Raw genomic sequence first — 141,062 nt, 5'->3', positions numbered from 1 at the left:
TGCTGGGCTTTTGGCCAAGATTTGTCCTTGAAACTGATAAGCTGCAAGGCCTGTATTAACTGCTTTCTAATTAACACATAACTGCTTCTAACTTTTCTCTCTTTTCTCTCTTTTCTAACCCACTCTGGGGAAAAGGGGAGAGAGGGGGAAGCAGAGGTGGGGAACCCCCTCAGCAGAGGGGGGAACTCTCATTTCTGTGCTACTTTGTTGTATATTTCTGTATATACTGTAAATATTGTAAATTTGTATATATTTCCCCTGCATTTCCCTGCTTTGTAAATATACAGCACCCATTGCTTTGCTAATTCAGCTGTGAGTTTTTTTCCCTTTCCCTTCAATTTTCTTTCCCTTTACTTTACAGGGGGGAGGGAGGAGGCTTCTTGGCCTTACCCTTCCAACCCTACGACAGTTAGGAAAGCCATATTCCCTGACTACTTTCAAATCGCTGTGTGTCACAAATGATGCCCAGCTTTCCTTCTCTACATGACTTTGGCTCTCTCTCATGTGTTTCTCAGTATGATCTGATATTAATCTGACATCTGAAACATATTGGCTGCCCTTTAATAGAAAGTTTCAAGGCAAACAAAACTGCTGTCTGATCCATTTGCATCCAAAGCTGGTCTACTAATGAAATAATTTTATGTACTTTGTGCAGTTTCCAATGAATGCACTGAAACCGCCAAACAGATTGGCTGATGTTTTCAGAGCTGGAGAGAAAAATCTGTGGCTAAATCAACAAATTAACTTTGCAAATGACAATCCTGTTCAGAAACTAAATACAGATAAAAATACATCACAAATTATGTAGCATCGTGTACTCAAAGCAAAACCCTGTAGTCTGTACAGGGTATGTTTCTGATCAGTGCAAAACTCATGCAAGGTTTTTCCAGCATTCCCAGGCTTGACATCCCAAATGTTTTTTTCATTTGTTATGGTGTTTTTTTTCTCTTCAGCATTCACAAGATAATTAAAATAGGACCTTGGATAACGACAAAAGAGGAATAAGTACAATTTTATACTGCCGCAGAGCACCCCAGGGAGGAAGCCTGTGCTTCAGAATGGTAATTTCCCTTCATGTCTCCACGCTGACCAGAGTAGGGTAGCAAGCAGTCGTTCTACTCCTGCCCCAGCAGCTCAGGAGGAGAGGTGGAGACAAGGCTGTCCTTTCCCACCCCCTCGTACTTTCCTACTGCAACGTCAGGTGCTTGCAGCAATGCGGAGCCTGTTTTCACACCTGTGCTGCAGGGAATGCTGGAGATAGTTAGCACAGAGAAATAAAGAGCAGCCTGTATTTACTATCTTTTTTTCTTGTCTCCTTTGCTACCAGAATTACTGGGAGACATTTTGGTACTGGAAAGATTTCCCCAGGTATTGTTCTGATTAAAAAAAAATCCCATTTTCCTGTTAGGTTAGTGGTAGTAATCACAGCTAAACCTCTGGTGGTAATCTGAAGTCCACAGTTATCAATTACTAGGACACATTTCATGACACATCCAGTTAAATCCCAGCCTCAGGAAGATGTAACAAGCTGCATCTGTCGAGTGGAGGTAAAAATACAGGGTGATATAAGAACATTCCGAACAGAAGATGGCTTTTCTATATCCATTTTTAATGAAAAAAATACTGTATGAATAGAAATGGAATTATAACAAAGAATTTTCATTTGACCTAGGAAAATACAGGGATAAATAGAGCAAGTAAAACTAACCTTTTACTTCAGGGTGATTTGTATATCACAGAACTCCTGTCCCTCCTTACAGCTACTTGTTGCTTCAAAATAAGGTTTGAAAATAAGAACAAAATATCGTCACAGTACTTTTACTGACATATTCTCAGGTGAATATTTGACAGCACTATTCATATATTAATTTTTTCCTTTCTTGCATGACAAAAAGCACAATAAAATACTCTCATCTATCTTTACACTCGAGGAAGGAAAGTTTGATCTTACCTGTGTCCTTTTGATTTCATAACTTGCCAGATATTTCTGGCAGTACCCTCATTTGATAAAAAATAATCATGGTACTTCAATTTTTAATGTGCAATTCCTCAGATTTTATACAACTATGTAAAGCTGACATGGGATAATGAAGCATAGTTTTTACCAGTGAGGAGATCTGTTTTAAGATAACTTCCAAACACTTTAGGCATGAGCAAAATAATTTAAAGAGATCTTCACCAAACTAAAATTAACATACATGTATTCCATATATTAACACTGTCCCTGCTGTATGCCTTAGTATGGTCCAAATTCCCAACACAGAGACTATTTATATCATTTTCTAGTGTGTCCATATCTTCTTAAATTGGAAGAAATATGTTTAGAAAAGAAACCTGATCTACTAGAACATATAATGGGGATAAATTAACTTCAATTATGTTACTTGAAATAAAATATCCATTATATAATGGATGAAATATCCATTATATTAAGCTACTGGCTGGCAAGCATTAAATCAAATATAGACTTCTACATACTCTGTATCTGTAGTAAAGTTTTATAACATATTAAACAGACCTTTATTTTAAAATCTCTTTCCAGCACAGGACCAATCCTGTATTAACTGCCTCACATAAGCTAGCTGAGAGTTATGAGGACCCCTGTCTTTTTTGGTACTGTATTCTGAGCTTTTCCAGTTGCTCTACACACTGTGTCTGGGCCAGCTTCAGTGTTCGGTTCTCCTCTGTCAGTTCCGCATACTCCTTAGCCAGCTGAGCAGCGTCCATGCTTTCTTTTTCCACTTCTTCCAGCCTGGCAATCAGCTCCTTTCTGACAATTATGAAGAAAACCAAAAACAAACCCAAAGATTAAAAATGGCAGTATGCAAAAATTTGTCATCATAGGTTAGGTTAAAGCTGGACTATAGGTTGTTAACATGGTGCTGCCTGAATCCTTGTGGAAAAAAAAGAAAGAACATTAATTTGTGAGAGTTCTCTTTTCTCCCCTTAAAACATGAAGCTGCCAAAATCTCTGATAGGTTTGTTTTTCAGCAGCCCAACATGCAAAATGCTGAGGACCTTCAAGTGTCTCCCATTTCAGTAAAACTTGAACACACAGTTCACGGAGGAGAATCAAGTTCCTGGAAACCACATGCTAATATTTTGCCTAGAGAATAACAATTTGTTTTTTCTTTCAGTATCAAACAAATTTGAAAGACAGTGAGGGATTTTTTTATTCAGCTGGTTAGCTTTATCAGTAGGTTCTGTGAAGCACACATGGTCTCCTTTTCAGTGCTATGAAGAAAAATTATGCTATTAAAAAAATAGGCACACAAATCTGAACTATATATATATGTTGTTTCTATGTGTTTATGCTCATACCTTAGTCCTACTGCTGAGGAGGAGTGATAGAGCTGAAAACCTACCCCTCCTGGTCTGGTCTTTTTAAGAGCAGACACAGGAGGATTCAAGCTGGTGCTTATTTCTGGATGGAGTCACACAGTGCCCTGTATTCCCAGAGCTGGCCAGGAGCTGGAGTCTCCTGTATAGTATCAGCTGGAATTACCTCATCACAAGTTGAGATAAAAGAGGTATTAAAACAAAACACACAGAAGGCTTGAGTAATTCACAGGCTGTGTAATTGCTCTCCACTTAGTTACCCAGCAGGCCTAACCTGGCCTCTGCTTTTTTTTTCCCTTTAAATCAAGTAATTTATTCAGCCCTCCTACAGGAATTCTCTTTAAAAGTTTCATTCTGTCTTGGAGATCAGTTAATCTTTAACTGTTCATACCCCTGTGACTTTATTTCTCAGTCATGTTAAAACAATGCTTGTAGACCATCAGTGGGAAAATGTAATGCCTTCAAAGTGCATAGCTCCAATCTTTAAAGGAGCCCTCTTGTCAAACTAGCCCAGTGCTTTGTCATAGGTTGAGTTGTAGTCTGATGCTATTCATACCATCTTGCTTCATGCCAGCTTAATTCTAAGCCACCACAGCTTTCAGGAAATTCCTCCAGATCAGTAATTCTATTGCCACAGCCAAAATATTCATGAAATGACAGCAGTTCAGTATTTGCTGATCACTTAGATTGCTTATGGCTTCAAAACTACCACTTACAGAAGCAAAACTGTAAGCACCTGGGTTTTGAAAAACACTTCTGTCTGGCTTTCTTTTAGGATTGTGTCACAGTATCACAGTATCACTTAGGTTGGAAAGGACCTCGAGGATCATCGAGTCCAACCTGACACCGCAGACCCCATGACTAGACCATGGCACCAAGTGCCACGTCCAATCTCCCCTTGTCCTTACTAAAGCTTTCAGTGACAGCATGGTTTGCCCACTCTTTAGCTGGCTCTTTGCAGCCACAATTACTGGAGCTCAAGGAGTCACAAATAAGAAGAGACTCCTCTGGCACACTGCTGTGTTTCCCATATTAATAAATTAATTAATAATAATTTTAAAAAGAGTTAGCAGCCATTACAGCATTTTTAAATCATTCAAAAAGTTGCAGTATATAGAAACTCTCCAATTATGCTGCAGGAAAGCCTCTTCTCTTTCCTTTCACCAGGTAAAACGTATACTCAATCAGGTCTTCGAGAGAAGATATCAAGGTTGTGGTTTTGTTCAAGCAGAATTCTGTTAACATTTGGCACAATACAGCTGTTAAAACCAGCAAGGCATTAATTACAGATTCATTTCTCTTTCCTAGATCAAGCAATGTTCAAATTGGCCAGGAGTAACTGGTCTTGCTAGACAGTTCAATATTACATCTCCTATTAATGTGACTACCAGCCACAAAGCACTAATTGCATGCGTGCTTTAGAGAGTGAGAAATGCATTTAGGGACAATGAGATTTTACAAGTCCAGCAGCTTTAATCACTTCAGTCTCTTAGGGCAGCCTCTAGAAGACTTTTGTCTCTTGGGACCAAAAGAGAGCTTCAGCAATATTTCTTTGCAATTATTCTACTGGTGCAATCTAGACTGAAGGATTAAATGAAGATCTTTCAAATTACAGACTGTTGAGTCAGTAGTGTTCCCAACAAATTAATTCAAAATCATTCATCCTTATGTTTCCTACACTTCAGAGGTTCTTAAAAGCAATGCAGTGAACACACTGATAAGTAATCAGAATCTTAAGAGCAGCTAAAACTTTTCTATGAGGACTTTTAGTACGTGTGAGAGAAAGGTACTAACTACTCTATTTGAACTTGAGCCAGGAGTGGCAGAGACAGACAGTGTGCAAACCCAGACAGCTCTATTAATGAATGTCTGATAAGATGAGGTTATGTTCAGGCAAAGCTTTCATGCTGTTCTCCAGTAATACTCAAGTAGCTCAGATAACTTTTTTTTTTCTCCCCTGGGATTCAGCTTTTCTATTAAACAAGATATAAATGCATTAAAACAAAAATATACTCATTGCTGCAGACCACACCCTGGGACCTCCCCTGCGGAAAGCAATTTCCTTGCACTGAGGTAGTAAAATTGCCCACTTCTGAGTCAGCAGAACCTACTTATTCCCTTCCCATCAGGATCAACACCTGTTTACAGGGTAGGGTGATGTTTCAGGCAAATACTGCCAGCCCTCCACGGAGATCTAAAATTAGAGTACCAGGGAATTGCTAAATGTTATGAATGGTGTAGTTTACGAAGCTCACAAAAGGATGAGGACAGTAACTAACATTTGCTTCTGATCTAATCCAGGATTTGAACTTAGCTTCCAGAAGCTAAAGAACCCCATACTAAGCTCTTGCACCATCTAGCTTTTGCTGTGGATGCTTAATAAATAGTTCTGGCACTGTGTAATCTGTGTTTTCGGTTAATGGCTACCCTGAGTTCAAATATTAACAGCATTGATAAAGTATTTTTCAAATGTTTCTGAGGTGCTTGAACATTTGAGGCAATCTGTAACATACACTTCAAGTCTTCCTTTTGGGGGAGTGATTTGGGTGGGAAGAGAAGACAAGGGTGATCTGCATCAGAAACCAATAAACCACAAGCCATTATGGAGCAGAATCAAAACCCAGCATGGTCTTAGGGAAATTACTTTCCTATGTCCTGGCCTTAATGACCGACCATGCAGAGAACAGCATTCCTTCACAGTAATAGTCAACAAAGGTTGGACTTGATGGTCTTAGATCTAAATAATTCTAAGATTCTACAAATAAATACCAAGAAAAATTACATATGAAGCAGATAAATCTGTCTGGAGGTAAGTGTGTTTGGAGATGGACTGGACTCAAGAAAAAGAGCTCCCACAGTGCAAAGGGGCAGACTTGTCTTCCTCCAATTACGAACAATATGTTCAGGATCATGCATCTGTGGCACTAGACATATCTTCACAGCTACCCTGTGTCTGTGCCTTCTGGTGGTCACTTACTCCTCCCATATTTGACATGGCTTTCACATCAGAAGAAATCACGAGACTCTGTAAGGTAACTGCTGTCTGAGGAGACTGCTCTGCTCTGGTAGAGTCTGCTAACTAATTTTTTTAGAACAATGAGACAGCCTGCTCAAATGTAAAGGAAAGTGTGTCTCAGATGCCAGCACATACAAGTATTCATCACTGTAATTGGGCAAGCTGAAGTTTCAATTTTGTACTAGAAAAGCAGTAATTTCCACTCTTTGGCAAGTAACACATATTTTAGATACATGCAAGATAATGACAACCCAAGTCTATAATGGCCAAATTATTAAGACAAAAGGTTGCATTTGTGGTTTACACCAGGCTATTTCTGCAGTGTCTTAAAGTCTGAAGACTGTTTGTCTCAACAGTTTTGGGAAACACACTCAAAAAATAGTGTACCTACCAGAGAAACTGTCTGGACTTGAGACCACAGTAACAGTCCTATGGTTATGAAAGGATGCTAAAGCATGCAGAAGAATCCCACAAAATTAAGCAGACATCTCCAGTGCATTTTTTTACTGTAAGATGTGCCAAGGAAGGAACATAAATCACATCCATGACAAAGAAAAGGATTGATCCTAAATCAGGTGGTGATCGAATGATATTTTCTGGAGAGTTATATTAGAATTGTCTGGGGGAGGAAAAAAAAACCAGCCAGTGCTAAGAATACAAGATATAGCTAGCAACCATGGCAACTCTAATATTTAACTACATAATCCAAGGTCATTATCTAGTAATAGCAATATAACGAGTGCTCAAAATAACCAGCCATCCCATCCCTTTCACCCAAACTTAGATAGCCAAAAACATCTGTTATGGAAATACATGTGTGTTTCTGGAACATAAATTAAATTACATTCTGTGACCTAAATGTGGTGTGCTCTAGCTTCCACACCCTTTTCTTTCTTTTCAATCGTATCTCCCCTTCCAGAGTGATTTTGTCCCTTGTATTGCCGGCATACACGGGAAGAGTTTGAGTGAAGACAGCAAACAAAGCTCTGATTATTTAGATTTAAAAAATTCTACCTAATATTCTTCTAAATTATTTCCATTTGTTACTTCCTTTTGTTTGTCTTTTTCCTGAGTAATTTATTTTCTCATTCTGTCTTTATCCTTTAATTTTCCATTTCTTTGAGCCTGCAGTTTCCCTTTCTCTCTCATATTTTCCATTTTCCTGTGAAATAGTGGTGGTCTTCTCTCCCACTTCCACCCCAGTATCTTCTCTTGCCATCTACATTGTATACAAGCAAAAGCTGCAAAGAAGCTCTTATCTTGCCTTGATGAAAAGCAATCCTTTTCATTTCACACTCTATCAAAGTAATATTTAAAAGAAATAGACAATAGATATTGGATGTATTAGGCAGTTGTGATTCTTTATCTCCATGCATTCAAATTCAAATGTAAAAGAAGGTAAAGGCACCTTCAACAGAGGCAAATCTCAGAAAGCTGCAAACTCCATCTTTTCAATTTGATTATAACTTCTTCTGAGGCTAAATACCTGTACACCTCATCAGACTTCTTAGAAAAGCACAAGCATCCTTCCCTTCTGAGAATGGGAAGTTCAATACACATGCCACTCCAGCTAACTGTTCATTCAGCATATGCTACCCCATAAACTTCCTTTAACTTTCAAACTATAACTGTTGAGAATATTTTTAGATGTAAATCAGTGATCACTAGACCAAACTCTCTTTTATTTCTTTCTTACTCATTCAACTCCACATATCTAGTTTTATATAAAAACCAAGACTAACATGTTCAGGTTACATAAGCTGGCATGTGTACCTATATATGTACATTTGTGCACATGGATGTGTCTCCTAAGAGCTATTTAATCCATTTTCCAATTTCAACCAAACTTCATGAAGTAAAGAAGTCCTAGTTAATTTCTGGAAGGTTTTATAGGAATGGGTTGTTGTTTCCAAATTGGGAAAGCAATATTGTGAGACCTACTCCAAAATACTACAAAATGCAGAATCTACATTGAGGGAGAAGTCATAAATAGTTTCCATTCGGGGTGTGGGGGGCAAAGCTTAAGTTGGCATTTGCAGCTTTTTTAACCTCAAAATCAAATATCCAGAGTGGACCAACCTGTAGGACATAAAGCATCTTCAATTCTAGTGCTTGTAAAGCTAATCTCCCTTGCGGTGCTACAGGCTGGGGTCAGAGTGGCTGGAGAGCGGCCAGGCAGAGAGGGACCTGGGAGTGCCGGTTGATGGTAGGCTGAACATGAGCCTACAGTGTGCCCAGGCAGCCAAGAGGGCCAATGGCATCCTGGCCTGCATCAGGAACAGTGTGGCCAGCAGGAGCAGGGAGGTCATTCCGCCCCTGAACACTGCACTGGTTAGGCCACATCTTGAGTACTGTGTCCAGTTTTGGGCCCCTCAGTTTAGGAAGGAGGTTGACTTGCTGGATCGTGTCCAGAGAAGGGCAACGAAGTTGGTGAGGGGTTTGGAACACAAGCCCTATGAGGAGAAGCTGAGGGAGCTGGGGTTGCTTAGCCTGGAGAAGAGGAGACTCAGGGGTGACTTTATTGCTCTCTACAACTACCTGAAGGGAGGTTGTAGACAGGTGGATGTTGGTCTCTTCTCCCAGGCAGCCAGCACCAGAACAAGAGGACACAGTCTCAAGCTGCACCAGGGGAGGTTTAGGCTGAATGTTAGGAAGAAGTTCTATACAGAGAGAGTGATTGCCCATTGGAATGGGCTGGCCAATGATGGTGGCGGAGTCACCATCATTGGAGGTGTTCAGGAGGAGACTTGATGGGGTGCTTAGTGCCATGGGTTAGCTGTTTAGGTGGGTTGGATTGGTTGATAGGTTGGACGCGATGGTCTTGAAGGTCTCTTCTAACCTGGTCTATGCTATGCTATGCTATGCTATGCTATGCTATGCTATTCTATTAAGAGATTTGGAAGGTTGTGAAAGGTGCTGCACTGACATTTGTCATGTTTAGGCATTTCACAGATAGGCAGTGTGTGACTATGTAGGCCACAAGTATGTAATTAGAAGGCATGTAAGAATCACAGTAATATAATTATATTTGTTGTCTTATTCAGCCACTCTTGTTTGAACTATGTTTACTGGGGCATGAAATCTTCCATCCACAGAACAGGTTCAGCAAAGATAGCAGTGACTGAGGCTTTCTCACATTGTTTCCCTGTTGACATGCACTGGTGGAATGAAAAAAAAATGCCAGGGTAAATGCTCTTAATTTATCCAGGATAGCCACTGTTGAGAGGCTGACTTCTGTGCTCATAATTATGAGCTCAGGTAATAGAAAAATTGTGTGTGTGTATCTGCCATTCCCATGGAGCGAAATATTTCTAATCCAGCTAGTACCACAGACTCCACAAATAAGCAAACATGCACTCAAACAGCATTTTTAATCATGCTAGTAGATGCAAAAATATGTATGCAAATCCAGTTTTCACTTCATAATGGGCAAACTGATTTAGGGATGTGTCAATAATAATCATAATGCATTTATATAAGTAGACTTAAAACCCAAACGATCTAAGGGTACGTTTTGAAGAGATATGTCTAAAGTTAGGCCCTGAAACAAACCTTTAATATTTTAGACTCTTTTTGGATTTTGTGGGAAGACAAACACATGCTTTCTGCTGAATTCACTCAGTTGCTAAACACACAGGCAAGCAGCTTACATTAGGCAACCAGATTTGGCAAATCTTTGCAGAAGTTTTTGAATTAATTTTCTCCCCTACTCCTTCCGTAAAAACACAGATTACTTTTGGTTGGGCAAGCGTGATTAACAATGAATCAAATACAAACACTGGGATTATGAAGTGTTAATCTCTGCTGGTTGTTTTTAGTTCTTTTTTCTTTTTCTTTTTCTTTCTTTTTTTTTTTTTGTATTTTAAAGTTTTGTGCCAATCTGTCAGCAATTGAGTGCCATGCAGGTCCTACAGTGGAAGGGGGTTTGTAGTGGAAAACCTTAACTAGTTCCATCACTTTAGGCAACAACTAGTTGCATTGTGCCTGTAGCCATCAATCTCAGTAAAGGCAAGTCTCCCTTTCTTACCCTGTCTAGTCAGGATTCAAGGATATGTTTGGTTATTTTACTTGTAAGACTACTGGAGGTTCCTGGAGGTGTTCAAGAGGGGATTGGATGTGACACTTGGTGCCATGGTCTAGTCGTGAGGTCTGTGGTGACGGGTTGGACTCAATGATCTTTGAGGTCTCTTCCAACCTTAGTCATACTGTGATACTGTGGATTTCACCAGTTTCCTTCTCATCAGCTTGCTTATGCAGCTAATGAGTCCCATGGATGCAAACTTATCTGAATTCTATGATCAGCTGTGCAAATTTTGCTATGAAACAGATACAGTGGAACACCTTCTATTCAAACCCCACTCTTCAACCTCTGCTGCTATATTATAAATGTTTCTGTTCAATCAGCATTTGGAAGAATGATGGTGTGGTCTTCATGTTCACAAGAAGCCTTAAAGATTGACATTAAGGTAACTTTTCCTGAGGAAGGCAAACCTGCTTCAAGTCACCTTCAATGAGAATGTAAAATTTAAAAAGACTTACAAAATCAAGATATTTGAAAGTGAAAGCTTGCTCAGCAGTAACTATTATTCCTTGAGGTTGCTGTCCATTAGAAACTTTCATTACTCACCCTCTTTTCTCTCTCTGAATTCCTTTTTCAGGTTTCTTATGGCAAGGGACCATGAGTTACAGAGCACACTTTGCCATTTAATAGTCATGCAAAGATTACAGAGGCATGAGTATAGGTCATAGACAAGAAAAAAAGGCCTGCAGTTTATGCACTTTGGATATGAACACTTAAAATATCACTGTACCTAGAGACAATACACCTCACAGAAAAATATTTACTAATATTGTCATGTACTCTAAACCCAACTGAGGATCTACTATGTTCTTCATTAAAACACGTAAAGTCAAACTGAAGAAAAGTCTGTAAAACTACAAGGGGACTCACACCACCTGAACTAGACTGTTACATGACCTGGAGGCTGTCAATGAAGGTTTTAAGGGACACCTGTATAACTGACAGCCAGAACTACAAGAGTTTTGTGTCCTTAGTGGCCCCAGCTGATCCTACAGAACAACCTAATTGTACTGCACTGTGAATGTCAGGCAGAGGTACAAGGTCAGAGAATACCATGTGAAACTCCCATGTTTAAAACAGGATTTTACAAAGAGAATATACAATAGTAAATACTTTAGAAAAAGTACTCACTTTCTTTCTTCCAGTAGAGCAATTTCTTTCTTGACTTCATGGTATTCTTCTGCTATTTTGCAGTGCTGTTTGTATACCTGCATAGATTCCTTAGAGTCATGACAAGGAGGCAGTGGCTTTAAGAAAAGAAGAAGAAGAAAAAAAAATACTGCTTTTGATATTAGGAAAAATACACATATTTTGAAAGATGTAGTGTTTATCTTAATTCTTGTGAGAATACATAAGGATTTTTTTTCCCTAGTGTCTTAGTTTGAGGAGCAAGACAGATGCTCAGTAACCCTTCTCAAAGGAGTTAAAGAAAACCATTCCACACTGGACTGGAAAGAATTAGAAGTTTAAGTGGAAGTACAAAGCACAGTAAAATACACAAACCCATAATATATACTACATACTAAGAAAAACCTTCTCCTATGCAGAATTGCACAGGAAAAAATTAGCCAGGCTGCTCGAGGCTGCAGATAGGCCTGAAATCCTCCCCAGATACGAGCATGTGCCTTCCCAGGAGAAGAGAGAAGGGAGGAAAGAGAAAGGGCTGGCTGTACAGCCAGCTCATAAAGAGATAGTAAAATTATGGGATAGAATAACAATTTATGATTTCCTGGGTCCTGTCTGGCCCTCTGGAGGTCTGTACTCTATGGTTTAAGACATCCCAGTGCCTTAAAACCACAACACCTAGTAACTGAAGGATACTGCCAAATATTCCTAATGGTGGCATTTCAAGGAAGGGAAAAAAAACACAAGCCAAACCAAACTAAAGCATTTCCCTGAATAAGAATATTCATAAACTTTCAAACCTTGTAAGAACTTTCAGAACTTTCCATGCCAACTTTGCAAAGTATCTCTAAAGATTGTTCCAAGAAAGATTTCATCCTTACCTCCCTCTTTTTTTTTCAGCTACAGTGATATAACAATGTAGTGGTCAGACCCATAAAAGATATGGCCATCTTTTCACTGCAGAAACTGCAGCACTGGGCAGAAGGCTAAACAAGCAAACAAGCTCTACTGACTACACGGGGTTTTTTTTTGGTCACAAATGCATTGCTTATTCCATTTTCTTACTAAATGGGACAGGACCATGAATTGGGACACTAAAGCTGATTCTGCTGGACTCAACATTAGATATACTGCTGACTACGGTGTAGTCAAGATTTTTCTATCCTTCACCTTCTATGCTCCAAGGTGCAAATACTTTGCTCAAGATCACACTTAGTTTCTCTGCATCTTTATTCCCTGTAGTAGAAGGATACATATACCTTGTTAGAAGAAATGTTATGAGTTAAATCAGCTATATTTGCAGAGTGTGTGAAATTTCCATGAGAAGTGCAGGTGAGATTAAGGATAGCAACTAAAACCAAAAGATCAGGTAAAAAAAGACACAGTGAAGGAAAAAACTCTGTACCTCCTACCCTAGATACTGACATTGCTGCAAGATACTATTTTTTTTCAGTGCACACTGGAGGTATTAAATATAGCAAATAAACCTACTCTATCCTAGGAACTCCTCGTATAAATTTCAGTTAAGGTCTTGAATTTACAGTTTGGTTTAACATCAGTGGTTTTTGTTCTTTAATGTAACTTAATTCAGGCTTCTGGATTGACTGTCACATTTTGTCTGTAACACTTTCAGGAAGTGTAGAATTTTTAAGTTGTTAACCATGAATCAATTGACTGTAAATGAACTCCAAATAGCCTGCTTGAGCCACCTGTTTGAAGCAAAAGGAAGCACTTTAAATAGTTCCTTTACTATCCCGTTAAAGAACACCCAATTGTCTTTCACAATGTAAGTACATTGTTTTATTTTTTCTTGCCCTACTTTGACTCTTCTCTGTAATAGAATATTCATTCAATGACATTGTTAGGAAAACAAAAGCACAAGTCTTCAGAGTTTCTCTACGATCTTGAAACTTAAGTTTTTACTAAATATACTCAGAGGCAAAGACTAGAAATATTTTTATCCAGGAAGGATGGCAAATTTGCTTCAGATGTATGCCAATGCACAAATGTAACTTATGTATGGACCTTGCAAACACTTGTAGATGGTATGCAGTATTCTAAATGTATGCCTCTAAGTGTAAAGATGCTGTGGCAGCATTGTTTCACAGGACATTGTTTCATGCTTTCTGAACATGGAGAACGTGGGAACCCAGGGAAAGAGCAGTCCATTCCCAGATGAATATGGTCCCTAGGAAAGGACTTTTAATTGCTTTTCAGTGTAGATAAACAATAGCACCATTCATATAACCACCCAAAGAATAAGCATAAATTTAACAAGACAGAATATAGAAGTCTCAGTGCTCTAATCCAAGAATGCAAGGGTGAGCCAAAGTAGCATCTCTGGTATCCACCAGGCAGCAGCAAACAACAAATGCGTCACAATAAAACAATTTTGAATGGTACTCAGGGAAAGTCCCCAAATGGTGACACATCAAAAGAAAGAAAACCCTTGCTTTTGCTTCCAACTCAGTTTCTGCTAATCTAGCTGATTTAAACCAGTTTAAAAACTAAAGCAGCATTCAGTTTCTATATTCCAGCTTCCCACTCAAAAGATATATATAGAGAGCTAAAAATTATCTAGTCATGTTGAGACTTAGTATCTAATTCCTGCTTAGAACCAGTTGCTGACTTTCAAACTCCTTCCTATCATTGTTTCCTCTTATATTGATGTTTTACCACTCAAAAGAAACTAACAATAAAAGATATAGCCAGTTTACTAATATTCTGCTTGTGCAGTTCTTTGCAGTTCTGTCTGATGGTATTAAACATTCTATCAAGAACTTTTATAATCCTGAGTATACATTTACTTCAAAATGTAAATGTATTATGTTTAGTTTTGGTGGTGTGTTTTGTTTGGTTTGGTTGGTTTGGTTTGTTTTAATGTGACTGACTAGATGGTTAGGCAACTTGGTTCACTCTTTTGCAATTTTGGCATTTCAAAGATAAGTTTTGGAGTTAGTACCTAGAGAGTTCATGAGTAATTTCTGGCCAGGAGGACATGAAACAGTCTCATGCATTCATTATTTAACAAACACCTCTGCTGCAATCACAAGAGAAAATGGAGAGATACAGGTCTAGTCAGTTCTTTGCTTGCCCATCAGAGAATGCAAGACAACACAAAAGCACAAAGCAATTATTTTATCTGTGTCTAATAGCCTACTTTTTGACATAAAAAGAGTGTGAAAAATTAAGGATAGATCTGTTCCCACCAACAGAAGCATTTTTGTAAGGTGGCAGAGCAAACTCCTGACAAACAAACACAGAAACAGAAGCAAAACTTATGTGTTACAATTAGCCAGCAAATATTTACAATATTAACATATTCCCATGGAAAACATGATAGTCAAAATTACCTGACCAGGCCATATTCAACTAAATTGGAATGGGAGGAATCCTGCAATTCACAGGCTTGCCCAGTTCTGTCTTAGAATAACTGAAGTCCCTGTCTCTGCTGTAAGACTGACTCAGAGAAGCATGAAGGATTAGAAACATTTCTGTCATTTCCACTTTGTTTTTGTTGAAGCCAGTTTTGTATAGTCTTTGAACGCGCCAGCGCTGTCTTCCAAATGGTGGCTCTCTGTCCTGCTTGTTTTGCCTGTGAGATATATTTGCAGAGGCCTCTCATATTCTTTCTAAGACCTATATCTCAATAAGGCTGCATTCCTCCAAGCCATCCTAGATAACATTTCCATTCTCCTTAGCTTATTCAAGCAGTCTTCTTCTGCTTCCCATTCCACCTGCAATGACTTTTTTGAATCTTGTGGCCAGGCTGTGGGAAGTGTTGCAGATGCTACCCTGTTGGCATTCCCACAGCAGAGAAGAAGAACTGGAAATCCCAGCAGTAAGCACTTTTCATCCATGAAGTCTGTATACTACATTTTTTGGTAAGAGCTTGCTGGTTTACTCAGGCAATTAATTACAACAGACCTTAATAATGTTAAGTTTGCAGTCCAAGTATTATTTTCACTTCTTTAAAACAGTCCAAGCTGGTTACTTCATGTAGTATCTTGCCCATCCATAAATTAATAAATATAAAAACATACCTGCTACATAAGCAAAAAACACCTCTGCCAAAGAAAGTTATATTTAATGGCAACAGTTGCTACTTTTAATCCTGCTTATTTCAGGCTTCAGTGTCATCCCCCCTCATTTTCCTGTGCTGGCAAAATACGCACACATGGCATCTCTGATTTTGTTCACAAAGCTGTTATAAAACCTACAGCTTTCAGTCATACTGGTGGCCTACCCTACTATGCCCCACTTTCAACAAGGTCTGAATTTTCTTTGTGTTTTGTTGAATAATTCACTGTGACACTGACAAACTGTCTATAGAATACAGCAAGTAAACACTAAGGGATATTGTTATAGGCTGCTGTGTAACATGTGTCTGTACATCTTTACAAGACATACCCGCCGCTTATTTAGATTTTTGTTTGGAACTCAGGTGTGAAAGATGTTGGAAGATGATATTCAATGGCAGCTCATGAAAACATAGGAAGAGCCTGAGCCATCCTTCTTGTTTTTCAAGAAAGGTTGAAGGAGCTGTTCTAATTAAGATCTTCTCTGGGGAACACAAGAGGATAGTCTTCAGTAATTTTGTTTGGCTCACTCCCATGACAAAGTGTTTTGTCTTATCAGTGTTCCATATCCACAAATCTATATAATTGAGAGAGTCACTCAAGCACTCCAAAAGTTTAAAACGGAGTCTTTTTCACTTTACTTTTGTTTGTTTACATTTACCTTTTGATTCTCCTATGGAAAACCCAAATTATATCCTGAAAAAGTTGAAGTTTAAAGAAAAAAAATGTATCTTGCAGTTTCGACAGCTGAGCATGAGGACTCGTCGAGAAGGCAGTCTTTAGTTCAAGAGTGGTGGCTCACTTTCTGTAAATTTGTTAATTTTCAGCTGAACTATTCTTGAAAACCAGAATATTCAGTGCCAGTATTTTAGCCATGGACCATATTGATTATATGGTCTTGTGCACTCTTTTACAATGAAAGAACCACGTTCATGTCATTCCAACCAAAAGATTTCAGCTACATTTTGCTGGAACGTGTCCAGAGTAGGGCAACAAAGTTGGTGAGGGGTTTGGAACACAAGCCCTATGAGGAGAGACTGAGGGAGCTGGGGTTGCTTAGCCTGGAGAAGAGGAGACTCAGGGGTGACTTTATTGCTCTCTACAACTACCTGAAGGGAGGTTGTAGACAGGTGGATGTTGGTCTCTTCTCCCAGGCAGCCAGCACCAGAACAAGAGGACACAGTCTCAGGCTGTGCCAGGGGAGGTTTAGGCTGGATGCTAGGAAGAAGTTCTATACAGAGAGAGTGATTGCCCATTGGAATGGGCTGCCCAGGGAGGTGGTGGAGTCGCCGTCATTGGAGGTGTTCAGGATGAGACTTGATGGGGCGCTTGGTGCCATGGGTTAGCTGTTTCGGTGGGTTGGATTGGTTGATGGGTTGGACACAATGATCTTGAAGGTCTCTTCCAACCTCGTTTATTCTATTCTATTGTATTCTAATCGTGCAACTGGAATAACCATTTTCAGACATCTAGCCTAGCATATATCTAGTCTAGTTGTGGTATGAAAGTAAGCAGTTATCTTTTCTCCAATCAAATCAAGTCAATGAATGAGAGCAACTGAGTTTCACTCTCTTTCCTGAAAGATTTTCTACTCTTTTCTAGCCTTAGAATGATGCCCTGACTTTGTAAACATCCATGTCTCACTAATTCAAGATTGTAATTATCACAGTAGCGTTACAGGAGACTTAACAAATTCATTTGGCAATCAAATCTAATTATAGTCCCAGAGTACTGTAGGAATTCTCTTGGAATTAACACATATTTTGAAAAATATGTGTTTTAAAAACACAGTACACTTTTAAGCTTCCTAAAATAATTTGCATGTGTCTAACAAGAGCCTTTGCACTCAGTAGAAGCAATAGGTCCATTATTAAAGTTCCAGAGTAAACAAGATTTCTGCTAAATGCTTGTATTGCGCACGACTGTCCCTTTCATAATATTTTCATTGATTCATTTGTATAGACATTTCCTACTAAAGCATGAAAAACTACCCCTTGACTTAACAAACTGGTGATATAAATGGTTGGGGCCTTTTCTCTGTTGCAGAAATTTTACAGTCATCTACCTCCATTGATCTCAACAGATTTGTAACACAAAATATGACATAAATGCCTCTCTCAAGCCCAAGCTTTCATGAGAGGAGATGATTATGGAACACTCAGTGCATCCATCTGCGACTTGTGTTCTTCCCTCTTTGAGATCAAACTCCCAGCTGAAATAAAGACTTCAATGGAGAAGAGAGAGATGACCTGAGCAAGTCACAGGAAATGCTGGAACAGGAAAGACAGCACGCAGGGCATAGTAATGCAGGTACTTAACACTAGATATCTTCTATATTCAGTGACCTAAACAAGAAGGCCTTAGATGCTGATGTAGGTATCTAAATATAGCAGATAACCCGCAGTTGAGTGTCTGACAGAGGGGCCACCACCCACTATACAGCTAATCAAGGAAGTGCTTTCTGAGGTCCTGTCCAACTTTTACACATGGCAAAGAGGTTAATGTTTCCCAATAGCAAACTGACAAATGTAGAGAAGCCTACGCTTGCTACACTACCCACCACACTGCTCACACAAGGGCAGGAGGGAAATGACACTGAGGCCCAAAGAAGCAAACACTTTATCCCTAGTCAAAGTGTTACTCATCAGTGGGAAGAGAATAATTTCCAGTACTGCAAACAAATGGAACTGAAAGCAAGAAGTTTATCAATATGAGCCTTGTTTAACTGGTAGCACATCAGGAACTTCTTAGTAGTGTTTTTCAATACTGAAGCTGCAAAAAAAGGGGCAAACTTTTCCTGCATATAGCTTAAACAGTTCTGCACTCATATGTATGGCTTTTATGCCTGCTTGACCATACAGTTGAGACCTTATTGCTATCTACAACTACCTGAAGGGAGGCTGTAGCCAGGAGGGGGTTGGTCTCTTCTCCCAGGCAACCAGTGACAGAACAAAACAAGAGGACACAATCTCAATCTGCACCAGGGGAAGTTTAGGCTGCATGTTGGGAAGAAGTTTTTCACAGAAAGAGTGATTGCCCATTGGAATGGGCTGCCCAGGGAGGTGGTGGAGTAACCATCATTAGAAGTGTTTAAAAAGAGACTGGATAAGGCACTTGGTGCCATGGTTTAGTTGATCAGATGGTGTTGGGTGATAGGTTGGACTTGATGATCTCGAAGGTCTTTTCCAACCTGGTGTATTGTACTGTATTGTATTGTATTGTATTGTATTGTATTGTATTGTATTCTATTCTATTCTATTCTATTCTATTCTATTCTATTCTACAGTAATTTTATTTTTTAAAGTAAAAATTTTTAAAAATCAAATAGTAAACCCCTCAAATTAGAGAATTTGTACGATTTTCTTACAAACTGCTTCTTGGGACTTCTTCCCCTCAAAGAAACAGAAAAAAAATTCAAAAAGAGAATTGGAAAAGATGACATTTTTGGTCTACACCTAGCTAGTAGAGCAGAAGGCTAGACTGCTCATTTTTATTCTTGAGAAAGAAGCTGAAACATTCAACTAGGATTATCCTTTAGTAAGAATCCTTACAGACAATTAGCTATTTGCAATGAGTCTCCTACAAATAACTTTTCTCCAGACAGTCCTGCCTCTAATTATGTAAAGCTGGTGCTGGTGCTTGGACAGCAGGGTTTATTATCCTGTCAGGGTGAGACTGCACTGAACTTTGCCCTGCCATTGGATACCAGTGCCAAGGGAATAGGAATGGTAGAATCATGGTAGGAAAATTGGGGATACTAGGTAATTCTGCTTAAACAGACAAGTTGTCTGCCAGGGCCTCACACATAAGGAGAAGGGCTTGAAGCCTGAAGCAGAGGTGCAAATTGCTTGGTACTCAGGTTGTGGTCTGCTGCTTGCATGCATAAAATTCTAAGGCTTCGATTTTCCAAGTCACTCGGTGAACTTACATAGCTTTCAACATCCAACCTGAAGATCAGGTAATAATGTTCCTTTGCATGTTTGAAGCCTAGAAAGTTATTGCTGCCTTTTTATTTCTTTTTTCTCCTTTTTTTTTTTTTTTAAAGTGCCTACTATTACATAGCCACTTACCTTGCATTTATAGTTTGCTACTTTAAATGAAACACAAATGCTTTTGACTATATTTATGGCATGGTGATGAAAATCTTGTGGCTCTAGAAGTGATATTTTTATTAGGAAAATATGTACCAGCATTCTTATGAATTCAAGCATTTCAGGCTGCTATGACAGTTGATTATAGGGTTCACTTACATGACACAATGTGATCTGCTTTATGCTAGCTAACTTTGGGATAGAGAAAATGATAAGGGACACCACCATTCAGTACTTCTGAAGGTCCTGGTGAAGCCCAGGTTGTACTTCGCTGCTGTAATACAGTAGTTACCTGGTTCAAAGCTGCTGTAGTTCTGTTAACATAAACTGCAACCCCATGCTATAGGGGGCTGATACACCCTTAGCAGTTGATCATTTTTAAAAGGTATTTTTTAAAGTATCAATTGGAAAAAAAAGTAACTGATAAGAAAATAGAACTGGGTGGATTATAACTTCATTACAGTTGTTGTTTCTTTGAAATTTTAAAGTAGTATAAACCGTGTCATTACATTACATAGTTATAATGTTACACTGTGATCTGGATTGATAAGAGCAAGGGAATTCCAATGTTCCTTGCTAAAACTAAATGCACTATTCTCTCTGCATCATCTCAGAACCCTACATTGACTTAACTGCTGCTGGTCAAACATAAAGACATCTAAAACTAAAAAATGCACGTAAGCTTGAAAAGCTAAAGGATGAGGCACTGCCACTAAGATTATACTTTCAAGTGGCTGAGTCAGCCAGATAGTCCTCACAAGTTACCCTTTCAACTACCTCAGTATTACCAAAAAAAGGTTCTGAAGGATAATAAAAAGAACTTTATCTGAATCAAAGCTTTTGACTGTTTCTTTGAATTTGTTATCATATTGAGATCATGAGAGTACAGGAAGGTTCTTTTGGAAAAAAATCTCAGGTACTTAACGGACCAAGAGGGTGTGCTTTGTGGAATTGCTCTAGCATGTGCTTAAACTTCTACTGCAGGGCTACTATTTATCCAGCACACTTGAGTGCTTCCAGAGGAGCAGTTTCAGCGTGTCATGAAGTTACATGTTTAGAGTACATTCTATGTTCCAGTAATGAGTCATAAAAGTCCTAATTAAAAAATCATCACTTGGCCTGTGAAGTGCCTGCATCTGACATTAGCAATTTTGTTTATATATACCAACAGCAGTGATGCTAATCATACTTTGCTCTTTTCGAGCAGTCTTCACCCACTGATCTCAATGCTCTTTAACAATAAAGATCACAATTATTAATCTCTTTTCAGACATGGATTATTTTCACATGGACGAAGCAACTCTTCCAGGATCACACAGTGTGATCACTGACAGAGCTGGAAACAGAACGCAGGTTCTTTATTTTCAGTTCAGTGCTTCAGCCATGAAACAGTTCTGCTTTTCTCAAACTTAATTTTTCTGAGAGAAAAAAATATCAATCATCTTTGCTGTACTGGAAGATCAGTGGAGTAAAGAGGCCAACATACTATCCTGGTCCTATCAGCCCAAATCTTAGGTTTCTATTCATTCCTTTAATCTTTCCTAGTTAATCCTAAGGAACCTGCCTCTATTTTCAGGATTAGAGGCATAGAGCAAGAAGAGTCTCTGTCATCCTCAGTCAGTCTTCAGATGAGAGCAGCAGGAAAGAAAACTTAGTCCTTTAAGTCAGCAGTCCTCTAGTGTTGTCTCACTAGTTGATGGGGACAGGAAGGATGACATCATTGGACAACACCGTCTGCTAATGCCTTTCTCAATTTACACTCAGGAAACAACTGCCTTCATATTGAAATATCAGAGGAAGTCTAAATGCTCCTGGGAAACAGATGATCTGAAGTAGTTTACAAAAGCCAACAAACACTCCAGAACTGCTACAGAGGAAAGGCAAATAATCCCTGGATACAGAACTGGGTCTGTGCGTGGTGCACCGTGGAGCTGCCATCAACTGCCATTTATCTGATTGTTCAGTATATCAGGGCTTCATTTTGCTATGCTGGCAAATTGGAGCAGACTGCAATTGGATTAAAGATGTGAAATCAAATTTTTTCTGCAAATCCTGAAATGGCAATGTTTTTTTCCTATAGAAGTACACAGTCTTATTAAATGTTAATATATTAGAGAAGTACCACTGAAAACTTTTACCTTAGTATAACAACCAGAGAATTTTTTTTCATAGCAAATACAGTGAATGTGATATACAACTGTAGTAAACAAACAAATAAAGCCAGCAAGAACAACAACAGCAAAACTAAACACCAAAAACCCAAACCAAAAGTTTACCTGCAGCTGCTGATCTAGTTCTGGAAATGCCAAAGGGAAGTTTTCAGACAAAGCATCATCTAAAAGGTAAACATGATGTGAAAAGTCAATGTCTGCTGAAAAGGGCATTTCAAATAAACTGTTTAATGTGGTACTACATTGCATATATTCACAATCTTGGGATCCTGCCAACACCTCTGCAACGGCTTATCTTTCTGCACTTGAGATACCTTAATAGACTCCTTGAAAACAGTAGTGGGTTGGCAATAAGAAAATGTCTAGGTGCTGAAGAGACAAAAAGCCTATTTTATGTTGCAGTGATTAAGAAATAGAACAGAGCCAGTTAGCACAGCGGAACATGTGAAGTAAAGAACCTTCCAAGGACAGCATCCTTACTCCCAAAGAGTTCATATTTGAATGAAGGGAAAGATATCTTTCCCATCACAACACAATTACTTACTAGGGCTGAACCACAATAATAGAAATCTTTTCTCCCACCACACAAAAGCAACCATAAGAACACATAAACCAGCCTGGCAACCATGGAACTAGAAGACCGTTAGCTACACAGGCGTTAAAATGGGTAAGTCACCACAAATCTTGTCCTACTGCAAAGAGATGTTTTTACTCTAACCTGTATATAGCAAACTTTATGAATTAGTGTTAGTCCATTCATGACAACAAGCCAAACTGTGTTTTTATTTATTTATTTATTTTTAGTACAGGCTTCCAGCAAAGGTGGGATACACTGTGCCAGTTACGTCAGCGTTGTGGTGTGGACACCTGCCCACTAGTAGCTGGACCGAGATCAAAAATATGAATCATACTTGGTAGCGTCACAGCTAGCCACTGCAATATTTCTTTCTCAGTGACTTTCACACCATTGGTTTTGTACTGGATTGTGATGACTGTTTATGCATCTTACTACAGGTTACGGGAGGTGAACAGAAGGTTACTATTAGCTCTCGTACAGGGTCACTTACTTGTAACGTGTCAAAATTAAGCAAGGATGGTTCTCATAGGAGAAAATTGGTAAGATGGGTCAGAGCCTGCAACCTGCTCTATGCTGGCAGACTTGTACTCTACAACAACATTCCACGAAGATTAAAAGAACCACATTTCAAAGCTGATTCTGAATATTCTTAAAGAGTGCAGACTAGGATTTAATTGCTTTTCAAAGATTTGTTATCTCTTTATCCTGCCCTCAGTGGTCATACAGCAAAGTACACTGGGGGGAAAATAAAGTCAGTCACTTTATCCTGTGAAGAATAAACATATTTGCTAACATATGGTTGTAGTTTTACTTTATCTGATTTAGCTAGAGCTGGGCACCTCTAGAAAGGGATACACAGAGAAGAAAAAAGAATACTGTGATACATGAGGCAAAACCAAAAGCTTTTGAACTTCCTCAGGAAACAAAGCAAAGTTCTGTGTTATCATGAGGTAGGGGTCTTGACAGTATTGCCAAAAAGTCATACCATACCCACTCCCCTTCCCAATTTAATTCTTCACACTATGTCCCAAACATGCCGGTTCTTGAAAAATACTTAAATTACTCTAATTGTGTAGAATTGCATCACACTGATACACAAACATTTACCTTTAATTTGATGTTGCTTTCTTGTACAATATTTAAAAATAGACCAATATTCTAAAAGAAGAAAGATGAATCATATGGCAAGGCTAAAAGGAAGGATGAAATAGGACTCAGTCTGACTAGGGGTACAGCTGCTCTGCAAATATTTGGCTGAATAGCTGTTAAATATTCTGACAGAGATATTGGGCCAGAGTCGTGGACAGCACTTAAGCTGCTATTTGTTTTGACAATTCCAGCAATACAATCTTCAGTAGAGTGGCTTTAAGGAAGGACCTTGAAAGTCTTTAACTGAAGGAAAACATAACAACAGCAAGCCCATGAAATTTAAAGAACCATCAGCCAATAAATGCTTTTTTACTTCACTGGATGCTTAAAACAAACAAATAAAACCCCCACAAAATTAATGCATCATCAGAGTATTAGAAAATAGATTGGGCTACATTCTGAAAAGAATCAGTAAAGAAAAACCCAAAATACTTTTAAAAGGATATAATATAGAGAAAAATTACTATAGAGGAAATCCTTCAATAAACAGATGTTCCCTGCTTATTTTTTGAACTCAAGTGACTGAGTCAATGGTACTAAAAATAGAACGTATTGGTATCCGAACCATTATGACATACCATAGTACATTTTATAATGGGCCTGCCCTAGCATCTAATGAACAGCTGCTAGGGTTTTTTTTTAGTTGTGCTAGTTTGAGACTTGTTTAAATCATCATCTGATGTGCAGGACATCATAGAGAGAAGTTGTGGACTTCAGTGGTTTTAAATTTTTCTGAGTTCCTAATTCTGTTAGGCTCAGCTGAAGTATTTGGTTGACAAAAATCAACAGACATCCTCGTAGCAGACTTATTTTTAACAAAAAAACCCCAAAAGGGAAAAAAAAACCCTTTCCCCACAAGTTCCAGCACGACAAATTAATGCATAAGGTTAGTCTTAATTTCCCTGTTGTCACAGTAACAGCCACAACAATAACAACAAAAATCAATTGGTAAAAACTAAACATATTTAGATTTCACACAAGGAGAAAGCAAATGACAGCAATCATTTGCCTCCTAAAACTTTTCTTGAGGATGTTTTCAGAAAGCCAAGAAGAAAGATACAAACTCTTGCATTTTCTTCCAAAAGAAACACGATTTCCCATACAAGCTTGGATGTTGTGTTGAATACTTCTGTGGGAGATCAGACAAAGCCATGTTGCGTTCTATCCTTAAAAAAACCGACGACTCTGAAAACCAAAACCACTGTAAATACCTGACGTGTCAAAGAAAATATTCTGCAGTTTAAAACTCTTCACTATCTCATCTGTCTGCATTTGTTCTTTTTTACTCTACATCTCCTTAACTAGACAGCAGAATTCAGAAATACCTCTTTTCCTCCTTTGCTCAATTTCCAGAGAAGGGCAACAAGGCTGGTGAGAGGCCTTGAACACAAGCCCTGTGAGGAGAGGCTGAGGGAGCTGGGATTGTTTAGCCTGGAGAAGAGGAGGCTCAGGGGTGACCTCATTGCCCTCTACAACTACCTGAAGGGTGGTTGTAGCCAGGAAGGGGTTGGCCTCTTCTCCCAGGCAACCAGCACCAGAGCAAGAGGACACAGTCTCAAGCTGCGCCAGGGGAGGTTTAGACTCGAGGTGAGGAGGAAGTTCTTCACCAAGCGAGTAATTTGTCATTGGAACGGGTTGCCCAGGGAGGTGGTTGGGTCATCGACCCTGGAGGCGTTCAAGGGGAGATTGGACGTGGCACTTGGTGCCATGGTCTAGTCATGGGGTCTGTGTTGATGGGTTGGACTCGATGATCCTCGAGGTCCTTTCCAACCTAAGTGATACTGTGATACTGTGATACTGTGATTTATTATTGATATTTGGTGAGTGCCTAGATTGTTACAAGGAAGCACTGATACAATCACAGACCTGCTTTAAAATAATGTTAGTAGCTTTTCTGTATTTCTGTGAAAATAATTCACCTGATTCTTCACCAGATACAAAAACCATCTCACCACTGCGGTCACTCTTTTACTGCTCCCTTACCTGTGTGACTTGTAAAGAAAAAGGATTTATAATTCAAGCTGGTGGTTGGAAACATAAAAAAATACATAAAATATTAAAAAAAATTACAAAACTTAAGAGACTGCAACTTGCTGTACCTAAAAATGAGTTGAGAGTCTGATCAAAAGAAGACAAGAAAGTAGGAAAACCATACACTTGAGTGTTACAGCCATCCCAGAAAACTCCATGGCACTAAGCACTGATGCCAAAGAATCAGACTAGGGACTTCATCACAGCCACCTAACAAAGTATTGTCATGGGTTGTCATCCATCTGCTGATGAAGGATTCAATATCATGCTGCTGTCTGGAATAAAGCATCATGAGGCTTGAAGTTCAGATTATTACGTGAGAGGCCTCCTGTCATGGTTGCTAATTCCAGTTTCTGGGGTTTGGGGCGTTGGGGTTTTTTTCCACCGGGCAGGCTACGGGTTGGGGTGTGGGAGGGTCGCTGGCTTCTGCTGCTGTTTCTGCATTTTGCTGCACTTTTTTCTGCAGATAGGATAAGGCAGTTGTGCATTGTATTATCTCATTATATTCTTTATCTAAACCCAGAGAGGTGTTTTTTTTTTTGTGTTACTTTCCCTCCCATCTGTGGGAGGGAAAGTAACACAAGGGGACTTGTGAGGGTGGGCTGTGTTAACTCAGGACAAGTATCCATTGCATGGTTTCTAAATGAGTACCACTTCTTGATTTCCCATAGATTCCAAAACTAATATTGAAGGTCTATAATTAAAAGTGTACTAAAGGTAAATACACGTACCCTGATTACAAAATTAACATCTGCACAGACAACTGATAGTTTTTTAATCAATGACTTGGTGTATAGACTAGTTTGTCTTTTATGTGTGTTTCATCAGGTTCATACACTCACTTTGCTTGTGCTGAAAACCACCATTATAACAAAGAGCATGTCTCCAGGGAAATCACTTTCCATCAGTTGGGCTGAGACAAATTGCCTCTCTGACCATTCTTACAGTTAAACTAACAACAAAAGAACAAGCACCCTAAGCATGCTGCCCAGTCAGTGCATCCTGATGCTGAAATTGCATGATGGGCAGCTTTCTGTAAGGACAGCAAAGCTAAGCTGCTTAGCCTTCACTGCCCAGGTGAGCTCTTGTCTCTCTGCTGGTAGCACCTATTAATACAAACATGAGAGAATCTTCTAATATGTGGTACAGAGACCCAAACCATCTAATTTAGAAGACTGGACTGTATCAAGACTGGTTTTCTTCATACAAAAGGCTTGCTACTTATCAGAGATGTCCTGATGTATTTGGCCCCTGCTATATGCTAATATTGCACATTTGAGAATAAATCATGCTTTCTGAAGGCTTCACTTATTTAATCATGTTCTGGGCATCTGAAGATTCCAATAGCCCAGATCTTCCCATGTAGATGAATGGGTGAAATCTCTCACACTTTGCTGTTTGACTGACACAATATCTGGTAGAATGAAGTCTCTTTGCATATGGCTGCTCCATTTAGCTGAACTGTGGGCAACAGTTAACGGACAAATACTTTAGCAACAACATCTGATTTAATTGTAATATAAACTCACAAATTACAGTTTGTCTAGGATCTTCAAGGCCAGAAATAGAACACAAAAATTTAAATGTGTTGAAAGCACATTAATGTTGCTAAATCAAGCTCTCAAAATTTAGGAAATGCCAATCACAGCTCTGCTTCCTTGAGTAACTGAGTTATGACCCAGTCTTTAATTATACAATCAGGTGCTATTTTTTTCTCTTACATGAGTGGGTAAGTGTATTCAGATCTCTTCCTCTTAAATTAAAGAATTAAATTGGTAACATAAGTAGGCTGTTATCCTGTAAGTGGATCAGCTCTTGCACAGGAAAAGTGCTCAAACTCAACTGCAAGCACTGCAACTTGCAGCAGGACAACATTGGCAAACGGTGTATTGGGGTCCACTCTTGGCCCTAGGAGGGCAGTGAGATCCAGAAGCCCTAGCCCTGCTTACCGACAGACAAGCACAGACTCATCAAATTCATCCTGGAAGGCTGTGTGGCTAAGTGACTGAGACTTGGCACCGTTGTGTGAAGCTCCCGGGCTTCTATTCACAGCCCTGCCTGACATGACCTTACACAACCTCACAGTTACCTCACTCATAAAATAGTGGGGAATGGTCACAGCCTGACCCAGGAATAGGCTACAAAGGCTTGCTCAATAATAAGAGTTGTGGACCTCCCAAAAATAGAAATGGCCCATAACAGAAGGGATAAGAGCAAAACCCTCCTGCTCCATATACCTTCACCTAAGCCTAAAGCATCTTCCGCTGAATGTATAGGCACTATTGCTTTGAGGATATCTCACCTAAGCTCCTGTCTAATTTCCCAAAGATCAAGCCATTTACTTGTAGGTGGAGAGCAGTTTAAGGAAACTAGCTCTGTAAATTTTAGCCAGACTCTTTAGCAATCTCTACTTATTTTCAAGCAACATACTATCTGCTGGAAAGCCTCTGTTGCCAACTACAACCAAAATGAGGATAGAGAAGGGATCTGAAGGCTGCTACTGAAGAAGCAATCATTGCCAAACAGTCTTGCATGATGAACTACAAAAGCAAAAAATGCTTTACAGTTATTGTGATAAAAAAGGCATACAGAGAAGTAGACTAAGTTGTCTGCTATGCCTGCAAAGATATTGCACTGTTCCACCGTCAGTTTTGTTAGAAGATCTATGTTTTCCTTTTGTGATTATTCTGAAGAGTGCTGTCATACAAAAAGAAATGACTAGTAATTTCAAAACCAGTAATTTACCACAACATGTCACTAGCAGAACCTTTTGGCTAGATTCAAGCTTTTAGTCTTGGAGGGAACATGAAGGGTTGCTTAGCTATCAACCTGCTGTTAGAACTATTACACAAAACACACCCAGTTGTCTAAATTTAATAAAGTTGCTGCTATAATCATTGTATCTTAATATGTTCAGTAAATAAGAGTTAGTGGGATAAGTGAGGGCATATTAAACTTCATTGATTTAATTAAGTAGATATTGATAAACTACAATGAAGTTTCTATTTGGGAACACGTACATTTTGGAACACCATGTTGAATTTAACTTGCATTAGTTTCCAAGTGATATAAGATAGGTGTAAAATAATATGTTTCAAATTCATTAGTTTACTGTGGTACCTTAAGGCAAAATGGTGCAATATAGTGTGCAGATGCTCTGAGATACCCATGTTTGATGCCAGCTTAGTGAACTTGAGTAAAAGAACCAAACATAGGTATGTGTATATATAGAGATATAAGAGAGACATCATAAAACTGTCTTCTTACATAGCACTCACTGATGAGACTTTTAAGGCACGGTTTAGCCTGCTTCCACATTAAAAATACTGCACAAAGCTGTCCTGGATTTCAGGCATCAGGTGCTGACTGACAAATGATATAATAAAACTAAATTATTTCTCCTACACTTAAGATAAGTCAGCTCCAGTCTCTTAGTTCAGTTAACTCTTCTCATGAGCTGGGAGAAGTTTTGCTGCTCTTCACACCCAGTGCTTGGTTGCAATCCTAGCCAGTGAGATAATCACCACCCAGAAGAAACATTCCATTTCCCCTTTTTATATCTAGTTATGCTGCCAGTTCCTCCTAGTAAGCATTTGTACAGCTCCCGGAAGGAGAATGCAGCCTTTCTTGGTGAAATCTGTCACTGCCCCTTTCCAGGGAGAAAGAGTTTAAGGAGAAACTTGAGTCAAACAAACTGCCTCACCACTTGACCTGAGCAAAGAACTTTTTGTATATGCTATAGCAGTACACGTGTCTCACCTGATGCTTTACTAACACACTTAAAGCAGGTAACTCCTGTTTGAGCTGAAAACAAATATCCTTGTCAAGAAGAAAAAATATTAAATAAATGCTAAAAAAGAAGGGGGGTGGGGGGAAAGCCAGATGTGGAATACTTAAAGGTCCACTTGTTAAATATTTTTGCAGCTCATCTTAAAAAGCGAAGTGTTAAATACTTATTTGGACTTTCTTGATTCAACCAGGGTTAGCTGGTTTCAGACCTGACAGAAGTTAATTTCTTTCACCTCCTTTAAATATAACAAATATAGTAACCATGTCCAGGATTACCACTAAGAAGAGCAGAATCCTTACAACCCAGCAGAACAGTATGCTGGTTTAGACCTCCTGGTAGTCCCCAGGGGGATGCGATGCGGAGGAGAACATAGCAACATAGCACTCGCTTTACAGGCAACTACTTAGTTTTACCAACCAATACTCACAGAGATTCTGGAGTGCATACTGCAGGAAGACTTGTATATGTGCAATAAGGGATTCAAAAGTTTGGAAAAGATTAACAAAATAGAGCAGAAAAAATAATACTTTCATGCATTTATGTTTATTTCTCTAACACTAGCAGAGGGGCTGGAATTACTAGCAGGATAGAAAAGTAAAAATAAAATATGATGCAATGTTAAGGAAGCTAGGCTTCCTGCCTTTCATGTCCCCTCCTTCCAAGCTATTCACAACCTTGTCATTTCCTACTGCCGTCTCTTGTCACAAACCACTCTACCCTCTTTGATTTTCCCATGGTCTCAGCTTTCCCTGACTTGTTTTCAGTGTCTCACACAAGGATTCTTGTGTCAGTAATTTGTACTCCCCTGTCTTTTACATCTGTCTTCCAGACCCATCTCTGCCATAATTCCTGTAAGAAATTCACCTTGTCACTATATCTTGAGAGATGAGAATGATTCCTTACTACTTTCTGTCACAAAAATGTAATTACTAGATTATGACAAGGGGTGCATAGATGGCTACATGTGCTTCTTTACATTCCTTGTGTCACTCATCTTTGCGAGGTGAAAGTCATGCGCAATAATATATGAAGATATTTGGTTTGAAATTCCCTTGCTTAGGGGATGAGATTTCCTTTCAGGCTTGTAGCTGCAAAGGAATATCACACAAAACTTACCTGGGATAGATAATGCATATCCTAAAATCTTTATAAAATGAGAAAATCATACTCAAGCTGAGATTTTTGTTCACACAAAGCTCAGGAATTGGCCTTACGTTATGCTACAATACACACCATCCCACAAAGCACCCATCAGTTATCATTATCCTTGTGTTTCCTGCCATAGACACATTTCAGCCCTGACTTCAGGCACTCACCTGTAGCAACAGCATAGCCAACTTCTTTTTTTTTGGAGGGGGGGGGGGGAAGCTTTCCAGCTTCTGATTTACTTTATTTCATTCTGACTTTTACTGTTTGGCAACAGCCCTCTAGACTTTCATAATATTTAAGCCGCAAACTAATTATATCAATCTATTTCAAAGACCAAAGGGTTCATGTATGAGCATGGTATGTTTGAGGAAATTAATGCTCAGTCAGCACGAACTGACAGGATAAACATCAATGAAATTTCTGCTGCTTTCTCAGGGAACATGCCATGTGGGGCATCCGTTTCCTGAAACCTTTCACCAAGCTGGGCACGTGTGGCACTTTTCAACCCTCCTGCTAAAGGGAAAGTCTCTTCCTGCTCCAGCTTCATCCTTCGTACAAAATGTCCTTTTGCTTTCATTATTTTAAAACTCCTTAAAATTAGACATATTGCATATGCAGGTACATTCAGTTGTTAATTACAGTCCTAAGTATATTTCACAAGCCACCAAAACAAAGTTAAAATCTAAACTGTCAGTCTAGTGAGCTTAGTCTAATGAGATTGTTAATGGAAGCATTAAAAGCAACCAGACGTGAAAATCAATCACATACTCTCACTCAGGAAAATAAATCCACCCATAACTTCATTTGATATGGTAAACACTGGTAAGAACACATAAAATTTAAAAGCAATTCTCTCATTGTGGAGCACTCCATACATTAAACTGTACCTGAGGAGTCATTCAGGCTGAAGGCAATTCGCACTGGTTTATCAGCAGGTACCCTGGCAGTGGTGATCATGTGGGCACTTGAGTCAATGCTTTTACTTGTTTGTTCCAGCTGCAATTATATAAATAATATATTTAATGCAGAGCATGTGACACCATTCAACAAATGAGTTTTAACGCTCTTCATGCGCATTCACAGCTACCTTTCTCATTCTAGCTAAGCAATGCTTAGAATCAAAGTCAAGGGAGCATCATTTCACTTTTCCATTTATAAAGAATTTAAGTGAAATTCAGTGCAGAGACATTCTTTTGCTATTTACAGATTAGAAAGAATGATGGCAAAGGAAGCTTCCCCTCTCCTCACCTGCTTGCTCCCCGCCATTGCCCCTTCAGCAAGCCTTGACTCGTGGCAATGCTGCCTGGTTCTGAAGGTGAAGAAGGAAGAAGGGGTGGGGAGTTGAGAGTAACATGACCCCAAGCCTGCCATGTGATTGTAAACGTGCACACCACTCCACATGGTGTCAATAAGGAGGCACCCATCCTCCTACCTTCCACCCATACTCACCCAGCCAAACTATGCCTGATAGTCACACACTTAATGGTCAGAAAGCTACTGGGTCTCCAAACCTTGGTGGTGATTCTTCAGTGGAACTCTGTGCAGATGTAGGGGTCTGTCTGCATGGGTTTGACGCCCAGGTGGGGACCTTATTCAGTCCTTGGTCTTTCTTCTGAGACCACCGACTCCAAAATGTGGTTTTACTGAGGTGAAACCCTGTCCATTGAGAAAACTGCTAGTTCATTTCAAGCAGTGCACTAACGAATTGTTGAGCAGCAAAAGAGTTAGCTAATACTGATCTGTAATGGTATAATCGAAGCACCTCTGAACACACAGAAGTTGTACTCAGAGCTCTGCTTATGTGTATTTAACCTTCTGAATGAACAGTTTTGGTTAAATTCTATTAAATAGCTGAATGCAAACTTAATCTCCCCTGTATACCCAACACAAAGCTGCTAAAATTCACAGATATCTATCTTCTGATTTGTTCCATGTACCGGAGAATGCGAAGTCAATGAGACTTCATGCATGCAAAAGATCTGCCCATAAAGAAATTATTTTAGGACTGAAGGCTATGCTATCCAGAGTGCATGGTATTCATACCAGCCATGTGGACAATTATGAAAGGAGCTTTTAGATTACCATAAAAACTCCCCAGTCAATTAGAATCCAAATTCTTCAGGAAAATCCAATGAATATACTAGAAGTTGTACCACATATCAATAGAAAACACAACATTTAGCTAGTGAAAACAAAAGCCAGTTTCCTAAGTCAACAGGGCAGCAGTTTTTCAGTCAAGTAGCTATTGTATTGCATGGGAATACCAACAATGCATTTGAATTTACACTCAAGTATTTCTCAGTCTCAGAAAATCAATAGCACAGAACAATATTTCAGGATTATAATACTCTCCAGTGATGCACAAGTGAATCAAACACTTTCCAGACATCACTGCCTTGCAATCAATGGAAGAGTATCAACTTTGCATTTGACCCAGTAATTTCAGCACTTCCTTTTTGATTGCTTTTTCTGTCTTAATATTTAGCTAGCAGAGTGACATGGTTACTCTGTAGCAATTTATAATCTTTTCTCAAAATAACAACAATATTCTCAAATAATGACTTTGAATAAATTTGACTTGGACCTGGGTTTATCTCTTTCAACTAATACCTAAGGGATATTAATGATTGTTCTTTATTACTGATTGCTAATAATCAAGACACACCAAAAACTGAACTTTTATCTATTGGGCAGGGACAAAGAAAAGTCAACTAAACTGCTGCAGTGTGTTTTCGACTCATGAAAAGATCCCTGGTGTCAACTGAAATAGTCTACTTTGAAGTGCATTGCATTTGACAATATAGCTTTACCTTCTAAGCATTATTGATCTCTTCCCCCCCCCCCCCATCCACACCCCCAGACCCTCACTTTATCAGACACATCTAAAACATCTCATTGTTTAAACAAACAAACCAAAAACATAATTACTGATCCAAAAGATTTTAAGTGGCAGGCACATCCTTGAAACAAGGCTGTTCATCATTCTGTGTTGGTAGTACACATTCCCCTGACATCTGTTTACTACCTAAGCGGTGTTCCACATAAGAATATACTCAACATTTCATATCATAGCCTAAGAAATTAGAATGATGCATTCCACTAGAGGTTTTAAACTTTCCCTAGCAGTGTTGCTAGGAGTAAATTCATTGTCTTACCCCAATCACATACTCTGTGGTCTGCAATATCTTTAAATCACCTCTTTTAAACACCTACTCTGCAAGGGCAAAAATCGCTATCTCTTCAATAAGCAATGATGAATTCTATCATAACACAAAAGAGTGCTTTCCTTTTATTCCAGTTCTCAAAAAGCAATTGCCCTGTTATCCAATTTCTTTTCTGTTACATTTATCCCTTCACTCTTTCTGATGTGGAATCCTCAAGCTCTTTGTTACAAAAAAGAAAAAAGCAATTGAAGGGAACAGAGAGGGATGGAAAGAGTCTGTGTACAAATGAGGTGATACAGGAGACATGCAGACCAACTGCCCCAGTTCCCCACCTGCTTTCTCCACTCACGAAGAACACTATCTCTGCAGACAGAGATGAGAGTGAGTGGGCAACCTGGAATTTAACAAGATTTAATGAGCAGTTCCCTTCTTCAGAAGAATTGCCTACAGAACTGGGTGCTGTTTCTCCATAAAAAAATCTGCCGCAAACTCAGATTAAGTGCTGTTATAGCTCTATCAGTTTAGTTCAGTTTTCACACCTGTTGCCTTACCTCACTTAGCGGAGTGTCTGCACTTGTATAATCCAGGGCCAGCCACTGCCTTGGCTTGCTGTTGCCTTTATGGAGTAAAGCTTCAATAAAAGAAAAGGCTGCACCTGCTGCATAGCAACAAACTGACACGGTCTGAGAAGCTGAGACAGCTGTCAGAGCAACATGCTGCTACCTGCACTTCCCATAGGATCTGCTGTCCCAAAAGATCACCCTTTTCCACTTTTCTCCACAATTCTGCTTTTCCTTCCTCTCCTTGCCAGTGACAAGGGATTATGATGCTGTCATGCTTCAGGGAGGAAAAAATCCTTCTGTCACAGGCATTATTAAGCAGCAAACTGTGGCGAGCCCAAGATTTTTAATTCATTAGTCCTGGCAAACCTAAAATACAAACAGACTTGCTTCATAGGACAGGAATGTTTTCAGCATGACCCAATCAGTGTCTGTGTCTATTCCAGCAAACTGGCAAAGATAGCATGACTCCAGTCAGCAAAAATGTCTGCAGCTCCAATCAGCTTGGGCTGACACTGCCAACTTGGACTGGCTACAAGTGAACTATCAAATGATAGCAGCAACTATCAAAGCTAACAACAAGGGATAGGCTTGGCATGTTAGGCTAGATTCATGTTGGCTTTGGTCAAGCTAGGTTTGTCTAACATCAGACGATAGCCCTGCACTTCTGAGGAGGCAATGGGCAAATTTCAGTATGCTTACACTGTGAAAACGGATGTATTTATAGATGAGCTAGTGATGGCAGTGATAGCTAAATCTGACTAAATCAGAGACTTAACTGAACTCACAGGATTTTCTAGTGTGATTTCAGATAGCTTTTAGCAGTTTTGAAATCACAGGCAAGCAATTTATAGATAAATCATCACATGAGAGATTAATTTGTTCACCTTTGTTTTCTGTAGCTGTGTCATGCACTTGTATTGTCCACATGGTTTCTTTGATTGACTGCTGTCATTGTCATTAGAACAATTGGAGAAAAATGGAGAACAGTTAGTAATTGATTGTGCAGAATATATTTATACTTACTTTTTGTCTGCTTCAAAAGGGGATTCTTCTCCTTTTACATTTCAAAATGCATTTTGAAATGTAAATGTTTTAATTCCAGATCAAAAAGGTTTCTCTAACACAAATCTCCTGTATAGGCACATTGCTAGATTCTTTTGGCTCAGCTGAGATATAGAGAGGTTCAGGACAAATAGAGATGTGAAGTCACATTTTCAGCTATCCTCATCCTCTCACCTTCTGGCCTTAGCCCAGAACTGATCTAATCAGTGCAAATCTCAGGAAGCCAGCAGTTGCCCTTGTGGCCTCAAAAGACCTTTCTCATATTTTGAAATGACTAAACTGAAAAGATACTCTACCCACATTGCCTTTCCCCATCAATGACCTGGGAGGGTATCAGACAGCTACAGCATTAGCTAGGTATCTGATGAAACAGCCTTTTTAACTGCCTCAGTCAACTGCAGTTAAAGAGTTAGTGAAAAGTGGGGCCGTGCCTTTGACTATGCTGACCATTTTCTCTTAATGTGTTTCTGAAAGGACTGAGAGTTTCTCTCTACATGTCTCCTTTGGAAGGGGAGGGAGAAAGATTTGTCTATAATCACAACCATTACTGCAAATAACATTCTACAGATTAATACCATACTGCAAATAACATTCTACAGATTAATACCATCAGCAGTTGATATTGATCTTCAGCTCCAACTCCAATTCCTGTTAAAGTATCTCTCTGAAGATACATGAAATCCTAGCTCTAGTGAATTCACTAAAACTATTCTGCTTGAAGTTTCCATGGACCCAGGGTTTCCCCCCAATCTTAAGATCCTCTTGTGCTTTGAATGGGCAGATGGCATTTAGTTGGTGTGAATGCCTTCATTACAGGCTATCACAATAAGTCTAAAAAATCCTCTAAATCCACTCTTCTCTAATTCCAAACCAGTGCCCTTCATCCTATCACAACAGGCCTTCATAAACAGTCCCTCTCCAGCCTTCTTGCAGGGCCCTTCAGGTACTGGAAGGTGGCAATTAGGTCTCCCCAGAGAATGGCTGAAAGATTTTTATCATGTGTTAATCCTTGGAGCTAAGGTGCTAAAACTCCCAATATGGATTTATCCAGCACATTTTAAAATGTTCTCTAAATTACTTTATGACAATACACAAGGGAAGATGTCAGTTTTAAACAATGCAGAAATTGCGATCCAGGGTGATTCACTTCTGTGACTTCTCAAATTTATTGTAAAAGGCATTGTAAATTTGGGGTAGAGAGAAATCCTACTTCTCTTATTCACTAAGCATGCAACTAAAATCTGTACATACAAGAAAATTACTCTCCTGTTTATGCAACACAAAAGAAAAAAGGCCTTTAGAATAGGATGCATATATACCTTACAGTCATCCTTGTGAAAAGTTTACAATGCTGATAGCTCCAGGGGTTTTGTGCCTAGCACAGCTTGACCTGTTTCCTTTCCTGCACACTTTTAGTCATCAGATGCCTGGTGCAGAGAAGGGCCACAAAGATGATGTAAGGGCTAGAACACCTCTGCTCTGAGGACAGGCTGAAGGATTGGGGGTTCAGCCTAGAAAAGAGAAGACTCCATGCTGATCTTATACCTGCCTTCCAACACCTGAAAGGATCCTAGAGGAAAGCTGGAGAAGTACTTTTCATAAGGATGTCTAGAGACAGGACAAGAAGGAGACTAGATTTAGCTTGGATCTTAGGAAGAAGGTCTTCAGTTCAAAGGCAGTGAGACTCTGGAATAGGCTGCCCAGGAAGGTTCAAGGCCAGGCTGAAGGAGTCCTTGAGCAGCTGAGTCTAGCTGAAAGGTGTCCCTGCCCATGACAAGGAGGTTGGAATAGATGTTCCCTAGGGTCCCTTCCAATATAGGCCATTCTGTCATGATTCTGTGATTATGATTTATTCACCAAAAATACCTCAAAGAAACATAGTCTAACTTAGGAACACAGGGCCTTAATTGATAATCAGTAATAGAAACATACAAATTTGTAACAACTTTTAGGATGAAGTATCAGTTATTCTACAGATGTAAAAAGAAGCCAATATCTGCTATCTAATAAAACACCTGTTGCCTTCCCTTTTTTAGCTGTGCTACTTTCAATTCATCTCAGTTTCCTAGTATAAGTAGTATTTTAGTAGCATATGACCTCATTGACACTAAAATGGTGTTTCACAGATTGCCAGTTCCTATTTAAAAATACATTTAAAATATTCTAGTTTATGGGCAATGTTCCCAGAAGAAATGTAAAAATCAATAAAAATGCTTTGCCTAAAAACTGCACACAGAGAAAAATGTTCATTTTACAGAGTGCTCTGAGTACAAACAGAATCTCATTTCTGACAATTTCTGGCTAACTTATTTCTGCCACAAAATCTGTTAAAAATCTCACTGTGGGAAGGTTTTGGTCCCCTTTGCTGACATTGGGGCTGATCAAGGTGAAGCTGCTCCATGCTACAGAGAGTCGATTTTGAGAGCAGCAGCATTGATGAGTCACATCCTTTAACTCTGCATTACCCTTAAAACTGTCAATACCATTTGGATTGCATGGATCAGAATGTGGCAAATATTAAAAGCTAGATAGTATACTCCATTTATCTGCTGTGGTAATTGAATAAGTTTCCTCACAACAGACACAAACACAGGGTTTCTTTGTTGACCTGATCTCTTCTTGCAGTCCATAAGGAGAACCATTTCAAGTCTGTATGGAACAGGGTAGATAAGTGTTTTTTACTACAGAGGCAGGTATCCTAGGTGTGATTAAGAACATTCAGTATGATGCAATCAAACTGCAGTTTTTCCAGCCAGAAATTCAGAGCCAGAGACAAAGACCTCTTTCATGTCTTTCAGATAATGGAAAGGTAGAGATCAAATATAATGTCTGTAGTCTTGCACCTCATTCACAATCTAACCTCACAATTCCTGAAAACTGGGAGCAGCCAACAGAGCACTTCATTATTGTTCTTAGATGCTATGTGCAGTCTCCTTACCTATGTGGTAATTTAACACAGGTAAAATAATGCACTTTCTTCCAGCCTCTAGACACATAAATGGCTGAACTCTGTCAGATTAGATTAAGTCATTAAAACCAGCATGAAACATATATTGAGCACTGACTTAAAGAAAATAGCACATAGGAAACTTTATAATGGCAAACTGGCAAGAAACAGCTGAATTTATTCATATAGGATCATACAGACCTACTGAAGGAGATTTTTCAGAGAAATTAAAAAAATTGGCCCAGTCAAGGTAATGTGGATTTACAGGACATGACTCAACAATTTTTGCACCTGCCTTAAGACCATCTGGAAATAACTGCACCTTGAATCATTCGGGAACTTGACTTGTGAAAGACTCCATCACTCCCACAGCAAACTCTGGACAGAAATTGTGGGTAGCTAATTTTGCTGAGAGAAAGGAAACTGAAACCTTTGAGATATGATGCTGTCATTGACCCTTGTGTTTCTCTGGCATGGAAAATAAGACAGAACCTGAAGTTAGAAATACTACTCAAAAAACCTCACTATTGTCAGAAATCAACAGGTGCAAACTTAGATATTTCACTCACATCAACATAGAGCTGGTAATAACCTTTAGTGGGTTGGATTGGTTGATAGGTTGGATGCGATGATCTTGAAGGTCTCTTCCAACCTGGTCTATTCCTTCTATTCTATTCTATTCTATTCTATTCTATTCTATTCTATTCTATTCTATTCTATTCTATTCTGTTCTGTTCTGTTCTGTTCTGTTCTGTTCTATAGAAACTAATCACAGGAAGTGTGCTGGTGGGTCATCTCAGCAGGGGATCATGAATGAGGATATGGATAGACAGTGTGCACCAATTCACTGAGAGATCAACAGCTGAGTGCTCAAAGCAAGCACTGTCTACTGTTGTCTAACTGAAAACACCAGCACTTTCTCACAAGCACTTAAACACAAAGGCATTGATTTGGCTTATCAGTTGTGCCACTAAACCACATCCAAATGTCCTAGGATAAAAATATTCTCGTATATATATGTAAAAGCAGAGCAATCATTGCATTTCGATTGGACTTGCCATTCTTTAAAAGAATGCCTAACTTACCTTACTTAAGAAATTACCTGAAGGGAATACTACAAGACTTTATAGCCTCACTTGATGATGGCTGAGGTCATCACGCTCTGATGGATACATGTGTAAGACTCTCAAGTCACCACATTCTGTCATGAAGCTTTGCCGCTCTAAGGAGGAAATCAGCATCCACAAGAATGTGTCCAAATCCCCAGCAGCAGCTGTTATTTGAAACCTCAAATCTGAAACCTCACTGCTGATTCAGCACTGAAACTGCCTTAGTTAATACCACCATCAGCAAACATAGAGGAGTTTAGAAATCATAAATGCTAGAATATTTATTAGTCCAAAATTGTAATTAGGGAATGAAGCTTAGAATAGTCCAGGAAGTCTTCACACCTCTTCTAGATATTTATCTTACTTCCCTCCCAGAAAAGGTATGATACTGTAACCAGCAAGAGCAGACCAGACACTTCAGCAGTGTGGTAAATGTCTCAGGCACATAAATATCATCCTGTGGCAGGATATGTGGTCATGAATTTATCTTGTTCTGTAGAATGAACTATATTAAACAAGAAAAAAGGTCCAAAACTGGTAGCCTTATGACCTGCCTCCCAGTTTGTAGTTGGGTTTGAACCCTTGTGCATCTCTGGTACATATGGTCTTTAATGATGGATGCTCACACCACTTTCTACCATGAACTCAAATTCAGACAAAATCGCTGTTTCCAATGAAAGATACTACAATTTTTGCAAAATCAAAGATTTTATCTTTTTATAAAGACACAGTAGGGGAAAAAAAGGTACAAGAAAAATAAAGTCTTGCTCTGACAGATTAATTACACAAGACAATTCCAAAAGCAATCTTACCCAGGGACAGCTCTTGACCAGAAAACAAAACCCTACCAATTTTCTATTGAGACACTGACAGCAGTAAGGGAAGGGACCATAAAGTGCTTCTTTTTCAGAGAGGAAAAAGAGCACTTGAACTTTGTTCCTCCTAAAAGATTATCCATGCCCCTGAGGCTGACTGCAAGTGAAGATTCAAGCACTACCATTTTTTTCTTTATTAATGCCATGCTCTTCCTCTTTATCACAGGAGTTTAATATGGATATTCTTGTGATCTGATATACAGAACTAAATCAGTGATATTCATATTCCATAACATTCCCATATTAAATCACCCACACAATACTGTTTAAGTGCAGTACTGACAGGAAAGATTTGACATCTAATTAGCAGTATTCAAGATGACATATGGCTTCTGGGAATGACATAATATTGACATTTCTCACAAGAAAGAAATGCAAATTTCTTTGCACTTTGCTCTACCATCAGTTTATCAAACAAAACAAAATAAACAAACAAGAAATTGGCAAAATACTCAGCTTTGGTTTTGTATGATTGTGAGTACCACACGGGGGAGAATGACAATGGTTTTGTTACTACTTAAACTGAAGTATGTCTGCTACAGGACTTTTGACAGATTGGTAGTAATGACTCTCAGACATATTGGTTACCTCTGAACACCCATCATTCCAGACAACAGAGAATAAGCACTACTTATTAATCACTTATGAACACCTACTGCCTATCATCATCAGCCGCTTTCATAGACACTTGCTCTTCAATGCTGCCCCTTAGAGGACACACTCGAGAAATTCATCCATCTCATGGCAAAGAGCCCTTGAAGACAAAGAACTGAATCGGAACAGTATACTGTTGCAGTATTTGAAATCTATTGACTGTTTTGATACTGACTGTTCACCAGTATGGCAGACAAATGTAAAACTCCTTATCATTCTGAGAAATTGCCTTTGCTACAGCCATTTTTGTCAAAAAAGCAATCTTGATTCTCTGTACCGTGTTCATGAAAGCCCCTAAGCACATCCTGGTGTTGATTTTCTTCATCTACAATAAGACAAAAATAAAAGAAATTTTCCAAAGCAGATCTGCACTGAATATTCTATTGTTTCCCCTCTTCCAAAGCTCTGTTAGCAATACTAGGTAATTGTTTCAATATCTTGAACTATACACAGGTCATTGTAGATTCTGATTCTCCTCTCTAAATCCTGATTCTCAAGTGACAGAAATGCCACCTTCAAAGGGAGGCCGCAGGGAATACTGATCTTTAAATGGCCTGAATTACAGACTCCTGATAAAAATGCTTAAGATTCTCATCTTGCAAAATACAACATCTCTGTCTGTGTGTGAAGATTTATAGACAACAATAGCGTTAACCAGGTTGGAAGAGACCTTCAAGATCATCGAGTCCAACCTATCATCCAACACTATCTAACCAACTAAACCATGGCACCAAGCACCCCATCCCGTCTCTTCCTAAACACCTCCAGTGATGGTGACTCCACCACCTCCCCGGGCAGCACATTCCAATGGCCAATCACTCTTTCTATGAAGAACTTCTTCCTAACATACAGCCTCAATCTCCCCTGGTGCAGCTTGAGACTGTGTCCTCTTGTTCTGGTGCTGTTGCCTGGGAGAAGAGACCAGCCCCCACCTGGCCACAACCTTCCTTCAGGTAGTTGTAGACAGCAATAAGGTCTGCTCTGAGCCTCCAATTCATCATACCTTGAATTCCTTTTCTTTAGATGGGCATTTAGATCTTCATGTCTGGCAACTGTCTGTTTCAAATGAGATGTTACAAAATGCAAGGCTGAAGCCTCAAGCAGCCGTCAATGGCATATACTTGTCTGGGGGTGGGAAATGATATGTTCCAGGTTACAGTTTAAATTATTGACTCATCTCCTGATTGTGTATTAAAAGTCCTCCAACACAGTGCAAAAAATAGAAAATTACTGTTGAAATACCCCAAAATGAAAATTATTCCCATTCCATTCACTCATTTCTACAGATTTACAGACATAAATAGATAGTGGTTTAAAATGAGCAAAACTAGCTATCAATTAAGCCCACAATTCTTGAAGTGTCAAATCAAGTAATAGAGTGCTGTTTACTAGAACTGGACACTTTGTATTACCCCACCTTAGCAGTTAATGATTTTTCAATTTTAAAAGCATTGCTTTTACAAGTTACAAAAAGCCATGGCCTGTAGAGATGACAGACTGCTTTGGGAAGTAAGCAAAAGAAAACTGTTTCAAATGTTTGTCCTCTTAAACCCTTTTACAGGCCATAATTTGCCATAAATGTGATTACAAATAGCAGAAATTGAGAAATAAAAATGTTGAATATCCAGACAGGACAAGGCTGGCTGTCTTCACACTACCACTCACAGATTTCACCATAACCACACTTAGGCCTCCTAAACCCAAGAAATAGACACAAAAAGTTAAAGCAGTAGGTTCCTATCAGACTGTAGATGTTAGGCAGAGGATTCATTCTTTTTGCCATGACTTCAAAAGAAACACTGAAAGCACGTAGCTGGAATCCTTTATTACAGGCAACTCTCTAGATGCACAATTGAAAACAACCTTTTCTTTAGAGCTGCTGAGAAGTCTGCAGGAGGGCTCCTGGGGCATTTGGAACCTTTTGAAAACAAGCATCATGCAATAGAAAATGCCTATAATTCCATTTATTCTAAGAGTTCCTCTATTTTCACTCTGTTGATGGTCCTGGGATAAAATAGCTACTGCCTGTGAACTGAATGAGCCACATCATTACCAGTAACTTAACTTACAGTATCAGTGGGTAAAATAGTAAGAGCTTGATATTTTTACAGCAGTGAGTGCCTAGCCTGCAGAGTTGGTAAGACAAGCAATTCTGACAGTGAAAAACAGTTGGGACAAAAGCAAAAAGGGCACAGACTGCTTTGTTGCTTTTTACTATTTCAAGAATCTTAATCCTAATACAGGCTCTGAAATTAAATCTGGCTGATAGCCAACAAGAAAAATGACAGATACTGCTGTGGTGTTGCCAGCTTCACCTTGGAGCTCCCATATCTGGTAAAAACCTTTTGCTTTCCTCAGCCTAATTCTCTCATTCTCATTTCACCCACTCATTCATAGATTCACAGAATGGTTTGGGTTGGAAGGGACCTTAAAGATCATCCAGTTCCAATTCACAGTCTCCCTGGTAAACTTGTCCCAGAGTCTCACCACCTTCACTGTAAGGAATTTCTTCCTAATACTCAGTCTAAATCTGCCCTCCTCAAGCTTCAATCCATCCCCTCTCACTTTATTACTACAAGCTCTTGTAAAAAGTCCCTTTCTGGCTTTCCTGTAGGCCCCTGTCAGGTATTGAAAGGCTGCTGTAAGGTCTCCCTAGAGCCTTCTCTTCTCCAGGCTGAACAGCCCCAGCTCTCTCAGCCTGTCCCCACAAGGAGAGGTGCAGCAGCCCTCTGATCATCTTCATGGCCCTCCTCTGGACCCACTCCATCAGTTCAGTGTCCTTCCCATGGTGAGGGTGCTAGAACTGGGAGCAGTACTCCAGGTGGTGTCTCATGAGAGCAGAGCAGAGGGAGAGAACCACCTCCCTGGTCCTACTGGTTACACTTATTTGGATGCATGCCAGGATATGGTTGGCTTTCTGAGCTGCAAGTGCACACTGCTGGCTCATGTTGAGTTTTTCATCAGCCGACACCCTCAAGTCCTTCTCCCGAGACTGTTCTTAAGCCATTCCTTGCCCAGCTTACCTTGTGTCGGATGCCATTAACGCATCCAGAGATAACTGCTTAGCTAAAACACATGAATCCTGAGTGAACAAAATAATGCAGTATTTCTGTGGCTTTACATATCATCATGGCACAGTACAAACATTAGTTCCTGCTGATTAGATGTACATTAGGGTGATTTTTCTTATTAAATAAGCCTCCAGGACATGAGCTTTTCTTTTGTTGTGCATAATACGACATCAGTACATTCACAATTACATGCTTTGAAGTTGTTTATTAGAAAATGTTCTCTGCTTATTCTTTAGAAGTAGACTGTGCTTCACTGCTTAGATGATACTTTGGTAATGGTCCATCATTATTTTATTAATGTATCTAAACTTTACTTTTCCCTACTCTGGAATTTAGACAACAATGGTACAGCCTTCAGCTTAACAAGTTTTCTAGGCAGTAGGCAATGTGTCCACTTTTCAGACATAAGATCACACCTTTGAGTGTAGCATGGAATATGGGGAACAAGCCCTATGTTATAGTCCCAACTTTTGGTATGAATTCATTCATTCAAGGACCTTTGGCCCTTACTACACTACAGCACGATTTCCTTGTGTGTACAGTGTGATACAGTATCTTTTGCTTTGCAGAAGTGCAAAGCATTTATTCATTAACAGATCCTTAAACACTTCAAGAATTATGTAAGAAGGTCTATGCATTACTGTGTGAGCTGTGATTCTTAGTTGCAGCAAGGAAACTTATGCAGTGCAGAAATGAGGGCTGGAAAAGTGTTTCTTGAATACTTTTGATTCACAACCAAGCAGTGATTCAGGCCAGTTACCAAGCTGCTGGCTAAGTAGCCCGGAAATAACACACAGAAGTTCCCCAGGTCATGCTGGTAGGTCATACTCTATACTGGCACCAAGGAGAGTGCTCTGTCAATCCTGGGACAAATTCAGGAGACTCCCTCTGACCCCAGCTCCGGAGAATGGATTCTTCAACAGATATATTCGGATGACACACAATTAAGAACCCGTAAAATTAACCCTCAAATGAGGACAACATGAGAAAGACAATTTGTAGTTACTTAGACAAAGTCTCTACAATAATTTAGATAGAGAAATTTCAAAAATCTCTGGTTTTGCCCTGAAGATCTAGTACTGGTTTAGACCATCCTTAGAAAATTCCAGATTGGGCATCCAAGTCCAGGCATGACACAGTGAATAGAGAAGACCACAGATCTCTGTGGCTCAGGTGCCAGCTATCATAAATTGTTGTCTTCATCTCAGAGTCCTGTATTTTAGATGCCCTGTTTTTTTTTATGCTTTGTGCCTGCAGAACTGAAATAAATGCAAATTGGGTGTGGTAGTGGCTGGTTTCCAGGAGTTACTACTTATTTCACTCTTCATGACTTCATTTGGGTTCTACTCCTTCAGAACTCTTCATCCACTCATTGCTGAGCCCGTTGCCTTCTTTCATTATTTTCTATCTTTTTTAATTACAAGCTAAAATTCTTATTTCTTTCAACAGTCAGTTTAATATTCTTCAAGTTTCCACATCCACATAGGTACTCATAAATTCTTTCAGCTCCAACAAGAACAGCTGAGCTTCCAATAGCTTGTGTTTCCAGGCTCCTGTGGACTCCACTGGGAAAAATATGAGACATGTTTTTCTAGCCCTTATCTGATCCTGGATTTGACCTCCTCATGCAAAACAGAAGTCACCATCCAAAAGACATGTAATTTTTGCCCAGTTGTGATTGCTTATGATCCATCATTCACCCTGAATGTTCAGCCCTATGTGGTTTACAATTCTGTTTCAAGTATAGGCATGATTCTCTGCAAACTAGGTATGGTCCTCAGGCTCTCTTCAAGATGCTACTCACATTTTTTTGTTGGCCAGATGTCAGTGTTGTTAGACAAAGACAGTCAGACATTACACTCATGACTTCAGCAGATACATTTCTATGTCTTGCTTTACAATTGCTTAAGTTCCCACTGCTGGATAAGCAAATGTAAATTAACATTCTGTCCTCTTTATGAATTTCCCAAGATCTTGTTAAATTTTTACCAACCTAAAATTTGACAAACATGTGCCTACAGATAAGCTGGGGATTTCCACGTGTACTGTAATAGATTTGGCTGGTGAAAGAGCAGCCAACTGCCAATAACCAACCCCCTGACCTTTGGATGGTCTTTTAGCCTGGCAATGTTTGTGCAGAATATAAACAGTGTAGATGAGTAGCTAAAAAAAGATCAAGGCCAAGTCAAAGTCGGGATTAGACAGTGAGTCCCAAATAACTCCTCATTATGTTTTAGTGATATCTTAATACAGATTAACATATGTGTATTTTGTATATATTAATGATCAAAACCATGCATATATCTTTTAGCTTTAGTGGTATTCTAGCTTTAAAAAATGTAGCTAGCATAAGCTTCAATAAAAACATTTTACCCACAAGGCAGTTTTAGCAATATTTGAAAGCAGCATAAGGCAGCACTGTCACAGACAGACACTGCTGCCCCATTTCCCTTCATCTCTCCTTGTGCCAGCCCAAGATTTTGGACAGCCACGTAGTGAGTAGGTAAGCTAGAATCTGGATAGGTTTCTTTTGAGTTAGTCTCAATGCAGATCACTTCCCTCATCTGGTTCATCACATGGGTGTCAAAATGAACAAGAGAGGATTTGAGAGAAAGGGAAAGAGAATGCAGATGTGTAACAGGCAGCCAAAGATGGGGCTGCCTTTGTGGCCACTGTCCTTACTTAAAATACTAGACCTGGAGCATAGAATCATTAAACAACACAGACTTTTTGACTCTGTGATATTACAGGTAGAAACAAACACGGGTAAATTAACCTCTCCAAACAAAAGCAGGACTTTTGTAGAAACTTAAACTGGAGTGAACTGAACAGCTGAAGTCTTGAATAATAAGAGTTGAGTTTTTCACCCCCAGATTGCTTACTTTACTCAAGCAGTTTATTTAATAAGAAGCACCATGCAATGTTTCAATGGTTATTGTTCAGGTCCATGGGCAAACTTTATTTTTTGCCGTGGTTCAAACATGAAGCAAGCTACTTTTCCTATATATAATCACTTGAGAGACTAATTAAATAACAACATTTTAATTACTGAAGCCTCAGAACGCTAATGTCACCTTCTTAGAAGGATGAATTCTCACAAGGTTAATACTGAAAATTGCCAGGCAATAATAAACCTCAATTTAATTTCTGAGCTAACGTTTACTAATGTTCTGATGAGGCAAAGCTTTTGCAGCCACTGTTCTGAGGGCAGCTGCTGGATGCATGCAAAGTGCATGATTCCTTAGCTGGCTAATTCCTTAGCACACTGCACAACAATACACTGCAAAACAATAACATTCCATGTGTGCCAAGAACAACATCCTCACGTTGGCACTCTTTGATTGGAACATGCTGCAGAAGCCACCTCCTTGACATGCTGGCAACTCTTATTGGGAAAAGGTTTTAGCTTATGTATATGGTTGGATTTTACTGGTTAAGGGATTGATAACAAAGAATATATATAAACAGCCACTCTGAGCAATACTTATCTTTGGTTAGGCCTTGGGGTTGGGGACTTCTGCTTCTGTTAGTTAGCTACTTCTTCTGGCTAGGACTTTAGGGCAGGGATGCTGTGATGCTCAGGACTTCTATCAGCTGCTAAAGGCTTCTGAGACTCCTGTAAGGGGGACTCTGAGACTCTGTAGTGGTGGGGATTCTGATTGCAATGCAGCAATAAAGGACTTCTGGGAGGAATTCTAAGATTCTCTGCTCTCTGCATTTCTGGAATCTCATTGCTATACAGCAACGGGGTTTGTGCCTTCATTCATCACCGTATGGCACCTCATTATAAGGGCTCTACAACTACATTCAGCTCCCCCAGACCAGACGAGCAATACAAAGCAAGTACTTTGGAGAGACCAACCCTGAAAAATCAGAGAACAGAGTTCAGAAGTTAAAAAAAAAAGATAAATATTCAGCCTTTCTTGTTAAGGAAAGATTAAAATATGAACTTATGAAGCGGTTTTAATAGTAGCATCCCATTTCTTTAGCATTCTCCATACTATTGCCCTGAGTCTTCTGTTGTCCTGGTGAAAATCAAGGAAGGAGAATAATACCAATGTATACCAGTCAGCTCAGAAACATTTTTTAATACAAATGAATACTTCTTGAGGCATCATAATTTAAGCACTGGTTGGTAATCCACCTAGGCAAGTGATAGGATCCTACAGGAAAAGAGCGATGGACTTCCTGGCTGAAGACTGCAAAATTTCAAGGAAACCATTTCATCAGTTAACTAATCTATTCCCTATTTGGAAAAATAAGTACTCATGTCAAATCCTCTAACGAGTTGGTAGCTACACCTAGATGACAGCATTGAGAATGTAAAATATATAGTGAAAAAATGGCAAAACTTTTAAGTGCTGAAGAATCACAAGAGAATTGCCTGAGGTCATGCAGGGCATGAATCAGTGAGCTGAAACACATGCTGCAGTCACTGATCACCAGCCTAACCACTTGAACCATCTTCCACCCCTGCCTTAAAATGAGTGTCTTTGACTAGGATGCATTCAACTGCTGATATAATGCCCATGACCTCATGCTCATGACTATGAAAAGTCTTCTGTATTGGCGTAGGAGTAAGTGCCGCCTCTGATCTCCATGAAGTCTTCCGCATCGGCGTAGGAGTGCCGCCTCTGATCTCCATGGCTAACAATAGATAACAGAAGTTGCTTTATAAAATGCAGTTTCTAGTATCTTGGCTGTAGAACAGGATGGACAGTTCCTTCTTTTGAGCTACACTGTGGTGCAGATACATTGGAAGAGAGAAGAGAGGGATAAATAGGGTTATGGCCCCTATGCTAAACCCCAGCACTTCCTCTTGGGAGTGCCCACGCTCCTTGGTCATGATAGTCAAGGCTGAGTAGGTTCCCTCTTCTTCCAGTGGCATCTGCCTCTTAAGTGCTTCTAGCATAGCTGCAGAAACACTTTTTGAAGTTCATTCTTGGGGTCTTTATGTAGTTTTGCTTTCTACCACCATTCTTTTTTCACACTGCCATGGTATGTTGCAAGTTAAGACTGATTGAATTCTAAGAATTATAGGACAGTAAAACTAAATCTCCTGAGATTGCTTAAGCAACACATACCTAGTGATTGAACTAACCTCACAGGTGTCTTACCTGTGCTGTAGAGGTGGATACTATGTAGCCCAAAGTGATGAAGCTCTCATCTCAAACCAGTATGTTTGTGTGGCACAAAAGCAAAGTTAACAAAACTTACCAAACCTAAAGCAGCTCCACATAGAAGTACCCTCACTGCCTCCTGGCTGGATCTCAGCTACTTGTAGAGATGTCAAGGAGGGCTTCCAAAGCATTCTTCAGTATGTCCTGTAGCATGCATATTACTTGGGATTACCCTGGATAATTAGAGCTTGACTGTACATATGTCTTCCCACCTGTGCATTTTGCTCCCATGTGAACAAGTCAGGGATGCCCTATGCAAAATACTCGACTGGAGTCTGCAAAATTTTATAACCAGTTTTTGTTATTGGTAGCAATAAAGGCTCAAATGCCCACGAGACAGTACATTGAACTTGACAGTGTAAGAAAGACTCTGAGGGAGCCAAAATCAGCCACTGCCACAACGGGGGACATCACTTTGTTACATGCATGATGATTCCCAGGAAATAATGGCATCACCCTGCCCCCCTGACAGGAGGAGGCAGTGACAGAAGGAGTGTGTATACTACATCCAATGAATCAAACAACGCTATCTTGCCTGTCTTAGAAAAACAAGAACTTGTTTTTCAAATAAATGACATAAATGTTACATAAATGCTGTAAAAGTGACATGTACCACCACTTTTGTTTACCTAAAGCAAAACGCATAGCCATAAGACAAGCCAATCATCCCTCAAGTTATCAGTCTTTAAATGCTGCCCTGTTTTATCAATCCTCATTCTCTTCTAGAGACCTTCAGCGGCCTGGTTAGGCGGTCAAGCCGGGAGGGATAGACTTCTGGCGATGCGCTGCTGCACAGGACCCGGCTTTTCGGAAACCCTTCCCTCGCCTCGCAGGGATACGCCGGCGCTGACAGCCGAAGTCCAAGCACCACCCACCGGCAGGTCCTAGGAGAAGCGCAACGCAGCCACCCATCGATCTTCCCTGGGTGCAACTCGTCCTGCCTGCCGACAGCTCGGTTGTCCCGTCACGCCGGCGCGCTCTCTTACTCCCGTCGTCCCTAGCGCACCGCACTGTCTGGAGGAACGGAGCGGAGCAGAGATGGCGCTGCACGTCCCTAAGGCCCCGGGCTTCGCCCAGATGCTCAAGGAGGGGGCGAAGGTGAGAACGCCGCCGGGCGAGTGCTGTTCTTTCAGGGGGATGGATAGGGTGGGCAGGAGGCCTGAGCATGGCGGCGCGGGGAAGGCTCTAGAAGGCCGGCGGAGCCCGGCGGCTCCACGCGCTGGGTGAGGCGGGCGCCTGGGGGATCTCGCCCTGCCCGTCCCTGAGCGATGGGCCCCTCGGTGGCCGTGCCATGGCGGGGACGGGTCGTGCCCCGCGCTGCCATTCAGCGCGCGGGTACCGGGCGGCGGAGAAGAGGGCGGCGCCTAGCGCACGCGGCCTTCGAGAATGCTCTGGCGGGGCCGCATCCCCCCCGCCCCGCGCCCAGAGGCGCGGCCTCTGATTCTTTCCGCCTCGGGGGCGCTGCGGGGGCTCCTGCCGTGCCGCCGGCCGCCCGCGCTGTTCCGGCTCGGGTGCCTGGCTCCTGTGCTGTGGCTGTTGAAAGCCCTGTTAGGAAGGCGCCTTGTTTGGAGAACTTTTATGAGCGGTGGCCCCTGCAGTTCATCCAGACCCTATAGTTTTAGCTGTCTAGAAGCGTACGTTCCCTCGCTCTTTTTGTCACTGCGCCCGTAAGAAAAAAATATACTTGCCTCTATTGTCTACGAGTCATCATTCATGTACTCCTGTAAATCCGTTTTTGTGGGGCTGTGCCTGACAAAGCAGAAGCTTCACTTGAAAGAGCAGACACAGAGAAAGCAGGGCTTTGTGGTTTCTTTTTTCCAGACAGAGAAATTGGAAAAAAAACTCAACCAACCTGATTGCTGTTTTTTAGATAAAGGATAGTGAAGTTAGCAGCTCAAAAAGCTCTCTGTTTTTTTGTTTGGCGTTCAGTCTTCCTTGAAGATAAAGAATGGTATATTACAATAAACCTTTGTTAAATAAACCAAACCAGGTTGGAAGAGACCTTCAAGATCATCGTGTCCAACCCATCAACCAATCCAACCCACCCAAACAGCTAACCCATGGCACCAAGCACCCCATCGAGTCTCCTTCTGAACATCTCCAGTGACGGCGACTCCACCACCTCCCCAGGCAGCCCATTCCAATGGGCAATCACTCTCTCTGTATAGAATTTTTTCCTAACATCCAACCTGAACCTCCCCTGGTGCAGCCTGAGACTGTGTCCTCTTGTTCTGGTACTGGGTGTCAAGAGCAGGAAAACAAAGTGGCCTTCAATTTTGGTTCTCTAACAAGGAATTCAAGGCCTGAATAGGAAGAGCTGCCTTTTAACAAAAGAAAGAGGCAGCTGGCATTTTGAGACGTTTGTTTTGTACTTGGGACATGATGCTGTTGGAGTACCTCTCTCTTATGGGCCACACTATGTGTTATGCCCTGTGCTTTCTTAAGGCCCTCTCTGGGGATCCTTCGTTTTCTTAAAGCTTCCACACTGAGGCCACTCTGATTAGCTTCTCAAGCATGAATATTTCATGAATTGTTCTGCTGCTGCATTTTTGAACCGCAGGTTTGAACTGAGTTAAATGATTCTTGTGGAATAACAGAGTTGCGAGTGAAGAAGCCTGTGCACGACCACATGTTTATAAACCTTTGCTCCTTTCCAGTCTGCTGTTGCTGATTTTCTGTTTCCTTTTAGCATGCCACTTAGGAGATGCAAACTGCCTTAAAAATTAAGTCATTGTTCAGGTTTTCTTTTTGGAACCTTATTGTGTGTGCTAAGCTGACGAGCTGAGATGGGTCACACAAACTTTTGTTGCTATCTTTGAGTAAGGTTTAGTTTCCATTTAAACTGCCATGTCTAAATTAATCAAAAGCTTCTGTGGAGTTGATACATCTTTGCTATTTTCATCAGAAATGTTCATTCCTTTCTTTTTTGTTAGAAAGCCTAATTCTAAGCAGAACTTTTTTTCTTTCTAGCATTATTCAGGACTAGAGGAAGCTGTCTATAGGAACATCCAGGCATGCAAAGAACTTGCTCAAACCACCCGCACGGCTTATGGACCGAATGGTAAATAAATCCTAAAATTGTTGTAGTATTTTTGAGCAAAATCATAGTATCACAGTATCACTAAGGTTGGAAGAGACCTCAAAGACCATCGAGTCCAACCTGTCACCACAGACCTCATGACTAGACCATGGCACCAAGTGCCACATCCAATCCCCTCTTGAACACCTCCAGGGATGGTGACTCCACCACCTCCCTGGGCAGCACATTCCAATGGCAAATTAGTCTCTCGGTGAAGAACTTTCTCCTCACCTCGAGCCTAAACTTCCCCTGGCACAACTTGAGACTGTGTCCCCTTGTTCTGGTGCTGGTTGCCTGGGAGAAGAGACCAACCCCTTCCTGGCTACCACCACCTTTCAGGTAGTTGTAGAGGGCAATGAGGTGACCCCTGAGCCTCCTCTTCTCCAGGCTAAACAATCCCAGCTCCCTCAGCCTCTCCTCATAGGGCTTGTGCTCAAGGCCTCTCCCCAGCCTTGTTGCCCTTCTCTGGACAGATTCAGTGTTAGGTTTGAAGGCTCAACTACCTTGACAAAGAAGCAGCTGTTTGGTTTTTTGGGGGAAGCACATTGGAGTTGCTCTAGACCTCTTAAAGAGTTCTACAGATTAGGTTTTGGTTAGCTCTTGAGTTATGCACAATATACCTGCCTTTGCCTAGTGTTTGTACCAGTAGCTATGTCCTCTTTACTGTCTTACTGAGGTTAAAGGAAGGATGGTAATTCTGTAGAGTCACAATGAATGTAACCATACCATGCCTGGACAGATACATCAAAACAAAAGGTGTTCTCCACTATAGAGTAATTAAATGGTGTACTAGTATTTCTGAAGAGAAAATAGTTTATTCAGAAACTACTGATTTCTCCGTAATGTAACACACTCCCAGATGTTATTTCACAAAAGTCTTTCAGGTTCTTAAATTATATATAGGGCTAATGTTTTGGCTTGCAAGATTGACCTGAAAGTTATGAAACAGTGTTTATCTAATTCATAATTTTGTATTTTTTTCCCCCCCTCCTTTAGGAATGAACAAAATGGTTATCAATCACCTGGAGAAGCTTTTTGTTACAAATGATGCTGCTACTATCTTGAGAGAGCTGGAGGTAAGTTTTCCTGCTTTAGGAGGTGTCAGTTGTGCACTAGTGTTTTTATTAATGGGCTGCTATGGTTCTGAATGTTGATATGGAAATAGGTATAACCTTGTCAGAGGATTTACATACAGCATTTTATAAATAACTTTTCACTGGATTTGAGTGAAGTCATGAGCCATATCCACAGTGACAAACAGCACTCTTTTGAAAGGAAATATTAAGTTGTTGCAGGAGATGCTTAGAAATAGCCTAGGGTTTTTTCCTCAAAACAATGTAAATTTAGGGGAATAAAACAAAATAGAATAGAATTAACCATGTTGGAAAAGACCTTTGAGATTGAGTCCAACCTAGCATCCAACACCATCTAATCAACTAAATCATGGCACCAAGTGCCCCATCCAGTCTCTTCCTAAATATCTTCAGTGATGGTGACTCCACCACCTCCTGGGCACCCCATTCCAATGGCCAATCACTATGAAGAATTTCTTCCTAACATCCAGCCTAAACTTCCCCTGACACAGCTTGAGACTGTGTCCTCTAAAGGAAGGTATGACAATACAGTGTTTAAAAAACTCCTGAATGAAATAGCTTTTGTATTAATCTCACAGTTTTGGTGGCTACCACGTTCTCTTGTCTCCTTAGAACACGTTAAATGGATTTCAGATCCTGAGGGTATAGCATCCTTCTTCTGTGAATACAGTGAAATCTAGAAAGATTCAGCTGTCATAACTATTTTTCCCTTCTTAGTATCAAATTCATGTTTGTATCAGATAAACCTCTATCACAGGAAAGCCTGGAACTACATTCTAGGTGGGATGTTGACAACTAAAATGTTTAACTTCTTTTAAAGGTCCAGCATCCTGCTGCAAAAATGCTTGTGATGGCTTCCCACATGCAAGAGCAGGAAGTTGGAGATGGAACAAACTTTGTTCTTGTTTTTGCTGGAGTTCTCCTGGAGTTAGCAGAAGACCTTCTGAGAATGGGGTTATCAGTCTCGGAGGCAAGTTATACTGTTACTTCAATTCACATTACTTGAATTCAGGTTGCTGTTAGTTAGTATTCTTATGTTATGATGTTTTGAGTCATTTATGTCCTGCTCAAATAATTTTTTAGATAAAAATGTATGAAGAAGAACAGTAGATGTCTTACTGCTTGTGTTTCCTTGCTTCCCTTAGAATATTTTGCATTTTAAACTCTTATGACCCTTTGAAGAGACGATAAAAGCAGCATGAATGCATATTGAAGTGGTGTAGTAAATACTGTTTCCTGTACAGGTGGTTGAAGGATATGAAAAGGCTTGCAAGAAAGCTCTAGAAATTCTTCCAGACTTGGTGTGCTGTTCTGCAAAGAACCTTCGAGATGTTGAAGAAGTGGCTTCTTTGTTGCACACTTCGGTCATGAGCAAACAATATGGCAATGAACAGTTCTTGGCAAAGCTCATTGCTCAGGCCTGTGGTAAGTGGACCAGAAGAGATGTGTGTATGCATCTGAAAAAAGCACCTGAGAAAGTGCAGAGCTTCGCTTATGATCATTACTGATGTCTTTATATAAGATAAAAGGTGTGGTTAGTTTATCAGGTTGAATTGGATGAAATGAGTGTAACTTGCTTTCTTGTGTTGAGCTCTTGATTGTCTCTGTGGCTCAGAAAAGGTCTGTGTTTCCTACTAAATATTTACAGAATGTTTAGTCTCTTCAAAGCAGAAACTCATCTTTCCTGTTTTTGATCAGTGGGAAGATGTATTACAATTAAACTGTTGCTAGTTCAGCCACAGAACCATGGGAGCAAGACTAGAGTGGTGGTGTTTTCTCCCTTCAGATTTCCAAGAAAATACTTTCATGTCTGGTTAAAATGTTTTTATCAAAATAGTCTGGGTCAGACTTCACTTTTGAATGTACCTGTGTTAATGGGTGTTTGAACTGAATTAACTGAGCATCCTGATAGGTGTTAATTTATGATTACTACATTGTCCAACAAAATTTCTGCTTCTCTTGATGCAGATTATTAGCAGGTTGTAGTTGACTTGAATCTAGGCAGACAGCTCAAACCATGGAATTGTAGTACTTCAGAAAAACTCCAGGCATTATTTATGGTGTCATTGTTCTACTTGATTCAGTAAGCAATACCCATTATTTTTGTCTAATTTATTCTTTTTTTCCCCCCCTGCCAAACAGTTTCTATTCTTCCTGATTCTGGTCATTTCAACGTTGATAATATCAGAGTGTGCAAAATTGTGGTAAGTTGGAAGTAATTAGCTTTACTGTACTGTTAAGGTAAACAGTATCAGTCAGGGTTGGAAGGGACCACAAGGATCATCTCGTTCCAACTCCCCTGCCATGGGCAGGGACACCCCACACTAGGTCAGGCTGGCCAGAGCCTCGTCCAGCCTGCTCTTAAACACCTCCAGGGACAGAGGTAGCTTAATAATACAGTTAACGTTAATAGCTTAATAATAATGTTCAGGTCTTTCAACTTCAAAAGTGCTTTTTCTTCTCTTATCTCTGCTGTGTTGTGGCATGCATAATAAATTTTGGTAACTGATGTTTGCATTCCTTGTTTAGTGCCCAGTAGCAGCTTCCAGATAGAAAAATCATTAGTATTGAAAGTTTATACTAAACTAGATATAGTACCTTAACTAGGCATGGGGGTGTTTATTGCATCTTTGTCATAGAAGCAGTCACAAAATTAGTCTAATGTGCAGGCTGGTAGAAATGTAGCTGTCTAGTCTTGTGTTCCTTTTGTCAATGGGACATGAGGCCTCGGTGGGGTATGTAGGATTGGAACAAGTTTGTATCTAGTATGAATTTCCCCCTGTGTTTCTTCCCTGCTAATAAAGACATAACGAGTCGAGCACAAGCTTTAACCTGGACTACCAGCTAATCTTAAAATGGGAACCTGAAAGGCAACATTGTTGCTAAATCAGTTTAACTTTGTTTGTGCTGCAATGAAAACATCAGTCGCTACATTCAAGTGAACATAAGGACTGCTTTTCCTAAAGGGTAGTGCAGCTTTCTGACAATAAGTGATGAATGATAATGATTCCGTTTCTTTCCTTTCAGGGTGCTGGTATCTCTGCTTCCTCAGTACTGCATGGCATGGTTTTTAAAAAAGAAACTGAAGGAGATGTTACTTCTGTCAAAGATGCAAAAATAGCTGTGTATTCCTGCCCTTTTGATGGTATGATAACTGAAACTAAGGTATGTAGAAGCTCAAAATAAGTTAGATGTCTATTTATGCTTATGTGCTCTTATTTTCAGGCTTAACTATAAATATTCTTGACAGTTGATGATTGAGATGTTTTTGTTAATACTGAGTTCACTAGTTTAAAAAAGTTCAGAGGAAATGTCTGAATGTAATTTTGTATTACAGAGTTTTGGGGCTGTGGAGTTGATGATTTTGTTGAGTTCTTTGAGCCAAACAGCACAATAGAACATCTGAATGTTAAGGTTGTCTAGAAATGCTAGAGTTGCCCCTTTTTTTTGAGTTGCTTTACCTCGTTGGTGGGAAGGGTGCCAGTGTTCTAACCCAGGATGACTTGAGGTTTATGAATAGGTTGGGAAACAAAAGGTCTGTCAAAAACTTTTACGGTTGAATTGATAACAGCGTATGTGTGTGTTTCACTAGGGCACTGTACTTATAAAAAATGCTGAAGAACTGATGAATTTCAGTAAGGGGGAAGAAAATCTGATGGATATGCAAGTCAAGGCTATTGCTGACAGCGGTGCAAATGTAGTAGTAACAGGTGGCAAAGTGGCAGACATGGCACTTCATTATGCCAACAAGTACAATCTTATGTTGGTCCGGTAAGTACCAGAAAAGCATAAAAACATTTGATCTACTAGAGTTATGAAATGTATTTGCCATGTTGCTTTTTGCCTCTCAAATTAGAAAAGAAGATACTGGAGGCTGATTGGTTTTCTAGTGGTTCAAGATCTGAGCTACAGTTTGGTTATTTCATAGCTTATATTTCTGTGTAGCATTTCACCTTTTCACGACAGCTAAGAGAATGTAACTTGTGTGTTATGGTACTGTTGTTCTGCTTTTAAGTGCTTTTGTAACGCAGCTGAAATTAAGAATATCAAAATCTGTGGAGCTAGTGCAGAGGGATGTGGCCTCAAAGGCATGTTCTGCAAAATAAAGTCAAATTATTACTAGCAGCTCTTGCATCTCACACAAATAAGTGGCCCTATTCTGAAAGCTGTAACTTCAGTGTAATTCCCCAGAAGTTTAAGTTTCTGGAAGTAAGAGTATGGTCCCCTGCCTAGTAAGGATTATTGTGGAGGCATTGTAAAGATGAGTTCAAGTCTTACATTCTGGGAGATAATTTCCATGTTTTTGATTAAGTTACTTGATTTAAAATCCTTAGAAAATAGTCTTTCCATAGCATCCCTGAAAATAGCTCCAAGAAATAGACCAGTGGATTGTATAACTTAATGCAGTACATTTTGATCGATGTTACACGCTAAGTGAAGAGAATACTTGCATGTTTTAACACTGCTTTTGGAAACTTGTTATTAGAATGCTTGTTTTTGGTTTTTGTTTTGTTGTAAAGGTTGAACTCCAAGTGGGATCTGAGAAGACTGTGCAAAACTGTTGGTGCAACAGCCCTACCCAGACTGGTATGGACTTCTCAAATGAGGTGCAGTAGGGATAGAGCTGCTGAGTGAGTTCACCTGTTAACTGTTGTTTTTCTTTCCAGACTCCCCCTACTCTAGAAGAAATGGGTCGCTGTCACAGTGTCTATTTATCGGAAGTGGGGGATACACAAGTTGTGGTGTTTAAGCATGGTATGTATGTTCTGTGGGACTCCTAATGCTGCTGTTCTAGAAGTATGTTCATATGTATTTTTCATCTTAGCAAGCTTAATTCTGTAATGCATATATCTTTCCAAACAGAAAAAGAGGATGGTGCCATTTCCACTATACTTATCCGTGGATCTACAGACAATCTGATGGATGATATAGAGAGAGCAGTGGATGATGGCGTAAATACTTTTAAAGTACTCACAAGAGTAAGTAACCAGAACACTACAGTTATCAAAACTGAGCTATGGATCGGTTTGAGGCAAGATTCAGCCTGGCTTTGTGTTCATTTGCTACAAAGGCTGTAGCAGATATTTACATTACCAGCTTAGAAGCCTTCCTGAGGTGTAGAGGAGGCTGTGTAGTACTGCGATGTAGATGGCTGTGTAGAGACATCCGCGTGAACACAATGTACTTAGAAGTTGGTACTTGGCAGGTACAGCACTCAGTTTTCCAGTACTGAGTGAGTTCTTGAAGATAGATTAGTTTTAGCACTTTCTAATGCTAATCACATCTTTCTTGACTATTCCCCTAATAGTCAAGTTTCTTGATTTTAGTTTCCCTAATAGTCTAGTTCCTCCTTCCCTGATAGTGCCTTGACTGTTGCCTGTTGTGTAATGTTCCTTGGAAGCCAATGGGATCATCAGGAAGAATGGACAGGTTGCAAACTATAGTTCATGGGTCATAAGACACGCTTCTTCCATGTATTACAGATAGGCTTTATGGATGGAAGAACTCAGTAGTTCATTTTTCTTCTGAGCAGCTTCTGTGGGCTTGAATATTCTTTCATTTATTATTATTTTTTTTAATTTAAATGCAAAAGGAAACATTTGTGTATTTATTTGGGAGGTGGCATGCAGAAAATGGTGATCTTCTGTTTAACGTGATGTCCTGTAAATACCAAGATAGGCGTATGTTGGCTTAGGGCACAGAAACAGCCACAGACTGTGTTTACAATTGCCTTCAGGAGTTGTCCTCACTTCAGATTTATGATGGTTACTGTTATGTTTGAAAGACTGGGCCTTTAGCAAAGGATACACAAAATGAATAGAATTAGAATAGAATTAACCAGGTTGGAAAAGACCTTTGAGATCGAGTCCAACCTATCACCCAACACCATCTAATCAACTAAACCATGGCACCAAGCGCCCCATCCAGTCTCCTCCTAAACACCTCCAGTGATGGTGAGTCCACAAAAAAAACCCAACAAAACAAATCAAACAAACAAAAACCCACACAAAATGAAACCTAGTCAAAACCTCCCAACACCTTGTGATGTATTAGACTTAGCATACAGTAGATTGGGTTTCTGCATGTTATTTTGTGTCATGTTAATGGCAGAGATTGGGAAATCTAGGAATTCTATTATAAATTAGCCAGGAGTTGAAATCACTCTTGTAAAAACAAACAAAAACCCACTAAAAAAACCCCCGAGACAAAATCCACTGCATTATGATTTTGCTTTTTATGAAAAAAGCTGGTTTTCTTCCAGGGCATTGGAAAGAATGAGTACATTCTGTTAAGTTTCTCTTACAATGCATGTTTTTTCTTAAGCCAGTTCTTTTTAGTCTCTGTAGGATTAAGTTCTATTGCATTTTAGATAAAGTTAATGTGATACTTCAAGCAGATCATTGAATTTTGGGATGGTCTGTTCACAGGATAAACGTCTTGTGCCTGGAGGTGGTGCAACAGAGATTGAATTAGCCAAGCAGATCACATCTTATGGAGAGGTACAGAAAGTGGGCTTTTTGATTTTTATTTTACACAAACATATGTGTATTTAAATATACATATTTGACTTGAAAAAAAAGTATACATACTGTTTTACACCAAATGATGTGTATTAATACCTAGACATTTAAAATGTGTAGGAAAATGTCTCCCTGTCTTAGGGGTTTTTGCAATGCTGACATGTTTTCAACTTCACTTCAGACTTGTCCTGGGCTTGACCAGTATGCCATCAAGAAGTTTGCTGAGGCATTTGAAGCCATTCCCCGAGCGCTGGCTGAAAACTCTGGAGTAAAGGCTAATGAGGTCATCTCCAAGCTTTATGCTGTGCATCAGGAGGGAAACAAAAATGTTGGTTTTGATATTGAGGTAAATAGTCTCTTACAATACTGTTACACAGTCTAGAAGAATAACATCTTAGAATTGTAAAACTGAAGTGGTGTTTCTTTCATCAGCAAGCTGTTAAACTCAGTATAGTATGTAGGAAATAAAGTGAGATGCTAGACTAATGTGATAGAGAATAAGACTTTAGTAATTACTTTGTCATCCTGCTAGTAGATTAGGAATTAAGGTTTTCTGAAGAGAGAAGATGAGAGCACAAAATTCATAACTATTTTTAAACCTGTAACTTTGAAAACTCTATAAATTGTGAGGTAGAACCCTGAGAAAGCTTTGAGTAATGTTTTTCCCCTTGTCTGGTAGGCTGAAGCTGCAGCTGTGAAGGATATGTTGGAAGCTGGTGTATTAGACACATACCTTGGAAAATCCTGGGGTATCAAGCTAGCTACAAATGCAGCAGTCACTGTCCTGAGGGTAGATCAGGTAAGCTTAAAAGTAATTTGGGTACTGAAAATGGGAACCTTGAACTCTATTTTGGGTGTGAGCCCAAAATATGTCAATCTTCTTGGTATGCAAGGCATAAAAATACGTTACTTGAAAATGTGGTTTGTGTATTTCCAAAGGCCAGGAAGCTGTTTCTTTCAGGAGCTGGTGATTTGGAACATTGCAATGTTGCTGCTTCCATAGGAGAGAGCTATTCCTGTTTCTTTTTAAGATCTGATACTTGTATCCACAAAGTACCAGCCTTACCTCTGTGGGAACAAGATTTAACAGAAGAAACCTTACCTCATGTACATGAGATAGATGAGATTTTTAACCTTAAAAAAGTTGGAAGTGATAATTTCAGTGACAAAACCCTACTTGATGTATTTTGTGGAACTCTATCAAAAACATTTTGCATGTAAAATTCCTGTAGATTATTATGGCAAAAACAGCAGGCGGTCCAAAAGCCCCTAAGCAACAAGGACATTGGGATAAGGATGACTGGAGAGATGAACCTGAAAAATAGTGTGCAGTAAGCTCTGTTTCTCTAGCAGAGAGGTACCTGTGTGTATGGCAGCATGCATGAGTATATTGACAAGCACATGGCAGATGATCTCTTTCCTGAGGACACATAACACTGCTGTCTTATGTATGCTGATTGCTATGTTTTGTATTTGGAAATGAATTTTACTTGTAAATTTTCATTGAAGGGATGACAAACCATGGTTTTGGTTCCACCTTAACTTACCACTTCAGCAAGCACAGAATATGACCCTCTAACGTGGACTTTATGCTTTAAAGTGTGGTGTTTAAACTAATTCAGAACAACAGCTCTGACAATTCTGCTTTCTGTAATGTGCATCCTGTAAACCAATCACTTGTTAGCTTATTTAAGCACTCACTTTCTGTAGACTAACTGATGTCTTTATTTGCATGCAAAAATGAGGTAGAAGCCCCTTTTTTTTTGTATATCAAGGCTCAGCTTCTGCCATTTATAAGGAAAAAAAAGATAACTATGTTGTGTATGTCTCCATTAGATGGGTAATAATGTTCAGAGTAGAGAAACTGCATGGATTTAGTCAGTGTTAAGACCCAACATCATATGGCTGTAAAGTCTGGGGTAAGAGTCTCATTCTAACCTTGTCTTTTTCTGCTTCCCTATTCAAGATCATTATGGCAAAACCAGCTGGTGGCCCTAAACCTCCCTCGGGAAAGAAAGACTGGGATGAAGACCAAAATGATTGAGCAGTTTAACTGTACTTAAGTGACATGATGATGTGAGTTTTTTAATATTCCAGTTGGAGCCTATCAGGATGTTTTGTTCTGTTGCCTTTAAGTTATGAACTGTGTCCAATGGAGTGCAGAACTTCAAACACCTCAATAAACATACTCGCTGGTAAAATGTTAATTGTCGTTCTACTTGCACTTAGCATGACATCATTGCACAGCCACAAGGTGGGAACAGGTGTATGTATGAGAATGAGTGTGTAGGTGGGGTGTGACCTTGACTGGCTGCTAGATGCCCCTTTATCACCAGGACAGGCAGAAAATCAATAGAAAAACCTCATGGGCTGAGGCAAAGGCAGGGGAGATCATCCATCACTTACAAATTAGTGTTTCAGGCCAAACAGATCCAACATGTGGATAAGTAATTCATTACTAATTAAAAGTAGAGTTGGAGAGTGAGAAACAAGAACAAAACAGTGTTTCTGTTCACCTCCTCTTCTTTCTGTGCTCCCTCCTCCTACCTTTTCCACCTGTGCATCCCCAGTGGGATGGGAGATTCATGAGCAGGGTTCCAGTCAGTCTGTAACTCCACTCTTAACAATCCTTCCTCTGTGTGCTTTTCCTGTCCTCTGCTGTGGTGTATAGCCCTTTGTGTTACAGTCCATCAGGAATTTCAGTGGCTTCTGTGTGGTGCTTTTATTCCTGGCTGGGAAGCCTGCTCCAGTCTAGGCTCATCCACCTGCTCTGCCCCAGGGGGTCTCCCCAGCCATTATGGAGGTCCAGTAGGGTGCTTTGGAAGTGCTGCAGGGGGAAACCCTGTTCCAGTGTGGTTGCTGCTGTTGGGTGCCTGGAGTTCCTCATTTCCCTTCTGTCCTTGCAGGGCTGTTTCTCACACTTGCCCTTCACTCCTGGGCAGTGTTTGCCCACCCTTACCCAGCCCTTCCTTCCTTGAGACACTGCCATCCTGGCTCTAGGAGCTCAGCTGTGTCTTGCAGTGGGTCACTTGAAGCTGGGTCCAGAATGGGCCAGCCCCACCCAGCCTCTCCACAGAAGCCACACCTGTGGATAAGGGAGGCTGACCATGAGTTTGCTGCAGGGAACTTCAGGAATGCATAATCTATGATTGTTGCAGTTCTTTGGGTTCTTAATTGTGCTCCTTGCCCAATATTTGAGCAGTAGAAGCCAAAGGACTATAGCAGTAATGAAGTACGGCAGCATGTCTGCGCTCCACGCCTACGTTCATTTTTGTTACATACATGTATTTCATCCTCAGCCTTTACAAGTCTCCACACTCCCAAAATGTCAGCCTGACAGTAGAGAGCTGCATCTCATTCTAATGGCCTTAAAAATAAACACCAAGCAGCAATAGCTAGCATGATACAGAGCACTGGAATCTTTCAGCTGAAGCCCCCTGTTAAGATTCTTCTTGGAAAGTAAACAGCTTGTGTGTCTCAGAGTAGCTTGAAAGAACTTGAAACTCAAGCCCCTTCAATAATTAATCCTTTTATTACTCTTGCCAGTGCTACTCCATTTCACAGCCAGAAGGGAGTGGAAGGCTAAATCAAGCTGGAACTATTTTATGCCTAAATAAGGCTACCATAGAACAGCTACACTAATACTTGCTTTATAGTCAGTTGCTGGTGTGGCTGAAAAATAAACTCAGCAAGTTTTCAGAAGGATTGGCATACTGATCTAGTCAGCTGCACAAGTGGTGCTGCTGCTGCCCATAAGGGTAACAAGAACATGTAAGATAGCCCATTTTCTTAGTGAGGTTGCTGTGAAAAATGCACCAAATGCAAGCAGCTGCTGCTCTAGCATGGAGGAGCCAATATTTTATTTATGTGAAACCTAGCCTGATGAGAACTTAAAGAAGTCATAAGCCACTGCAGGACTAGGTTTCTTACCCCTCATAGTGCAGAAAGGCTACACTGCAGTGCCTGTAGCAAAAGGGAGAGAGGTCTGAGCTTTCAGCCTTGCCCAAACGCTAGCATAAGGTTCCCATGCAAAAGAATTCCTAGAGAGGTTGCAGACCAAGGGTTCTACTGGACATAAACCAACAAGAGCTGCTGCTGAATGTGTCTGAGCTCACAGATGTGTATGATGTGTATGAAGGAAGAGTTCCTTATGCTCAGAACGCAGTTCTAAAATACATGTGGAACAAATGATAGCCAAGACAACTATAGTTCAAAATGATAGTTAATCCCTTTAAAGTAAAAAAGTTGCTGCCTACATTGTATAGCACTCACAGGAAACTAAACTTAGTGGTTGCTTGTCTGTGCCAACACAAAACTCCAACAGCTTTGAGCTTCTCTTGAGTAAAAAATCCTTTTATTTAAAGTGAAAACATTGGAAAAATGCAAGATAACCACTTGTCAGTGTGTCCAAGAAGCAAAATATATTCCTGCAGTTGTGTACAGTAGCTCCAGCATGTTGAAAACAGGATTTGCAGGTCTCTGCCTTCTTTTAGACCACCTGAAGACAGCTGCATGTAGTTAGAGCAGTCGCTCGTAGAACAGGAGATAGGCTTGTGAGCTCAGCACTTTTGCTGCAGACACAGCTTGCACGTGGGTATCGCTGATGTGGAACCACTGCCCTTTTACCGGTTCAGTTTCTAAAGCTGAGAAAGGAAGAATTCAGGAGTAAAAAGTTACAACAAGGAATCCAGGCAATTGCTGCGGTTACTGTTCTGCACTAAGAAACAATCTGTGAAACATTGGTAACTATTTACCTTGAGGAGATTGGCCTCGAAGGACAAGATCAGAGAGATTGTTGTTCATGTTTCTCATTTTAGCATAAGCAGTGTAGTGCCCAGACCTCATTGTTCCACTATGTTCAACAACTCCATAGAGAGAGTACAGCACTTTTGTTTCCCCTTCAGCTACATTCTGTAAAAGCAAAAGTTTAGCTGAGTTGGTTGGGTACTGGGGGTTTAAAGAAGGCTAAAATGTAAATGCTTCACTTTGCTGCTGCTGAAGGGAAAGGTGGACATTACTGATTCATGCAAGCACCACAGCTGTGATGACTGGAAGCACACCAACTTATATAAGATGCACCTGTGTAAATTGCAAGGTATCCGGGATTATCACAGAAAGTAACGTGAAGCTTGAGAAGTGTTCTGCAGATTCTGTATAGCAGCTTAACTGTGAAAGCACATTAGAACAGGAGTAAAGGAAATCTGATGGTTTCCCCACTTACTTTACACTTAGCTGTACAAAAAGGAGCCAAGTCTATCACTTCTGGAAACTTGATGTGCTTGTTAACCTTCCGCAGATTAAATCCACCCTTAGACAAAGCAGAGGCAAAACTCGTAATGTTAAAATGTAGCATACTGAACCCATGCCTACTCACTAAATGTTTAAGGATGAAGTTTCAACAATACCAAATTAACTTTACATTACACAAAAATGGGAAAAACATGACTCTTTTTTTTTCCCCTCCTCCAAGGCCCAAGGTTTTCCAGCATTACCTCCATGCCCCCCACATGCTGCACTGGAGTACAAGTTAAGATGGTTTTTCAGCTCACTCTAATGAGAACTTAATGGCTGATAAAGGGAAAATAAAATGAAATAAACCTCCCCAAAACTCCAAACAAACAAAGACAAACACCCAACCCTTTAATGTACTTATCTAACTATGAGGACATCTCTTGCTTCTCAGATACTGTAGTGATACCTAAGGATCTAACCTTACATTGCCAAGACTTGTTGTAACTTCTACTCCCACCTTTTTCAAACAATCTTCCAGTGTCAAACTGGAAAAACAACATACTCAATTATGTTACAGTCCCTTGGAATGGCCTACACACATTCATTTTCTCTGTGAAACATATCTGCTTAAGGTCATCTCCCTTATTTTTCAAGTATTTTGACCAAAATATGAACAGGGCAATAATGTCTCCCACCCCCATTGCTCTTCTCTTTCAGAAAAGGTAAAGCCCCAAGTTAAAAATTTTCCAACTGCTTGGAAAAAAGGTAAACCCTTTACTTCAGTGTCTAAAAAATAAGACCTAAGTTGCACTGCTTTCCATTCATTCCTTTTTCCGCCCCCCTTCCCTCAGTAAGGCTCCAAATCCTTTCTTCTTGAATTTCCTGATCTGTTTTGCTATATTCTCTTAGCAAGGGATCCTGCTCTGTCTGTACTGCAAGAGTCCATAAACTGTGGTAGTAGAAGGAAACAATTTTTACCAAAATATTGCTTAATACAGTAAGCAATAACAACAGTGAGGGAATATACTGCAAATAAGCTCACAAGACCATGTTTCCCAGATAAGTAATGGAATACTCTTTCAGGGACACAATCCCCAACTCCTCAAAGCTCACATAAACCTATGCTGCGCACCAATACTTTCCAAACCTTGGGAAAACAACCAAACCAACCCACAAACCAAAACAGACCTACAGGAAATGAAAATACATAGAATAGAATACATAGAATAAACTAGGTTGGAAGAGACCTTCAAGATCATCGCGTCCAACCCATCAACCAATCCAACCCACCTAAACAACTAACCCATGGCACCAAGCACCCCATTAAGTCTCCTCCTGAACACCTCCAATGATGGCGACTCCATATGCTAACATTAGTTCTAACTAAGCTAGTACTATGTGCAGATATATGTGTGTGTGTATGCATGTATATAAAACTGATACCATATTTTTGCAGTATCAGTCTGCACTTACCTGTTGAAACCTCTTCAAGTGAAGAGTCAAAACAGGAGGAGCAAGAGAGATGAGCATCTGTTTTCTGGCATTGGTATAAACATACTTCTTTTCACCTGCAGAAAAGAACACCACCAACGTCACAGCAAGAATTTATTCTCACTGTGTAACCTCTTACAATGTCCTCTACTACATCAACTGAGAAACCAAACATTCCCCTTTTTACCATCACGTTAAATGATGATCTGTACAGCAGCTGCCACCGTGCAGATCCCAGATCACAAAAAAACAACTGCTCACATCATGAGCAGTGTCAATACCAGCAGGGTGAATTCTTGCTTGCTCTCTACAACTCTAATAATCAGAAACTGCATGTGGCTTTTATTTGCCTTCCCAGAAACACGATTTCCCCATGACTGTCACAGCAGAATTGTCACATTTGAGGAGGAACATCAAAGTCACCTGCTGAACAGCTACTCCCTACATTCATCCACCTAATTTTTAGATTGAAATGTACTCTATCTTCCCACAAACCCAAACCCACTCCTCTCTACTCATTCTTTCACTCCTGAGGTATTCTGTACCCAAACCTGTGAACCTAGAGTTCTGCTTAGTTAAGAACTTGTATTGATCTGGGCAAAAAGGCTTCTCAGAACCTACCTACTGAATACTAGTTGAATTTGTCCAAGTTAAAGTTATACAACTATAGGGACTCCCACTTTACCCCACTCTCCCACCTCCTCTACCCACCCAAGCAGCAGTTAGAACACATTTAAAGTTTTCTCTTAAGAGGTAATTTGTCATACTTTTTATGTTCTTCTTTGGTCCATAATGCATTTGTGTACATACATCACAGAGCAGTTTATTGGTCTCAGTGAGTTTTTCGTTACGGGTGAACTGATACAAACAGTACTGGACTGAACCTTCTTCCAGGTTCAGATCCTCCCGGTTTGCAAGAGTACAAAATGCTGTTTCTGAATCTTCAGCTGATAATTCACATGTCTTGGTGGGAATAGTTTGAAGGTCATCTAAGGTACTCAAGACAGATTCAGCATTGGTACCCAGGTGTAGTTTTGAAAAGTCAGTGGCAAGATCTTCCTCATTTTCATCACCCTCAACTTTTAAACATAGGTTGTCAAGGCCATTGACCAACTTTGTAGGAGAATCTAAGCCATCCACAGGGAGATCCACGAGTGACTCATTTTCTACACACTCTTCTTCTGGCTTCCCTGTATTTTCATGCACGCTCTGAACTTCTGTACTACTTTCCTGTACACTCAAATTGTCTTCAGCTAAGCAGTGATCTCTGCAATCATTTGTTGACTCCTCTTCTTGCTTCACATCAGGAGTTTCAGAGTTAATTTCTGCTTCTGCTTCTCTGTTATACTCAACATCTTTTTCTGCCTGTTCAGGTGCACAGATATCTGTCAAGTGAATAACCTTTTCTTGAAATTTTTGCTGGCGGCGCTGGTTCTGCAAATTGGAATATGTAACATACAAAAACACAAACCACAGAACAGGTTTAAACAACATTTAGCATTTCTTACTGCTTCTCTATCAATTTTTATTTCAGCATGCCACAGATTTAATGGGTAGGAGGAATGAGAATAATCTAGGATTCAATGAGCAGAGGTGATGTATTGAATTTATCCTCCCTCACGTACAGTTCCCACTTCTCTTTGTTACACAGCATCTTCAAAATATAACTTAGGTTTAAGAAGACACAAAGAAAATCCTTTCTTATGTCTATTCTGTGACTACTCCTGTAGTCACTGACTGGAGAACAGCTTTTGGACACAAGCTAACTCTCTTTTGCACAGGCCACAAATTCCACACTCCTCCAGACACTACCTGACTCCCAGCACGGCAACTTTTTACTGCAAAGAAATAGACTGAATTGGTCTTTTCACACTTGTGCATTTGAGTGAGACTGTAAGTCCTTACTCCTCCCTCTAAACTGAGGAAGCAAACAGAATCTCTCCTAGCAGCATTTGCAAATGCTTCATGAATAAAAGGGAAATAGTTACCAAAACCAACCTTGGCTTGTTTTTTGGCCTGTTTCTTTGCTTTTTTCTGAAGGTGCTTACTTGGACCGGAGGGCTCATCTCTCTGCTTAAGATAACAGTCATTGTTTTTATCTTCTTCATCTTCAGATTCCTTTTCTTTGGTTTGTTTAACATTTCTCTCTTTTGTAATTTTGACTTTCTACAAGAAAAAAAAATTAAATTAAAAAAAAAAAGAAGAAGAAGAAGAAGAAGAAGAAGAAGAAGAAAGCCAGAAAACCCCCACAGAAACAGAGATGCTGCAGGAACAGTGTGGCCAGCAGGAGCAGAGAGGTCATTCTGCCCCTCTACTCAGCACTAGTTAGGCCACATCTTGAGTCCTGTGTCCAGTTCTGGGCCCCTCAGTTTAGGAAAGATGTTGACTGGCTGGAACGTGTCCAGAGGAGGGCAACAAAGCTGGGGAGGGGTTTGGAGCACAAGCCCTATGAGGAGAGGCTGAGGGAGCTGGGGTTGCTTAGCCTGGAGAAGAGGAGGCTCAGAGGAGACCTTATTGCTGTCTACAACTACCTGAAGGGAGGTTGTAGGCAGGTGGGGGCTGGTCTCTTCTCCCAGGCAGCCAGCACCAGAACAAGAGGACACAGTCTCAAGCTGCACCAGGGGAGGTTTAGGCTGGATGTTAGGAAGAAGTTCTTCATAGAAAGAGTGATTGCCCATTGGAATGTGCTGCCCAGGTGGTGGAGTCACCACCACTGAAGGTGTTTAGGAAGAGAATGAATGGGGTGCTCAGTGCCATGGTTTAGTTGATTAGATAGTGTTGGGTGATAGGTTGGACTTGATGATCTCAAAGGTCACGTCCAACCTGGTTAATTCTATTCTATTCTACTCTATATAATAAAGTGTTTTCATACAAGCAAACAAAAACTAAGGCAAAAAGCAAGCATGTACAATTTCTTACCTGATCATCTAGTAGAGGAAGTGACAAATCAAGGAAGGACTCATGGACCAAGGATACCTTTAAATAAATGTTCAAAAATCCAATTTAATTTTGATTGGAAATGGCTGGCTCTCTATCAATAGGCTTATTAATATGCAGTCTTGTCTGCATTTAATGCACATTTACACTTCTGCATACAAATTTAAAACACACCTGATTTATCTTCACAAACAGCTATCCGTGACCAAAATCTAGCAGTCATACCACATGAAAAAGCAAGAAAGACTTTCACAAATTTCAGTTTTCTACTGGCTAGAATGTGAGAACCCAATTTAGGGTATATGGGCTCGCTACCTGCAATCTGTCATGACATTCCTCTATCCCACTTGCTAACAATTAATTATTTTCAGGATGCATTATCCCAACAGTACCTTGTTGCCTGGAGAATAGTTAAGTAATCCTGCAGTCATCCCAGTGTAGGCAAGGCAAAAACCTAACCATTTGATGAAAACAAGGGAAAGCCCCTGGCAGCATACTGCTGGTGGCAGAACAATGAATACACTCTAATCTACACCACTGGAAGGTGTTTACTAGGGAACTGAGAGTGATTTCTTCTGGCACAGGCAGCTTGCTGCTGCTGACCTCTTTTGTTGGAAGGCTTCTGAAAAGAAGGTAAGTGAAGACAAGCCACGGCTCTCTTTGAAAAGCATGCAGCTAGTCAACACTTAAAAGTTTGACTGAAGCAAACCTCTTAAATGTCTCTTATTTCTACATCAAGTTACTTTGGGGTTCTCTTGCAGATTACATGAAATTATACTCTAAGCTACTCAAAGCAGGCAGTTTACTTACAGTTCTGCATTCCTCACACATAATTGTACTGGTTAATTCTCCACCGAAGATTCGGTCTACAAAACTCTGTATTCCCTTTTTCTTTTCATATTCTGCGAGTTGACAAAGCAGACAGTAAAGTTAGTATTACACACAATATACTGGCAACCAACTCAGTTGTGGCATACTGAATAGAATAAAAAGAGCAAGACACATGATGGAACATGCTGGCCTGCTCTTGTTTCCCCAGGAAGTACAGCAAGATTCTTAACTAAGATTCTTTTGTGTAACGCTTGCAGAAGACAGCTTGATTGAACCAACACCTTTACCACTTTCTCAACTCAAAAACATTTATCTGCTTTCTCAGAAGTACTGTGTGCCAGTAAGAATCACTGCCTTCTCTCAGGATTTAAATTGAGTGTCTGAACCTAAAAAATAAGCACCAATTTTTGTCTGTATAGGTGTCCTACATAAAAACCCCACGGTTTCCTCAAGTTATATTTTCAGTATGGTACACAGTCTGAATTTAAACTTGCCTTTCATCTTCTAACCTAAGTCATGTTGAGTTTAAGAATTCTTCCATTAAAATAGAATAGAATAGACCAGGTTGGAAGAGACCTTCAAGATCATCACATCCAAACTATCATCCAACACCACCTAATCAACTAACCCATGCAACCAAGCACCCTGTCAAGTCTCCTCCTGAACACCTCCAGTGATGGTGACTCCACCACCTCCCTGGGCAGCCCATTCTGAAAACTCACTATTATTAATTTTTTGTTTGACTTTTTACTTTCATGGCTCTATCAAAATATATTTCATAGTATAAGTGGAGACTTTCATGCAATGGATTTGACTCTGGAGAGCTACATTAACATTACAGTCTGAGCAGCTTTTTGTGTGTCCTTCTGTTTGTCATTTCTCAGCATCTGATCAGCCAGATGAGAAGAGTCAGATAGAATAGAATAAACCAGGTTGGAAGAGACCTTCAAGATCATCGCGTCCAACCTATCATCCAACACCACCTAATCAACTAACCCATGTAACCAAGCACCCTGTCAAGTCTCCTCCTGAACACCTCTAGTGACGGCGACTCCACCACAGTGGGCAATCTCTGTGTAAAACTTCCTCCTGACCTCCAGCCTAAACCTCCCCTGGCACAGCCTGAGACTGTGTCCTCTTGTTCTGGTGCTGGCTGCCTGGGAGAAGAGACCAACCTCTGCCTGTCTACAACCCCCTTTTCAGGTAGACAGCAATAAGGTCACCCTTGAGTCTCCTCTTCTCCAGGCTAAGCAGCCCCAGCTCCTTCAGTCTCTCCTCATAGGGCTTGTGTTCCAAGCCCCTCACCAACTTTGCTGCCCTTCTCTGGACACGCCCCAGCAAGTCAACATCCTTCTTAAACTGAGGGGCCCAGAACTGGACACAGTACTCAAGATGTGGCCTAACCAGGGCAGTGTACAGGGGCAGACTTAACTGATACAAAAAAACCCCCTACCAAACAGTAGGGGAACAACGGTCATTACGACTGAATAAACTGTTACTACACTAATCTGCTAATATTGTCTTACATAATATTTGCAAGATTAAATATTATTTATTAATCAAATTATTAATAATTAAATTAACTTTTAATATTTCTAGAATCAGCTCACACTTAAGACTGTTAGGAAGGAGAAGCCACCAAGTTCAGGCTTTTAACTAAGCAGATGAACACTATTCACAGAGATACAGATGTATTCCAGGTGGCACAAAGGTGTACAATTAGCCATGTGTCTTTTAGCTGGCATTTCTAGTATGTAATCCAAAGAAACAGATTTTCAATGACCACAACATCAGTGACTGTTTTACCTTTAATTTTCTTTTTAAGTTCTTCTTCATTCTCTTTGTTAGAGTCAACCAGTGTCTTCAGTATTCCAACACTTATTTGCTGAAAATTTCAAAATAAAAGCACACTGTAAAATTTCCTAAACTAACTCAGTTAGCTAGCACACTTTACCAAACAGGATTTGGTTGGTTTTGTTGAGTTTTGGGGCTTTTAAGGGAAAGGGTTTACCTTAACCAAATAAAAGAACCAATACAAATAACAAATGCCTACAGAGACAAATAAATAGTTCCTGTGGATATTAAAAATATAACCAAGTGAGAATCGAGTCTGGGACTTAACACTGCAATTAGTATGTAAGAAAATCCATCCAAGGATGAAACACTTTCCCAAATTTAAACTGGAAAATAAAAATATCCACATGTGAGCCTTCAGGCATTTCAGAAGATAAAAAAAAATAAAAGCTCCAAACCCACTTTTTCCTGTAGAAGTGTTGGACAACCTACTTCTGAATGACAACAGACGAATAGAATAGAATAGACCAGACCAGGCTGGAAAAGACCTCAGAGATCAAGTCCAACCTATCACCCAACACTATCTAATCAACTAAACCACGGCACCAAACGTCCCATCCAGTCTCCTCGTAAACACCCCCAATGATGGTGACTCCACCACCTCCCTGGGCAGCCCATTCCAATGGCAAATAAAACTTTCTGTGAAGAATTTCTTCCTAACATCCAGCCTAAACCTCCCCTGGTGCAGCTTGAGACTGTGTCCTCTTATTCTAGTGCTGGTTGCCTGGGAGAAGAGACCAACCTCTGCCTGTATACAACCTCCCTTAAGGTAGTTGTAGAGAGCAATAAGGTCTCCCCTGAGCCTCCTCTTCTCCAGGCTAAGCAACCCTAGCTCCCTCAGTCTTTCCTCATAGGGCTGTGCTCCAAACCCTCACCAGCTTTGTTGCCCTTCTCTGGACACGTTCCAGCAACTCAACATCTATATTAGAAGTGTTGAATTAATCAAAGCAAGCAAAGCTGAACCCTTCTACTGGATTTTATTAGAAGGGCATAGAGAATAATCAGTATACAACTTCCCCAAAACACAGAAAATATCATTACCTTAGAAACTTAAACACTGTGTTCAATATATGAAAGAGATATAGGCCACAAAGTTTTTTCAGAAGTTTTGTTAAGCTGTGAGAGTCATACCTGTAGTTGCTCCTTCACAACCCCAACACTCAGAGACTGCCCACTTCTACAACTCTGTTGCTAGTGTGCTTCAATTGAATGCTACGGGCAGCACAAACCACTCTACAGAGGCTGACTTACCTCAGAAAGAGCTCTCTCCCCTCAACGGAGGGGAAAATCTTTGTCTGTGGTATGAAGAAGAAAGGTATGCACAACTATGAAATTAGCACTCACTTGGATTTCTTCTGTTCTCATTCCATCAAGTAAGTAACGAAGCAATTCATGGCTGTCTTGCTGCTGGTAACCTTTAAACCTTATTGCTCTGTTTAAACAACAATTGTGAAGTGTTAACCAAACTTAGAGATAGACAAAGTAAAACCAATTCAAATCAGACACAGAAGAATGAAGGCTCAAGCAAATATGCATAGAAAGTACATGTTAACTTTCTAAAAATATGAAGCTAGCTAATCAGAATATGCCACAAGATGAATATCTCTCATCTTGCTTTTATTCATTTATAGTTTCCTCTTAACATGTTCTGAAGTAAGAGGATAAAGTAGTATATCAATTCTATATGCTCTGATGTGAGCTCAAGATGAAAATAAGGGAGAAAACTGACCCTCATTTTAAACAACCAACTTTTTTCATATCATGATGTACAATTGCACAGATACTCACTTTTTACAAACCTGAGCAAAAAGTTCCTTAGGAGTGACTACCCCTTTTTTAGTCTCTTGCATTTCTGTCAGGAACTGATACATGGCTAATGTCAAAGGACCTGGCTGATCTAGTTTTACCAGCTGAGGCTCCTGTTTTAAACAAAAGCAACAAAGTTGTTTTGCCTTAATTTCGTGAAAGATCCTTCTGGAGCAAGTTTTTCCCCTTATCTAAGCATTTCAGTTCTTGAAAACATTGCTGTAAAATACAATACACACACATCTAAAGTGGCAATAAGTTAACCTGACCAAAACCAACCCACCTATGGATTCTCACGATACCAAAGCACTGCGCTAAGCATCATGAATTATTTATAGCTTAGTTGCAGCTATAGATTTCTTGCTTTTATTAGGAAAACACATTTATTCAAATGCACAACCCTTCTTTCCCATTGAAATCTCTAACTGTAACAGCAGGTGCATTATAAAGTTAGTGCTGCAGACACCTGCTAGCTTCCTATCTTGCATTTAGCTGTGGTGCTATAGCAGACTTACACATTTTCACGCCTTAAAACAACTTAACCATAATGCCTAAGTACTCCTTTGATGACAACCAGTAGTTAAGAGCACTGAATCACTGCCCTTTTGCTTTGAATCCAAGTCCTCTGCTGACTTCAGAAGTGGAAGCAGCTTATGGGTGGAGCTCCCACCGAATTTACACCTTAATTTTGTTAGTATTTAGATGAAATGGATTTAAAATCCACAGGTGAGTATTGCTTGTTTCATCAAGAGAATTGAAGGGTGGGAAGAAGCACCATGGAAGCTGAAGATTTATACCATGGATAATTCAGGTGACTCAATTTTCACTGTTGCATCAGGCATTTTAGCTTCTTTAAGCAGCTCCCTCAGAACTGGAGTTTGTGATAAATTCTGCAGGACATAAAAGAAAGGAGAAGATTGGCAACTGGGTAACAAGAGAAAGAGCAACTGTGTTCCTCCCAGCAGGCAGGAATTTGCAGCAACCAGATTAAGAGCATTTTATTTTTCCCAAACACAGAACTAGAGTGGTAAGTACCACTCTAGCATAAATGCTAACAGTGTTTAACAGGTAAAAATACATTCTACACCTCTAATGGGACTTGCAAGAGTCCTCTCTATATATTACTTAGGGTGCAGGAACCCTAAATATACTATTCCTCTACAGACTGATCTTCTGCCAGTCTGTTTACTAATGCCTGTTTCTAAAAATCAAAAGGTAAGATGAAGTGTGTAATCTTTGCTTGGTTTAAAATATGTATTAAAAAAAATAATAAATCAAACTGTTTATTAAAACCTGCAAGCACAGTGGGAATTTCACTCAGGTAAAGCTTCAATATCAACAACCAAAGAAAATAAGAGTAACTGCCAGTTTCAACATACATGAAAGAGCAAGTTTATTCTATTCAAACACTTCCCAGCTTAGCAAGACACACAAGATGGCAATGCTATATGCTCCTCCTGTTAAGATTAACTTCTATTTGATTTCCTACTGCCAAGGGAGACATTCTTCTTTCCACTAAACACCCAGAATCTTGGGGGACTAATTTCTTATATTCTAAGAGGTCAGCAAGGTTAATATGTCAGACTACTTTAGATTTTTTACTAAACTAGGAAGTTGACTCGTTTAATCTGCATCAGTGAAAGATGCCATCCCTCAAAGGCAAGTCAGTGTGTTGTATTTTCCCTCAAAGCAAGTCTGAACCTGCACCTCCATTTTTTTCATATTTCTTTGGGCCAACACATTATTTTCAGGAAGACTCCATCATTGCTGGCAGATTGTGCTGTTGTAAAACACTGAGGGCAGGGTTGACATGGGCTGGGTTGTTTGGATTTTTTTGCTCTTTGAAGTTTAAGCAGCAGCAATAACTACCATACCTGCATCACTGCATTGAAGAAACATGTATTCCCCAAGTTACTAAGTCCTTTCACGGTCACTTCCGAGCTAGTACTTGAATGAGAACTCTCTTCTTTAAGTGAGATTTCTTTTTCTTGCTCATTTTTGCTGTCCTTTTCTACTTTTTTGTTTTCAAATTCTTTGTTCTCTTCTTGTTGCTTGACTGAAATAGTGAAAAAGACAGTACATTAGGAGTGAGCTAGGACCAAGTTATTACAGGCAGCAGAAACCTATGCTGTTTAAAACTTTAACACAAGATAATTAATTCTGTAACTGTGTAAATTTAACACTACTGGTTTAGATTTAAAACTGGCTGTGTAAAAGAGTTAAAAAACAAAATAAACAAAATGGAACAACCACCACCAAAAAAAATTAAATATAACCTCAGATCAGTGTGCATGTTAAATGTGCAACTTGGGCCACAAGCCATTCACATCAACAAACTCTGAAACCTTCATTCCTGTTTCAAAGTCACCTATGTTAGGGCTTCTGAGATAATCTCTCTTTTAACACGGCACTGTTATCTGAAATTAAGTGCACAAGCCTCCCACTGTCAAAGCATGTTCATTTCATGAGCTTTAAGATGAAGCTGGAAGGTTTATATTCTCCAAACCATTTTCCACATAATTAATTTGGTGTACAGCTCAAAATTTCAATTACCTGTTTGCTAAAATCATAAGGAACTTCTGGCTAAGTTTTAGAATAAAGCTCACACCGGTTCTGCCAGCTTGACAATCTACTATTGATTAGGTTTCTGATAAATAGAGATGTAAGCCAAAACAAAGTAATGCCAGCTTGGAAAAAGCAAGGAAAACAGGCAATAGAGATGGACAAGATGCAGATGGCCAACAGATGCAATACCTTGAAGGGACAACAACTGCACCCAGATATTCATCTATTTTCCACTTCAAGCCTGAGAAGATAATTTTGGCAACCAATATGAAGTTTAAATATTAGACATATGTGTAGAGATGTATTTGGGAAATGCTGATCAAAACCATTCACAGGTTCTGATCCCTGTGGGAAAACCTCAACTGATTCCAGAACAAATATTCAGAGACTCAAATATTCACTTGACATTGCTATGTGGTTATGATGTATTTCCCAAGGGGCCAATACTTTCACCAGTGTAAGATAGTGTTGGAGTTTTTGATAGCCATAAGTTATAGCATTTATTTTTATATGCAGATTGTTCCAAGTTTTCTAGTGAATATGCCTTATTTACACAATAGCAAAACTGGTTCTGTATAAGGAACAAGTGTTTGCTGGGTTTGTTTCCTTTTAAACAGACACAATTTGCAGATAGACTGTAGGCCAAACATGCTATTTTAGAGTTCTAAATCCATGGCAGCTCAGCTACTTATACTAAATCTGCAGACCCAGCAGACAAAACTTTTATACTCCCTCCATCAGAAAATGTGCCTCAACACCTGGACACTTTGTTATTTCAGCTGACACATTCACAACTACCTAGAAAAATACTTTCTTAAAAAACAAATCAAATCATCCCTAGGTAATGATAACTTTCCTTCAGAACTCATCACAGACTGTGCAACTGATGAATAAACAGAGCACTTCTAAGTACTGAAATTCAGCTCCTTCCTCACAGAACAACTGAACACTACGTATTTTAAAATGGCACAGTAAAACTGTATTTCTTTTTCTTCCTATTCCTCTATTTCTGGTCTGCAAGTTTAGGAGACATTGAGCAACATCCTGGTCCAATTAGGTCCATATTACTTATGCTATCAGAATTCTGACAATTAACACAGGAAAAAAAGAGAGAAAAATAAAAAGAAAAAGAAAGATATTAGCTTTTCACTTTACCATGCAAAAGTTAAATTTAATTTAGTTTATGTTCTGCATTTACAGTACTTTATACTGGACTGAAGGGGGCCTACGGGAAGGATGGAGAGACTGTTTACAAAGGCCTGCAGTGACAGGACAAGGAGCAATGGTTTGAAATCAGAGCAGAGCAGATTTACATTGGATGTTAGGAACAAGTTCTTTACTATGAGGGTGGTGGAACACTAGAACAAGTTGCCCAGGGAGATGGTTGAGGTCCCTTCCCTGGAGATACTCAAGGTGAGGCTCAACGAGGCCTTGGGCAACCTGGTCTAGTTGAGGATGTCCCTGCTGACTGTGAGGAGGTCAGACTAGATGACCTTTGGAGGTGCCTTCTGGACCATTCTATGACTCTATGTCTTTCTGATTTACTGTATGTGTACTGTAATTACTTACCTGCATGCAATGAGTCAGTACAAACTTGTTTTCTAATGCAATCCACAGTCTGGCCCAGTCGGCTCTTAGCATCATATGGAACTTCATTATCACACATGTAACACCTGTCTCCCCCCCCAACAAGGAAAAGCAAGGAATTAGTCCTACCTTTTTTTCCCTACCGTTTACAAATCAATATACAGATTTATAAAATGACAAGGCCTATTTTAAGATTTAGAAGTCTTAGAGTTCACCCTACTTCTGATCAAGAAAATAAAAGAGTTTAAAAACCTATCTTTGCTAAACTATTTCAGTGGCCAAAGGTTGCAATTTACAAATATAAATTACAGTCTTAAGAGATGTGCATAGAAACCTTGTTGCAAGAAAAATAAATGCAGGGTAAAATTTACAAACATAAATAAATAAATAAATATCAAGAGAATAGGCCCTAAAGGAAATTACATAGGAATGCTACAGCAAAAAAAATACTGTGAGTATTCTAGCCTAGCAAGCCCTTCATTATATTTAGAGTGGATAAGAAATAAGTAAGTGCCTTCCATTAGTCCTGCACGCTTTTAGCTACTCTTCCATTGCTGATACAAAACTATTTCTCCCATTATGAGCAAAGAATTACATGAATTGGACACTAACAGCAAGCTCAGGGAAGCGCTGGAGTCACCATCCCTGTAGGTGTGAAAAACCATGTAGACTAGGGACATGTATTAGCAGGCATGGTGGTGCTGGTGTCACAGTTGGACTTGATGATTTTAGAGGTCTTTTCCAATCTTAATGATAGTAAGATTCTAATCTGTTTTAAATGAAATTGTAAGAGAAGCTGCAGTGATAAACAATCACACAAAGGTAAAATTTTGCCAGAAAACAGCTGAAGTAGAGTTGTGTGCACCAGCTTGGTCGTTTTGCCCAGTCAGCTCTTTGAAGAGATGACAACAGATATTGAAGAGAACGCAAATATTTCGGCACTTTGTAACACACTGCAGTTCGGAGGCACAAATTAATTTGGCAGATTGCAGGATTACTGTTAAGTCAGACTGTTTTCTGGTATCAAACACAGAGGTCTGCAGCAAAGTGCTTCCCTGAATCTCTAGCATCCCTGGAATTAGCTGCAATTTTAACACTTCCTCATATCCCACTAAAAAACAATACCACAAACACAATAACAAAACCAAAACTGTCTCTTCCTAAACACCTCCAGTGATGGGGACTCCACCACCTCCCTGGGCAGCCCATTCCAATGGCAAATCACTCTTTCTATGAAGAACTTCTTCCTAACATCCAGCTTGAGAGTGGCTTGAGCTTGATTAGATAGTGTTGGATGATAGGTTGGACTCAATGATATCAAAGGTCTTTACCAACCTGGTTAATTCTATTTTATTCTATCCTATCCTATTCTATTCTGTTTCCATGTGTCTTGGAATTCTGACCAAGCAAAAGCAGTAAAATAGGAAGTCAAGGGCATTTACTAGTTGGTTGATTTCATCTTCAATCATGAAAAATTTCTAATTATGCATTTTACAAGAAACTAATTCAGCAAATCCCAGCAAAGACTGCTGGGATTTTCATGTGTGGACTTCACAAAGAAAAGAATATACAAATTCTATTTCAGCCTCTGTTGCCCTCTAGCTGTGTCTTGTAACTGCTGCCTGACAAACTCACCACACACTCCAGTTGTCCAAACTGAGAACCAAACAATGAGGGTCTGATCTTGGTGTTGTAGAATGCTTTAAAGCATGCTGTTCTTGAGAATTTCTGCCACAGCCCTACAATGTTGATAAACACAAGTGTCACAAAATCCAGTGGTCTATCAATTACACATACATAAAGTCAGGGTACAAACACAGCATTAAAATGAAAACTTCTTAATTATATTGAACTAATTAGGATGAACAGATAGATCTCTATATCAAAACACTTCTTTCCAAAGAGACAAAGGTAACTTACTGGGTGCATAATGCCTATAAAGTTGCCCAGGGACTGAGCATTTAATCTACAAATTCCATTTTGAACAGCTTGAAACACAAAATAGAACAGACACTTACTCAGCATTCAAAGTTCTAAGTCTAACAACCTACTGTGAACAGAAGGTGTTACTGTAAAGATCAAATTAGAAGCATTAACAGGCATTTTTATTTTCTTACCAAAATAATTTATACTTTCCTAGAAAGTAAGTCCTCAAGATGGTGTTCTAGCCTTAAGCCTGATAAATGCCATTGTGCCAAGCTGCCACTGTGCCAAGCTTCCAAGTACTTTATTAACAATTTAGAGCAGACATTTTTTTAATCACACTACAGGATAAAAAAAAAAAATCATTTATCTAGCACCAACTTTAAAGCTAGTTTAATTAGAAGCTCTCTTGTTCCAGTGCTTTATGAGGTACTGAAAGATATTAAGACAAATTAACAACAAAACAAGAGATACCCTATGGCCACATTTTAGACATAACCATATCGAAGGGCTTTCATCAGTCTCCTCCTCAGATTTTTCTTGTGTCTTATTGTCTGCCTGGCAGTCCTGGCAAACGTGCCACTCCACATTTAGCAGTGCCTTTTTCAGATGGCCTTGCTCCAATCCTTTACGAACATGCTTGCACACTGGTTCTGCAAAACAAAAAGGACAAGAAGCATGTAGGGATCATAACAAATGCAAATATCAAAGGAACAGGTAGCAAGCCAAAAGCTAGGACAGCCTTTCTAGAGGCAAAGAAACACTGACAATTTAGCAGATGTTCCAGAAAGAAACCCCAATCACAATGTAGGGATCACACTGCTGCAGCCTAAACTTCTGCATTACTACAGAAAAAAACAACTAAAACACCCCAGCATGTCACTCACATCTACACCCAGGCAGAGAAATTCACCCAACTTTTGGATACAAACCTATCTACTCTGTCAGGCTGTGGTTCCTATTGACTGTGGCAAGATTTCCACACTTCCTAGAGAGCAGCCACAGACCACTACCATGGTTCTCAGTCGCCAAGGCAGCACCTGGCTGGTCTATAAAAGTGAAGATTGTGGAGGTTAAGCTTATAGCTGCCGCAGTGAAATTATGCAGCAGACTATTGTGAAAAACGAATGGTAGAGTCCTCCTATCCATATCATTGGAATGTGCTGCCCAGGGAGGTGGTGGAGTCACCCTCACTGGAGGTGTTTAGGAAGAGACTGGATGGGGTGCTCGGTGCCATGGTTTAGTTGATTAGATAGTGTTGGATGATAGGTTGGCCTCAATGATCTCGAAGGTCTTTTCCAACCTGGTTAATTCTATTCTATTATCACTTCACACAGCACGCTTCACCTCACTTAGAGCTGCACCTTCTGGGCCTGGTGCAAACTCCACCTATTTAACCAAACTCTGCTAAGGATGGTTACACTGAGAACAGGCATCTCTTGCTAAAAGCTACTATCAGAAGCTTTAAATCTTATTTCTTTGCCATTTTACTTTTAAGGTCATTGGTTACAGTCTCGCTTCTGCAAAAAGAACCTGTCTGTAAGCCTAAGTCATGTACAGAGAAACTGACTGACAGATGATGCAAGCGCAAACTGATCCAGGCTGTTTCAAATATAAAATGAGGAACATTAATTTTTCCCCAATTTTTCTGGGTGTTGGTTGGTTGGTTTGGGGGTTTTTGGTTGGGTTTTTTTGACAACCTCAGTTTCTGAGACATTCAGTGAACCGTAGGGTGATGATCCTATTTGCGGTTACAAGCAGCTAAGTTTGCAACTACAAGGTCAAACATCTGACAGCACAGAGTTACTTCCAGTCAGAAAAAATCACAGAGTAAACAACTCTTGCTAAAAAAAAAATGCTGGATGTACTTTTTGGGAAAAAAAAATCGTATTTTTGTGAAACTATTATTAAGAAGACTTACATTAACTGTTTACAAAATTCGACTGTCCAAAGTCCTCTGGTACAGAAGCATTTTTATTACTCAGCATAACAGATCTGAACCTATCTTTGTTGAGGTCAAAGATTGCAAGATTACAGGCAATACTACAGACTCAAGCCAGCAAACTCTTTATGAACTGAATATGGTGAAAAGTTTTGCACCTACAGTTCTGTGTGTGCCCAAGATCATCGTATTTCACCACAGTACAAACGCTGGCCAATAAGAAACAAGTTCAGTAAGGACAAGCGTAGAGTCCTGCATCTGGGGAGCAATAACAGAATGCACCAGCACAGTCTAGGAGTCATCCTGCTGGAAAGCAGTTCCATGGAGAAAGACCTTAGGAGTCCCAGTGGACAGCAAATTATCTATGGGTCAGCAATGTGCCCTTGTGGTCAAGAGGGCCAATGGGATCCTGGGGTGCATCAAGAAAAGTATACCCAGGTCTAGACAGGCTCTCCTCCACCTCTACTCTGCCCTGGTTAGATCACCCCTGGAATACTGTGTCTGGTTTTGGGTTCCCCAGCTAAAGAGAGACAGGGATCTGCTAGAGAGAGTCCAATGGAAAGCTCTGAGGATGACTGCAGGAGTTGAACAGTTCTCCTGTGAAGAAAGAGTGAGAAAACTGGGGCTATTTAGTCTTGAGAGGGGATCTTATCAACATCTATAAATATCTGAGAAGTGGGTGTCAAGATGAAGGTGATGATCTCTTTTCCAGTGACAGGACAAGGAACAACATGTACAAGGTAGAACAAAGGAGATTCCACCTAAATATGAGAAGACACTTCTCTTTGGATAGGTTGACAGAGCACCGGATCAGGCTGCCCAGAGCAGCTGTGGAGTCTCCTTCTATGGAGTCTTTCAAAACCTGCCTGGATGCAATCCTGTGCAGCCTGCCTTAGGCGATCCTCCTCTGGCAGGGGAATTGGACTAGATGATCTCTAGAGGTCCCTTCCAACCCCTAACATTCCATGATACTGTGAAATGCAGATAGTCACAGCAAACATTGATCTTGACTCCAGCAGACACAAAAACAACAAACACCAACAAAACCAACCAACCAACCACCAACAAAACCCCAAAGCCTAAAAAACACAATAGGCAGAAGCTACCACAAGACCAGGATAACCAGGAAACCAAAGAAGAGTAAACTTGAGTTTAAAATAAATGGGCCAGCAAATCAAGTCTCATGGCTAAAACTGCAGTATGCTCATTCCCAGATCAAACTCCTCTTCCTGGTCAGAATCAGCAAAATCATGGGCAAGACACAACAGGAGGAGAGGAAGAGAAAGAGGAAGATGTTAAAACCAAAAAACACTGTGACTAGAGAGCTAAGGTGATGAAGGTCAATACTAAGTTAGCTGCTAGTGCAAAGACAAGTGACACACAAAAAAATAAATCCCAGCAAGTTCAAATCACAATCTTTTTTGCTGAAGAGAGAATCTTCTGCAATAGAACCTTCATTGGGAAAAATGCTCCTTAAAGCTATTACAAGCTGAGCAGCTGACTCTACAAACTCATTATATTAAGGAATTTAATCTGATTCAACATGATCTGTGTGTCAGTAAAGAATTCTGTGTCTGCAAAGAAGTGTCGTGGGTTTACTGGAAACCAGAAAGTAGTCCTAGTTTTCAAGATAGGATTATTTTTTCAGCACATTCAGTGAAGCAGCAACACTAATGCCTCTTGGCAGACTTCGATTTCAATTACACAATCCAACACTTTGCAAATGAGACTTCAAAGCCAGTGACTACTGTAAAGGCCTTCTAATATTAATGAATTTTCAGGTCCTTTTTGAAGTTAAAACAAACATTAGGACCACAGATTTCTCTGAGGAAACATACTCAGCCTACCTGAAGGCTCATCAGACTGTGACGTTTTGTCTTTGACGCGTTTCTTCCCCATATTTGCAGTCTGTAATTTTTCTTACAGGGAACGGTGACCTAGCAAAGAAAAACAGTATATTAGGAAGCAGGTTTTGGGTCTGCTGGTTCATTGCTAAACAGTAAGTTTTTTCTGGGGTAAAGATGCCCCTCGACATGAAAATCACCAGCATGAGCACAGAGAAAATAGCAACCTAACCACAGAACTAAACAATGACTATATACTTACAAGACAGAATAAGCCAAGAAAGCCATCAAAAGTGCTAGTAAATATAAATAATGACTAACTAAGGGCAGCTTTTTAAAACTAAAAGATGTCAGTAGTAGCTGTTATATTATTTAGAAAGCAAGCTGGTCTAAACCCCCAGTACACTGCACTGGTTAGGCCACACCTTGAGTCCTGTGTCCAGTTCTGGGCCCCTCAGTTTAGGAAGGAGGTTGACTTGCTGGAACGTGTCCAGAGAAGGGCAATGAAGTTGGTGAGGGGTTTGGAACACAAGCCCTATGAGGAGAGAGTGAGGGAGCTGGGGTTGCTTAGCCTGGAGAAGAGAAGGCTCAGGGGTGACCTTATTGCTCTCTACAACTACCTGAAGGGAGGTTGTAGTCAGGCGGAGGTTGGTCTCCTTCCCAGGCAACTAGCACCAGAACAAGAGGACACAGTCTCAGGCTGTGCCAGGGGAGGTTTAGGCTGGAGGTTAGGAAGAAATTCTACACAGAGAGAGTGATTGCCCATTGGAATGGGCTGCCTGAGGAGATGGTGGAGTCACCATCATTGGAGGTGTTTAGGAGGAGACTTGACAGGGTGCTTGGTTGCATGGGTTAGTTGATTAGGTGGGTTGGATAATAGGTTGGACGCGATGATCTCAAAGGTCTCTTCCAACCTGGTTTATTCTATTCTAAAATCTAGGTAGTTTATTTTGACACTTTCAAAAGAAAATGATTATACTTGAATGTGAAATAATTGTAGCTGTTGCACAGGAAAGATTGCAGCACGAATTATAAAAATTAAAGGATTTAAACCCTTAAATCAAAAGCATTGTACAGAGAAAAAAGATGGGAGACTTAAGTATCAAACATGCTATAAATCTTCAGGACTTGTACTTCAGCTAACTAACAACCACAGGCATTTCAGGAAAAAGAATTAGGTTTGTTCCAATTAAATCTGGAAGTTTTTTTTGCAATTCCAATCTGTCAGTTTTCCTTAATGCAAATTCCTTCTGGGTCTGACACATGCAAATACTCAAAAATATTTGGAAACAGACAGACCCTTGTAGCGTGATCTACCGCTAAAAAATCCTACAAGAAGTGCTTGCCTACAAAAAAATTGGTTACTGCACATATGGCAAGACATTTTTAACGTCTAGCCTGTAGCTCCTGCAAGGTTCTGCCTTATCTCATAAACAATCATTCAAAAAGATCAGGTAAACTTGAAAACTGACGTATGCCATACAACGGAAAACACGCAAACTAAAAAGGTTCAAAGTCTATGTAGTCTCATGCAGCCTTTGCAGGCTGGCCTAACCCTGCTGTCCATCCCTTACGTTAGCAAAGCAGTAAGTCTGACCTGTAATATTTCTCCTTTCTAAATAATTTCTTAGTTCACAGTCAGCAGCACACCAGCCATAGAGAACAGCTGCCTGCACGGAGCTGTCACAGCCGAAAATCAAAGCCAGCTTAACAGAATGGAAGAAATCAGAAGGAAGTTCTTCACAATGAGGGTAGCAAACTACTGGACAGGTTGCCCAGAGATAAAGTGAAGGCCCCATCCCCAGAGATATTCAAGGCCAAACTTGATGGAGCCCTGATCTAGTTAAAGATGTTCTTGCCCACTGCAATGGGGTTGGGCAAGTTGACTTACAGGTACCTTCCAAACTGATGTACCCTATGATTCTATAAATTAGAGAAAAATGAACAGTTTGACACAAGAAGACTTTTGGTATGAAAAACTTTTTAGAAAGATGTTTTTAGGGCAGATTATCCATCTGTTAAGTGACAGGTAGGCAGCCACTTCATCGGGAGTGGAATTAGTCACCTTTTGCAACTTAGCATTCAATTTGCTGACAAACACCAGCTCATCTAACAAACTGCCTCTACAGTGCAGCATTCCACAGGGAGCTACACGATTTTGTAAACCACTCTAAACCCTTAAATTCCTTTCCAAACTGACGCTGCTCCTGACAAGAAAGAAGAACAGCTATTTAAATTAACCCACGCTGTGTGTGGACAGACTTGTCTGACGGGCTTGTCACCAGCCTGTTCCACGCAACAGCCCACACCAGGTAAAAACCTGCACAGCCCCATAGCTGGCGCAAAACGCGACATTTGTATTTATTTCTTTTAAACAAGGCAGAGGGCTCCACAGACGACAAAACGTGACACGGGGAAAATGACCACAGCGGCAACGCCAGGGAAACTGTCGGGGAGGGATGGGAGCCTGCCCGGGCAGCAGGCCGGGCCTCAGCGGCCCCGCCGGCCACCTGTTGCAGGGGCGCGCCGGCACTTCCTCGCTGTAGGGCAAGGACGGGGAGCAAGTGTGCCCCGAAAACGCAGCACAACCCGGCTGAGGTGCTCGGCTAAGCGCGGCACGGCCAGCATGACCCACGTGCTCCCCGTCCCCGCCGCCACGGAGCGCACCATGCTGCACCGCCCCGCCTGCTTCCGATTGGTTCGCGTCCGACCCCCGCGCCTTCACTGACAAGCGCCGCAGCCAATAGGGAAAGCCAAGTGTCCCCGCCGGAGCGGAGATTGCAGATCGTCGGAAGACCGACTCCCGGCGCAGTGGAAGAAGGGCGGCCGTGTTAGGTAGGAGAGTGACAGCAGTACTAGGGCGCTTTCATCCCTCACCTGCCGGTGCTGCGGAATGAACAGCTTGGTGGCGCATGGCTCCGTCTCGGGGCAGCCCGGTAGCTTCACCTCATCCCCAGTCGGTTGAGCGACGGTGACCGGCTGCCACACGCTCTTCCGGCGCGTTGCATTGTGGGCCCGTGAGGACACGGCCGGGAAGACAACGGGGGTGGGGACGTGACCGCGCATGCACGGGCACCTCGCACCTCCCCTTCCGCCTTCCGTCCCGCGGGGTAACCGGTGCTAGACCCAGGGTCTTGGGTGTGCGTTCCGGCCTGGCTGGTTTTGCTCGGTGGAGTCTCCGGGCGCGCAGATCGCCGCCTCTGCGGCCTCAAAGTGGCAGAGGCGGCTGCGATCCAGATATGCGGCCCTGTGAGGGAGAAATGTATTTACTGACACACGAGCACATCTTGTCCCATCTCAGGTCAGTGGAAGTCTCATGGGCTGGAGAATCGAGATGATTTACGTGGGGGCAGTTAGTGAACTTTGTCCCATATTAAAGCACTATTTTCCTTTCCCAGTTTCTTCTTTACTTAGGAAAAAAAACAGAAATGAGTGACCGAGAAGCAGCTGAGATACAAGTTTCGGAACTGGATTTACTCTCTAGCATGTTTCCTTACGAGGAGGAGTTCGTTGTGACTGACCAGCTGGCTGTGGCGGAACTAAAACACTATGTTGAAAATGAGTCTGCAGAGATCCCCTCTTCCAAAGTTCAGTTTATATTGAATGTAAAGCCAGAGGTCTCCAATGCCTCTATGGTATTGTAAACACCTTTTTTATGCTTTTCATTTTGTTGGATTTTAGGTCTTATCTTGAATTGAGTGTTTGTTCGTGTCTTTTAGGTGGAATTCTCTATGTCCTGTGCTTTACCATTTAAATACCCAACTGTTCTACCAGAAATTACTGTGAGGTATGATATTAAAAATACAACTAACAAGAATATTTAGAAGCTATTATGTACTATATAAATGCATTGATAATAGAAAAAAACTCCAAGCCAGTCATTTTTGAATAGTTTACTGTCAGGCCAGAAGGACAACAGTGCTGAAGGAAAAAAAAAGGCTCCGTGATAATGATTTCTCTGACGTCCAGCAAATTAGTGATAAAAATCACATAGAATCACAGAATGTTAGAGGTTGGAAGGGACCTCCAGAGATAATCAAGTCTAATCCCCCTGCCAAAGCAGGATCACCTAGGGCAGACCACACAGGAATGCATCCAGGCAGGTTTTGAAAGTGATCTCCAGAGAAGGAGACTCCACAGCCTGTCTGGGCAGCCTGTTCCAGTGCTCCATCACCCTCACCTTAAAGAAATATTTCCTTGTGTTGAGGTAGAACCTCCCATACTCTAGCTTGTACCCATTGTTCCTTGTCCTATCACTGGGCACCATCAAAAAGAGACTATCGCCATCATCCTGCAATTGTCCTTATAGCTCTCTGTTGGACTCTCTCCATCAAATCCCTGTCTCTTGAACTGGATGAGAAAAAGTGTGGAGGAATGTCATCTTCTGTACAGAAGGGTTAGATATAGATGTTATTCATGGGTTTTATGCTCAAGAAGTGAGACTGTTAGCTGTTTTGATAAGGCTTAAATTAAAGAAATTAAAAGTTAGCCAATGGTCTTATGCATCCTTCGTCAAATTGCTGTTACTCCAAGGTTTCTGTTAACTTCATTGGAACATTTCTGTTTCAAGAAGTAGCCTTACATGTTACTGGAAATTAGTTCAGCTACCATACTTATATTTCAAGTACCACCTTCTTGATTTTGATTTGGAGATTTGCAGTACTACATGTGAATACAAGTGTTAGCACACCAATGAAACGCTAATTAAGACCTTTTTGTAGCTAGTTTGACTTAAGAATCAATAGCAAGTGCCTGCCATCTAAATATGGCCTAATTTTTTTTAAGCTTGAAGTAAAACTGTTTGAAAAACATGCTAAATTGTAAGCAAACTGTTTGAAAAACATGCTAAATTTTAAGCCTATTACAACTGCTTTTTCTTTTCTTTAGGTCAACCTTTTTAAGCCGTGCTCAGCAGATTCACCTGAACTCTGATCTCAAAACATACTTGATGCAAAACTGCAATGGGGAGCCCTGCATGTTGAGTGCAAGGGAATGGGTTAAAGACCATGCAGCTGCTTACATTGACAAAGAGCTTTCAGCTTCCTCAGTGACAGCATCAAATGCCCTGCAGTCAGAAGATAGCACCTTCACTCGATTGTGGATCTATAGCCATCATATTTACAACAAGCAGAAAAGAAAGAATATTATTGACTGGGCCAAAGAGCTCTCTCTGTCAGGGTTTTGCATGCCTGGGAAACCAGGTGTTGTTTGTGTGGAAGGTCTACAAAGTAGTTGTGAAGAGTTCTGGTTGAGGTACGTATTTCTTCCTACTTAAATGCCATTAGCAGTTAGAATAATATGTTTGGAGTTGTGTACATGTAAAGTGGGAAATCCAACCACCTTCCAACCTATAAAGGTCTGCAAAATATTTGTGTTGAGTATTTACAGCTCTGAATATCCACTGTAGTTGTCTGCATCAATCAAAGCTGCTAGTACCATATGGTGCACATTTATTCCTGTTTTACCTTCCACCGGTCTTTATTTGTATAGTGATGGACTGCAGTACTCCAGTTGTGCTAGATCAGTATGCTGCTAAATCACTTTACATTCATCTTTTATTCTGCTCCCATCATTTATATTTTGGTTGGTGCAGACCACATGGACATTGTTATTTGGTTATAATGGGTATGATCATACGAGAATTTTTAGCACAGATAAGACAGAAGTGAGCACTGAAATTGGAACCACATGGAAACAAATGGAACAAATGGAATCTACTGACTTTTGGGATAATAGCTATTTTATAGTATTTTCTAAAGCAGGATTTATTTTATTGCTAGATTCATCATTTTCCAATTGCTTCCAGAATAAGAAGATTAACATGGAAAAGAATTCTCATTCGGCACAGAGAAGATGTTTCTTTGGAAGGTGGAGGACATGCTGAGATTCAGAAACACAGAAAGTTCTCCACTTTGGAAGAAAAATGTTTTGATGCACATGGTGCCAGAGGGAATCATATGGATTTAGGACAACTATATCGGTTTTTGGAAGAAAAAGGTTGTGCTGATATTTTTCAAATGTACTTTGGGGTTGAAGGGCAGTGAAGGGATTGAAGATCACCACGGGTCCAAGTGCCTCGTAACAGATTCCTTAGCTGATCTGCAACAGTTGATCAGAGAGAGAATTAATAATTTGTGGTTTATATGATGAATCCAGATGTCAATGAAAGCAAATACCCAGTGAAATCCTGAATAATGAAAATTACTAGATGATTACCGGTTTTAAGGGCATTTAGGGTATATACATAACTACAGTGGAAGAAAGTATGTATAATAACCTTCCAGGCACTTACAGAATTGTAGATGAATGGCTGGAATTGCATTACAGATAATTGCTGGAAATAAAATACAGCAGAGAGGAAGCAGTCCCAGAGGCTCCTACAGTGTGTGGAGGATAATTTGGTTTCAGCTGTTAAAGAGAATGACAAATGCTTCTACAAGTACATCAGCAACAAAAGGAGGACTAAGGGGTATCTCTGTCCTTTATCGGTTGCAGGAGGGAACATAGTGGTCAAGAATGAGGAAGCGGCTGAGGTACTCAATACCTTCTTTACCTCAGTCCTTAGTAGTAGGACCAGTTGCTCACTGGATACCCATCCCTCTGTGCTGAAAAATAGAGATAGGAAGCAAAAGGAAGCCCCCATAGTCCAAGGGGAGATGGTTAGTGCCCTGCTGCACCATTTACACATACACAAGTCTATGGGCCTGGATGGCATCCCAAAATTACTGAAGGAACTGGTGGAAGTGCTCACTAAGCCATTTTCCATCATTTACCAGCAGTCCTGCCTACGTGGGGAGGTCTCAGTTGACTGAAGATTGGTGAATGTGATGCCCATTTCCAGGATGGGATGGCAGGAGCATCCTGGGAACCTGTCAGTCTGACCACAGTGCCAGGATAGGTCATGGAGCAGCTCATCTTGAGTGCCATTATGCAGCATGTCCAGGGCAAACAAGTGATCAAGCCCCATCAGCATGGGTTCATGAAGAGCAGGAGGTGAGTGTTGGTCTCTTCTCCTGAGTAACAAGTGATAGAACAAGAGAAAGTGGTCTCAGGTTGCAGCAAGGAAGGATTAGATTGGATATTAGAACACACTCACTGGAAGGGTTAGGCTCCTTAGGTAAATCTCCATCCATATAGGTGTTTAGACGACACACAAATGTGATGCTGAGGGACATGATTTACCACCAGACTTGACAGAGTTAGATAATGGTTAAACTCGATGGTCTTAAAGGTCTTTTCCAACCAAAGTGATTCTATAATTCTATTCTAATTAAAATGAATGAGTGTATGGGTAAGAAGAAACAAAAGTGAAGTGTGAATATCTCAAGAAAGGACATGTGATGTTTACATTATATCTTACTGTTTACATACACTACATGAAGACTTTTTAAATGTTTTTTACTTTCTAGCTGAAAATAGCCATGAGATTCATGTTTTATTAAAAAAAAAAGAACAGGTTTGTAAAAGTCTTGTTCATGCAAACAGGATGAGCTCAGCTGCCTACTCTGAGGCACAAGAATTTTCTATGGATAAAATTTTCCATAGGTAAAAGGCATACTATGATGGTTCCACTACACTACTGGTCTGTTTACTCAAATGAAAGCAGAAACTTTCTGAGGATTGAGCTCCCTTACAGTACACTCCAAACTAGTAAAAGTATTTTCAACCTGTGGAGTTCGTGGGTCTGTAGTCCACTGATGTACAGTGCCTTACCCTGCCTATGCTTCTGAGTCTGGACTCAGAAAGTGAAAGTGGTTATCACTGAATATTGGGTTGCTTCTGATGCCAATTTCTGATTTTCTGATTATTTTCTGTGTAGATCTGGTAAAATTCCCAACATGGTGATGTGTGGTACAGATTTGGGCACTTTCCACAGTGATTTCATTTGACAAGTGCAGATTTGCTTCTAATTTGAAACTGCCATATCTTAAGCCCTTGTCAGTGTACAAGAATACCACAGTTCAATAAAGGCCTCACAATACTCTTGAAGTCTCTGCACTTTTAAGATCTATTGATGGGTACAAAATGTAAGGATATCTCAACCCATTTACGTCAATGCTCCATTTCACAACAAGATGTTGACAACCATTTGCTATTTTGGGGCCCGTGCTGGGCTGTCTGTCACAGGCACCTTCTGGGGAAGATGGCCCAGCATTGGCATGACCAGCCTGGGAACCTTGTCAGGCTGGATAAATGGGCCCACGTCAGCTTCAGGAAGTTCAGTGAGGCAAAGTGCATAGGAGGACTTGGGAGTGCTTGTTGGTGAGGCACTTGACATGAGCCATCAATGTATACTTGAAGCCCAAAAAGCCAACTGTGTCCTGGTCTGCATCAAAACGTGTGGCCAGCAGGTCAAGGGAGGGGATTCTGCCCCTCTGCTCTGCTGAGACCCCACCTGGCATACTGCATCTAGTTTTGGAGGCCTCAACACACAAAGGACATGGGAAAGGTCCAATTGAGGGCCACAAAGATCATTGGAACGCTGGAGCGCTGCTGACAGGTTGGACTTGATGATCCTTGAGGTCTCTTCCAACCTTAGTTATACTGTGATACTGAACACCCCTTCTGTGAGGACGGGCTGAGGGAGTTGTGTCTGTGTAGCCTGGAGAAGACTATGGGGAGACCTTATAGTGGCCTTCCAGTATGTGAAGGGAACACATAGGAAAACTGGAGAGGGCCTGTGGTAGACAAGGAGCAGTAGTTTCAAATTAGTGCAAAGTACATTTAGATTAGTCATTAGGAAGTTCTTTACTGTGAGGATGGTGAGACACTGGGAGAGATTGCCCAGGGAAGTTGTAGATGCCTCATCCTTGGAAGTACGTAACACAAACTGAATGAGGGTATGAGCAAGCTGGTGTAGTGGGAGGTGGCCCTGCCCATGGCAGGGGTGGTTACGATACGATCTTAAAGACCCCTTCCAACTCAAGCCATTCCGTGGCTCGCCCGCAGTGACGCCGCCGCCGCACGCCTGGCCCTGCCTCCTGCCCGCCCTCCGGAAGTGCTGCGCTCCTGCGCTCCGGCTTGTCCTGCCTCTCGGCGCTCGCGGCCGGTGCTCAGCGCTGCCGCCATGGGGGGCAAGAACAAGCAGCGAACCAAGGGCAACCTGCGGGTGAGTGTGTCCCGCCAGGCGGGAGGCGGCTGCGCCTGTGAACCTCGGCTCTCTGCTAGTGGCTCCGGCGGGGCCGGCAGGCGGCTTGGCCGGGGAGGGCGACGGGGCCTGGGCCCGCGCCTCGGCCTTGGGTCAGGGGCTTCCGGCACGGGCGGCTGGGTTAAGCAGCCCTTGCCCAGCCGGTGCCTTTGGGGGTGGAGCGCTACTTTTAGGCCCAATTTTGGGCTCGTTAGAGCTATGGCCACCGCCGGTCTTCAGGGGCGACTCAGCCTGGGCCGCGTTTCAGGGGAGTGGGACTGCAACTTCCTGTGGTGGTTGTACGGGTTTTCCAGGCAGGGGCAAGGGTAGGGGGCTGTAGCTGCAGAATCACCACCGACTTAAGTTCTGAAGGTATCGGTGACTACATTTAGCGTGGTATTTATTTGATGGTTTTCTTCCGCCCCTCTGGAGAGCGTTAGAGTACACCTGTCGTGGTGTCTCTGCCTTGCCACCGGGCTAAAGTAGTGTGACATCTGTCAACTGTGGCACTAGCTCAGAACAGGGGAATTGTAGGTCAAAGATTGTATTCAGGTTATATAATGCCTAGAAATCTACTCTGTGCTATGTATTTAGAGAAAACTTGGAAGCAACTTGGAAACTTTTGGACGTGATGATCTTGAAGGTCTCTTCCAACCTGGTTTATTCTATTCGCAATGAAGCATGTCCTGATAGTTGAGGTTTGCATTCAGAAAGAAAATGGATTAAATCTGTAGACACAGTAGTCAGCTAAAATGTATAAGAAGAACAGTACAATGCATTTCAGCAAATGGTCATTACTTGAAAACAAAACCCCAACAAACTCACAAACCCACAGCTGTTATTAGAAAATAAAAAGTATTTGATTTACAGGGTATCAGGAGAACATTAAAGTGGTGGTTTGGTTTGGAACAGTCATTTCAAAAGCGTGTGGTTGACATAAACAAGAGCTGCTGATATGATGAGCAAGATGTTGACTTAATTGGGGCAAACTAGAACAAATTTTGAAATTCAAAACACTCACTGTAGTACAGACCATATAGTATTATACCCTGTTACATATCTAGGTGTTTGCTCCATTTCTCTAAGTTTTACTTGGCCCTGTTGTTGCTGGTAACATCCTTTGTTATATGTGCGTTCTTTGGGAGCGGTATTGGTCCACATACAATAACATGAGAACAACTGAAAACAGAAGTAGTAAAGGAGGGTAAATTGTTTCTGAGTTGTTCACTTACTGAATAGAATAGAATAAACCAGGTTGGAAGAGACCGTCAAGATCATTGCATCCAACCCATCAACCAATCCAACACCACCTAAACAACTAACCCATGGCACCAAGCACCTCATCAAGTCTCCTCCTGAACACCTCCAATGACGGCGACTCCACCACCTCCCCAGGCAGCCTATTCCAATGGGCAATCACTCTCTCTGTATAGAACTTCTTCCTAGCATCCAGCCTGAACCTCCCCTGGCGCAGCCTGAGACTGTGTCCTCTTGTTCTGGTGCTGGCTGCCTGGGAGAAGAGACCAACATCCGCCTGTCTACAACCTCCCTTCAGGTAGTTGTAGAGAGTAATAAGGTCACCCCTGAGTCTCCTCTTCTCCAGGCTAAGCAACCCCAGCTCCCTCAGCCTCTCTTTGTAGGGCTGTGTTCCAAGCCCCTCACCAACTTCGTTGCCCTTCTCTGGACTCGTTCCAGCAAGTCAACCTCCTTCCTAAACTGAGGGGCCCAGAACTGGACACAGGACTCGAGGTGCGGCCTAACCAGTGCAGTGTACAGGGGCAGAATGACCTCCCTGCTCCTGCTGGCCACACTGTTCTTGATGCAGGCCAGGATACCAATGGCCCTCTTGGCTGCCTGGGCACACTGCAGGCTCATGTTTAGCCTACCATCGACCAGTACCCCCAGGTCCCTCTCTACCTGGCTGCTCTCCAGCCACTCTGACCCCAGCCTGTTCCTCTGCATGGGGTTGTTGTGGCCAATGTGCAGAAGGACTACTTTGTTATCCCTTTTTTGTATGTGTATGAAACCAATATAATTTTCAGTAGGTATTCATGGTTTATGAGCAAAGGGAATGCTGATTCTAAAAATAATTTTCTAGGTCAAGCTTACACATGGCCCTTTTTTGTAAGACTTTGTTTTAAATAGGAGATTAATTATGCAATATAAATGGGACCATGATTTCAAATGTGTGATGCATGCACAATAAAATTACTGAAGTTAACTGACTTTTTCACCCTTTTTTTTTGTTTGTTTTGGTTTTTTTGTTAGCCCTCTAGCAGTGGCCAAGCTGCAGAGCTCCTTGCCAAAGAACAAGGAACAGTGCCTGGCTTTATTGGCTTTGGAACATCTCAGAGTGATCTAGGATACGTTCCTGCAATCCAAGGAGCAGAGGAAATAGACAGCCTCGTGGATGCTGATTTTCGCATGGTGTTGCGAAAACTTTCTAAAAGGGACATCACAACAAAATTAAAAGTAGGTTGATCCTTTATCCCTCCTCTTGGAGTACTTAAAACAAACAGTCCCATCAAATTACAGAATATCTCTCTGACTTCTTAAATCCTGCTCTTGATTTTTAGGCTATGCAAGAGTTTGGGACAATGTGCAAGGAAAGAGAAGCAGAAGTTGTTAAAGGTGTTCTTCCTTACTGGCCAAGAATTTATTGTAAGATCTCACTAGTAAGTATTAAAAGTGTCTAATGGACTTCTCTGGATACTTCCTATGCAAACCTCTAAGACAATCTTTGCTGATACATCTAATTTTGTCAGAATTATTGACTTGTTCTAGGAAAATCTGAAGTTGAGGGAAAGTCTTTATTCTGGAGGTGTTTCCGTATTGGCAGTGGGTGGAATCTTGAAGCATTGATGTCTAGGGTTTACTCACTGGATGGAGATAGCTGTTTGTTAAACCTTTACATTACAAATATGACAAGATAAATGTTCTCATGAAAATTTCTTTTATGTAGATTCCAGAATGGCTGAAGAGTCATTTAAAGAAATTATTTATATGTATCTATATATATTTGATCTAGGACTAATGTTTGACCAGACTTGATAGTAAACTGAAGGAATTAGATTGATTCCTAGCATTTCTTTCAGGAGCCAAGAGCATAGATCATAGTATCAATCAGGGTTGGAAGGGACCACAAGGATCATCTAGTTCCAACCCCCCTGCCATGGGCAGGGACACCCCACACTAAATCAGGCTGGCCAGAGCCTTGTCCAGCCTGGTCTTAAACACCTCCAGGGATGGGGCCTCAACCACCTCCCTGGACAACCCATTCCAGGACTTCACCACTCTCATGGTGAAGAACTTCCTCCTCACATCCAGCCTGAATCTCCCTGCCTCCAGCTTCATTCCATTGCCCCTAGTCCTATCACTACCTGATATCCTGAGAGGTCCCTCCCCAGCCTTCCTGTAGGCCCCCTTCAGATACTGGAAGGCCATGATTAGGTCACCTTGGAGCCTTCTCTTCTCCAGACTGAGCAGCCCCAACTCCTTCTGTCTCCATTATCGTGATGTTGTAAATTCATACGTAAATAATGGATGATAATGCACAGTTTGTGTAAGGTTATTGTAGTCATTTTAATGTAAAAAGTCTTTTCAGAGCTTCCTCATCCTCTTGTCTTTCTGTTAAATGTTTGTATAAAATGGAAATTGAAACTGTAGTTGGGGATATCAGGGAAAGGTTACAATTTTCAATGTACCACACAGTGAGAATATGACACTGCTAAGTTGGGACTCTCCCCTTATCTAGAGATACCAAGACTTTCTGTTGTTACCTCTTTTCACATCTGTACAGCCTGAATCGTTATGAGAATGTCTGAATGGAGAGGCAGCTTTTGCTTTTTGTCATCACTCCTTTGAAGTACTCAGCATGAAAAGTACATATTTTTTTTAAACAGTAAACCTTTCTCTTGTTTTAACAGGATCATGATCGCCGTGTTCGAGAAGCAACTCAGCAATCTTTTGAGCAACTCATTCTTAAAGTAAAGAAGCATTTAGCTCCTTACTTAAAAAGTATCATGGGATACTGGCTGATTGCTCAATGTGACACTTACTCCCCTGCTGCTTCTGCTTCAAAAGTAGCTTTTGAAAAAGCTTTTCCTTCAAGCAAACAACCTGAAGCCTTAGTATTCTGTAAGGATGAAATTCTTCATGTGAGTTTATATGTTTGTATTTCTTCAAGGCTTTGTGTTTGTTTGTATTTCTTCAAGGCTTTGTATTGAGCATATGTCAAATTTTATTGCAGATTGAAAATTTATCATGCCCCCATCTATTCTTCATGCTTAAATTTCTTTCTCACCTGACAGTTTGCTTTGGCTAATGTGAGGAGAAGACTCTGTCCAAGTCACATCCTCTTTTTCTTTTTTTTATGATCCATCATATGTAAACTTTTTTGGTTTGTGTCAGTTTAGTGCCTTATTACCAGAAGCATATTCACAGATTGCGTTGGGTTGGAGGGGACCCTGAAAGGGCATCTTGTCCAGCTGCCCTGCAGTGAGCAGGAACACCTCTAACTAGGTCAGGGTCACAATGAGTCTCATCTTGAATATCTTCAGGGATGGGTCCTCAACCACATCCCTGAGCAACTTGTTACAGTATTTTAGCACTCACTGTAAAGAACTGCCTCCTTACGTCCAACCTAAATCTACCCTGCTCCAGTGTAATAACATTGTGCCTCATCATATCGCTACCAGCCCTTCTAAAGAGTCCTTCCCCAGCCTTGTTGCTCCCTTGTTGGCTTAGTACTGCAAAGAATTAGAAAGTTTTGATTCAAACAGTACCACAGCTGCTGTGTTCAGAAGGAGTTGATTAAATTTTGTTCTTGTTCATTAGTGTGTCTAAAATGTGTTTGGAAGACTTGACTTGGGGGTTGTGAAATTTTATTGTGGAGATGTCTCCAATATAAATATTAGATTCTCATGTTCATATATATGTTTGTTTTTTTTCCCCTCTAGGTGCTTCAAGATCACCTTCTGAAAGAAACACCTGATACACTCAGTGACCCCCAGTATGTTTTAGCTTGCTTTAAAGTATGGTTTAGTCTTGGTCTGTGGTGGGTTCTCTGTGCCTGGAAATACTGGATTTAGTTTTGTTTCAAAAGATAGAGTAGTCATTTGAGTTCAGACCCCCGCAAGTTTCTCTGGGAAAGTGTTATCAGTTGTCTGAGTCATGTTTCAGCTGTTTTAGGAGTAGCATGTTTCAATACCTGGAAGATGAGGTGACTTGAAACTTTCTGATGTTTAAGATGTGATTTGGTATCATTAGAACCTCTGGCAAGTGTACATATTTACATTGATGCTGTTGCTGAAATCAAAGGAAGGGCCCAGAAAATCTGTCTTTTAGTTCAGACAGTTGAGAAGAGCTTGAGAGGCCTGCTGATTTATGTATGGTTCACTTTAATGTGTTTTTGTTTTCCAAGAACTGTACCGGAGGAAGAAAGGGAAGCAAAATTTTTCCGGATTCTGACCTGTTCCTTGTTAGCTTTAAAAAAGTTGCTTAGCATGTTACCAAAGAAAGAGGTGCATTCACTGGAGGGAAAGTTAATGTCACTGCTGTCCCAGAATAAATTTTGGAAATACAGCAAGCACAACGTACCCCAGGTGACTTTTTTTTGTTTCTTCATTATTTTGGTTGATTTTAAAGGTAATACACTAAGGCTAAGCAAGTATTAATTACTTTTACTCTACAAGAATGATCTTTGTACTTCACTGAATTGTGTTAGAAACAGCCTTCAAATTTTTAGGCCTTAAATAGTATTACTCTAAAACTTGCCTGCTAGCCTAATTTGTTGTTTCCAAGCTACCATCATCTTCTCCTTGGCAATCTGTCATTGTTTCAAGTGCATGTGAAAGATACAAACTGTGCCAGCTTAGTGGTTGTGGTGTTAGTGCTTTTGGATTTTCATTTTTTTTAAAAGCCATTTTATTTGTCTTTGGTCTGCTAAGCTCAGTAGTGCATAGAGGGTGGTAGTATTTTGTAAAAATATTGTGGTGCTTTTGGGAAAACATTAAAAAATCTGCTTTAACATACTTCTAAGTTTATTAAAAAACCCGTTTATCACCAAATTCAATAGGCTTATCAAATTTATCTTTACTAACATATCTTTGCTGATGTGGTAAAATACAGGAACTGCATGTTGTAACTTACAGTGACTTTAAAAAGGGTGTTGTAAGCTAAGGGGAATGAGAAAGTGTTGTCACTTGACTAAACCTTTGTTTTTTCTGTGCTTTATGTCAGGTTCGCTCAGCTTTTTTTGAGCTGGTTTCTGCTTTTTGCCAGTACTTGCCTGAGCTAGTGAAGGCTGAAGCACCAAGAGTTTGTCCTGCTGTTCTTCTCAGCATTGATGACAGTGATGCAGTGGTGTGTCCTGCTCTTTGGGAAGCTGTGCTTTATGCTGTCACCACTATTGAGGTAATGTTGGAAACCTTATTCTTGATAATAAGAATTCAGAATTAGGTACAGGACGAGGCTCTGGCCAGCCTGATCTTGTGTGAGGTGTCCCTGCCCATGGCAGGGGGGTTGGAACTAGATGATCCTTGTGGTCCCTTCCAACCCTGACTGATACTATGATACTATGACCAGTTAAAATAGTCATTTTTATGAAGAATCCTTTAAGCATTATTAAAGAGAAGCCTTTAATTGCAGTTTGCTAACAAGAAAGGTCAATTGATTTTAAACAATACAGAAATATTATTGCATTAACTTCTTAAATGCAGAAGCTGAAGTAGGGAGAAAGTGATTTTTCACAATAGTAGCAAGTCAATTTAAATGTTAGAATAGAATAGACCAGGTTGGAAGAGACCTTCAATATCATGGCATCCAACTTGTCCTTCACTAACTTGTAAAAAGCATAGAGGAATGTGATAACTTAGGGGAAACATATTAAATGTCTAGCTTAGGAGTTCTTCTGAGGTAGTATATGCACATTTCATTTACACTAGGTGTATTTCTTTCTGTAGGACTGTTGGAATCATGTAAATGCCAAAAAGGGAGTTCTACCAAAGCTATGGACAGTGCTTCGAGAAGGAGGACGAGGACTAGCTACTGTTATATACCCAAATCTCTTGCCTTTCTTCAGCAGAGTCCCTCCTGGTATTGCAGAACCAAAGCTGGAATATTTTAGAACTTTTTTCAGCTCTATACTTCAAGGGTATGAACCACAAATTTACTATGATTTTTTTCTTTTCTTTTAAATCACTCTTTTACATTTTGAAATGGGAGAACTGGTTTTCTTTAGGCATTTAAAGATAAGTAATGTATCATTTGGCTTGAAGATATTTAAATGTGCAGTAATAGTTTATTTGAGGAGACTTTCACTATCATTCTTGAAAACTACATCTTTTTGATTGTCTTCCTTGCCTAAAGTGTTCCTTGTCAAATCTTTGTGTTTATTCCATAAGAAGTTTAAAGTTAAAAATTGATTTAAGCTTAAGGATAGCTTTGGAGATGTCAAGCTCTTCTCACCAGTGTGTAATTGTTGCAGAGGTTATTGTGGACTAGCATTGTGATTGTGAAGTTCTTCTGATGCTGATTTTTAAAGGATTGAAATTGCTATGGCTTTTTGCCTTTGAAATGTGTCAAAACTATCATTTATATAGATGAATGTGCACTGTCTGCTTGGGCATATGTAAGTTATTTTATGAAAGACTGAAATGTAGCTTATTAAAACAAAAATCAGTTCTTAATTAATCTTGGTGTGGTCATTAGCAGAGCTCTTTTAAGAAGAGCCTTATGTATGGGTTGATTTTAAAAAGCATATAGATTTTTTTTCAAAGTAGTAAAATGGTTGTCATATTTGTCTTAATTTGTGTGGCCTGACTTTCCCTGTACACTGCACTGGTTAGGCCACACCTCGAGTCCTGTGTCCAGTTCTGGGCCCCTCAGTTTAGGAAGGATGTTGACTTGCTGGAACGAGTCCAGAGAAGGGCAATGAAGTTAGTGAGGGGCTTGGAACACAAGCCCTATGAGGAGAGACTGAGGGAGCTGGGGCTGCTTAGCCTGGAGAGGAGGAGACTCAGGGGTGACCTTATTGCTGTCTACCTGAAAAGGGGGTTGTAGACAGGCAGAGGTTGGTCTCTTCTCCCAGGCAGCCAGCACCAGAACAAGAGGACACAGTCTCAGGCTGCACCAGGGGAAGTTCAGGCTGGAGGTCAGGAGGAAGTTTTACACAGAGAGAGTGATTGCCCATTGGAATGGACTGCCCGGGGAGGTGGTGGAGTCGCCGTCGCTGGAGGTGTTCAGGAGGAGACTTGACAGGATGCTTGGTTACATGGGTTAGTTGATTAGGTGGTGTTGGTTGATAGGTTGGACGCGATGATCTTGAAGGTCTCTTCCAACCTGGTTTATTCTATTCTATAAACAAGTCACAGTTGTTTGGACACAAACTGGCTATGGCAAAACTGTTTTGGTGGCTTTATGGTTTGATGCTTTCTTTTTTTTTCCTGTGATGAGGGAAAGTGACACCCAGACTGAGGTGTGTGTAGCAAATTGCAAAGCAACTGACAGATAGCTAAAACAGTAGGCAATCTGCTTGACTGGATACGTTTCCTCTGCTTACACAGATACTGCTATGAATGCTAAAACTAGATGAAAAAGTTATTTTAATATAAATTATATTACATGCCCAGATTTATTGTTTATAGATTCTTTAAATATGTCATAGAATTGTAGAATTGTTAGGGTTGGAAGGGACATCAAGGATCATCTTGTTCCAACCCCTATGCCATGGATGGGGACACCTTACTGTATCAGGCTGCCCAGAGCCACATCCAGCCTGGCCTTAAAAACCTCCAGGGATAGGGCCTCCACCACCTCCCTGGGCAACCTGTTCCAGTGTCTCACCACCCTCATGGTGAAGAACTTTTTCCTAACATCCAATCTGAATCTACCCATTTCTAGTTTTGTTCCATTCCCTTTAGTCCTGTCATTATCTGACACCCTAAAAAGGCCCTCACCAGCTTTCTTGTAGGCCTCCTTAAGACACTGGAAGGCCACAATAAGTCTTCTCAGAGCCTTCTCTTCTCCAGACTGAATAGCCCCAACTCCCTCAGTTTGTCCTCATAGGAGAGTTGCTCCAGCCCACTGGTCATCCTCGTGGCCCTTCTCTGGACACATTCCAGCATGTCTAGATCATATTGAATTTGTTTCCATCTTGACTCCCATCAGTGATTCGATGACTCTGTTTTCATGTTGGTGGTGTCTGTATAAGAGCAACATAACCAAGGTTGCATATATGTTGTTACATGTGTGTGGTGGTTTCTCAGAAGCATAGATGACTAAGGGTGCCCTCCCTCCAATGGTGCCTTCCAACAGGTTGTCCAGTGAACGAGCAACAGCCAGCCTTTCGGAAAGCTCCGCAATATCAGCCGCGTTCATGGAGTGTCTGCGCTTTGCTGTACTACAGAAAATAGATAATGAAGATGACCAAAGGCAGATTCATCAGATGCTTATACGTGACCAGGTATCTAGTAGAAGTACTTAATATTGTTGTATGTATGTTTAATAAGTTAAGGGTTTGTTTCTGTGTTGAAAGCATCGCTAGATTTTATGGAAAAGAAGAATGTTACTGAATTCAGTCAATTCCTTCCTTCCTAGAAAATTATCCCTTTTACTGTACAGTGGTGCCCAATGATAGGACAAAGGGCAATGGGTGGAAGTTGAGGCATAGGAAGTTTCATGTGAATATGAGGAAAAAAAATTTTCACTCTGAGGGTGACAGAGTGAAACAGGCTGCCCAGGGAGGTTGTGGAGTCTCCCTCTCTGGGGGTATTCAAAACTCGCCTGGGCGTGTTCCTGTGTAATCTGGAGTAGGTGATCCTGCTCTGGCAGGGGTGTTGGTCTAGGTGGTCTTTCAAGGTCCCTTTCAGCCCCTGAAATTCTGTGATTCTGTGAAATTTAAATTACATTAAAGAGAAGGAAAAAGGGGGAAAAAAACATCCCACCCTGTATATTTTTATGAAGTGTCCAAGCACGAGTTACTCTGCTTTGTTTGTAATTGCTTCTGGAATGTTTTTCAGGATTGTACAATTTTTTGGTGTTCTAAAGAATAAAATGATCACCTACTTGGATCTCTGTTCCTTAATAATATTTTGTTTTGTCTTTCTAGTTAATTCCTCTGATTGATGCTGTACTTAAGGAACCCCGGCTACAAAACGGACCAATATTTTATCAAATAGCGGAAACGCTGAGCTCCTGGGAAGCCAAAGCAGAGCTTTCCAGTGATGATGGCACAAATGAAGTTTTCCAGGAGCTGTTGTCAAATTTTTGGGACCATCTTTTAAAAATGTGTGTATTTCATGTTGACACACTGGATGCTGATGAGAAATCATTGTTTGCTGTATCTGGTATGCTACAAGTTCTTCAGAATCCAAAGAATGCTGCAAAACCCAACACCAGGAAGTGTCTAAAAATCAGATTTACAGATGAGGATGAATCTGAAAGAAACACAGAGAATGGAAAGCTCACAGAACTGAAAAACAGTGACCCTGAAATACAGGCTGACTTGCAGCATAGTTCACTTTTAAGGAAAGAACATTTAGAGAATTTAGTCTGCAGCCTTGCTGAACTGAGTATTGTGTATGTCAATGAACAGAAGTCAGAACAGCATTTGAAATTTCTCTCTGCCCTGCTCACCTCTTTTTCTTCAAACAGAGTTTTTCAAGTACTTTTAGAGCAGGGAAATGATGTAAGCTCTCCTCAAGCTGAATCCCAGAGTGAAACAAAAGCCCATCGTGAGAGTCTGTCCGTACAATTTCTGTATGCGTATTTAATAACCTGGTTGAAAGAAGACTGGAGGAAAGACACGCACTTTCTGGTTGATACTTTGTACAGTGTGCTGAATTGTTGCAACAGTAATGATGAAAGGAAAGTCATTCTTGATGATTTAACAAAGGTATGACTGGTACATTTTGTTACTAGCTTTTATCAAAGTCGATTACTCTCTTTGTGGGCTGTGATTAACCATTTTATTTTGGGGCTGTAGAATGGAAGATATTTTATGTGAGCTTGGATAAACTCAGCATAAGGAAGGTAGACCTAGGGAGGATTGGCCGCACCTTGAGTACTATGTCCAGTTCTGGGCCCCTCAGTTTAAGAAGGACATAAAGACACTTGAATGTGTCCAGAGAAGGGCAACAAGGCTGGGGAGAGGCCTTGAACACAAGCCCTATGAGGAGAGGCTGAGTGAGCTTGGATTATTTAGCCTGGAGAAGAGGAGGCTCAGGGGTGACCTCATTGCCCTCTACAACTACCTGAAAGGTGGTTGTAGCTGGGAAGAAGTTGGTCTCTTCTCCCAGGCAACCAGCACCAGAACAAGGGGACACAGTCTCAAGCTACACCAGGGGAGGTTTAGACTCAAGGTGAGGAGAAAGTACTTCACCGAGCGAGTCATTGGAATGTGCTGCCCAGGGAGGTGGTTGAGTCACCATCCCTGGAGGCATTCAAGGGGAGATTGGATGTGGTACTTGGTGCCATGGTCTAGTCATGGGGGCTGTGTTGATAGGTTGGACTCAGTGATCCTCGAGGTCTCTTCCAACCTTAGTGATATTGTGATACTGTGATTGACATGACAGTGCCAGGGTAAAAGGTTATGACATAGGCCCTTTTTTGTAGGCTATAAATCTTTTTCTTTTGTTATTAAAAAAGTACCCTCAGAATTTATCTTTTCTTGCTTCTTTATACACTGTGCTTTTACACTAGTTATCAATGGCCTTTCTTATAAATACAGTTCCATATTGTCTGTGTGTTAGAGAAGGACTTAGAAGCCAGAAATAATAGAATCAGTAACTTTATTACTGAAACTCAGCAACTTCTGCTCCTCTCCTGCAGAAAATAAAGCTGTAAACCAAATAGTTAAGATGGTGTGAAACTCTTCAGCAAGTAATTTGCTAAATATTGTGGAATTTCCTTTTTCTTTTCAGATGGACCTGAAATGGATTATTTTTCTCCAGATAATTCAAAAGGTACCTCCTAAGATTCATTTTATTTTCATTTCTGTTTTGAGTGTTAGTGTTGAATGTGTTTGAATGGCTTTTAAAAATATAAGTAGTGATGATTTCCATAGCTTGAATATCTTGTAGTAACAGTTTCAGGCTGTTGTTTAACTGCATTTAAACCTTGGGGTAGTCTTAGGAATGAAATGATGATACCAAAGGAAAAGCATCTCCATCCTTTCTCTTTTTGAACATGTTTCTCTTTGAGCCAGGTTGATTTTTGATTTGTTTCTGTTCACCCTTCTAAGATAGAATAGGGAGACTAATAATTAAAATGATTTTTTTTTGTCATCACCCTTATGTCATACTTACAAGGAAATGACAGCATACCTTTTTTTCCCATGATATAGAGAGACTGACATATAAGACATATAAGATCTCAGGATCTCAGATAGTGATAAGACTAGGGGGAATGGAATGGAAGGTGGAGGCAGGGAGATTCAGGCTAGAGGAGGAAGTTCTTCACCAGGAGAGTGGTGAAGTCCTGGAATGGGTTGTCCAGGGAGGTGGTTGAGGCCCCATCCCTGTTTGAGACCAGGCTGGATGAGGCTCTGGCCAGCCTGATCTAGTGTGGGGTGTCCCTGCCCCTGGCAGGGGCGTTGGAACTAGATGATCCTTGTGGTCCCTTCCAACCCTGACTGATACTATGATACTATAAGTGAGGCATTGCCAGGGATGAAATACAAAGTGTACTAAAAATTTTTGAGCAAGATCTCTTAGTACTTGAGTTATGATCCAGTGCATTGGGCATATTACCTTTCCTTCACAGATACTATGTATTTTAGGAATCCTCCAGTTTTATGATTTTGTAACTTTGTCCTAATACTTTTTCCTCTTCCTGATTCATGACCTTCCATTTCTTTTTAGAAAAATTCAAATGCTGTAAATGGATTTTTATGTTGTAAATAGATTTTATTTCATCCAACCTGGTCATCCAAAATTATCTAACTAGAGTAGGCATTCCCTGGGCTTTATAGTTGGAGAAAAGGAAAAAGAAGAGTTTGCACAATGTGAGTTGTTTCACTCTAAAGTAGAGGTCTGACCTAGCCATAAGTTGTTATCTCTGACCAAAGATAATGTTGAGGGTGGGGGTTGTTGCAGATCTAGATATCTAGAGAATGTTTATGATAGATGATATGCTTCTCACTCTCTGTATACAAGTTTGGCTTATTAATCTAGTTAATACCTTCAAAAGGTTACCATTGTTATTTTCTTGTGATTCAGGCATGCTCAAGCACAGCAAAACTTAACTTAGTCTCTGACTGGCTGAAAGGAGAAACACTTGGAGGAAGACTTGTAATGCTGGCAGATGATCTGTGTCATCTGGGTTTAAAACCTGTAGTAGCTTCATCAGAATCGTCATCTTCAGAAAGGTGGACCCTCCTGAGCTTAGTTTTGTCACAACACATTAAAAATGGTAAGCATATATATTCCTTGGAGTTTGGAAAGTGTAAATACCACACTTAGGCTTTGTGGGAGGTTGAAAGGAATTTGTGAACTTCCAGAATACTGAATTTGTAACATCTAAGCTTTCTTTTCTAGGCTTTCTGTTTTGTTTGGTTTGGTTTTGGTTTTTTTATCTAACCCAGTTAGCCACATCCAGTTTAATTAAATAAATACTTAACTTACAACAGCAACCTTGCAACATTTTTGTCTGTGTTGCTAAACAAAAGTCAGTATTTAAAGAACAGATTCAGGTTTATGAGTCTGGGAAACAGGAGGAAAACTAAGTAAGTGAGTTATTAGCTGGTGTGCTGTATAGTAGTATTAAGTTTTAAACCATATTATCAAAACCAAATATACCTTCAAAACTGGAATATCAAAAGTAATGGTTCTGGGCCCATGCATGCATTGTCAATGCATTGTTGCAAGACCTATGAATTGCTTTGAGCTATTTTCAGTTAGATTTAATGTAGTTTAAAAGCTGTGTGCATGGACTTATGCTGTATACATGTTCTGTTTTTATGATAGTATCCTATTTAATTTCTTCCTTGCATTTTAAGGTATCTGTGATATAAACTTAAGAGTGCAGTTCAATTTTCTTGATGTTCTCCATGTAAACTTGTCATTTGTGTTTTGTTGAACTCAGCACTTGCTTTGATCCCTGAGGTGTGATGTGCTTCAGTTTACTTGAATGCTGGGCACATTTGTGGTGTTCTCAAGTTTCAAAGTTGCACCCAAGTTGCCTGCAGTGGATATTCATACACTGTGCATCCTTAAGTGCTATTTCTGTTACAGGAACTTGTGATGTAGAGGAGCACCAGGAAAAGCTGTTTCTTCTCTCCAGAGAGAGTTCAGCAAGTTTTCTTGCTTCTGAGTCAGCTGTGTTCTAGGACTCATTGTCCAACTACTTCTCTTTTTGTTTAGAGCTGGAGGTATTGCTGAGCTCACTTCATGCTCCCTGCTGTGTGACCTGTTTTTAATGCTGGTTGGATAAATCCAAGATCTTTCAGGAGCTATGGTGGTTCTTGACTGAGTGATTTAGGCCAAAATAGACTATGCAGACTTTCAAAAAGTGTTGTTTTTGTTTGGTTTGTTTTTTTGGTAGGTTATTGTTGTGTTTCTTTGTTTGTGTTGTTTTTTTGCTATGAGGTCTCTTATCTAAGTCTCTCAAAGTAAACTGTCATGGAATAAATGGAAGGGCCTTTCATTGAGCAGGAACCTGGCAGATGTAAGGAAGTAAAAAGGGATAAATACTGTAAGGATGATAATTGTTTCTGATAAAATATTCAGAGTAGTCAAAATTGAAACTTCATGGAGCCCTAGCAGTGTGTTGTGATACTGAATGATTAACTCCTGTCATTAAAAATTAAATTCAAAACTAGTAGTAGCAAAAGAATGCACAGGAGGAACAGAATTGTATCTATTTAATGGTAGGCTCTGAGCTATGAAAAATCACAAAAGAGGTCTTCAAGTCATTGTGATGATTCCCTTTAAGTGGCAGGCTGGTGTTCACCAAGTAGAAAAGGGCTACAGCTGATTGGGAGCTGCTGCGAAAAGAGAAGAGGACAAATAAAAATTCTTAGAGTATTGGTATGTCAACATCTTGTCTGCTGCCCATAGTTTTAGTCACTGCAACATTCTTGTTCACCTGTGTGTTTTTGAAAAAAGGTGTGTTAGAATTTAAAATGTACCCAAAGAAAAGTAGCAGGGGTTGTCAGGCAAATGCAGTGGCTTCTGATGGTGAAGGCAATAAAACAGACTGGAATTTTTCAGCTTGCAATGAAAGTGAAGTTGTAGTAAAGAGCTATAAAATCATCATTTGTATGGAAAAAGCAAGTGGGAAGACTGTTCATTATTTCATTAAATGGAGGAGCCTGAGTTTGTTTACAGATGTTTAGATAGGCTTGAGGAAAGAGAAAAGTATACTTCTGAATAGAGTTCATAAATAAATAATGGAACTTGTTGCCACAGGTTGCTGTGGTGTTTGAGGATAAATGGGATTAGATCCTGTGAGAAAGAGGCTAAGCATATCCATGGATGATTGATCTGACTGAGATTATTATATGCAATGGTCCAGGGTAATCTCTGGCTCACAGCCAATTGCCAGAAGCTGGGAGGACATAAAAGGGGAAGGGAATGCTCGCTTTTTGTCTAAGCTGCTTCTGGTGGTTTAGCGAAAGGATACTGGCAATGAGAAACGTCAGCTAGGCAATACAAGGTGACTGTGGAGTAAGAGAGTTTAGGTATACATTGGACTGAAACTACTTTGTGCTTTATTTTGCATTCAAAGTGAGTAGATAAATACAAATTGGTATGTATTAATATGATATCTTTGAGTTATGTTTCCAAAGAAATCAAAGCATTCTGTCTTTATCTATTCCCCAACAGAATCTTTGATCGGTGAGACTTACGTTGAAAGGATTATTGATAAACTTCAAGCAGCTCTGTCCAAAGCTAAGGATCTTTCTGAGGCTGGAAATACTGAACCATCAGTATCTTTTATTTGTGATGTAGCCTCAAGCTTTTTCAGCTCGGTTAAAGGGTGTTTACTGCTGCCATCCTCAGAAGACTTGCTACTTACCATCTTCCAGCTGTGTGCTCAGAGGCAGAATGCTACACACTTAACAGGTAATTTGGAGAAGCAATTTCAGCTAAACCTTGTCATATTTGATGATTGCATCTAAATTCTTTTTCATGCAACAGGTTCAAGTATATAAGGGAATGTTGAGTTTACAGATACTGAGCACTTGCAGCTACATGAACATTTTTACTTTTGATTTTTCAATGCTTTATTTTACTGCTACAAACAACTAATTATTACTAAACATCAAGTTTTGTACACCTTCAAAAGGATTTTGACTTTGTTAGTATCCCTGTGCTTCAGCTCTCCATGAGGCTGTGACGCTCTATACTTTCTGGAGTGTTACCTAAATCATTTAAGGTCTATAGAGTACAAAGAGCATTTTTTCTGGTTCATTTTGTGGTGTGGAAACACTGTGCAAAAAGGCACAAATCACTTCATTGAAGATAAGTATGTTTATTCTGAAACCATTTATAGTGGTCAAGTTACTCTGACAAATTGTGACCCATTTGTCTCTCCACCAGTGCTTTATTTGCAGACTGAGATCCTGATTTGTATTCTTTGAATGCAAAATTAGAAGAGTTTTTGCATTTAGAGTATTTGCATTTAGTGACATAGGTGCAAAGGAGAAGATGTTGCAGTTGTGTCCTGGAAATGAAGTAGGACAATACCAGCCTGCAAACTGCTGCTCCTCTGCAAATGACTATTGATGTAAATATTCAGTGTTTCAGTATTCTAAAAAGATCTACAGTTTCAAAGACCATACAGACATACTATAGTAGACAACAGGAACATGATTCTTACTGGTTTTGATTTTTGTTGTTGGTTCTTTGTTTTTCCTTGTTTCCCCTGCGATAGATTTGCTTGTGTGTAAATTAAAGCACACTTGGATGACTGGCGTAAATTCACTCGTGCGTCAACTTTGGAGTATGCAGAAACAGAGTACCTTCTTGCATAAATCTGCACAATGGGTCAAGAATCAAATTCTCTCTTCCTCCTTGGATGTTAAAAGGTAACTGATAGAATAGAATAAACCAGGTTGGAAGAGACCTTCAAGTCCAACCCACCTAAACAACTAAACCATGGCACTAAGCACCCCATCAAGTCTCCTGAACACCTCCAATGATGGTGACTCCGCCACCTCCCTGGGCAGCCCATTCCAATGGTCAATCACTCTATGAAGAACTTCTTCCTAATATCCAGCCTAAACCTCCCCTGGCACAGCCTGAGACTGTGTCCTCTTGTTCTGGTATTGGCTGCCTGGGAGAAGAGACCAAATGATGCACATTTCTGTTTTGTAATAGATTGTTCTCCAAAGTAAATGAAGTTCAGTGCTATGCTATTCTTTAGTTAGTTGGTGGCTGATAGAACTGAGAACTGTGGGTAGAGCGTAACATGAAAGGGCATTGGTATAGCAAGTATATAGTATTGATGCAACACACATATCATTAGAATAGAATAGAATTAACCAGGTTGGAAAAGACCTGTCATCCAACACTATCTAATCAACTAAACCATGGCACCGAGTGCCCCATCCAGTCTCTTCCTAGCACCTCCAGTGATGGTGACTCCACCACCATTGTAACAATCTAAAATAAAGCAGCTTTCTTTCACTGGGTAGTGGCAAACGTGTTTACAGTGTTTTCTCCTTCTCTCAGCCTTCAGGTTTTGATCTCTGCAGTTACTGATTTGCTGTCTAAGCTTATGGAAGCTGAAGGACAGTCTGGATGTCTTGTGGGAGCCTATGTTGAGCGTGTCATACCAAACAAAACCGAGTGGGGGAAATTGCATGAGTCTCTATCCACTGAGGTATGAAAATAATAATGGACTTAAAAGCAGCAGTTAGACTTATCATGAGTCTCTGCTCTTTAGGTGATAATAATTCTTTATTTAGATGTAACACTACAGTTATGAATATGTGTATGTCTGTGCAGAGGTTCTTTTCAGCCTCTGACCATGACAGGAAAAGCTAATCTATGAAACTACTCTTTTCCTTATGGAACTTCACTATCTTACTTTACAGTTCAGGAATTTCCTGAAGGTGTTATTATTTTGAAGTTAATTCTTCCTATAAAATTAATTATGTGAAAGACAGCAGTATCTGCAGAGGGACATGATAGGCATTTTCTGTCCAACCACCAATCTTCAGAAATCTTAATATTACTTGTAAAATATATAGAGTTCTAAAGATAAATATTTATTTCTGAGGCAGCAATGCAATTTCATTTGTTTTTAATATGCTAGAGTTGGGTCATCCTCACCCCTCTTGGTGTTGTGTCTTTCATTCTTTTATTTATTTTGTAATATTTCTGCTTTTTCAAGATTAAACAGATCATAGCTTTTGTATGCACAATTAAAATGGCAATTATTTGTTCATATTCTTTTTATGCATATACTACAGTGGATGCACAAACCCCTTTTGGAAGGAAGGCTCAGTATGAATTGTGAACCTTTGGGATCACATGTTAAGCTGTGCAGCACAACTAAGCTCCCAGGCCATCTGTGTACTTCAGCCTTATTGAGTAAAATGGTGCTACTCGTGTTGGAAAATGGTATAGTCCATGGAAATGATGATGCTGAAAGAAAGAAAATTGACAATATAAGTAAGTTACAATGGTAAAACTGGAAAGAATTGAATTTTATAGATAGTTGCAAATTAACCTTAATTGATAATTAGAAATGAATAGTTAGTTTGACATACATGTATGAGAAATTATCCTTTTAAATAGAATTAACCAGGTTGGAAGAGACCTTTGAGATCATGAAGTCCAACCTATCATCCAACACTATCTAATCAACTAAATCATGGAAACAAGCACCCCATCCAGTCTCTTCCTAAACACCTCATGATGGTGACTCCACCACCTCCCTGGGCAGCACATTCCAATGGCAAATCACTCTTTCCTAACCTCCAGCCTAAACCTCCCCTGGTGCAGCTTGAGACTATGTCCTCTTGTTCTGTTGGTGGTTGCCTGGGAGAAGAGACCAACCTCCACCTGGCTACAACCCCCCTTCAGGTAGTTGTAGAGAGCAACAAGGTCTCCCCTGAGCCTCCTCCAGGCTAAGCAATCCCAGCTCCCTCAGCCTCTCCTCATAGGGCTTGTGCTCCAAACCCCTCACCAGCTTTGTTGCCCTTCTCTGGACACATTCCAGCAACTTAACATCTTTCCTAAACTGAGGATCCCAGAACTGGATACAGTACTTACTTCTTTCTCTTACTTCTTTCTATCTTCCTTTCTGCTTTAAAAGTATGAGTATGCACAAGTATAGAGTTTGTATTTCTAGAACATTTTGTGATACATTCTATCTTAACAGAAGCTTAAACTTCAAAGTTGTTCAGCTCAGGCTTTGAGGCACCTGAGATAGCATGTAAATATATATATATATATATATAAATGTATTAAACCCACATTTTTAAAAATCAAAAACTCATCAATCAGCAATAGAAGTCAACAAAACCTTGACCTGGAACTTCATGCTTATGCACTGAATATATTCAGCAGTTGTTAGTAAACTAGAACTTTTATTTTGTTAGTTGCAGAACTGTTGTACTCATTACAATGGATTGAAGAATTGGAGAGTCCTCCTGATCTGCTTCTAAAGTATCTTCACATGTTAGAAGAAATGCACATCACATATGAGAAGTTCAGTGCACTTAGTAATACAGCCAGCCTTCAGCAAACAATATTTGATAGGTATGTAAGAACAAGTGAAACAGCACTTAACTGTGTCTTCATATTTTACATTGTATAGAGTATTGAATGCCACCCTCTTTCCTTATGTGTAATGATTCAAACTTCACCTAAATGCTTTTGTTATGACTGCATATAGATATATGTATATTAACCATGGTCTTTCTTCTCCTTTGAAGATCAGAGGAACATGGAAGACTCTGGTCCTTAACCATGGCTAAAGTGATTCGTGTGGAAAACACTGTGTCCTGCGAGATGAATCACCTGTTTAAGACAGCAGAAGGGTATCTTAATACTGTTGCCTATAAACTGTAGCTTTGTTGCAAATCTAGGTAATGTTGGATGGTACTGATTTTGGTGAATGACAGGACTGAAAGTGTGGTATTACGTATGTATGGTAGGTAAAAAATGAGACTTGGTTTAGTGTGTGGGATTAGTTACATCATAGGAAATTGGATCATTATGATCTGATGTTGTGTTTACTAGTAAAAGTTTTGGGTTTACTTCATTTTAGTGTTTTGCTTGTGTAAATAGGTTTTTGCCATTAACAGAGGGCAGATTGCATACCCTTCAGTGTCTATCACCTTTTCTGATTGAGGAAGAAAAGAAAGAACTTGTCTCCCAATGTGTGGCCAAACTTATGACATGCACAGAGACAGAGCTTTCCAGTACTGATGGTGAGTGTGTTCTTACCTCAGTCCACTTCATTAGAATTTAGGAATGTTACTTTACAATGTTTACTTTAAGATAAGGCATGTTAACTATAATGTGTAACACAGGTTGTAGGCTTCCCAGTCAAATTGTTGTTTATTTGTGGGTGGGTTGGTTTGTTTGTTTGCTTGTTTTTCCAGATCAGCAAAGTGCTGGTAAATGGAAGTGCAGTTTTTGTTTGGTTGGTATTGCTATGCATATACTGTACTTCATAATTAACTCAGTTCTTTGTCATCATGCTTATAAGGTATGTTCCAGTCCTCCAAAAAATCCAGGTAGATGAAGTTTTCCTTAAAAATGGAAAACAGTACTAATGCAACAGTAGTATCTCACTCTGAAAATAACAAGTAACACTTTGACAGTAATACTGAAATTCACAAGTTGCAGTTGCATTTACTTAATTATCTCTCCAAATTATTGCTTGGCACACTACTTTTTAGTAGCAGAAATAGATGTAAATCTTACCAGTGTTTTGGTTTGTGGCTTGTTTTGGTGTGGGTTTTTTGTGTGTGTGGGAGGGGTCTTGTTTGTTTGTTTGTTTTCCCTTCTCTTTGTTAACTGTTTAAACTAATAGTTAGTCTTATAAAAGTGTCTGGTTGGTTTGAGGATTCTTTTGTTGTTCTTGTTTGTTGTTTTGTTTGTGTTTTCCCTCTTAAGCTTGGGTTGGATATAGTCTTTTGCTTATTTAACAAAGGTGTCTCTAAATTAAGTGTGCAAAGAAGAAGGCTTAGATATTATCCAGGCTGTCTTAAGATATTAATGTTGAGTTCAAGTAAGAAGACCCAGTCACTTGACACATGTGCTAGTATTTGTTTTGTCTTGAAAATTATGACCTATTGAGTGTTAATTTCATATTACTTTACAGGAGCATTTGGGTGTCTTTCCATTTTGAACTCCTGCCTGAAGGACAGAAGTATTGACTTTGATCATCTACTACCTGGAATACTAAAAATCATAATATCTTGGAAAAATGACAATGATGATAGCTTTCTCTTTAGCTGGTGGGTACAACTTTGAGCTAGACTCCTTAAAAATTCCTATCTAAACCAAGAGTTTAAAAAATACAGTGTTTACTAACTCAAAGAAAAGCCACAAAATCAATTTGTAGGTTACAACCACCATCTCTAACATTACATTTTTTAAGCTGTTGTAAAAGAGCCTGGATGAGGCATTTGGTGCCATGGTTTAGTTGATTAAATGGTGTTGGGTGATGAGTTGGACTTGATCTCAAAGTTCTTTTCCAACCATGCTCATTCCTATGCTCATTCCTATGCTCATTCCTATGCTCATTCCTATGCTCATTCCTATGCTCATTCCTATGCTCATTCCTATGCTCATTCCTATGCTCATTCCTATGCTCATTCCTATGCTCATTCCTATGCTCATTCCTATGCTCATTCCTATGCTCATTCCTATGCTCATTCCTATGCTCATTCCTATGCTCATTCCTATGCTCATTCCTATGCTCATTCCTATGCTCATTCCTATGCTCATTCCTATGCTCATTCCTATGCTCATTCCTATGCTCATTCCTATGCTCATTCCTATGCTCATTCCTATGCTCATTCCTATGCTCATTCCTATGCTCATTCCTATGCTCATTCCTATGCTCATTCCTATGCTCATTCCTATGCTCATTCCTATGCTCATTCCTATGCTCATTCCTATGCTCATTCCTATGCTCATTCCTATGCTCATTCCTATGCTCATTCCTATGCTCATTCCTATGCTCATTCCTATGCTCATTCCTATGCTCATTCCTATGCTCATTCCTATGCTCATTCCTATGCTCATTCCTATGCTCACTACATCACTTAGTTTAATATATCTGTCTTTAAGTATGTAATAACTCATACTGAAGAAAATTACCTCAGCAGTTGAAGGGTTGAAGCACCTATTGTAGTGCACCAAGACAGCAGCAGTTTTCAAAAGCATTCATAGCTGACCAGCTGTTTTTTAGGTGTTGCTGAGTATTCAGTTCCAAATTCTGATTTCTTATTTGGATAGCAGAAAGCAAACTTGGATACCAAATGTAGGCATCTTCTTTTTAAAAACTTCTAGACCTGAAAATGTAACTTGGAAAGCTTCCAGCAGGGTGTGAAAAATACTGAGGTTCATTTGTGTTGAGTATAGTGAGAAGAATCTAGGCAACAAAGGTCTCAAAACTGCGTGCACTACTTGGGCCCTTTAGGGCTTCTATTATTTCTTTTTTCTAATTAGTAACTTAATTTATTATTTTTCTTACATTGATCTAGTAAATACTACTAAATATCATAATTTGTATAACTTTATTACTTGAATGAGTATGTAAATAGGATAATTTTAGTAACCTGTAGAACAGGGAAATGAGAAATTAACTCTGATGGCCTGTTTTGTGCCTGTCTACTGACTTACTTTATTAAACTTGTCAGCTAGTGTGGCATTTTGATTTTGAAAATGACAGTGTCAAAAGCAGAGCCTGCTGTTAAGACTAGTTTGTCCTAAGAGGAGAAGTGAAGGCAAGAAGATAGATACTCAGGTCTACAACATGAAGATATGTTAAGTTTTGGTTGTGTTTTCATTACAGCAATCTGAAAGAAACAAGTGCTCAGTTGGTCGGTTTCAACATAGAGATGATCCGTTACCTGCCCTTGCTGCTGAAGCATTCCACAGCTCCTTTGGCTGAGAGTGAATGGGACTTCATTATGTGCTCCATGCTGGCTTGGTTGGAGGTAATATGAAAGAGACTGTTAATAAGTATTGCATTGTAGCTTTTCCTAGGATCCTCCAGATGTCAGAGTTAAAAAATGGATAGCAAAATCAATGAATTTTTCTAGTCTTTCTGGCATGTTTGATTGACATTTCATCCTAAAACTTGGAAAGCTGCATGTTAAAAGCTTACCTGTCTATTTACCAAGTGGAAAGTGGGGTATCAGGATGATACAATAAAACATTGTAGAAGGCATGCCACATAGCAATTAAATTGGAGAAGTAGTGCATAAGGATTACCATAAGGAATGGAAATCAGAGTGCTCCAAGCTCATAGTATACAATAGTCTTAACAAATTTAATTTTGTTCCAGCTAATGTGTGTTACTTCTCTGGTACTTCAGAGTAACAATGACTATTAATAGCTGGCTAATCAGCATTTCATAGATAACTGATTTTAAACAGCATTTAATTCAAGATACAGAACTAAGAAAATAAACTTTGCCTACTGCATGAGTGCTTTTCTACACTGTTCTCTGGATACCACAGGGGTGTAGTTATCTCAGCAAGTATTCAATACTGTTAAATAGAATTGCACTAAATCACAGTATCAGTCAGGGTTGGAAGGAACCACAAGGATCATCTAGTTCCAACCTCCCTGCCATGGGCAGGGACACCCCACACTACATCAGGCTGGCCAGAGCCTCATCCAGCCTGGTCTCAAACACCTCCAGGGATGGGGCCTCAACCACCTCCCTGGACAACCCATTCCAGGGCTTCACCACTCTCATGGTGAAGAACTTCCTCCTCACATCCAGGCTGAATCTCCCTGCCTCCAGTTTCATTCCATTCCCCCTAGTCCTATCACTACCTGGGATCCTGAGAAGTCCCTCCCCAGCCTTCCTGTAGGCCCATTTCAAATCATTTGTCATTGAACTTTGGCAGAGGTCACCTGTATATAGGGAGATAAAATTACTTCCCCCTTGAAGTAATATGATATTTAACAATGGCTTTAGTGTGGCAGGTGTAGGTCTCTTTGTTGAAAATAATTACCCTTTATGACCAAAGACATTCAAAAATTTAACTGAATGTAAAGCAGTATCTGCATTTCAGTATCAAAATGATCACATGAAACATTAAAATTATATTCTAATGCTGTTAGGAAAAAAAGTTAGTGAACAGCAGACTACTTCTTTATTAATCAGATAAAGATAGATTCTCTCAACCTCTGGTTTTTGACTGGAAATTGCCATATGTCCTTTCTTGGTCACTTTCTTGATCATTCTTAGACTTTTTGAGGGCCTTAAAGCATTGATACTTTCTTTAAAAGAAAAACAAAGCAAAGAATCATTAAAAGGGTATGAACAACTTGTTGCATAGATTAATGCTTGGGAGTATTACTAATACTTTAAAATGCTGCTTTTTGGGTGTATATTATTAAGAAGAATAATGAAACGAAGGAGCTGTATTGGGTAAGAGGAAACGGGAGGAAATGTTTTCCTGATCACCACTTGAGTAATTTCCAGTTTACAGAAGTGTATTGCCAATTCTCTTCAGTTTGGAAGCAGATGCATGATACTGGTATGACTTTTTTATGTTTGAAAGAGAAAAATGAGAGCACTTGATGTATCCATTTTGGCTCACTTGTGTGCACACGTGCTCCAGATAGGCTACAGCTGTGTGCATTTCGGTTTGAATCCACTTGGTGGCAGCTCCTTTCTGTCATTTGAAAGATCACAGTATAACTAAGGTTGGAAACTACCTCAAGGATCATCAAGTCCAACCTATCAACACAGACCCCATGACTAGACCATGGCACCAAGTGCCACATCCAGTCTCCTCTTGAATGCCTCCAGGGACGATGACTCCACCACCTCCCTGGGCAGCACATTCCAATGACGAACGACTCGCTCAGTGAAGAACTTCCTCCTCACCTTGAGTCTAAACCTCCCCTGGTGCAGCTTGAGACTATGTCCTCTTGTTCTAGTGCTGGTTGCCTGGGAGAAGAGACCAACCCCTACCTGGCTACAACCACCTTTCAGGTAGTTGTAGAGGGTAATGAGGTCACCCCTGAACCTCCTCTTCTCCAAGCTCCCTCGGCCTCTCCTCATAGGGCTTGTGCTCAAGGCCTCTCCCCAGCCTTGTTGCCCTTCTCTGGACACATTCAAGTGTTTCAATATCCTTCTTAAACTGAGGGGCCCTGAACTGGACACAGGACTCAAGGTGTGGCCTAACCAAAGCAGAGTACAGGGGCACTATGACTTCCCTGCTCCTGCTGGCCACACTATTCCTAATGCAGGCCAGGATGCCATTGACCCTCTTGGCCACCTGGGCACACTGCTGGCTCATGCTCAGGCGGCTGTCGATCAGCACCCCCAGGTCCCTCTCTGTTTGGGAGCTCTCCAGCCACTCTGACCCCAAGATAATACCAGGGGAAGCAGTCCAGGATTCTAAATGTTGATGAAACTTGAAATAACTTTTAGCACATGCTACTGAAATGCAGATCATATTTTTAATACCTTTTCTGGTTTTTTTTTCTATATCTAAATATTTTTTTTTTCCTCCAAGGCATTTTAAAATGCTTTTCTGCAACTTTGCGCTCTTTAAAATTACACTTTCTGGCATAGACAGAGAACATGGACCATATTTTAAAGCCAATTTATAGTTACAAATTCTTCCTTTTCTTTTTTTCCTCCTAGACAACAAGTGAAAACCGTTCGCTTTATCATGTGCCGCTTGTGCAGATTTTTGCTTGTGTTAGTTGTGATTTGGCATCTGCTCTTAGTGCTTACTTTGAAGCTGCAACTCCTGAAACTACTGGAAACCTTCCTGTGAACTTGATCAGTGAATGGAAAGAATTCTTTTCTGAAGGAATTCACAATTTGCTGTTACCTTTGTTGGTGAAAGTCACAGGCAAGTATATGGCAAAGAGGGGGGTAATAGGCTGTCAGGCTATTCTGAAATGCACTTCATGGGCCATAGTTTTGAATTTATAGGAATATTATGTCAACATAGCTTATAAAAAAATTCACTTTCTTGAACACTTGTATAGCATACAGTAGATCAGTAAAGTAGGATAGAATAGAATAAACCAGGTTGGAAGAGACCTTCAAGATCATCGTGTCCAACCTATCATCCAATACCACCTAATCAACTAAACCATGCAACCAAGCACCCTATCAAGTCTCCTCCTAAACAGCTCCAATGATGGTGACTCCACCACCTCCCCGGGCAGCATATTCCAATGGGCAATCACTCTTTCTGTGAAGAATTTCTTCCTAATTGCACTTAATATAGTGACTTTTAAGTTTAGATGGATTTTGACTGAGTTTTAGTAGTTTCTAGTAGTGTTTGTCGATGATATCATCCACGCATTCTGTATCACTGCTTCTCTTTCTCTATTTTAAATAGGAGAAACCAAAAATGCATCTGAAGGTTGCTTTCAGAATGCTGTTTTAACATCTTTGGGCGAAGCTCTGACATACATCTCGAAGGACCAGCTGTTAAACCACAAACTGCCGGCGAAGTTTGTGGCAGGGCAGAAAACAAATCTTCCAGATAAACTTCAGACTCTCCTAAATACATTATCTCCGTTGTTGCTATTCCGGGCTAGACCTGTGCAGATTTCTGTCTACCATATGTTGTATAAGTAAGAATCAGTAATTTTCTCACTTTCCTCACTTCCCCCCAACTCCCTTTTTTGTTCATAAATTTCCTCTGAATATCATACTGAGAAATTTTACTGCAGTACATGAAGATAGAATTTTGTTTTCTGCACCATAGTTACACAGGTATCAGCATCCTAACTATAAAGCTGTTTATTTTTAGTCTCTATTTTAACACAGAGAGAATCCTAAAATGTTAACTGAAATATTCCAGGTTTGACCTGGGTTTGATCTGACAGTGTACCTAAATAGAATGACCTTTTTGTTTTCAGTAGTTTAGATCATGAAAATGAGGAAAGTGAGTAAAAATCTTTAGTATTCTTGTGGAAGTTTTGGGTATCTCTAATACCAATAGAGAGAAAAAGACGACTTTGAAAAGCACTTCACTGTTCTAGATGTAGATTGCAAGGCAGATGGCTTAAGCATAAGGCTTTCACTTACACTAATGAGTGAAGTTGCAATAGCTTTACTCTCAGAGAGAGAAGTTTGTTGTAGCATGATTCAGGAAGAGAATGAAGTAAGGCTGTGTGCTCATTGTCTGTCATTCAGGAACCAAATCTGCAATGATGACATGTCTCTTAGTTATTATTAACTATCTCTGTGTTATTATTAAGGAAGTACTACTGTTATGCTACTGCTTATCAGGTCTTGGGTGACAGGTTGGGCTTGATGATCTTTGAGGTCTCTTCCAACCTTATTGTTTCTATGATCATTTATGTTGACACTAATAAGTAAAGAACTATGCATCACATATATTAAAATTGTAGAAATGAAATCTGGTTTCCTTTCCATGTATCCATAGATTAATGCCTGAATTGCCTCAATTTGATGACGAAGATCTCAAGTCTTATGGTGATGAAGAGGAGGAATTGGCCTTGTGTGTATTTTTCCCTCATTTTTTAATGAGTTTTCTGTATTTTTAAACTATGTTACAGAACATGAGATTTGCAGCAGAGTAGTCATCTGTCAGGAGATGTTAAAAGGAAGAAAAATGAACATGGCTATGACAGTAGGGATTATTAATATTGAAAATATTCTAAGTAATTGGCTAAGCCTGCCTTGGTGATAAAACTAGAAACAATATTTGCAATTGTTTTCTAAGTACAGGTACTAAATTAAGTGCAACATTAAGTGCCAATACCACAGTCCAAACGCAACACATTCAGTGTTTGGGAGATCTGTTGCTGAGTTGCTCCTTTGTTGGTGTGACTTGACAATTAAAGCAGGCAAGCAAACCAGTTGTCCACAATGTAGATTAAATCAGCTAAGCTATAGACTATTTTCGTATTAAGTGGTTGGCATTCAGTTTATATTTGTCTTGCAAGAGGTAAAGACACCAACTATCCATTTCAGAGGGAAAAAAATTAAAATCTTACAATCTAGCACTAATGTGTGAATCAAAAAGTGAATTTGCTGTAATAATAGGGCCCTTTTATGTTCTACATACCTGGCTTTCCCAACAAGTTTCTAGGAAAGCTGTGAATATAGATACAGTTAATACCGTGATCAAGATTTGAGTTTACTAATCCAGACAACTTTTTTCTGTAGATCACCTCCAGCAGCTCTTATGTCTCTCCTGGCCACTCAAGAACTCTTGTTGGAAAACATTCTGGAATGCATTCCAGTTGGAGAATTTGCAGTTATTCAGCCCCTGAGTGATGAATTCTGCCTTGTTCTAGGATATCTGCTCACTTGGAAGTTAATATTAGCTTTCTTCAAAGCAGCTTCCTCTCAGGTATATGTTCAGAGTCTTTATTTTAACTGAATTTCTCAATGTGCTTATGTGGTGGAATCTTGAGGTTTAATTTTCTATCTTGCTACCTCTTTTGCTTGTGTGGAATTAGTGGGATTCTGAAACCATCAGTAGACTTGGGTTCCTGCACTGCAGTAATTAAGGATGGTAATATCTGAGTAACAAAGAATGAAGAGCCATTAACAGAAGATTCTTTCTGGCATTTTTAAACAAGCATGATAGATTGATTATTTATAATCTTAAAACAACTCAAAATGGTGCAGAGAACTAAGTCACTCTTCTGAACACTTGTTCAGAATCAGTCTTGCTTTTCATCCCTACAGAAACAGGACTGTATTATTTACAGACTAAGCTCTACTTGTTAAGTCTCATCTGCATTTTGCTTTTTTGTGTTGCTTTCTTCAGCTGCGAGTTCTCTACTCCCAGTACCTTAGAAGAACTAAAAGCTTGAATAAACTGCTTTATCACTTGTTCAGGCTTATGCCTGAAAACCCTGTCTCTTCTGGGCCAGCTTTAGAAGCTCCAAATAAGGACACAAAAACCTTCTTTACCGAAGAGCTTCGTCTCGGTGTTAAAGGTCAGTAAAAATTTTATTTGTGTGTTCCTGAGTTTTGATACTGCTGAAGTTGAAACACACTTTTCTGCTTGAAAATACATACTTAGAAAATCTTACCTATAAATTTATACAGGTATACATACCTGTGTTTAAAAATCTTTTGGCTAACAATCCCCATGTGAATCTTAACCGAAATTGAAATGTTTATCAGGGAAAAAAAAAAACACCAAAACCCCACCACCCACAAACAAACAAAAACCACCAAAAAAACCCACAAAAAACCAACCAATCATAGTATCAGTCAGGGTTGGAAGGGACCACAAGGATCATCTAGTTCCAACCCCCCTGCCGTGGGCAGGGACACCCCACACTAGATCAGGCTGGACAGAGCCTCGTCCAGCCTGCTCTTAAACACCTCCAGGGTTGGGGCCCCAACCACCCCCCTGGACAACCCATTCCAGTGCTTCACCGCTCTCATGGTGAAGAACTTCCACCTCACATCCAGCCTGAATCTCCCCACCTCCAGCTTCATTCTAAACAAACAAAACCAAAACACAAAAAAAAACAACCCAAAAGAATGACATGCTTAGATGATTAATTTAGGACCCAAATAATGCATTGCTACTTATCTGAATCCTGAATGTATGCAAGGATTCCAAGATACTAAAAATGTCTGATTATTCTGGGTCTTTCCCATTTCTTCTAATTATTTTCATGCTAAATGGAACTTCTGTATTTTTTTCCTTGTATTTTACTGAGATTGTGTGGGTTTTTTGTTGTTTTTTTAATTGAGATGATAAATTGTATATTGTTTCAATCACGCTGTTCAGAACACCCGGAGTCAATCAACCACGATGCAAGAAGATAGGCTTGGGGGTTTTTGGCTGTTTTGTTTTTCTATCTGAGAAACATGAAAAAGAAAATGAGGTTTGAAAGCTACTTCACTGAGATTTGTTATTCTATTACCTGTATTATTTGTTATTTTATTACCTGTACAGATGTAAGCAAAGACACTGAGTTTTCATAATTTTTTTTGCTTGAACGTCACTCCATGTTGCTGAACAGTTTATCTGGATGACAGTGAGCAAGAAATACCAACAGTCTTGGACCGCAACACTCTGTGCTGGGTTAGGAACTGGCTGGAGGGCCGAGCCCAGAGAGTGGTGGTGAATGGTGCCACATCCAGCTGGCGGCCAGTCACCAGTGGCGTCCCCCAGGGATCAGTGCTGGGCTCCATCTCCTTTAACATCTTCATTGATGATCTGGATGAGGGAATTGAGTCAGTCATCAGCAAATTTGCAGGTGACACCAAGTTGAGGGCAGATGTTAGTCAGTTGGAGGGTAGAAAGGCACTGCAGAGGGACCTCGACCAACTAGACAGATGGGTGGAGTCCAGTGGGATGGCATTCAACAAGTCCAAGTGCCAAGTGCTGCACTTTGGCCACGGCAACCGCATGTGAAGCTACAGGCTGGGGTCAGAGTGGCTGGAGAGCTGCCAAACAGAGAGGGACCTGGGGGTACTGATTGACAGCTGCCTAAACATGAGCCAGCAGTGTGCCCAGGTGGCCAAGAAGGCCAATGGCATCCTGGCCTGTATTGGGAGTGGTGTGGCCAGCAGGAGCAGAGAGGTCATTGTGCCCCTGTACTCTGCATTGGTTAGGCCACACCTTGAGTACTGTGTCCAGTTCTGGGCCCCTCAGTTTAAGAAGGACATTGAGACACTTGAACGTGTCCAGAGAAGGGCAACAAGGCTGGGGAGAGGCCTTGAGCATAAGCCCTATGAGGAGAGGCTGAGGGAGCTGGGATTGTTTAACCTGGAGAAGAGGAGGTTCAGGGGTGACCTCATTGCCCTCTACAACTACCTGAAGGGTGGTTGTAGCCAGGAAGGGGTTGGTCACTTCTCCCAGGCAACCAGCACTAGAACAAGGGGACACAGTCTCAAGCTGCACCAGGGGAAGTTTAGGCTGGAGGTGAGGAGAAAGTTCTTCACCGAGGGAGTCATTCGTCATTGGAATGTGCTGCCCAGGGAGGTGGTGGAGTCACCATCCCTGGAGGTGTTCAAGAGGAGATTGGATGTGGCACTTGGTGCCATGGTCTAGTCATGGGTCTGTGGTGACAGGTTGGACTCAATGATCCTTGAGGTCTCTTCCAGCCTTGGTGATACTGTGATATCCCAAGAGAAAGATTTCCCTTAGCTGTTTGTGTACTTCTATAGAACACTGCAAACCTCAGATGTGCTCCGAACATCTATTGGCTCACTTCAAAGTGAGCATTTTGTCATTTCTGGGATATAAATTACTCTTGATTTCTGGTAGTCCATCCAGTGTTAGAAGATGAATTTCCTCTCTAAATTAGGAAATGAATTTCCAGTCATGAAATGTTAGCCTAACAAAGAATCTAGATTGTTGGAGAAAGGCAGCACTTACAGTAACAGATGGAGAAGGAACATATGCATGAAATTATGTCTCAAAATTTTTGTGTGTGGTGTGGAGGAACCAACATTTGCAACTAATAGGTTAGAGTGTTTCAACGACTTTTTTTTTCCCCCCCCCTCCCAGGGACAGGAGACTTGTCATCCCAGATTCCCCACTTGGCCTGCTCTGTGTACCGTGTAACCCTGAAAGACTTGCCAGCCATGGTCAGGCTTTGGTGGAATAGCTGTGAGAAACGTGTCTTCAATGTCGTAGATAAATTTACGAGCAAATACGTCAGCAGCGTGCTTTCTTCACAGGAAATATCTTCTGTCCAGACTAGCACACAGTTATTTAACGGCATGACGGTTAGTGAGACTTCTTGTCCTCTGGTTTTGTTTATTTGCTTCAGGGTTTTTGACAGATGCTTTAAGAAATGTTACTTCTCAGAACCAGTCTTTTTGTTACAGCACTTTACGTGCACGCGTTTTTGTTGCGCTGTGTGGTTGATGAGAACATGATTTGGCTTGGTACTGATACATTGTTAATGCTTATTAATGTTCCTCTTGGCACAATCAAAGAATGAGGTTTGTGATGTTGGAGGAGTTGAGGGAAGTGGACGATCCTGCTATCAATATACTTCTTTTTGGTTTATTAAAAATTGTAATCAATCATTAATTATATCACAGAATAATATCATAGAACAACTTGAGTTAGAAGGGACCTTAAAGATTATCTACTTCCAACCACTGCTGGCATGGCCAGGGACAGCTCCCACTAGAACAGGTTGCTTAAAGTCTCATCCAGCCTAGCCTTGTCTTGTACACTTCCAAGGATGAGGTATACACAACTTCTCTGAGCAACCTGTCCCAGCGTCTCTCCATGTTCATAGTAAAGAACTTCCGCCTAATTACTACTCTAAACCTACTCTGCTATAGTAGGCTGGAGGTTAGGAGGAAGTTTTACACAGAGAGAGTGATTGCCCATTGGAATGGGCTGCCTGGGGAGGTGGTGGAGTCACCATCACTGGAGGTGTTTAGGAGGAGACTTGATAGGGTGCTTGGTTGCATGGGTTAGTTGATTAGGTGGTGTTGGATGATAGGTTGGACACGATCTTGAAGGTCTGTTCCAACCTGGTTTATTCTATTCTAGTTTAAAACCATTGCCCTATCACCACATGGCCATATAAATAGTCCCTCTCCAGAATTCCAGTAGGCCCACTTGAGGTACTGGAAGGCTGCTATAAGGTCTCCCCAGAACCTTCTCTTCTGCAGTCTGAACAGACCCAGGTCTCTGTCTGTCCCCATAGGAAAGGTGTTCCAGCCCTCTGATTAATCATTGGAAAGTGGCTGGTAATTTCTTTTTGGTTTGCCTAGATATGAGTGGATTTTTATTGTCCTTAAGACAAGTGTTTTCCTGGTCTAACAAAAACAATTCCTGTGTGTAGTGAACTATTTATGCTTTACTTACATATGCACCATCTCTAATAATTTTATGTCTTTCTGGAGTTCTTTGATATGTGCATTTTTTTAACAGGTAAAAGCTCGGTCTGCAGCACGGGAGGTCATTGCTACTTATTCAGTTGATGATATATTTATTGAACTAATAATACAGCTTCCATCAAATTACCCCCTGGGATCCATAACAGTTGAGAGTGGAAAGAGGGTTGGTGTGGCTGTACAGCAGTGGCGCAATTGGATGCTGCAGTTAAGCACGTATCTTACCCATCAGGTGAGTTTAGAGAAAGCTCTGAGTTTTGAAAACTTAAGATTGCTGATGCTAGCAAAATATTCTCAGTAATGCAATATTGTTTAGATCTGTATAGTGGATCACACCAGTAGATCTCTAAGGACTTCACTAAATTGGTCACATCTGCTTTTCTTTGGGTCCTGAATCAGCAAGGTAACGCTATTGGCCTAGTAAGTTCTGTAAATCCATAGACAAAGTTGAAGATTTAGATCTGTTTAAGACATAGCCCAGTGTTTGCCCCATCTGGCAATGCCACCTCCAGTACATATTAAAGGAAAAAAACCTCCAAAACCTAGCACACTGAAGTGGTGGTTGCTAAAGTTGTAGTATCTGTGATTAGACCAAAACAGGGATTGAAAATATTAAAATCCTCTTTCATATGTTGGCTTTGTATATACTTTTAGGTTATAAAGCCTTCAGGCTTTAGTGTGGCCAGCAGGAACAGGGAAGTCATTGTGCCCCTGTACTCAGCACCAGTTAGGCCACACCTTGAGTACTGTGTCCAGTTCTAGGCCCCTCAATTTAAGAAGGACATTGAGACTCTTGAACATGTCCAGAGAAGGGCAACGAGGCTACTGAGAGGCCTGGAGCACAAGCTCTATGAGGAGAGGCTGAGGGAGCTGGGATTGTTTAGCCTGGAGAAGAGGAGGCTCAGGGGAGACCTTATTGCTGTCTACAAGTACCTGAAGGGAGGTTGTAGCTGGGAGGGGATTGGTCTCTTCTTCCAGGCAATTAGCACCAGGACAAGAGGACACAGTCTCAAGCTGCACCAGGGGAAGTTTAGGCTCCAGGTGAGGAGAAAGTTCTTCACAGAGAGAGTTGTTAGCCATTGGAATGGGCTGCTCAGGGAGGTGGTAGAGTCACCGTCCCTGGAGCTGTTCAAGAGGGGATTGGATGTGGCACTTGGTGCCATGGTTTAGTAGTCATGAGGTCTTGGGTGACAGGTTGGACTTGATGATCTTTGAGGTCTTCTCCAACCTTATTGATTCTATGATTCTATGTGCATAAGAGTAACAGTGAGTATATTCTGAAGGAATTGTATAGTGTTAACAGCTTTTTCCTCTGTTAGAATGGAAGCATTATGGAAGGCTTATCTTTGTGGAAAAACAATGTGGATAAACGTTTTGAGGGCGTTGAAGATTGCATGATCTGCTTTTCAGTCATTCATGGTTCCAACTACTCTCTTCCCAAAAAAGCTTGCAGAACATGCAAGAAAAAGTTTCATTCAGCTTGCTTGGTAAGTACCTAGACTAAATCTTTTAAATACATAAATAAATAAATTTATAGTTTGAGCTAGGAACTTCTGCTGTAAAACCATCAATTCTCCATTATGTCATGGAAATAGCTGAGATTGGCCAAACTCTTTTTGTTTTTATGGATTCTGTACAAAGCTGTAAGGGCACCTAATGAGAGAGGGGTTGCTATACTTCACAGATAGCTGCTTGGAGTTCATAAAGAAGTCAGTATATCTACATAAGGTGTAGTGACAGCTTTTGTTTTCAGCTCAGACAGCAGAGTAGAAAAGGCTAAATTTGATTCATGCAGTGTGCTCTTTAGTAAACTCTGCTGATCTGGGCAATTAACCTTTAACTATAGGCGGCACAGGGACTGGCTGTATTGTTACAGAGTTGGCATCTGAGTGGCCATGCAGTGGTGGAATTACTGCTGCTTTAAAAACATTGCCTTTTTATTTTGAGACTAAGACTAGATGAGAGTTCCTTTGTGTCAGGGGTTTTAGACTAAAATGTTAATGCTGTGTTTGTGCAGTGTGTGTACATACACCTGCAAACATGCATGCATAAGTGGAAAGGGTTGTATTTTTTCCTATTTCTTGATGGTATTTTTGAAGTACAGTTAATGTTTTGATAGTTAATCATTATTTCCTAATGAATATAGTGTTAGTGATAAACAGATAGGTTGGATGTTAGGAAGAAGCTCTATACAGAAAGAGTGATTGCCCATTGCAATGGGCTGCCCAAGGAGGTGGTGGAGTCGCTGTCATTGGAGGTGTTCAGGAGGAGACTTGATGGGGTGCTTGGTGCCATGGGTTAGTTGTTTAGGTGGGTTGGATTGGTTGATGGGTTGGACGCAATGATCTTGAAGGTCTCTTCCAACCTGTTTTGGTTTATTCTATTCTAAACAGATTTCTTTCTCTTTCAGTACAAATGGTTCACATCCAGCAACAAATCCACCTGTCCCCTCTGTCGAGAGACATTCTTCTGAAATAAAATGGTCTGTCTTCTTTCTGTGAGCTAACTAATAAATGAAGAGGAGGCAATAAACTGTATGTTGAAAGAAGCTAACTCCTTGGAAGTACTGTCTGTTACTTTGAAACTCTTTGACAGGCACATGCCACATTTACCTCTGGACTGTTTTTTGTAAGTTTGAAGATTCTTCTTTGATATAAATAAATATGTAAGAATAATTTATTTTAATGTGTATATTTTAAAGGTATTGAGATGTATTAAAAATTCCAAAATACTGCAGACTTATGGCTGAAAAGTGGTGTTTAAGCCAGGGCATAGTGGAGTAAAACCCTCTTATTTTAGATATGTTTTAACATGATGTTATGCCCTTAGCCTAGATCATACCTCTGAATGTAACAGCTGAATTTAACATAGAAGGTATGAAGACTTGATTATTTTTTATTATAGTGTGTTTGTAGTAGTTCCTCTTATGGAGGGAAAAAAGAATGTTGTTGCTCTTAGACATTTGAGGCATAGAACTAAGGTGATGACCTTCTGTTGAAGCATAGATTTATACATAGAACGCTCTAAATGAACATGTTTATAAACTAAGCTGTCACCTTGACAGTCACATTTTCCCAAAAAACCTTCAACTATCCAATACCCTAAACCCACAAAAACTTGGAAGCCCTGTAATGGTATAGAATCTACCACCACATTAACAAGAAGCTCAGCTCACTCAGTTGGGGAAGAAATGGAAGCTGTATTTACAAGCAAAACTACACTCTACAATTGAATGCAATGAGTGTATACAAATATACAGTATTTACAATATTACACAGGTAGTTACAATCAGAACACAGCAGAGAAACCCCCCCTGAATGGGGAAAACTGCCCTGCTTCCCCCCTAACTTCCCCCCCTTTCCTCTGTGTAATTAGAAGAAAAGAGAAAGATGTTAGAGAGTTAGTGCTCTTATCTCAAGGTAAGGCTGATACCGTCCTCCCAGCTGAGCAGAGCAGAAAACAGCCTCAACAGCCAGAAGAGAAAGGAATGAAGAAGAATGTGGGATTGTTAGAATACATTCCACACCTCTGACCAATGAAATTTGTTTAGAACAATCTCTTGTTTTCCTTTTTACACCCAGCTGTGCATTTGTTTATACTTCTTCACTCTTCTGCTTGGAAATCTGCAGCTAACTTTTAAGGGCATACAGTTATTCCCTTATGACAACAAAAACCACTCCCTGTTTAGTGCTGATTGGCATTTAAAGAGAAGGCCTATGTACTGCTCATTTCCTGTTCTCATTATATTTCATTTAATGCCTTCATTAGCTGTTGAATTAACTATCATTGAATGTACACTGGTGCTTCCACTGTCCCATAATAATGACCCTTAAGTGAACCTGACAGATGAAGACCATTAAATTCCAATACAACTCTACACTTAAGTTGGTTGGGTTTTTTTCTTAGCAGCAGTAGCATACAAATATCTTTGATCTTGGACGGTATTTTTGGTGGTTTTCTTGAAAAGTCAATAAAAAGGGGAATAAAGACATTTTTGTCACTCTCTGGCTTGCTGTCTCTTCCACTTGATTTGTTGTTGGGGTTTTTTTCCCCCCTTTTTTCTTCTTAGAAACTAATACCATGAATTTTCAGATGCTGAGTTTCTAGTGTACCTAATTGCTAGTATCTCAACAGCTGGGGTTTTTTCAGATGCTGTATGTTTTGTCAAAGTTAGTCCCTTTTTAGGCAACAGCTCTTGCAGTGGTTTTTAGCTGTTGATAACATAGGTCTGTGTTTGTAATTGGTAACCCTGGGCTTCCAGAGGAGAAATTTCTTGACTTTTTTTGAGAAAGACAGAACAGAAAAGATTTTAAACTGTCACTCTACAGGTCTAACTGAAAACAGGTTGTTTCTCATCCATCACTTTAGTTATTCCATATGACTCCTTTGCAAGTTCAGTAAGTTAACCACTGCTGGCTTAAAATCGAGGTATTGCTTGAAAAGAGCCATCTTGAACTCTTTTAGTAGACACTAATGTGCAAATTGTCTACTAGGAACAGACTTGTGAAGAGCTTGTGTTGTGGTTACACTAGAACAAAGCTCTGCAGGTGCTTGCACAGCAGCAGTATGTCTTCTGGCACTTGCTGACAGGGCAGAGCCAAAAGGGTCTGGGAGAGCAGAATTTTTGCTTTCTTCTGGGTAAGTGACAATAACATGTCATCTCCATCTGCCATGCAGCTTATTCTCATGTGTGTTGAGAGCAGGAATATACTTCCCAAAACTCTCCAGAAAGTGTTGCACTCTTTGGCCTTCCAAGAGAAGGACATAGGTGCACCTTTGCAGATGCTACATGTATTTGCAGACCTCTCTGTAGAAAGAGCTATATTCAACATTTTACAAAGGTACCTGACTTGTCACTAGTTGCCAGTCTTCAGCAGGATGCTGGGACCATAACAGGAATCACTTCCTGCAAAACTTAGCTATGTTCTCACCTGGATTGCAGCAGGCATTGGGGCTAGAATTGATTCATGATGCTTTAAAAGGGATGCATGTATTTCCTTGTCCAAATACCCAGTTGTTTGATAGTCCAGTGCACTTTTTTGTTGAAATCATGTTTTGGTTTACTATGCTTTAAGTTCCTATTTTCATTATCCTGTCTTTTAATTTAAAACTGCATACACTAGCTATTAAAAAAGGAAGAACTGTATAAGTACATTATTTTAATAACCCAAAATGACAAATACACAAGTACCTCTTTATAGAGAAAAAGGTGTTTAGTGCAAACATAGCAGAATAGGGTATTTCAGTTCCCTCACAACTGTCCTGTGTAAAGCCAGAGGACAACTGTACCTCTGGTAGTAGATAATAGCTGGTTAATACCCACAATAAAAACAAACCAACCCCAAACCAAGAGTCTCAATCAGTTTCACTGCTGTAATCAGTAACCTTATGAGAGTGAAAATCTTGGCTTAAAAAGTTGACTCGACAGCTTCGGTACTCTGTGTTGAACTGTCCATCTGCCTGGAAGGTTAAGACTTCTTAAATTTGAGGATAGTAAGCATCTCTTGTCCTGCTTGCCTGGAAAGTACTCGTGTGCCTTCTAAGCCACATTCCTTCATTGTATCCAGAATTTCATCTGTAAGGGAAAGTGCAGTGTTAAAACTGATTTTAGATAGTCATCAACTATAAGAGGCAGCACTAAGGTATCTGTCAAACATAAGCTGTAAAGCAAAGATTATGAACTGTGTTCTCTTAGTCTTTCAGATAGTAATTTTTATGCAAAATACCCTTCCCACCAAGGACAAAGTAAATTGTAGAGTTTATAACAGAAGTTTTGTGGTTTGGTATTATTAGAAGCAACAAAAATAATACAGTTATGAAGCTAATTTGTAGAGGAAACTGAACTTTCTAGCATCCTCTTCTCTCCAGCCTTAATCAATCAGTCATGAAAACATTATTTTTTTTCAAACTACCTGATAACATGCAGCCATTCAGCATCAGATCAGGAGCAGGTCCAAGGCTCTTCTCTGTGTGTGTCAAAGTTAGACATCATCACATCTCTAGCTAAAGGCTTTTGCCTTTGAAGATTACACCACCATTCTCTTTCAGGAGAAAGGGTGGGTCTGGTTTTGTTACTTAGCTGAGAAGATTTACAGTCACCTTTCAGACTTTGGAACTGAAACCTTACAGAGCTGCTAGAGTCAGAACCTACATATTATTTTCCAAGCTAGCTTGGGGAGTTCTTAGCTTTGGTAGATGTCCTTACATTTTTGGTCACTGGATGCACAAGGCATGAATAAAAGAAAAAAAAGATTCCAAGAGCCATCAGGGTCTGCAGATGCTTCTCTGTAGGTTACAAAACTTGAATGATGAGAAGCACAAGAGTCCACAGAGATGCCACAGTTTGTATGAAGTGTACTGATGCACTCTATCCATCTGTAGCATTTCTAATGATAACCTGGAACACCTATGTGAATTTCAATACATACAGTCAGTCTTCTAATGAGTTATCACTACATGTTCGATGCAACTGCTGTACTACTTGTTTACTGAAGTCTGGTTACCTGGAGAACACTGTTGTGATTAACATTTTGATTAAAACACTGTTAAATCTCCTTGGCATAGTTAAAGGGTCTGTGGAAAGTGATCACCTGGATCATTTTCTTTAATTGTGACCAAGTAGAATAATCCTCCTGGTGAAAGTAGGTCTGGTACTAAGGGAAAAACTCTATCCATTACTTCTCTGCCCTTTCTGCCACCAGCCCAGGATGCCTCTATTCCATGGCTTTCCACCTAGAAGAGTAAAAGCAAAGAGTGTCATAACACAGAATGATGGAAGTGTCAGTGGTACGTACATGGGAAACATCATCATAAGTGTTTGCCACTAGACAACAGACAACTTTGATTCAGTACATCAGTTTATGCAGCAAAATCACTTAAAGATTAATTCTTACTTGATGAAAATACTAATGTTTCAAATTATTCTCTTACACTGAAGTGAAAGCTAGGTTTTGTCGCAGACTTTGTAAGAAAATACACACAATGTTTTGTGAGCTTATTTGTCAAGTGGAAGGTGGCCAGAAAATCCTTTAAGTGTGCAGGAGTCAAACACTGTGAACAGAGAATATTTAGTAGAGATCTGCAGAAGCAGAGGGTATTTATTTTGTAGGGAACAAAAGCATTTTCCATTGAAATTCTTCTATAATACCTTAGCATGCCCAACAGAAGTCTTACATGGTTTAGACTTGATGGAGAAACTAGAGACTGAGAAGCTGCAGACAGCAATCCTTATTCTCATGTAGTCTTTCTAAGCAGCTCTAGTGAGTCAATTTCACCATGACAGTGCTGTTACAATACAATAAAGCTAGTCCTATAAAGTCCTTTACTATTTGAGAAAAACCCTCCAGTTTTCATTCCAAAGCTTATTTGATTTACCATCTCTCCTCTGTCAGTAGAAATACCATTTTCATTGTGCATTTTTGACGTTTCCTACCTCTTCAGAAGGTGTTACCACATATGGTGGATTAAATACGAGTAGATCAACCTTCCCATTTAATCTTGGAGACAGTCCTTTGACCTACAGATGAAGTTGATGATTCTTTTGTTAATGATTTTTGTTTGTTTGCTCTTTGTAACATGAAGAATGCAAACATTAAAAAGAAAAGGGCAAAATTAAGAATTACATAGTGCTGGATATTCTCAGCATTTCAGCCTGACTCAAGAATGCTGAACTTTACTTTCTACGTACAAGAGATGCATCAAGAAGTGCTTGCCATGGCAAAAGAATTTCAACAGTCTTAAAGACAATTTAAATATGGGATGTAGAAGAGCAAGAGAAACACAAAGGCTCAGTTCAGATATAAAAGGCTCAGTTAGATATAAAAGAATCTTGAATTTGTCATCAGTTAACATCTGTTACCAAAAGTGACCAATTTGTGATGGCTGCAGTTCACTACCCAATTATGAGCAGTTGTTCATCCATTTATGGCTGCCTATCTTCATCATTTTTTATAACCATATGTATTCAGCATATTTTAAACAAACAGGTTCTAAGGAAATGAGAAACTTAGCTTTTCTCTATACTACTTTTTTAAGAAGCAGAAAGTAACAGCACATAGGATTCCTAATAAAATCAGAAAGAAATGTGAAGCAGGAGTTGCATAGCATCAGAGGGAAAGGCTCTGATAATTCCAGGTCACTGCAGAATTCCTTGTGCAAGATGTTCCAAATTATCTCTGTGATTTATATATATTTTTAATTAATTTTTAAGTCTTACTTTTTAGAGCTTAAGTTAATTTTCCCTTTTGTTCAGAAACACTGACATTTTGTTGTTTTTTCTTCACCTGTGCTTAGTAAGAGAATGTTTGTTCTAGACTTTGACAAGTTTTCAGTATCTAGTAAATACTAAGAAATTACAAAAGATTAAAGAAATATCTATTATTGAAATATCTGTCTTACCAAGTCAGTAATGATTGGCTGAAGGTCCACACTGTTAAGCAGAGCTGTCTCCATTGTACAATGAGCTGCCATTGGGTTGATATCTGTACATCTAAAACCATTATATTATGACGTTACTGGCTACTGTATCTAGAAATCTAAGCCTGTGAACCACCTGCTAATGTCTGTACTCTTAATAAAAATATCCAACAGGCTTTACTTTGCAAGGAAATAACAAAAAGTAGTCAGTAGAATACACATAATGTATCAGTAGCTAAACTACACTATGCTGCTTTAACCACTGTCTTAAAGCTGAAGTACAGGATTTCCTTTTCAATGCTAGCTCTACATAATATTTATACATACAAGTCTCTAAACTGCCAACACACTAATGTTGTGTCACCCCACCTCAGTAAGACTAGTCAGTGGCTAATGTGCAAGATTCAACCCAGTAAACAGGAGCATAAGCTTGGTAATTTGTCTAAGTGGGAAAACATTATGCTAGTTGCACTGTGACTTCAGATTGTTACAACACCTAAAGTAAGTAGTTAGACTGTCTTCACTTGGATTTCTGCATCTGTAGAACTGAGCTATCTTTGTGAGGATACCAATGTGAACATGAAAAACGGGTATGTGAGGGCTAAGTAGTCTTCACTGCCACATACAAGAGTTTAAGAGCTGCTATACTTACATGTATAGTGCACTGGATCCAATAATGGAAGCTAGAAACGCTGAAACCACACCAGATCCGGATCCTATTTCAAGGCAGATCTCAACTCTAAAGAAAGAAAACTGTATGACTTAATTGTGACACACAAGAGCACCTCCAACAGATGCAGGTTGGTCTAGACAGTGTTATTCCACCCAAACATGGTGACATACTTACTGATCATAGGCCCTCAAAGCCTTTGTCCTCTGTTTCATAACGGCTACCAGGCCTACTGGTGCCCTTACAGCCAATTCCAGGTTATCACAAGCCACTCTGAGAAACACATTTCCCTGTGTCTAACATTAAGTTTCCATTATCTACACAATCTCAACAGTACAGGCTACATTTCTACAGCATTTAATGCACATTTGTTGCAGCAAGTCTGAATAACAGAAATTACAGAAGCTCACCGTGAAGCCACACAACAAAAGCAGAACTCAAATGCAGAATACCTCAGGAGCCTTTCAGCCAGCTCTGGACAAACAGCAGTGACAGGCAATTTCAAAGTAAACACTCTTAAGATCGACTCTTTGGGTGATTTCTATAGCATTTACGTTGACAGCTGTGCAGATGACAGCCGCTGACACAGGGCAGTGACTCAAGATGCTATGCAACTTCTGTAGCTTCTTCAGCGCTGAGACATGAACATTTTACCACAGTCATAGAATCATAGAATGGTTTGGGTTCAAAAGGGACCTTGAAGATCAACTAATTCTACCCCTCTTGCCATTAGCAAGGGAACCTTCCAGTAGATCATGTTGCTCCAAACCCCATACAACCTGGCCTTGAACTCTGCCAGGAAGGGGACATCTGCAACTCCTCTGGACAACCTGTGCCAATGCCTCACCACCCTCAAAGCAAAGAATTGCTTCCTCACATCTTAATCTAAATGTATGTTCTTTCAGTTTAAAGCCATTGCCTCTTGTCCTATCACACTCTTGTGAAAAGTCCCTCTCCAGCTTTCTTGTAAGTACTAGAAGACCTCCATAATCTCAGCCTGTCATCACAGGAGAGGTGCTCCACGCCCGAGCATCTTTGTAGACTTCCAGTGGAGGCACTCAAGCAGATCCCTGTCTTTCTAAAGCTGTGAGCCGCGGAGTTGAGCGTTCAGGTGTGTGCTATTGCCAACAACGTTAAGTCTCAGCCCCCGGCACAGCTGCCCGGGCAGTTACCAACCCACCCCCCCCCCCACCCCCGCAGCGTGCCACCCCGCAGCCAACCAGCAGTAGCCGAGGCCGCTCTGAGAGCAGCGTCTGCCAGCAGCGTGACGGTGAGACGCCGTGCCGTGCCGTGCCTCCTCCCCCCGGCCCTGGGCGAGAAGCCTTCCACACCCACCAGCGCCCCGCCCCGTCTCCCCAGTCGGTCGCTCCCGAGTGATGCTCTCGCCCCTCCCTGCCGCGCCTACCGAGCCTGCCGCAGGCAGTCGGCGTCCTGCTCCAGCGCATCCAGCAGCAGGAAGGTGTCCTCAGCCGGCTCATACACATCCTTGAAGGGCCCGTGCGGCCCCACGTGCTCGTACCGCGGCGTAGGGAGCGCGGGAGCCGCCATACCGCCCCGCCGCGGGGCACGCGTGCGCAGGCGCGCCCAGCTGTCAGGGGAAGGGGGCGGGGCCCAGATCTGCGTGCGACGCGCTGACGCCAAGGGAGGAAGGGCGGGCGGCGGCGAGGCGCTCGTGCGACCGACACCGCCAGTGGGAGGGCAGCGGCTGGGGCCCGCCCCTCGCGGGGGCTAAGGGCGGTCGGGTTGCCTCGAGTGGCGGTGGTGGCCTTGGTGTTGTTGTTACTGAAACCTAAACGTTTGTCAGCTGCTAGTGAAAATGCCCCTCTCAGTGAGATTCCAACGTAATCACTCATCTGATCCAACGTTGAAAATCTTAGGCTCCATCTAAGTCAGTTTAAGTGTGCATAGTGATCCCTGCAGTCCATGAAGATTGATGCAGAAGGGTCCTGCAGCTATTGCTTTTTACTGTTGTGCGATCTTCCCCAAGTGTTTTTCCACCATGAGAAGCCCCACCTTTGCACGGCAAGTTATCAGGAAGCTACAGGGAAGAGCTGCTGAGGAAGTTTCTAAGTGCCAGTTCTACAGTGAAGCACACTGGGGAAAGATGTGGATACTATAATGAAGCTCGTTTCTCTGGTTACGGAAGAATGTGTTTGTGTGATGCTTTGTCAGGGACTCTTGACAGCATCCTTACGCCCAACCCTATGAACTCCAGTCTTCCAACAGAACCGAGGCTCACCAAAACTAAGAATCAGAGGGAAATCTCAGGGCACAGATCAGATTAATAATTTGCTCCACACAACAAAATACAAATGAGCAAATTCAGAACATAGAATCATAGAATCAATAAGGTTTAAGAGACCTCAAGGATCATCAAGCCCAACCTGTCACGCAAGACCTCATGACTACTAGACCATGGCACCAAGTGCCACGTCCAATCCCCTCTTGAACGCCTCTAGGGATGGTGACTCCACCACCTCCCTGGGCAGCACATTCCAATGGCTGATGACTCTCTCAGTAAAGAACTTTCTCCTCACCTCCAGCCTCAACTTCCCCTGGTGCAGCTTGAGACTGTGTCCTCTTGTTCTAGTGCTGTTTGCCTGGGAGAAGAGACCAACCCCCTCCTGGCTACAACTTCCCTTCAGGTAGTTGTAGAGAGCAATAAGGTCTCCCCTGAGCCTCCTCTTCTCCAGGCTAAACAATCCCAGCTCCCTCAGCCTCTCCTCACAGGGCTTGTGCTCGAGGGCTCTCCCCAGCCTTGTTGCCCTTCTCTGGACAAGGTGACCTTTGAGGGTCCCTTCCAACCCAATGCATTCTATGATTCAGTCAATGATTCTATGAGTCATTCTAAGATTATCATGCATCTGTCAGAATGTCAGAGGTTAACCACCTGTTGGCTCGTCTAGGTGCCTGTGGTCATCATTTGAGCACAACAGGCTGCTTCAGGGGGTAGTAATGAACAGGAGCCTCGCTAGAGACAATACCAGCTTTTTAAATTCAGAAGGAAGCCCATTAGATACTCCTTCATTTCATCTGTCTTCCCAATGAGTTGCTGCTGTGCCAGAGGGCCAAGTACTTGTAAAACATATTAGGCTTGCATAAAACTCCACTACTTTGGCAAAATGAAGTCATATTAAGAGACAGAATTTTGCCCTGTGTCCATATAAGGAAAGTGAATCCTTTGGATAATTTTTCTTTAATCTTCACAGGTGGTCGAGCTTTGGAGTGCAGGAGAAGAAATGACTTCACCATATTCAGCTGTACTCGTTGTTATTTCTGGCTGTTACATACTTCATGAAATCTGATTAATTATTATTGGGGTTTTTTTTAATACATATAAGTCCTCTGGGTGAATTTTATAAAACATTTATTTTTATTGCTTATATAACTACCTAAAATGTTTTTCTTGGTAGACAAATAGACTGTTTGTGCCAAAACAGATTCTGTTTCAATTTGGGGAAATTATTCCCATTTTCAATGGTGCCTATGCCATGTTATTAAACAAAGCTTTATTGAGATGAAAAACAGTTCATTCTACTTTAGTTTATCCTTTCATTAATTGCATTCCATTTTCACATAGTCAGTCATGTAAGGTTATTTTCCTTGACATTCATGACACAACATAGTAATTACTTATCAAATTCAAAAGGAGTATCCTCTTTTTACTGCTTCCCTGACTACTAAGTGAAGAGCTACACTACTGTTGGTGTGAAGAACACATAGATGTTACTAATTTCTAGTGTTAGGATAATTAACTTATTTGTCCATGTGTCACATCTCCCAATTACATTTCCCTTTCTACTCATACTACTGAGTTCCCTAACTATACCGAAATCCAAACCTTGGAGTTTATAGAATCATAGAATCAATAAGGTTGGAAAAGACCTCAGAGATCATCATGTCCAACCTGTCAGCCAACACCTCCTGACTAACTAAACCATGGCACCAAGTGCCACGTCAAATCCCCTCTTGAACACCTCCAGGGATGGTGTTCCAGCAGTAACATCCCTAAGTATCTGTTTCTTATTGTCCACTATGTAAAATTTGAGGGCTTTGGAAGAAGCAAGCAAAACAAAGCATCCACCACAGCAAACAACATGGCTGGAGATCTTTTAACAGCCATCAGCATCCTCCTAAGGTGTGGAGAGCAGCTTCTCTGCCACTCAGTTCTTGGCTTTTGCATCCTACTGCTGATGTGGTAGTGGCTCACACGAGCTCCTACACAGCTCAGAATCAGGACAGTGCTGAGCAAGCAGATCCTGATGCCCCCCCATTTATCACATTACTTGTGCAAGTTAGGCCAGCCTGCAGCCCCTGGCTGCAGCCCCTGAGGACTCACTGGTCCATTAAAACTTCTCTGCTCCCCATTCTCCATAGATACTGTTGGATGAGTCAGTGCTGGGGTTTACACACTGTTAGTCTGTATTTCCAAAGTGAAGAGTTCTCATCTTTTTTCACTTCCTTGCTTCCTTACTCAATGATGGAAATTCTTGCTCTTACATCATGACATTGCTTCAGTACCCCTTGGCATGGTTTTGTTTAATCACAGCTGTGGAATTTTTAGACCTGCTAAGAAAAGGTCCAGGGATGACATATGAAAGAATAAGAATGATGGATACTTGTTCATAGCCCTTCCAGAAACGATCCCAGAGTGCACGCTACACTTTACAAACCAAATACCACATATTCTATTGAAGGACTTACATCACTCGTCATTGAAATGCAGCTACCTCCAGGAGAAGGCAAGGAACTTTTTAATAGTCTACAAAAGTATTTTAACACTTGAGGGGAGAAAATGATCAACTAAGCAGAGAAATGATCAACTAAGCAGAAAAAGAACATTTAGGGAAGTAGTCATATTTTAACTGAATGTGAGCCAGATACTTAGGAAAGACCTACTGCTAGGTGAGATCAAGAAGAGGAGTGGGATTGCAGTGTTTGATGGATATTCTGTTCAAATGATTTTTTTTTTCAAGTTTCTTTTGTTTAACTATGTCATTGAGCAGCAGAGATAGTTGTACTGTGGTGAAATAAGGATTTTCTTTTAGTTACAGCATTCTGCAGTGAGTCCTCTCCTCCTTTAACATCAGCAGGGGACACGGCAAAATCCCCCCACCAAGCGCCAAGCAACAGTGCAGAAGAAACTACAACTATGAAAGGCAGAAGCAGAAAGTAGACAAGGGGGCACAAACAACAATCAGCAAATACTTGCCACCAGTAACTGAGCAGCTGGATATGAAACAAATAATGCAAACAATGGAAATGTGATTTTATAGTCACAAATGATCAAGTCCTTTGTTTTACATTTACATCTTAAAACACAGTTCCTCAAGCAGCAACATAGTAGCAGAACTTCCTTTCACAGCTAGTTTACCAACATTGCCTTCTTCAGTGGACAGGAATTATGTCTAATTTCCCCATGAATTTGATACAATGTAGCTCAGGGCAGATTTGGTCTTTCAGCTATTTCCAGGGTGTTTCTGATTTTTCTTGCAATTTTGAACTGCTTTAGACACAAATAAGACTAAAAAAATGGTTTATTGCATTGGTTTCTGACAAGCACACTAGCAAGACAAGAGATTCCTTTACTTCCTTCCTGCCCAAATACGTGGGAGAAGTCTCTATGCTGACTGCTAGTTGTGAGTGTCCTTCCTTATTTTGTTTCCAAGGTCTTTGAATGGAGAATTCACAGAGAAAGAGAGAAAACAGGGAAATGATGGGCAGCCACAAGACGATATGCCTTCTCAAGCATTACAGAAGCTCAGGATTCCTTTTTACAAAGGTTAAAAATAATGTGGATTACTCTAAGCATGCTGTTAGTCTATCAGCAGCACTTGTGATAGGCCAAACTGTAGCTGTGTTCCTTGTACATTTTAACTAGAATCATCACCTGCATGAAGGTGAAAGGGGTTGATTTGGAATCTCTTACA

At 40.5% G+C, this 141,062-nt stretch overlaps 6 protein-coding genes across 10 annotated transcripts; 3 read left to right on the top strand and 3 right to left on the bottom strand.

The window, feature by feature from the left end:
• Positions 1-1,635: 1,635 nt before the first annotated feature.
• MAP3K7CL (MAP3K7 C-terminal like) lies at positions 1,636-34,327 on the bottom strand. Of its 2 annotated transcripts, XM_068144490.1 has the most exons (6): positions 34,314-34,327; positions 32,110-32,241; positions 31,486-31,594; positions 22,008-22,066; positions 11,568-11,683; positions 1,636-2,770 (listed from the first exon to the last, which is right to left on the bottom strand). In XM_068144490.1, exons 3-6 carry the CDS (start codon positions 31,553-31,555, stop codon positions 2,590-2,592), a joined length of 426 nt encoding a protein of 141 aa, XP_068000591.1. In that variant the 5' UTR covers positions 31,556-31,594; positions 32,110-32,241; positions 34,314-34,327; the 3' UTR covers positions 1,636-2,589. The 2 variants fall into 2 exon arrangements, with proteins under 2 accessions (XP_068000591.1, XP_068000590.1); XM_068144489.1 differs by lacking the exons at positions 32,110-32,241; positions 34,314-34,327 and adding an exon at positions 31,847-31,902.
• A 15,858-nt stretch (positions 34,328-50,185) lies between these two features.
• CCT8 (chaperonin containing TCP1 subunit 8) lies at positions 50,186-62,118 on the top strand. 2 transcript variants are annotated; one of them, XM_068144483.1, is made up of 16 exons: positions 50,186-50,321; positions 52,194-52,284; positions 53,299-53,378; positions 54,217-54,366; positions 54,641-54,821; positions 55,539-55,600; positions 56,424-56,561; positions 56,989-57,167; positions 57,917-57,983; positions 58,064-58,151; positions 58,260-58,375; positions 59,825-59,896; positions 60,099-60,263; positions 60,597-60,716; positions 61,150-61,248; positions 61,884-62,118. In XM_068144483.1, the coding sequence occupies exons 1-15, from the start codon at positions 50,262-50,264 to the stop codon at positions 61,240-61,242; spliced, it is 1,662 nt and encodes a 553-aa protein (XP_068000584.1). In that variant the 5' UTR covers positions 50,186-50,261; the 3' UTR covers positions 61,243-61,248; positions 61,884-62,118. The 2 variants fall into 2 exon arrangements, with proteins under 2 accessions (XP_068000584.1, XP_068000583.1); XM_068144482.1 differs by lacking the exon at positions 61,150-61,248 and having other exon boundaries at positions 50,187-50,321.
• A 2,115-nt stretch (positions 62,119-64,233) lies between these two features.
• USP16 (ubiquitin specific peptidase 16) lies at positions 64,234-86,947 on the bottom strand. Its single transcript, XM_068144479.1, has 18 exons — positions 86,807-86,947; positions 83,933-84,022; positions 80,618-80,796; positions 79,856-79,959; positions 78,203-78,306; positions 75,943-76,124; positions 74,866-74,958; positions 74,051-74,181; positions 73,607-73,694; positions 72,215-72,293; positions 70,388-70,479; positions 69,560-69,616; positions 68,639-68,806; positions 67,408-68,074; positions 66,623-66,717; positions 65,139-65,225; positions 64,672-64,828; positions 64,234-64,560 (listed from the first exon to the last, which is right to left on the bottom strand). The coding sequence occupies exons 2-18, from the start codon at positions 83,982-83,984 to the stop codon at positions 64,436-64,438; spliced, it is 2,460 nt and encodes an 819-aa protein (XP_068000580.1). The 5' UTR covers positions 83,985-84,022; positions 86,807-86,947; the 3' UTR covers positions 64,234-64,435.
• On the top strand, positions 86,942-91,935 carry RWDD2B (RWD domain containing 2B). Of its 2 annotated transcripts, XM_068144481.1 has the most exons (6): positions 86,942-87,230; positions 87,328-87,564; positions 87,649-87,716; positions 88,817-89,182; positions 89,736-89,926; positions 90,706-91,935. In XM_068144481.1, the coding sequence occupies exons 2-6, from the start codon at positions 87,358-87,360 to the stop codon at positions 90,735-90,737; spliced, it is 864 nt and encodes a 287-aa protein (XP_068000582.1). In that variant the 5' UTR covers positions 86,942-87,230; positions 87,328-87,357; the 3' UTR covers positions 90,738-91,935. The 2 variants fall into 2 exon arrangements, with proteins under 2 accessions (XP_068000582.1, XP_068000581.1); XM_068144480.1 differs by having other exon boundaries at positions 86,949-87,230; positions 89,736-91,935.
• Positions 91,936-92,951: 1,016 nt separating this feature from the next.
• On the top strand, positions 92,952-128,600 carry LTN1 (listerin E3 ubiquitin protein ligase 1). Its single transcript, XM_068144476.1, has 30 exons — positions 92,952-93,038; positions 95,325-95,528; positions 95,633-95,731; positions 96,983-97,213; positions 98,015-98,067; positions 98,479-98,659; positions 99,297-99,470; positions 100,019-100,209; positions 102,372-102,519; positions 103,165-103,950; positions 104,978-105,019; positions 106,274-106,466; positions 108,881-109,120; positions 109,932-110,085; positions 110,732-110,882; positions 111,475-111,676; positions 112,609-112,768; positions 112,945-113,049; positions 113,300-113,442; positions 114,342-114,477; positions 116,043-116,187; positions 118,863-119,076; positions 119,575-119,812; positions 120,631-120,705; positions 121,377-121,563; positions 121,987-122,158; positions 124,696-124,916; positions 126,085-126,279; positions 127,367-127,534; positions 128,458-128,600. Exons 1-30 carry the CDS (start codon positions 92,997-92,999, stop codon positions 128,518-128,520), a joined length of 5,313 nt encoding a protein of 1,770 aa, XP_068000577.1. The 5' UTR covers positions 92,952-92,996; the 3' UTR covers positions 128,521-128,600.
• A 1,028-nt stretch (positions 128,601-129,628) lies between these two features.
• N6AMT1 (N-6 adenine-specific DNA methyltransferase 1) lies at positions 129,629-136,739 on the bottom strand. Of its 2 annotated transcripts, XM_068144477.1 has the most exons (6): positions 136,538-136,739; positions 135,115-135,201; positions 134,445-134,535; positions 133,480-133,563; positions 132,638-132,779; positions 129,629-131,622 (listed from the first exon to the last, which is right to left on the bottom strand). In XM_068144477.1, the coding sequence occupies exons 1-6, from the start codon at positions 136,678-136,680 to the stop codon at positions 131,516-131,518; spliced, it is 654 nt and encodes a 217-aa protein (XP_068000578.1). In that variant the 5' UTR covers positions 136,681-136,739; the 3' UTR covers positions 129,629-131,515. The 2 variants fall into 2 exon arrangements, with proteins under 2 accessions (XP_068000578.1, XP_068000579.1); XM_068144478.1 differs by lacking the exon at positions 133,480-133,563.
• Between the last annotated feature and the right edge of the window lie 4,323 nt (positions 136,740-141,062).

The sequence above is a fragment of the Melanerpes formicivorus genome, unplaced genomic scaffold, assembly GCF_026170545.1.
Source record: "Melanerpes formicivorus ecotype bairdi unplaced genomic scaffold, bMelFor1.0.p_v2 SCAF_11, whole genome shotgun sequence".
Taxonomy (NCBI): Eukaryota; Metazoa; Chordata; class Aves; order Piciformes; family Picidae; genus Melanerpes; species Melanerpes formicivorus.
The sequence above is the reverse complement of the archived record's forward strand: the minus strand, read 5'-3'. Positions and strand labels throughout refer to the sequence as shown.

What these genes read in the sequence shown, in the direction of transcription:
- MAP3K7CL (XM_068144489.1), bottom strand. An exon ending in AACTAGATCAGCAGCTGCAG is followed by an intron (nt 11,684 to 22,007) that starts GTAAACTTTTGG and finishes CTTTTCTTAAAG; the next exon opens with CCACTGCCTCCTTGTCATGA. An exon ending in GCTCTACTGGAAGAAAGAAA is followed by an intron (nt 2,771 to 11,567) that starts GTGAGTACTTTT and finishes CATAATTGTCAG; the next exon opens with AAAGGAGCTGATTGCCAGGC.
- CCT8 (XM_068144483.1), top strand. Translation starts at nt 50,262, where the DNA reads ATGGCGCTGCACGTCCCTAAGGCCCCGGGCTTCGCCCAGATGCTCAAG. An exon ending in TGCTCAAGGAGGGGGCGAAG is followed by an intron (nt 50,322 to 52,193) that starts GTGAGAACGCCG and finishes TTTTCTTTCTAG; the next exon opens with CATTATTCAGGACTAGAGGA. An exon ending in CTTTTAAAGTACTCACAAGA is followed by an intron (nt 58,376 to 59,824) that starts GTAAGTAACCAG and finishes GTCTGTTCACAG; the next exon opens with GATAAACGTCTTGTGCCTGG.
- N6AMT1 (XM_068144477.1), bottom strand. Translation starts at nt 136,680, where the DNA reads ATGGCGGCTCCCGCGCTCCCTACGCCGCGGTACGAGCACGTGGGGCCG. An exon ending in AGCCAATCATTACTGACTTG is followed by an intron (nt 133,564 to 134,444) that starts GTAAGACAGATA and finishes CTTCATCTGTAG; the next exon opens with GTCAAAGGACTGTCTCCAAG. An exon ending in AATTAAAGAAAATGATCCAG is followed by an intron (nt 131,623 to 132,637) that starts GTGATCACTTTC and finishes TTTCCCTTACAG; the next exon opens with ATGAAATTCTGGATACAATG.
- LTN1 (XM_068144476.1), top strand. Translation starts at nt 92,997, where the DNA reads ATGGGGGGCAAGAACAAGCAGCGAACCAAGGGCAACCTGCGG. An exon ending in GTAAGGATGAAATTCTTCAT is followed by an intron (nt 97,214 to 98,014) that starts GTGAGTTTATAT and finishes TTTCCCCTCTAG; the next exon opens with GTGCTTCAAGATCACCTTCT. An exon ending in CCATGCTGGCTTGGTTGGAG is followed by an intron (nt 116,188 to 118,862) that starts GTAATATGAAAG and finishes TTTTCCTCCTAG; the next exon opens with ACAACAAGTGAAAACCGTTC.
- USP16 (XM_068144479.1), bottom strand. Translation starts at nt 83,984, where the DNA reads ATGGGGAAGAAACGCGTCAAAGACAAAACGTCACAGTCTGATGAGCCT. An exon ending in TCTTCAATGCAGTGATGCAG is followed by an intron (nt 74,959 to 75,942) that starts GTATGGTAGTTA and finishes TATGTCCTGCAG; the next exon opens with AATTTATCACAAACTCCAGT. An exon ending in TCGAGGCCAATCTCCTCAAG is followed by an intron (nt 64,561 to 64,671) that starts GTAAATAGTTAC and finishes TTCCTTTCTCAG; the next exon opens with CTTTAGAAACTGAACCGGTA.
- RWDD2B (XM_068144480.1), top strand. Translation starts at nt 87,358, where the DNA reads ATGAGTGACCGAGAAGCAGCTGAGATACAAGTTTCGGAACTGGATTTA. An exon ending in AGGTCTCCAATGCCTCTATG is followed by an intron (nt 87,565 to 87,648) that starts GTATTGTAAACA and finishes CGTGTCTTTTAG; the next exon opens with GTGGAATTCTCTATGTCCTG. An exon ending in CTACCAGAAATTACTGTGAG is followed by an intron (nt 87,717 to 88,816) that starts GTATGATATTAA and finishes TCTTTTCTTTAG; the next exon opens with GTCAACCTTTTTAAGCCGTG.